General features: G+C 47.8%; 2 protein-coding genes across 5 annotated transcripts in view; both read right to left on the reverse strand.

Moving 5' to 3' along the window:
* ESAM (endothelial cell adhesion molecule) overlaps positions 1 to 40,716 on the reverse strand; it is a 144,736-nt gene extending 104,020 nt beyond the window's left edge. The window contains exon 1 of the mRNA XM_063943738.1: positions 39,420 to 40,716. Within this exon, the coding sequence (XP_063799808.1) occupies positions 39,420 to 39,486 (67 nt within the window). The 5' untranslated portion in view covers positions 39,487 to 40,716. The remainder of the gene's footprint in view (positions 1 to 39,419) is intronic.
* Positions 40,717 to 65,815: 25,099 nt separating this feature from the next.
* MSANTD2 (Myb/SANT DNA binding domain containing 2) lies at positions 65,816 to 117,188 on the reverse strand. Of its 4 annotated transcripts, XM_063943740.1 has the most exons (6): positions 116,581 to 117,186; positions 94,076 to 94,328; positions 93,459 to 93,605; positions 69,511 to 69,558; positions 68,821 to 68,878; positions 65,816 to 67,256 (listed from the first exon to the last, which is right to left on the reverse strand). In XM_063943740.1, exons 1-6 carry the CDS (start codon positions 117,184 to 117,186, stop codon positions 66,422 to 66,424), a joined length of 1,947 nt encoding a protein of 648 aa, XP_063799810.1. In that variant the 3' UTR covers positions 65,816 to 66,421. The 4 variants fall into 4 exon arrangements, with proteins under 4 accessions (XP_063799810.1, XP_063799812.1, XP_063799811.1 ...); XM_063943742.1 differs by lacking the exon at positions 93,459 to 93,605 and having other exon boundaries at positions 116,581 to 117,188; XM_063943741.1 differs by lacking the exon at positions 69,511 to 69,558.
* Positions 117,189 to 144,179: the final 26,991 nt, after the last annotated feature.

A 144,179-nucleotide genomic window follows, 5' to 3' on the forward strand; every position in this document is an offset into this window, starting at 1 on the left:
CGAAGCCTTTGCACTTCAAGAGTAGCTCCCGACCAGTGCAGCTTTAGCGTGCTGGCCGGTAGCTACTCGTCGCTCCCTGGCCTGCAGCGGCTGCGTGTGACGTCACGCAGCCGCTGCGGCCCACCCCCCGTTCGGTCCGGCCACACCTGCGTTGGCTGGACCAAACCCACGAAACGGCAGCCTTTGGCCGCCGTTCCGCACAGCGATCGCCTCTGCCTGTCAATGAGGCAGAGGCGATCACATCCCTGCTGGCCTTCGGCCGTCTGGCATGCGCCGGCGCACTACGGCGCCGGCGCATTCGCAGCAGGGAGCCGTTCGCTATGCTGCGTTAAAACGCAGCGAGCGAACGGGTCAGAATGACCCCCATAGACGGCAATGCCTGGATGGTTTGCCGGGCATACGCTTTAGCTGACATGTATATACGGGCTTACTATGGGCAGCTGCTGTCCTCATGAGAACACATTAGCTTGGAATTAGCTGCGGATCTTATCTGTGACCTGATTCCAGACGGTTCCTGACTTCCACCGACTATTCCAATAAAATGAGCCATATGGGGCGAGGGGAGATTGTGACATCTACAGGACGTGGCAGCCTTACAAGCAGCTCTGGAGACGGCGCACCCTCCCTGGCATTACACACACCCTGTCCGGCAGGACCAGATCAGCCCAGGAGTCCTGCATTAACCAGTGGGGTGTTTGTGATGCCCGCAGCTTCCCTTACAGACTCCTGTGATTTCTAGCACCTGGTGTAGGTGGCACAGGCCTGAGGTGCGGACAATGGGCCGACATTGCAGCGGCGGCAGAGTGATAATATATGACCTGCTAAAAAGTTCTCCGGGGACAAGGGAAAGTGCGAGGCCCTAATATGAGCCGGAGTCGCGATGTGCGAGTGATCTGCAGACACAATTATTATTCTCAGGATGAGCAATAAAAGCTGCTAAAAGCATCAGAGTACAAAGTGTGACTCCCGCGCCCAGAGACACGTGTCCGGCCACATTACTTATCACCGATACGTTACTGACGTCTCTGCATACGCTACGGTAATGTCAGGTCTGATGTGTGACCCAGAACATTAACTGATGAGGCTCTGACCGTCACCTAGCCGGAGACCCTGCCGGTTACTTGTAATAAGATTATAGTCTACCATGGGGGTATCCCACTTGTAGACTGCAATGTATCATGCTGCTGGCACAGACATCCATGCCCACATATGCCAACCTACTACATACAGGCTATGGAAACTGTATCATTCAGGGCGAGAGGTAGGATCACCCGCTAACCTCTGTATGAGAGGCCAACACCCATCCCGGAGGTGGCCAGACAGATAGTGGGGCGTATGTATGACAGTTGGAAGCTGATTAGTTGGTACTTTATCACCGTGCAATTTAGCACTCTCCAAAGCTTGATACATCTGGGCCAATGTACAAACCAATCAGCTCCTAAATGTAATTTTTCAGGCACAGGGGTCTATTTACTAAGATTTGGATGGGGATAAAGTGCACAGAGATAAAGTACCAGCCAATCAGCTCCTGTCATGTCACAGGCTGGGTTTGAAAAATGACAGCTAGGAGCTGATTGGCTGGTACTTTATCTCTCTCCAAGGCTTAGTACATAGGGGGTCATTCCGAGTTGTTCGCTCGCTAGCTGCTTTTAGCAGCATTGCACACGCTAGGCCGCCGCCCTCTGGGAGTGTATCTTAGCTTAGCAGAATAGCGAATGAAAGATTAGCAGAACTGCTACTAAATAATTCCTTGCAGTTTCTGAGTAGCTCCAGACCTACTCACAGATTGCGTTCAGCGCGGTCTGTTTAGTTCCTGGTTTCACGTCACAAACACGCCCTGCGTTCGGCCAGCCACTCCCCCGTTTCTCCAGCCACTCCCGCGTTTTTCCCTGACACGCCTGCGTTTTTTAGCACACTCCCGGAAAACGCTCAGTTACCTCCCAGAAACGCCCCTTTCCTGTCAATCACTCACCGATCAGCAGTGCGACTGAAAAGCGCCGCTGAAGCCAAAGCAAAACTGCTAAGTTTTTTGTAAAACAACTAAGCGCATGCGCAGTTAGCAACAAATCGCAGCATAGCGAAAATCAGCAACGAGCAAACAACTCGGAATGACCCCCATAGACCCCTTAGTGCATCTTCCCCAGTGGGGGACGACTGCCAAGCAATGTCACTGGACTGCACCATAAGGGAATCTGCATAGTCGGGCCAATTTTAGTTTGTTAAAGGTCTGCCGTGGTCCTTCCAAGTGCGACAGCAGCTCCCATAGCTTTCTATGATGACTACTAAGCTGTTATATCAAACCCCAGGCGTTACTGCCATCTGAAGATGACATTAGCCCATAGTAGCCTATGGGTTACTCTATCACTGATTCTTTCAGATAGGGATCCCCTGGATCCTTCTACGTCTGCCCCCACTGATGAATGCACAGGCCAACGGCTGCACATGTGCAACCCGTGCCTCAACGCCAGAAGATGATGCAGTTGTAGGCTGCTACAGGCCTGCATGTTCAAATCATGGGTTAGGGAGGGTTAGGGTAGGGAGCAGGGGAGGGTTAGGGTAAGGGGTAGGGGAGGGTTAGGGTAGGGAGCAGGGGAGGGTTAGGGTAAGGGGCAGGGGAGGGTTAGGGTAAGGAGCAGGGGAGGGTAAGGGGCAGGGAAGGGTTAGGGTAGGGAGCAGGGGAGGGTAAGGGAAGGGATAGGGTAGGGAACAGGGAAGGGTTAGGGTAAGCGGCAGGGAAGGGGAGGGGAGGGAGCAGGGGAGGGTTAGAGTAAGCGGCAGGGGAGGGTTAGGGTAGGGAGCAGGGAAGGGTTAGGGTAAGCAGCAGGGGGGGGTTAGGGTAGGGAGCAAGGGAGGGTAAGCGGCAGGGGAGGGTTAGGGTAAGCGGCAGGGGAGGGTTAGGGTAAGTAGCAGGGGAGGGCTAGGGTAGGAAGCAGGGGAGGGTAAGGGGCAGGGAAGGGTTAGGGTAAGCAGCATGGAAGGGTTAGGGTAAGCAGCAGGGGAGGGTAAGGGGCAGGGAAGGGTTAGGGTAAGCAGCATGGGAGGGTTAGGGTAAGCAGCAGGGGAGGGTAAGGGGCAGGGAAGGGTTAGGGTAAGCAGCAGGGGAGGGGAGGGTAAGGGGCAGGGAAGGGTTAGGGTAAGCAGCAGGGGAGGGGAGGGTTAGGGTAAGCAGCAGGGGAGGGGAGGGTAAGGGGCAGGGGAGGGTTAGGGTAAGCAGCAGGGGAGGGGAGGGTAAGGGGCGGGTTAGGGTAAGCAGCAGGGGAGGGGAGGGTAAGGGGCAGGGGAGGGTTAGGGTAAGCAGCAGGGGGAGGGTAAGGGGCAGGGGAGGGTTAGGGTAAGCAGCAGGGGAGGGGAGGGTAAGGGGCAGGGAAGGGTTAGGGTAAGCAGCAGGGGAGGGGAGGGTAAGGGGCAGGGGAGGGTTAGGGTAAGCAGCAGGGGAGGGGAGGGTAAGGGGCAGGGGAGGGTTAGGGTAAGCAGCAGGGGAGGGGAGGGTAAGGGGCGGGTTAGGGTAAGCAGGAGGGGAGGGTAAGGGGCAGGGGAGGGTTAGGGTAAGCAGCAGGGGGAGGGTAAGGGGCAGGGGAGGGTTAGGGTAAGCAGCAGGGGAGGGGAGGGTAAGGGGCAGGGGAGGGTTAGGGTAAGCAGCAGGGGGAGGGGAGGGTAAGGGGCAGGGGAGGGTTAGGGTAAGCAGCAGGGGGAGGGTAAGGGGCAGGGGAGGGTTAGGGTAGGGAGCAGGGGAGGGTTAGGGTAAGCAGCAGGGGAGGGGAGGGTAAGGGGCAGGGGAGGGGAGGGTAAGGGGCACGGAAGGGTTAGGGTAAGCAGCAGTGGAGGGGAGGGTAAGTGGCAGGGGAGGGTTAGGGTAGGGAGCAGGGGAGGGTTAGGGTAGGGAGCAGGGGAGGGTTAGGGTACTTTCTGTGGGGGCTGTAGGTATTCTGACCACCGGCATCCCGTCCATCGGTATATCATACCGAATCCATTATGTGTTCTGTCACAGCTCGGAGCTGTGTGTGTGTGTGTGTGTGTGTTGTGTTCTGTCACTGCTCAGAGCTGTGCGTTGTGTTCTGTCACTGCTCAGAGCTGTGTGTGTGTGTGTGTGTGTGTGTGTTGTGTTTTTGTCACAGTTCAGAGTTGTGTGTGTGACACTGCCTCAACATAAAGAAAGCACAATGGTATTTCATGCCTATATACGGACACAGAGCACTGTCCCCTCCTTACATTAGTCACGCTGGCTGATAAAGAACCAGGGAGGTTCCCACCGACAGAACAGAAGTGATATGAGGATAATGGAGATAATACTGCAGACTGCTCAGACAGGCCGGACCGCTTCCACAGACAGGACTGGTCATAGGGAACCACAGAGATACAGCACCAACCAACCGACTCCTAACCGTCAGTGATAAGAGTGGAGAAGTGTACCATGGCAACCAATCAGCTCCTAACCGTCAGTGATAAGAGTGGAGAAGTGTACCATGGCAACCAATCAGCTCCTAACCGTCAGTGATAAGAGTGGAGAAGTGTGCCATGGCAACCAATCAGCTCCTAACCGTCAGTGATAAGAGTGGAGAAGTGTACCATGGCAACCAATCAGCTCCTAACCGTCAGTGATAAGAGTGGAGAAGTGTGCCATGGCAACCAATCAGCTCCTAACCGTCAGTGATAAGAGTGGAGAAGTGTACCATGGCAACCAATCAGCTCCTAACCGTCAGTGATAAGAGTGGAGAAGTGTACCATGGCAACCAATCAGCTCCTAACTGTCACGTAACATGGCAGTTAGTAGCTGATTGGTTTGTACTTAATTTTCATCCACTTTATCTCCAAGGCTTAAGAAATAGACCCCCACAACTCTACACCATGCCCCTAAATGCCGCTATACAATGCCTCCATATACAATGTGTCTATACCACACCCATAAATGCCGCTATACTATACCTCTATACCACACTGCTCAAAGCCCATATGTTATACCTCTATATCACACCCCTAAATGCCCCTATACTATACCACACCCATATATATACCATACTATACCTCTATGCCACACCCCTAAATGCCACTATACTATACCACACCCATATATATCCCATACCTCTATATCACACCTCTAAATGCCCATATACTATACCACACCCATATATATCCCATACTATACCTCTATATCACACCCCTAAATGCCCATATACTATACCACACCTATATATCCCATACTATACCTCTATGCCACACCCCTAAATGCCACTATACTATACCACACCCATATATATCCCATACTATACCTCTATGCCACACCCCTAAATGCCACTATACTATACCACACCCATATATATCCCATACCTCTATATCACACCCCTAAATGCCCAAATACTATACCACACCCATATATATCCCATACTATACCTCTATGCCACACCCCTAAATGCCACTATACTATACCACACCCATAGATATCCCATACTATACCTCTACACCTAGTATATGCCACACCCCTAAATGCCCCTATACCACATACATATATATCCCATACTATACCTCTATACCACACCCCTAAATGACACTATACTATACCACACCCATATATATATCCCATACTATACCTCTATACCACACTGCTCAAAGCCCATATGTTATACCTCTATACCACACCCCTAAATGCCCATATACTATACCACACCCATATATATCCCATACTATACCTCTATACCACACTGCTCAAAGCCCATATGTTATACCTCTATAGCACACCCCTAAATGCCCATATACTATACCACACCCATATATATCCCATACTATACCTCTATACTACACCCCTAAATGACACTATACTATACCACACCCATATATATCCCATACTATACCTCTATACCACACTGCTCAAAGCCCATATGTTATACCTCTATACCACACCCCTAAATGCCCATATATTATACCACACCCATATATATCCCATACTATACCTCTATACCACACTGCTCAAAGCCCATATGTTGTACCTCTATATCACACCCCTAAATGCCCATATACTATACCACACCCATATATATCCCATACTATACCTCTATGCCACACCCCTAAATGCCACTATACTATACCACACCCATATATATCCCATACCTCTATATCACACCCCTAAATGCCCAAATACTATACCACACCCATATATATCCCATACTATACCTCTATGCCACACCCCTAAATGCCACTATACTATACCACAGCCATATATATATATCCCATACTATACCTCTATACCACACTGCTCAAAGCCCATATGTTATACCCCTATAGCACACCCCTAAATGCCACTATACTATACCACACACATATATATCCCATACTATACCTCTATGCCACACCCCTAAATGCCCCTATACCACACACATATTTATCCCATACTATACCTCTATATCACACCCCTAAATGCCACTATACTATACCATACCACACACATACATATCCCATACTATACCTCTATGCCACACCCCTAAATGCCCCTATACCACACACATATTTATCCCATACTATACCTCTATATCACACCCCTAAATGCCCCTATACCACACTACTAAATACCCATTTGCCATGCCTATATAACACACCCCGAAATGCCCCTATATCATGTCTCTACATCACCCGTCTCATATAGAGGATTGGGGTATAAGGGAGGGGAACCTCACAGTTCAAGGAAGAAAAAAAATGGCAAAACTACACATAATAGGAGTACCGGACACATTTACTCAGTCTGCTGCCGTATCGGCCAATCACTGGGATACATACAGGGATTCCCGCTGTGCAGCACAGGTGACGCGCACTATTCTTACTTCTACAGAAACTGGATCATATCAATAATAGATGTCTGTAATCGGATATTTCTAAATATAGAAGGTTCTCTGCACTGACCGCGGGTGAGTAAGTCACTTATTATATTCATTCTCACCTGTAATGATTCCGCTCACAGTCACTTATCATTCATCTCAGGGCACGCATTGCCCATATAACATACATGAAACATATTACATATACAATACAGTTACTCAGTATATCTATCACAGTGCTGCAGTGACCAGACTGGAGGAGCGGCTCAGTGAGTAAGGACACCGACCCATAACATCAATGTGGCTGCAGTCAGCTAAATACCTTTATAAATGGACATTTATCTCTGTATAATATAATGGATATGATATAATGCATCCCCTACTGTAAGTCACAGGGATACGAAAAGTGACCGAGATTTGTGGCCATAAAAAGTCACAGGGAATATAAATCCAAAGTGGCTACTAACATGTTTTACAAATATGTGTTTAATTCCTTGTAATACACATTTCCAATGCACACTGCAGTTATTATATTATAACTCGATTATTATAAGCAAGGACTTCAGGTATATCATTTGAAGCCCTTCCCCCATGGGCATTTTAAAGAAAATCCCATATTTATGCCGCACAGTGTGGAAACACTTCCCAACCCCCCATTAACATCCTGATCCCAGGACTGTAGGGCGATCCCCGAAAATCAGTATTGTCTCGTAAAAATCAGGACAGTTAGGAGCTAGGTATCAGGACATACCTCACATTTACAGGCCTATTTCTCAATGGGAAATATGGCATTATAGCTAGCTAAAATGGATATTTTTGCTGTCTTTTGGGCCTATTTGCTAAATTTGCCCATTAAACATGCAAAACCTGGGACGACGTAAGCCACATCCCGGATCCGCCCAAACTCTGCCCTGCTCCAACCGTACCCTGCCACTATCCGCACAGAAACGCCCACTTTTTTTTATATATTGTGGCAGGACAGCATGATTCCACAAGAGGTTAATGTGGACCGGCAGGATTTTGCAGGATTGGAGCAGCAGCAATAGGTCTGATGGAATCCAGTCCGGGTTTTAGCTGAGTCTGTTGTAAACCACAGCTGGGCTAATCACTACAACTTGTCTGCTACTTTTAAAAATGTGTTTGTTCAGTAGGTCATGGCTCCTGATGCCAGCAAGTAGCCAAGCGATAGGTTGGGGGGTCTGGGGTTACGTTAGGAGCCATTTGGAATCTGTACTACTGCTTATTGGAACTTGGAATGTGGTGCTGTTGTTTAAAGACGGGCAGTAAAAGCTGACCTGCAAAACCTGCATGTACTGTGTAAACCTGCCTGAGGTGGAAATCAAGTGTGTTGGACTGTACTCCGTCTATATTGTGACTTTTAAATGGCCGGAACACAATAGTTCTGTGACAAGCCAAGGCTCCAGGGCTGTCAGGATTCGGAGCACACTGGCCACATAAGCTATTAGGAATTAAGGAAGGCAGGCAGATTTCATCAGATGAGTTTCCTCAGTAAGATTAAAGATGATTAAACTGTATAACAGCACAAGAGGAATTAAACCTAGACCCAAAAAACAAATCTCTAAGACAGTTTAGAACTACTGTACGCTATTAGGAATGGTGGAAACAGCCGCCCCGGCATTAAAACGTCACATTCCGGTACCATGAAATGTGAAGGCTTCCTTCTTGTCAGAATGCATCAAATATTTATCTAAAATAGGGAATAAAAGATTTTTAAGTGAGCATGCAAGAGCCGTGTCACTTGAGAAAGTCTCCCAATGCATTTCTCACGACCCTAGGGCCGAAAGTAGCAACATCCTCCTGGGAGCACAGATCTGGAAATGTGACATCTATGCAGCGCGGTTTGGCTGAGTTACAGGGGCTGCTGTACCAAGCGTAGGGAATTTTAAATCAATGTATGGTTCGTCAGTGGGTAAATGCTACGCTACAGTACAATCTCAGGGGGCTTCTGTGCCCTGCTACAGCACAGACTGGTGCAACTCAATATTGATAACATACCACGGCGGCACTCACCTTAATGAACGCTAATAAAAATAAAAAAAATCTAACATAAAGCCACGTAGGGGCTGCTCGCTAGAGTGAGGCAAAAGTGTTTTGCTGCATTCACTTCCACTCTTTCTAGTGTGTAAGTGAAGTGGTCACGGACCCGGAAGCGGGACTTATTAATACGACGCTCACCTCTTATCCCTCCAGGACAGTGTCACAATGAGCTAATCAAACTGTGCTATGCTACAGCGCACCCCAGACTAATCCCAGGCTCCAGCCATGTACGTAGAACCTGTCGGCTGGTAAGAGGCAGCGCTGTATAATGCACTTACCGCAGATAGCTTCCTCCCTGCTCACAGACATTGCAGTCACTAGCGCCCAGCCATGGAGTCGGCACGCCAAGCCTTCAACTCTGGCTCCTCTGTTTTACTACGGCCCATTTCTGACTGCTTCATAAGTGGCAAATGTATTCTATCTATCTACAATTTCTAGGGTGGTTAAATTTGTCCATGATTGTATTAGGGTTCAAACAGTAGTTTTGGCATTGATATAGTAGAAGAATACATGTAAACGATGACAGCATGATGGTGTTAATTATATTGGAGTGTAATATATACGGTAAATAGCAATTATCACAGTCTAGTGGGTGACGGCAGCAAGGTGTAATTATAATATTAAAATATCCAGTCACTAGGAGCCAGTGACATCACAGATAGTGCAGCCTATCCAATCACTATAACCAGTGATATCACTGAGAGTGCAGCCTATACATTCACTATGAACTGATGACATCACTAAGAGTGCAGCCTATCCATTCACTTGGAGCCAGTTACATCCCTGAGAGTGCAGCCTATCCAGTTACTAGAAGCCAGTGACATCACAGAGAGTGCCGCCTATCCAGTCACTAGAAGCCAGTGACATCACAGAGTGCAGCCTATCCAGTCACTAGGAACCGATTACATCACTAAGAGTGCAGCCTATCCATTCACTAGGAACCAGTGACATCACAGAGTGCAGCCTATCCATTCACTAGGAACCAGTGACATCACAGAGTGCAGCCTATCCAGTCACTAGGAGCCAGTGGCATCACTGAGAGTGCAACCTATCCATTTACTAGGAGCCAGTGACATCACTGAGAGTGCAGCCTATCCAGTCACTAAGAACCAATGACATCACTAAGAGTGCAGCCTATCCAGTCACTAGGAGCCAGTGACATCACTGAGAGTGCAGCCTATCCAGTCACTAGGAGCCAGTGACATCACTGAGAGCACAGCCTATCCAGTTACTAGGAGCAGTGATATCACTGAGAGTGCAGCCTATCCAGTCACTAGGAGCCAGTGACATCACTGAGTGTGCAGCCTATCCAGTCACTAGGAGCCAGTGACATCACTGAGAGTGCAGCCCATCCATTCCCACACCTCCAGAGAACAGGACCCAATGCTGCATAGCAACAGCCAATGGTAGAGAGAAGGGTAGGGGATGTGCACTATAACTATTATTATATTTCTTTCCCTCAGTGTTACAGGCCGTACAGCTGCTGCGGGTGCGTTTTAGTGCTGCCTTATAACGTGCAATTCCGTCTATACAGTATACACTTGTACTAATCTAATGTAACGCACCGGTAGCAGCATTACTGCATGAGGAACAGGTTGCGCCACACTGTAATGTGAATGCTGTGTTACAATTTTAAACCGCGATGGAGGGATTGAGCCAATAGGAAACCATTCATCCTTTTATTTCTACACACAGCAGTCGGTGGGAACGAGGCGACAAAGGTGAGTTCTTCAGAACTGTTCCTATTTGTCTTCATAAATGATATCAATGATTCTCACACAGGCAAAGTCCTGGGAGGAAGCGTTCGCGCAAATGGGGCCTCTGCAGACCTGGACGCAAGCGCACTGTAGAGAGATGTGTGATAATTCAGGACCATGCCCGTGTCTATAGGATGTCACACGATCTGTTACATATCACTGTGCAGACACGCATCATTCTCCTTATGTCAATGCAGCCAATATGCGCATCTCAGAAGTTAATTGGAAGCAATCATCACCTCCAGAATTAGAGAGGCCTGTAAAGATTAGGGGTCATTAACTCCCCTACCCAACACACAGAGCTCTGGTAAACACTCGGCTGGGCTAAGCCGCTCATTACTAGGACGCTGACATTCGTAGACTCAAGTCTTTAATCAAATTCCCTCCATGGCTTTATCTTCTTACTTCTGATGTAATGCAGAGAGGTCAGTGATTTCTCATGTAGCACAGCTGTTCTCATAGGGTACGCCTAGGCCAAACTATCAGCCATGACACAGGTTCAACAAAACATAGTGTGGGTTCTCGAACACCAACAACTGTATCAGGCTATGTCAATTAACACACAGCCTAAGATATCAGCGTAGAGTACTGAACATAGGTACTCCCAGCCTACGCTATCAGTACAGACTACTGAACATAGGTACTCCCAGCCTACGCTATCAGTACAGACTAGTGAACATAGGTACTCCCAGCCTAAGCTATCAGCGTAGAGTACTGAACATAGGTACTCCCAGCCTACGCTATCAGTACAGACTAGTGAACATAGGTACTCCCAGCCTACGCTATCAGTACAGACTACTGAACATAGGTACTCCCAGCCTACACTATCAGTACAGACTACTGAACATAGGTACTCTCAGCCTACGCTATCAGTACAGACTACTGAACATAGGTACTCCCAGCCTACGCTATCAGTACAGACTACTGAACATAGGTGCTCCCAGCCTACGCTATCAGTACAGACTACTGAACATACGTACTCCCAGCCTACGCTATCAGTACAGACTAGTGAACATAGGTACTCCCAGCCTACGCTATCAGTACAGACTACTGAACATAGGTACTCCCAGCCTAAGCTATCAGTACAGACTACTGAACATAGGTACTCCCAGCCTACGCTATCAGTACAGACTAGTGAACATAGGTACTCCCAGCCTACGCTATCAGTACAGACTACTGAACATAGGTACTCCCAGCCTACGCTATCAGTACAGACTACTGAACATAGGTACTCCCAGCCTACGCTATCAGTACAGACTAGTGAACATAGGTACTCCCAGCCTACGCTATCAGTACAGACTACTGAACATAGGTACTCCCAGTCTACGCTATCAGTACAGACTAGTGAACATAGGTACTCCCAGCCTACGCTATCAGTACAGACTACTGAACATAGGTACTCCCAGCCTACGCTATCAGTACAGACTACTGAACATAGGTACTCCCAGCCTACGCTATCAGTACAGACTAATGAACATAGGTACTCCCAGCCTACGCTATCAGTACAGACTAGTGAACATAGGTACTCCCAGTCTACGCTATCAGTACAGACTAGTGAACATAGGTACTCCCAGCCTACGCTATCAGTACAGACTACTGAACATAGGTACTCCCAGCCTACACTATCAGTACAGACTACTGAACATAGGTACTCCCAGCCTACGCTATCAGTACAGACTACTGAACATAGGTACTCCCAGCCTACGCTATCAGTACAGACTAGTGAACATAGGTACTCCCAGCCTACGCTATCAGTACAGACTACTGAACATAGGTACTCCCAGCCTACGCTATCAGTACAGACTAGTGAACATAGGTACTCCCAGCCTACGCTATCAGTACAGACTACTGAACATAGGTACTCCCAGCCTAAGCTATCAGTACAGACTACTGAACATAGGTACTCCCAGCCTACGCTATCAGTACAGACTAGTGAACATAGGTACTCCCAGCCTACGCTATCAGTACAGACTACTGAACATAGGTACTCCCAGCCTACGCTATCAGTACAGACTACTGAACATAGGTACTCCCAGCCTACGCTATCAGTACAGACTAGTGAACATAGGTACTCCCAGCCTACGCTATCAGTACAGACTACTGAACATAGGTACTCCCAGTCTACGCTATCAGTACAGACTAGTGAACATAGGTACTCCCAGCCTACGCTATCAGTACAGACTACTGAACATAGGTACTCCCAGCCTACGCTATCAGTACAGACTACTGAACATAGGTACTCCCAGCCTACGCTATCAGTACAGACTAATGAACATAGGTACTCCCAGCCTACGCTATCAGTACAGACTAGTGAACATAGGTACTCCCAGTCTACGCTATCAGTACAGACTAGTGAACATAGGTACTCCCAGCCTACGCTATCAGTACAGACTACTGAACATAGGTACTCCCAGCCTACACTATCAGTACAGACTACTGAACATAGGTACTCCCAGCCTACGCTATCAGTACAGACTACTGAACATAGGTACTCCCAGCCTACGCTATCAGTACAGACTAGTGAACATAGGTACTCCCAGCCTACGCTATCAGTACAGACTACTGAACATAGGTACTCCCAGCCTACGCTATCAGTACAGACTAGTGAACATAGGTACTCTCAGCCTACGCTATCAGTACAGACTACTGAACATAGGTACTCCCAGCCTACGCTATCAGTACAGACTACTGAACATAGGTACTCCCAGTCTACGCTATCAGTACAGACTAGTGAACATAGGTACTCCCAGTCTACGCTATCAGTACAGACTACTGAACATAGGTATTCCCAGCCTACGCTATCAGTACAGACTACTGAACATAGGTACTCCCAGCCTACGCTATCAGTACAGACTAGTGAACATAGGTACTCCCAGCCTACGCTATCAGTACAGACTAGTGAACATAGGTACTCCCAGCCTACGCTATCAGTACAGACTACTGAACATAGGTACTCCCAGCCTAAGCTATCAGTACAGACTACTGAACATAGGTACTCCCAGCCTACGCTATCAGTACAGACTAGTGAACATAGGTACTCCCAGCCTACGCTATCAGTACAGACTACTGAACATAGGTACTCCCAGCCTATGCTATCAGTACAGACTACTGTACATAGGTACTCCCAGCGTAGGCTATCAGTACAGACTAGTGAACATAGGTACTCCCAGCCTACACTATCAGTACAGACTAGTGAACATAGGAACTCCCAGCCTACGCTATCAGTACAGACTACTGAACATAGGTACTCCCAGCCTACGCTATCAGTACAGACTAATGAACATAGGTACTCCCAGCCTACGCTATCAGTACAGACTAGTGAACATAGGTACTCCCAGTCTACGCTATCAGTACAGACTAGTGAACATAGGTACTCCCAGCCTACGCTATCAGTACAGACTACTGAACATAGGTACTCCCAGCCTACACTATCAGTACAGACTACTGAACATAGGTACTCCCAGCCTACGCTATCAGTACAGACTAGTGAACATAGGTACTCTCAGCCTACGCTATCAGTACAGACTACTGAACATAGGTACTCCCAGCCTACGCTATCAGTACAGACTACTGAACATAGGTACTCCCAGTCTACGCTATCAGTACAGACTAGTGAACATAGGTACTCCCAGTCTACACTATCAGTACAGACTACTGAACATAGGTACTCCCAGCCTACGCTATCAGTACAGACTACTGAACATAGGTACTCCCAGCCTACGCTATCAGTACAGACTACTGAACATAGGTACTCCCAGCCTACGCTATCAGTACAGACTAGTGAACATAGGTACTCTCAGCCTACGCTATCAGTACAGACTACTGAACATAGGTACTCCCAGCCTACGCTATCAGTACAGACTACTGAACATAGGTACTCCCAGTCTACGCTATCAGTACAGACTAGTGAACATAGGTACTCCCAGTCTACACTATCAGTACAGACTACTGAACATAGGTACTCCCAGCCTACGCTATCAGTACAGACTACTGAACATAGGTACTCCCAGCCTACGCTATCAGTACAGACTAATGAACATAGGTACTCCCAGCCTACGCTATCAGTACAGACTAGTGAACATAGGTACTCCCAGTCTACGCTATCAGTACAGACTAGTGAACATAGGTACTCCCAGCCTACACTATCAGTACAGACTACTGAACATAGGTACTCCCAGCCTACACTATCAGTACAGACTACTGAACATAGGTACTCCCAGCCTACGCTATCAGTACAGACTACTGAACATAGGTACTCCCAGCCTACGCTATCAGTACAGACTACTGAACATAGGTACTCCCAGCCTACGCTATCAGTACAGACTACTGAACATAGGTACTCCCAGTCTACGCTATCAGTACAGACTAGTGAACATAGGTACTCCCAGCCTACGCTATCAGTACAGACTAGTGAACATAGGTACTCCCAGCCTACGCTATCAGTACAGACTACTGAACATAGGTACTCCCAGCCTAAGCTATCAGTACAGACTACTGAACATAGGTACTCCCAGCCTACGCTATCAGTACAGACTAGTGAACATAGGTACTCCCAGCCTACGCTATCAGTACAGACTACTGAACATAGGTACTCCCAGCCTATGCTATCAGTACAGACTACTGTACATAGGTACTCCCAGCCTAGGCTATCAGCACAGACTAGTGAACATAGGTACTCCCAGCCTACACTATCAGTACAGACTAGTGAACATAGGAACTCCCAGCCTACGCTATCAGTACAGACTACTGAACATAGGTACTCCCAGCCTACGCTATCAGTACAGACTAATGAACATAGGTACTCCCAGCCTACGCTATCAGTACAGACTAGTGAACATAGGTACTCCCAGTCTACGCTATCAGTACAGACTAGTGAACATAGGTACTCCCAGCCTACGCTATCAGTACAGACTACTGAACATAGGTACTCCCAGCCTACACTATCAGTACAGACTACTGAACATAGGTACTCCCAGCCTACGCTATCAGTACAGACTAGTGAACATAGGTACTCTCAGCCTACGCTATCAGTACAGACTACTGAACATAGGTACTCCCAGCCTACGCTATCAGTACAGACTACTGAACATAGGTACTCCCAGTCTACGCTATCAGTACAGACTAGTGAACATAGGTACTCCCAGTCTACACTATCAGTACAGACTACTGAACATAGGTACTCCCAGCCTACGCTATCAGTACAGACTACTGAACATAGGTACTCCCAGCCTACGCTATCAGTACAGACTACTGAACATAGGTACTCCCAGCCTACGCTATCAGTACAGACTAGTGAACATAGGTACTCTCAGCCTACGCTATCAGTACAGACTACTGAACATAGGTACTCCCAGCCTACGCTATCAGTACAGACTACTGAACATAGGTACTCCCAGTCTACGCTATCAGTACAGACTAGTGAACATAGGTACTCCCAGTCTACACTATCAGTACAGACTACTGAACATAGGTACTCCCAGCCTACGCTATCAGTACAGACTACTGAACATAGGTACTCCCAGCCTACGCTATCAGTACAGACTAATGAACATAGGTACTCCCAGCCTACGCTATCAGTACAGACTAGTGAACATAGGTACTCCCAGTCTACGCTATCAGTACAGACTAGTGAACATAGGTACTCCCAGCCTACACTATCAGTACAGACTACTGAACATAGGTACTCCCAGCCTACACTATCAGTACAGACTACTGAACATAGGTACTCCCAGCCTACGCTATCAGTACAGACTACTGAACATAGGTACTCCCAGCCTACGCTATCAGTACAGACTACTGAACATAGGTACTCCCAGCCTACGCTATCAGTACAGACTACTGAACATAGGTACTCCCAGTCTACGCTATCAGTACAGACTAGTGAACATAGGTACTCCCAGCCTACGCTATCAGTACAGACTAGTGAACATAGGTACTCCCAGCCTACGCTATCAGTACAGACTACTGAACATAGGTACTCCCAGCCTACACTATCAGTACAGACTACTGAACATAGGTACTCCCAGTCTACGCTATCAGTACAGACTAGTGAACATAGGTACTCCCAGCCTACGCTATCAGTACAGACTAGTGAACATAGGTACTCCCAGCCTACGCTATCAGTACAGACTACTGAACATAGGTACTCCCAGCCTAAGCTATCAGTACAGACTACTGAACATAGGTACTCCCAGCCTACGCTATCAGTACAGACTAGTGAACATAGGTACTCCCAGCCTACGCTATCAGTACAGACTACTGAACATAGGTACTCCCAGCCTACGCTATCAGTACAGACTACTGTACATAGGTACTCCCAGCCTAGGCTATCAGTACAGACTAGTGAACATAGGTACTCCCAGCCTACACTATCAGTACAGACTAGTGAACATAGGAACTCCCAGCCTACGCTATCAGTACAGACTACTGAACATAGGTACTCCCAGCCTACGCTATCAGTACAGACTAATGAACATAGGTACTCCCAGCCTACGCTATCAGTACAGACTAGTGAACATAGGTACTCCCAGTCTACGCTATCAGTACAGACTAGTGAACATAGGTACTCCCAGCCTACGCTATCAGTACAGACTACTGAACATAGGTACTCCCAGCCTACACTATCAGTACAGACTACTGAACATAGGTACTCCCAGCCTACGCTATCAGTACAGACTAGTGAACATAGGTACTCTCAGCCTACGCTATCAGTACAGACTACTGAACATAGGTACTCCCAGTCTACACTATCAGTACAGACTACTGAACATAGGTACTCCCAGTCTACGCTATCAGTACAGACTAGTGAACATAGGTACTCCCAGCCTACGCTATCAGTACAGACTAATGAACATAGGTACTCCCAGCCTACGCTATCAGTACAGACTAGTGAACATAGGTACTCCCAGTCTACGCTATCAGTACAGACTAGTGAACATAGGTACTCCCAGCCTACACTATCAGTACAGACTACTGAACATAGGTACTCCCAGCCTACACTATCAGTACAGACTACTGAACATAGGTACTCCCAGCCTACGCTATCAGTACAGACTACTGAACATAGGTACTCCCAGCCTACGCTATCAGTACAGACTACTGAACATAGGTACTCCCAGCCTACGCTATCAGTACAGACTACTGAACATAGGTACTCCCAGTCTACGCTATCAGTACAGACTAGTGAACATAGGTACTCCCAGCCTACGCTATCAGTACAGACTAGTGAACATAGGTACTCCCAGCCTACGCTATCAGTACAGACTACTGAACATAGGTACTCCCAGCCTAAGCTATCAGTACAGACTACTGAACATAGGTACTCCCAGCCTACGCTATCAGTACAGACTAGTGAACATAGGTACTCCCAGCCTACGCTATCAGTACAGACTACTGAACATAGGTACTCCCAGCCTATGCTATCAGTACAGACTACTGTACATAGGTACTCCCAGCCTAGGCTATCAGCACAGACTAGTGAACATAGGTACTCCCAGCCTACACTATCAGTACAGACTAGTGAACATAGGAACTCCCAGCCTACGCTATCAGTACAGACTACTGAACATAGGTACTCCCAGCCTACGCTATCAGTACAGACTAATGAACATAGGTACTCCCAGCCTACGCTATCAGTACAGACTAGTGAACATAGGTACTCCCAGTCTACGCTATCAGTACAGACTAGTGAACATAGGTACTCCCAGCCTACGCTATCAGTACAGACTACTGAACATAGGTACTCCCAGCCTACACTATCAGTACAGACTACTGAACATAGGTACTCCCAGCCTACGCTATCAGTACAGACTAGTGAACATAGGTACTCTCAGCCTACGCTATCAGTACAGACTACTGAACATAGGTACTCCCAGCCTACGCTATCAGTACAGACTAGTGAACATAGGTACTCCCAGTCTACGCTATCAGTACAGACTAGTGAACATAGGTACTCCCAGTCTACACTATCAGTACAGACTACTGAACATAGGTACTCCCAGCCTACGCTATCAGTACAGACTACTGAACATAGGTACTCCCAGCCTACACTATCAGTACAGACTACTGAACATAGGTACTCCCAGCCTACGCTATCAGTACAGACTACTGAACATAGGTACTCCCAGCCTACGCTATCAGTACAGACTACTGAACATAGGTACTCCCAGCCTACGCTATCAGTACAGACTACTGAACATAGGTACTCCCAGCCTACGCTATCAGTACAGACTAGTGAACATAGGTACTCTCAGCCTACGCTATCAGTACAGACTACTGAACATAGGTACTCCCAGCCTACGCTATCAGTACAGACTACTGAACATAGGTACTCCCAGTCTACGCTATCAGTACAGACTAGTGAACATAGGTACTCCCAGTCTACACTATCAGTACAGACTACTGAACATAGGTACTCCCAGCCTACGCTATCAGTACAGACTACTGAACATAGGTACTCCCAGCCTACGCTATCAGTACAGACTAATGAACATAGGTACTCCCAGCCTACGCTATCAGTACAGACTAGTGAACATAGGTACTCCCAGTCTACGCTATCAGTACAGACTAGTGAACATAGGTACTCCCAGCCTACACTATCAGTACAGACTACTGAACCTAGGTACTCCCAGCCTACACTATCAGTACAGACTACTGAACATAGGTACTCCCAGCCTACGCTATCAGTACAGACTACTGAACATAGGTACTCCCAGCCTACGCTATCAGTACAGACTACTGAACATAGGTACTCCCAGCCTACGCTATCAGTACAGACTACTGAACATAGGTACTCCCAGTCTACGCTATCAGTACAGACTAGTGAACATAGGTACTCCCAGCCTACGCTATCAGTACAGACTAGTGAACATAGGTACTCCCAGCCTACGCTATCAGTACAGACTACTGAACATAGGTACTCCCAGCCTAAGCTATCAGTACAGACTACTGAACATAGGTACTCCCAGCCTACGCTATCAGTACAGACTAGTGAACATAGGTACTCCCAGCCTACGCTATCAGTACAGACTAGTGAACATAGGTACTCCCAGCCTACGCTATCAGTACAGACTACTGAACATAGGTACTCCCAGCCTATGCTATCAGTACAGACTACTGTACATAGGTACTCCCAGCCTAGGCTATCAGCACAGACTAGTGAACATAGGTACTCCCAGCCTACACTATCAGTACAGACTAGTGAACATAGGAACTCCCAGCCTACGCTATCAGTACAGACTACTGAACATAGGTACTCCCAGCCTACGCTATCAGTACAGACTAATGAACATAGGTACTCCCAGCCTACGCTATCAGTACAGACTAGTGAACATAGGTACTCCCAGTCTACGCTATCAGTACAGACTAGTGAACATAGGTACTCCCAGCCTACGCTATCAGTACAGACTACTGAACATAGGTACTCCCAGCCTACACTATCAGTACAGACTACTGAACATAGGTACTCCCAGCCTACGCTATCAGTACAGACTAGTGAACATAGGTACTCTCAGCCTACGCTATCAGTACAGACTACTGAACATAGGTACTCCCAGCCTACGCTATCAGTACAGACTACTGAACATAGGTACTCCCAGTCTACGCTATCAGTACAGACTAGTGAACATAGGTACTCCCAGTCTACACTATCAGTACAGACTACTGAACATAGGTACTCCCAGCCTACGCTATCAGTACAGACTACTGAACATAGGTACTCCCAGCCTACGCTATCAGTACAGACTACTGAACATAGGTACTCCCAGCCTACGCTATCAGTACAGACTAGTGAACATAGGTACTCTCAGCCTACGCTATCAGTACAGACTACTGAACATAGGTACTCCCAGCCTACGCTATCAGTACAGACTACTGAACATAGGTACTCCCAGTCTACGCTATCAGTACAGACTAGTGAACATAGGTACTCCCAGTCTACACTATCAGTACAGACTACTGAACATAGGTACTCCCAGCCTACGCTATCAGTACAGACTACTGAACATAGGTACTCCCAGCCTACGCTATCAGTACAGACTAATGAACATAGGTACTCCCAGCCTACGCTATCAGTACAGACTAGTGAACATAGGTACTCCCAGTCTACGCTATCAGTACAGACTAGTGAACATAGGTACTCCCAGCCTACACTATCAGTACAGACTACTGAACATAGGTACTCCCAGCCTACACTATCAGTACAGACTACTGAACATAGGTACTCCCAGCCTACGCTATCAGTACAGACTACTGAACATAGGTACTCCCAGCCTACGCTATCAGTACAGACTACTGAACATAGGTACTCCCAGCCTACGCTATCAGTACAGACTACTGAACATAGGTACTCCCAGTCTACGCTATCAGTACAGACTAGTGAACATAGGTACTCCCAGCCTACGCTATCAGTACAGACTAGTGAACATAGGTACTCCCAGCCTACGCTATCAGTACAGACTACTGAACATAGGTACTCCCAGCCTACACTATCAGTACAGACTACTGAACATAGGTACTCCCAACCTACGCTATCAGTACAGACTAGTGAACATAGGTACTCTCAGCCTACGCTATCAGTACAGACTACTGAACATAGGTACTCCCAGCCTATGCTATCAGTACAGACTACTGAACATAGGTACTCCCAGTCTATGCTATCAGTACAGACTAGTGAACATAGGTACTCCAAGTCTACACTATCAGTACAGACTACTGAACATAGGTACTCCCAGCCTACGCTATCAGTACAGACTACTGAACATAGGTACTCCCAGCCTACGCTATCAGTACAGACTAATGAACATAGGTACTCCCAGCCTACGCTATCAGTACAGACTAGTGAACATAGGTACTCTCAGCCTACGCTATCAGTACAGACTACTGAACATAGGTACTCCCAGCCTACGCTATCAGTACAGACTACTGAACATAGGTACTCCCAGTCTACGCTATCAGTACAGACTAGTGAACATAGGTACTCCCAGCCTACGCTATCAGTACAGACTAGTGAACATAGGTACTCCCAGCCTACGCTATCAGTACAGACTACTGAACATAGGTACTCCCAGCCTACACTATCAGTACAGACTAGTGAACATAGGTACTCCCAGCCTACGCTATCAGTACAGACTAGTGAACATAGGTACTCCCAGCCTACACTATCAGTACAGACTACTGAACATAGGTACTCCCAGCCTACGCTATCAGTACAGACTAGTGAACATAGGTACTCCCAGCCTACGCTATCAGTACAGACTAGTGAACATAGGTACTCCCAGCCTACGCTATCAGTACAGACTAGTGAACATAGGTACTCCCAGCCTACACTATCAGTACAAACTAGTGAACATAGGTACTCCCAGCCTACACTATCAGTACAGACTACTGAACATAGGTACTCCCAGCCTACACTATCAGTACAGACTACTGAACATAGGTACTCCCAGCCTACGCTATCAGTACAGACTACTGAACATAGGTACTCCCAGCCTACGCTATCAGTACAGACTAGTGAACATAGGTACTCCCAGCCTACGCTATCAGTACAGACTAGTGAACATAGGTACTCCCAGCATCCGCTATCAGTACAGACTAGTGAACATAGGTACTCCCAGTCTACGCTATCAGTACAGACTACTGAACATAGGTACTCCCAGTCTACGCTATCAGTACAGACTAGTGAACATAGGTACTCCCAGTCTAAGCTATCAGTGCAGACTAGTGAACATAGGTACTCCCAGTCTACTCTATCAGTACAGACTAGTGAACATAGGTACTCCCAGCCTACGTTATCAGTACAGACTGCTGAACATAGGAACTCCCAGCCTACGCTATCAGTACAGACTACTGAACATAGGTACTCCCAGTCTACGCTATCAGTACAGACTACTGAACATAGGTACTCCCAGCCTAAGCTATCAGTACAGACTACTGAACATAGGTACTCCCAGTCTAAGCTACCAGTACAGACTACTGAACATAGGTACTCCCAGTCTACGCTATCAGTACAGACTACTGAACATAGGTACTCCCAGTCTACGCTATCAGTACAGACTAGTGAACATAGGTACTCCCAGCCTATGCTATCAGTACAGACTACTGAACATAGGTACTCCCAGTCTATGCTATCAGTACAGACTACTGAACATAGGTACTCGCAGTCTAAGCTATCAGTACAGACTAGTGAACATAGGTACTCCCAGCCTACGCTATCAGTACAGACTACTGAACATAGGTACTCCCAGTCTACGCTATCAGTACAGACTAGTGACCATAGGTACTCCCAGTCTATGCTATCAGTACAGACTAGTGAACATAGGTACTCCCAGCCTACGCTATCAGTACAGACTACTGAACATAGGTACTCCCAGTCTACGCTATCAGTACAGACTAGTGAACATAGGTATTCCCAGCCTACGCTATCAGTACAGACTACTGAACATAAGTACTCCCAGCCTACGCTATCAATACAGACTAGGGAACATAGGTACTCCCAGCCTACTCTATCAGTACAGACTAGTGAACATAGGTACTCCCAGTCTATGCTATCAGTACAGACTACTGAACATAGGTACTCCCAGTCTATGCTATCAGTACAGACTACTGAACATAGGTACTCCCAGTCTAAGCTATCATTACAGACTAGTGAACATAGGTACTCCCAGCCTACGCTATCAGTACAGACTAGTGAACATAGGTACTCCCAGCCTACGCTATCAATACAGACTAGGGAACATAGGTACTCCCAGCCTACTCTATCAGTACAGACTAGTGAACATAGGTACTCCCAGTCTATGCTATCAGTACAGACTACTGAACATAGGTACTCCCAGTCTATGCTATCAGTACAGACTACTGAACATAGGTACTCCCAGTCTAAGCTATCATTACAGACTAGTGAACATAGGTACTCCCAGCCTACGCTATCAGTACAGACTACTGAACATAGGTACTCCCAGTCTAAGCTATCATTACAGACTAGTGAACATAGGTACTCCCAGCCTACGCTATCAGTACAGACTAGTGAACATAGGTACTCCCAGCCTACGCTATCAGTACAGACTAGTGAACATAGGTACTCCCAGCCTACTCTATCAGTACAGACTACTGAACATAGGTACTCCCAGCCTACGCTATCAGTACAGACTAGTGAACATAGGTACTCCCAGTCTACGCTATAAGTGGAGACTAGTGAACACAGGTACTCCCAGACTACGCTATCAGTGTAGACTAATGAACACAGGTACTCCCAGCCTACGCTATCAGTGCAGACTACTGAACATAGGTACTCCCAGTCTAAGCTATCAGTACAAACTAGTGAACATACTGTAGGTACTCCGAGTCTATGCTATCAGTACAGACTAGTGAACATAGGTACTCCCAGTCTAAGCTATCAGTACAGACTAGTGAACATAGGTACTCCCAGTCTAAGCTATCAGTACAAACTAGTGAGCATAGTGTAGGTACTCCCAGTCTATGCTATCAGTACAGACTAGTGAACATAAGCATTACTAGACTAAGCTATCAGTGTAGACCAGGGGTGGCCAACCAGTCAGAGGCAAAGAGCCAGAAAAGATCTGTAGTCAAGGGCAAGAGCCAGTATCATGCGCGTGCCGAAAGCGCGTGTGCAAAAATGGGGGGGTGGCCTAGTTTTCACAAAGCCACACCCCATTTTGTGCGCACACCTTTCGTTATGACATTTGTAGGAGTATGACCTTGTGTCATAACTCCGTTTTTAGTCATGTTGTACAGTGCCAAATACATAATGTCCCAGTACAGTGCCACATACATATAATTGTAAAAAAATGGGTGCCTCCACACTGCCAGAAACATATGTCCCCACAGTGCCAGATATACATTTCCCCCCAGTGCCAGATATGTCCCCAAAGTGCCAGCTATGCCCCCAATTCCAGATATACATGTCCCCACACAGTGCCAGCTCTGCCCCCAATGCCAGATATACATGTCCCCACACAGTGCCAGCTCTGCCCCCAATGCCAGATATACATGTCCCCACACAGTGCCAGCTCTGCCCCCAATGCCAGATATACATGTCCCCACACAGTGCCAGCTCTGCCCCCAGTGCCAGATATACATGTCCCCACACAGTGCCAGCTCTGCCCCCAGTGCCAGATATACATGTCCCCACACAGTGCCAGCTCTGCCCCCAGTGCCAGATATACATGTCCCCACACAGTGCCAGCTCTGCTCCCAGTGCCAGATATACATGTCCCCACACAGTGCCAGCTCTACCCCAGTGCCAGATATACATTTTCCCCCAGTGACAGCTCTGCCCCCGTGCCAGATATGCCCCCAGTGCCAGATATATATGCCCCCACAGTGCCAGCTATGCTCCTAGTGCCAGATATATATGTGCCAGCTATGCCCACAATGCCAGTGACCCCACAGTGCCAGATATACATGTCTCCCCAGTGCCAGGTATACATGTCCCCACAGTGGCAGCAATGCCCCCAGTGCCAGATATAAATGCCCCCCCCCCCCCCTTTCCTGCTCACCGCGCTGCTGCTGTCTGTGAGGGGAGGAGAGCACAGCGTGCACGTCTCCTGCCCCTCACTCTCTGGCGGCTGTGTCTCTTCAATTAGGCGCCGGTCCGTGAGCCAATCAAAGCTCGTGGTCCGGCAGCCTTAGCTGCCGGTCCGCGAGCTCTGATTGGCTCACGGACCGCTGCCGGAGAGTGAGGGGCAGGAGAGGCGCACGCTGTGCTCTCCTTCTCTCACAGAGTGACAGCAGCAGCACAGTGAGCACGGGGGATGGGGGGGCCAGGGCAGCGGTGGCCAGGACCCGGCTGAGCCGCATGCGGCGGATAAAAGAGCCGCATGCGGCTCGAGAGCCGCTGGGTGGCCACCCCTGGTGTAGACTAATGAACATAAGTACTCCCAGCCTACGCTATCAGTGCAGACTAGTGAACATAAGCACCATTAGACTAAGCTATCAGTGTAGACTAGTGAGCAGAAGTACTTCTAGCCCAGGATATTCCAATTGGTTAGTGGACAACGGTACTCAAGATCTGAGAGGTCACACCGCATACCCCATAGCTAGAAACACCAAGTAAATACCCTCATCTTTACATTGCCAGTCATTAATCATTCTCCTCTACCCCTCCACTTTAGTTTGCCCTCCATCTGTCCACCCTTACCCTTTAGTAAGCTCTTACGGGCAGGGCCCTCCTCCCTCTAGCACACTCTGGGTCTGATTCTGTGTAGGTGTGGGCAGCCGTGGAAGCCTGATTACTGCCTTATGCTATTGGGAGAAGCTGTAGGGCTTATGTGGGGGTTTGTGCGCACGGAAATGTAAAGCGGCGCCGCCAAGTGATATAACACCGGCCATCGCAACTCACCATTACTCGCACCAGCCCCGTGCTAGGTGTGAGAGATCCAGCCCCATGCACACAACTCAGGATCACACAGAGCTTTTCAAACACCCCACAACACAGGGCGGATCCATCCGATCACAGCGTTGCCGCCCCAAAACGCCCTATTTCTCAGAAAGACAGATTCGTATGACTCAGATTAGGTCGGATATACACATAAATGTGTATGTGTATCTGCACACGCTCTGTGTGCAGAACTTTGCAGTTTGTGTAAGTGAACAGAGATCCGTGTGATGGAAAATAAAAACATTTTCAAAATCAAAATTTAGATTTTTAAACTTTTACACTATTATATTTTTTCTTATTTTATACATACTGCTGTGTTATATAGCATATGAAAGTACATAAAAATAGGTTTAAAATGAGACCCTGCCCAACTCTCTAACTCAATCAGGTGAGCTGCACGTGTAATTTAAAAAAGTGCTAATAGCAAATTTTTTGTAAAATTTGCAGCTTTAAAGGCATATGACTTCAAAACCAATGTACTTATCTGCCTGAGATTTGGGGGATTTCTTTCCATCGATGGCAGCATTTAGTATACAAAATTTAATTGAAATTAGAGAACGTAATGTAGAACTTTTTCAGAAATTGTGTTGATTTGATGTGGAATGACCCTAACTTACAGTAATATGTGCGTGCTGTCACTAGTAGCAGCAGGTAATAGAGTAACTCAGAGTAATGTATATGTGCTGTCACTGGGAGTAGAGGGTAATAGAGTAACTCAGAGTAATGTGTATGTGCTGTCACTGGGAGCAGAGGTTAATAGAGTAATTTAGAGTAATGTGTATGTGCTGTCACTGGGAGCAGAGGGTATTAGAGTAACTCAGAGTAATGTGTACGTGCTGTCACTGGGAGCAGCGGGTAATAGAGTAACTCGGAGTAATGTGTGCGTGCTGTCACTGGGAGCAGCGGGTAATATAGTAACTCGGAGTAATGTGTGTGTGCTGTCACTGGGAGCAGCGGGTAATAGAGTAACTCGGAGTAATGTGTGTGTGCTGTCACTGGGAGCAGCGGGTAATAGAGTAACTCGGAGTAATGTGTGCGTGCTGTCACTGGGAGCAGCGGGTAATATAGTAACTCGGAGTAATGTGTGTGTGCTGTCACTGGGAGCAGCGGGGAATACAGTCAGCGAGCAATACAGTAAAACAGAGTAATGTGTGCGTGCTGTCACTGGGAGCAGAGGGTAATAGAGTAACAGTAACGTGTGTATGCTGTCACTGGGAGCAGGGGGTAATAGAGTAACACAAAGTAATGTGTGCATGCTGAAACTGGAAGCAGCAGGTTACAGAGTAACACAGAGTAATGTGTGTGTGCTGTAACTGGGAGCAGAGGGTAATAGAGTAACACAGAGTAATGTGTGCGTGCTGGAACTTGGAGCAGCGGGTAATAGAGTAACACAGAGTAATGTGTGCATGCTGTCACTGGGTGCAGAGTGTAATAGAGTAACACAGAGTAATGTGTGCATGCACTAACTGGAAGCAGCGGGTAATAGAGTAACACAGAGTAATGTGTGCGTGCTGTCACTGGGAGCAGCGGGTAATAGAGTAACACAAAGTAATGTGTGCGTGCTGTCACTGGGTACAGAGGGTAATAGAGTAACAGTAATGTGTGTGTGCTGTAACTGGAAGCAGCGGGTAATAGAGTAACACAGAGTAATGTGTGTGTGCTGTCACTGGGAGCAGCGGGTAATAGAGTAACACAGAGTAATGTGTGCGTGCAGAGGGTAATAGAGTAACACAGAGTAATGTGTGCGTGCAGAGGGTAATAGAGTAACACAGAGTAATGTGTGCGTGCAGAGGGTAATAGAGTAACACAGAATAATGTGTGCGTGCAGAGGGTAATAGAGTAACACAGAGCAATGTGTGCATGCTGTCACTGGGAGCAGAGGGTAATAGAGTAACACAGAGTAATGTGTGCGTGCAGAGGGTAATAGAGTAACACAGAGTAACGTGTGCGTGCAGAGGGTAATAGAGTAACACAGAGTAATGTGTGTGTGCTGTAACTGGGAGCAGCGGGTAATAGAGTAACACAGAGTAACGTGTGTGTGCTGTCACTGGGAGCAGAGGGTAATAGAGTAACACAGAGTAATGTGTGCGTGCTGTCACTGGGTGCAGAGGGTAATAGAGTAACACAGAGTAATGTGTGTGCTGTCACTGGGTGCAGAGGGTAATAGAGTAACAGAGTAATGTGTGTGTGCTGTCACTGGGTGCAGATGGTAATAGAGTAACACAGAGTAATGTGTGTGTGCTGTCACTGGGTGCATAGGGTAATAGAGTAACACAGAGTAATGTGTGCGTGCTGTCACTGGGTGCAGAGGGTAATAGAGTAACACAGAGTAATGTGTGCGTGCAGAGGGTAATAGAGTAACACAGAGTAACGTGTGCGTGCAGAGGGTAATAGAGTAACACAGAGTAATGTGTGCGTGCTGTAACTGGGAGCAGCGGGTAATAGAGTAACACAGAGTAATGTGTGCGTGCTGTCACTGGGAGCAGTGGGTAATAGAGTAACACAGAGTAATGTGTGCGTGCTGTCACTGGGAGCAGCGTGTAATAAGAGTAACACAGAGTAATGTGTGCGTGCAGAGGGTAATAGAGTAACACAGAGTAACGTGTGCGTGCAGAGGGTAATAGAGTAACAGAGTAATGTGTGCATGCTGTCACTGGGAGCAGCGTGTAATAGAGTAACACAGAGTAATGTGTGCGTGCTGTAACTGGGAGCAGCGGGTAATAGAGTAACACAGAGCAATGTGTGCGTGCTGTCACTGGGAGCAGAAAATAATAGAGTAACACAGAGTAATGTGTGCGTGCTGTCACTGGGTGCAGAGGGTAATAGAGTAACACAGAGCAATGTGTGCGTGCTGTCACTGGGAGCAGAGAATAATCGAGTAACACAGAGTAATGTGTGCGTGCTGTCACTGGGAGCAGAGAATAATAGAGTAACACAGAGTAATGTGTGCGTGCTGTCACTGGGTGCAGAGGGTAATAGAGTAACACAGAGCAATGTGTGCGTGCTGTCACTGGGAGCAGAGAATAATAGAGTAACACAGAGTAATGTGTGTGTGCTGTAACTGGGAGCAGCGGGTAATAGAGTAACACAGAGTAATGTGTGCGTGCTGTCACTGGGAGCAGAGAATAATAGAGTAACACAGAGTAATGTGTGCGTGCTGTCACTGGGTGCAGAGAATAATAGAGTAACACAGAGTAATGTGTGCGTGCTGTCACTGGGAGCAGAGAATAATAGAGTAACACAGAGCAATGTGTGCGTGCTGTCACTGGGAGCAGAGAATAATAGAGTAACACAGAGTAATGTGTGTGTGCTGTAACTGGGAGCAGCGAGTAATAGAGTAACACAGAGTAATGTGTGCGTGCTGTCACTGGGAGCAGAGAATAATAGAGTAACACAGAGTAATGTGTGCGTGCTGTCACTGGGTGCAGAGAATAATAGAGTAACACAGAGTAATGTGTGCGTGCTGTCACTGGGTGCAGAGGGTAATAGAGTAACACAGAGCAATGTGTGCATGCTGTCACTGGGAGCAGAGGGTAATAGAGTAACACAGAGTAATGTGTGCGTGCAGAGGGTAATAGAGTAACACAGAGTAACGTGTGCGTGCAGAGGGTAATAGAGTAACACAGAGTAATGTGTGTGTGCTGTAACTGGGAGCAGCGGGTAATAGAGTAACACAGAGTAACGTGTGTGTGCTGTCACTGGGAGCAGAGGGTAATAGAGTAACACAGAGTAATGTGTGCGTGCTGTCACTGGGTGCAGAGGGTAATAGAGTAACACAGAGTAATGTGTGTGCTGTCACTGGGTGCAGAGGGTAATAGAGTAACAGAGTAATGTGTGTGTGCTGTCACTGGGTGCAGATGGTAATAGAGTAACACAGAGCAATGTGTGCATGCTGTCACTGGGAGCAGAGGGTAATAGAGTAACACAGAGTAATGTGTGCGTGCAGAGGGTAATAGAGTAACACAGAGTAACGTGTGCGTGCAGAGGGTAATAGAGTAACACAGAGTAATGTGTGTGTGCTGTAACTGGGAGCAGCGGGTAATAGAGTAACACAGAGTAACGTGTGTGTGCTGTCACTGGGAGCAGAGGGTAATAGAGTAACACAGAGTAATGTGTGCGTGCTGTCACTGGGTGCAGAGGGTAATAGAGTAACACAGAGTAATGTGTGTGCTGTCACTGGGTGCAGAGGGTAATAGAGTAACAGAGTAATGTGTGTGTGCTGTCACTGGGTGCAGATGGTAATAGAGTAACACAGAGTAATGTGTGTGTGCTGTCACTGGGTGCATAGGGTAATAGAGTAACACAGAGTAATGTGTGCGTGCTGTCACTGGGAGCAGAGAATAATAGAGTAACACAGAGCAATGTGTGCGTGCTGTCACTGGGAGCAGAGAATAATAGAGTAACACAGAGTAATGTGTGTGTGCTGTAACTGGGAGCAGCGAGTAATAGAGTAACACAGAGTAATGTGTGCGTGCTGTCACTGGGAGCAGAGAATAATAGAGTAACACAGAGTAATGTGTGCGTGCTGTCACTGGGTGCAGAGAATAATAGAGTAACACAGAGTAATGTGTGCGTGCTGTCACTGGGTGCAGAGGGTAATAGAGTAACACAGAGCAATGTGTGCATGCTGTCACTGGGAGCAGAGGGTAATAGAGTAACACAGAGTAATGTGTGCGTGCAGAGGGTAATAGAGTAACACAGAGTAACGTGTGCGTGCAGAGGGTAATAGAGTAACACAGAGTAATGTGTGTGTGCTGTAACTGGGAGCAGCGGGTAATAGAGTAACACAGAGTAACGTGTGTGTGCTGTCACTGGGAGCAGAGGGTAATAGAGTAACACAGAGTAATGTGTGCGTGCTGTCACTGGGTGCAGAGGGTAATAGAGTAACACAGAGTAATGTGTGTGCTGTCACTGGGTGCAGAGGGTAATAGAGTAACAGAGTAATGTGTGTGTGCTGTCACTGGGTGCAGATGGTAATAGAGTAACACAGAGCAATGTGTGCATGCTGTCACTGGGAGCAGAGGGTAATAGAGTAACACAGAGTAATGTGTGCGTGCAGAGGGTAATAGAGTAACACAGAGTAACGTGTGCGTGCAGAGGGTAATAGAGTAACACAGAGTAATGTGTGTGTGCTGTAACTGGGAGCAGCGGGTAATAGAGTAACACAGAGTAACGTGTGTGTGCTGTCACTGGGAGCAGAGGGTAATAGAGTAACACAGAGTAATGTGTGCGTGCTGTCACTGGGTGCAGAGGGTAATAGAGTAACACAGAGTAATGTGTGTGCTGTCACTGGGTGCAGAGGGTAATAGAGTAACAGAGTAATGTGTGTGTGCTGTCACTGGGTGCAGATGGTAATAGAGTAACACAGAGTAATGTGTGTGTGCTGTCACTGGGTGCATAGGGTAATAGAGTAACACAGAGTAATGTGTGCGTGCTGTCACTGGGTGCAGAGGGTAATAGAGTAACACAGAGTAATGTGTGCGTGCAGAGGGTAATAGAGTAACACAGAGTAACGTGTGCGTGCAGAGGGTAATAGAGTAACACAGAGTAATGTGTGCGTGCTGTCACTGGGAGCAGCGTGTAATAGAGTAACACAGAGTAATGTGTGCGTGCTGTAACTGGGAGCAGCGGGTAATAGAGTAACACAGAGTAATGTGTGCGTGCTGTCACTGGGAGCAGTGGGTAATAGAGTAACACAGAGTAATGTGTGCGTGCTGTCACTGGGAGCAGCGTGTAATAAGAGTAACACAGAGTAATGTGTGCGTGCAGAGGGTAATAGAGTAACACAGAGTAACGTGTGCGTGCAGAGGGTAATAGAGTAACAGAGTAATGTGTGCATGCTGTCACTGGGAGCAGCGTGTAATAGAGTAACACAGAGTAATGTGTGCGTGCTGTAACTGGGAGCAGCGGGTAATAGAGTAACACAGAGTAATGTGTGCGTGCTGTCACTGGGTGCAGAGGGTAATAGAGTAACACAGAGTAATGTGTGCGTGCTGTCACTGGGTGCAGAGGGTAATAGAGTAACACAGAGCAATGTGTGCGTGCTGTCACTGGGAGCAGAAAATAATAGAGTAACACAGAGTAATGTGTGCGTGCTGTCACTGGGTGCAGAGGGTAATAGAGTAACACAGAGCAATGTGTGCGTGCTGTCACTGGGAGCAGAGAATAATAGAGTAACACAGAGTAATGTGTGTGTGCTGTAACTGGGAGCAGCGGGTAATAGAGTAACACAGAGTAATGTGTGCGTGCTGTCACTGGGAGCAGAGAATAATAGAGTAACACAGAGTAATGTGTGCGTGCTGTCACTGGGTGCAGAGAATAATAGAGTAACACAGAGTAATGTGTGCGTGCTGTCACTGGGAGCAGAGAATAATAGAGTAACACAGAGCAATGTGTGCGTGCTGTCACTGGGAGCAGAGAATAATAGAGTAACACAGAGTAATGTGTGTGTGCTGTAACTGGGAGCAGCGAGTAATAGAGTAACACAGAGTAATGTGTGCGTGCTGTCACTGGGAGCAGAGAATAATAGAGTAACACAGAGTAATGTGTGCGTGCTGTCACTGGGTGCAGAGAATAATAGAGTAACACAGAGTAATGTGTGCGTGCTGTCACTGGGAGCAGAGAATAATAGAGTAACACAGAGTAATGTGTGCGTGCTGTCACTGGGAGCAGAGAATAATAGAGTAACACAGAGTAATGTGTGCATGCTGTCACTGGGTGCAGAGAATAATAGAGTAACACAGAGTAATGTGTGCGTGCTGTCACTGGGAGCAGAGAATAATAGAGTAACACAGAGTAATGTGTGCGTGCTGTCACTGGGAGAAGAGAATAATAGAGTAACACAGAGTAATGTGTGCGTGCTGTCACTGGGAGCAGAGAATAATAGAGTAACACAGAGTAATGTGTGCATGCTGTCACTGGGTGCAGAGGGTAATAGAGTAACACAGAGCAATGTGTGCGTGCTGTCACTGGGAGCAGAGAATAATAGAGTAACACAGAGTAATGTGTGCGTGCTGTCACTGGGAGAAGAGAATAATAGAGTAACACAGAGTAATGTGTGCGTGCTGTCACTGGGAGCAGAGGGTAATAGAGTAACACAGAGTAATGTGTACGTGCTGTCACTGGGTGCAGAGGGTAATAGAGTAACACAGAGTAATGTGTGCGTGCTGTCACTGGGAGCAGAGGGTAATAGAGTAACACACAGTAACGTGTGCGTGCAGAGGGTAATAGAGTAACACAGAGTAATGTGTACGTGCTGTCACTGGGTGCAGAGGGTAATAGAGTAACACAGAGTAATGTGTGCGTGCTGTCACTGGGAGCAGAGGGTAATAGAGTAACACACAGTAACGTGTGCGTGCAGAGGGTAATAGAGTAACACAGAGTAATGTGTACGTGCTGTCACTGGGTGCAGAGGGTAATAGAGTAACACAGAGTAATGTGTACGTGCTGTCACTGGGAGCAGAGGGTAATAGAGTAACACACAGTAACGTGTGCGTGCAGAGGGTAATAGAGTAACACAGAGTAATGTGTGCATGCAGAGGGTAATAGAGTAACAGAGTAATGTGTGCGTGCTGTCACTGGGTGCAGCGAGTTCACCTCTCTGATGACATTTACATACAACTGAGCCATTAATGGATGATTAAAGTGTGAAATACTTGATATAAAGTCATGTGTCCCAACAATAAAACTCATTAACATAATTTATGTCCCAACTAGACATTAATAATGTCACCGGATTTATTATTAACGGATTTAAAGCGCCAGAAAATACTTCTGGCAGAAATGATGGAGGAGTGTAATGAGAAAGAAACTGAGCTACAAAGAGAGAGAGAGAGAGAGAGAGAGAGAGAGAGAGAGAGAGAGAGAGAGAGAGAGAGAGAGAGGGGGGGTATAGAGAGGGAAAGAGAGATGGGGATAAGGGAGAGAAAGAGGGAGAGAGAGAAAGAGGGGGAGAGAGAGAAAGAGGGGCAGAGACAGGGAGAAAGGGAAAGTGGGAAAGAAATAGGGGTGAGAGAGAGGGGGAAAGGAAGAGGAAGAAAAAGGAAGAGAGGGAGAGAGAGGAGAAAGAAAGAAAGAAAGAAAGAAAGAAAGAAAGAAAGAAAGAAAGAGAAAGAAAGAAAGAAAGAAAGAAAGAAAGAAAGAAAGAAAGAAAAAAAGAAAGAGAAAGATGGATGGATGCCAGGGAGATAAAGATAATGAGAGAGAGAGAGAGAGAGAGAGAGAGAGAGAGAGAGAGAGAGAAGCCCATTTATCATTGTACATGTGCAGCACGTGTGGTCAGTGGGTCAGCGCATGTACAGAAGCCCCGGCAGCCCTTACAGCACATCGCAGCGACGGGCTCCGTCCCTGTAGGGGGGTACTCACGGAGCGATCGCTGCTTAAAATCTAAGCAATATGACGGCAGGCTGATCTAGCACCAGCGATAGCGATGCGCGGGCCTGCGCAGCGCTATCGCTGTGGGGGAACACACGGAGCGATCAGACTTAAAATCTAAGCAATCTAGTCAGATTGCTTAGATTTTAAGCAGCGATCGCTCCATGAGTACCCCCCTTTAGAGGAGAGAAGGGGGTGGGGGGGGGAAGGGGGGGGGGGGTCCTTCCCAAATATGTATCTGTAGAGAATGACTGGCGACCGACGTCCGGTGGCACAAAGTGCATCGGGTGTAGTATTGTATGCCAGCGGCCGGGCTCCCAGCGACCAGCATACCGACAGCGTGGCGAGCGCAAATGAGCCGCTTGCGGGCTCACTGCGCTCGCCATGCTATTTTATTTTCCCTCCAGGGGGGTCGTGGACCCCCAAGACGGAGATAAAGTGTCGGTATGCCGGCTGACGGGATTCCGGCGCCGGCATACTGTGTGCCCGGATCCCAACAGCTGGCAAACTGAAGACCACCCAGTGTATCAATAAGGCCACTGAGCTAACATCCGCTGTAGCCTGACTCACTACCTTACGCTAAAGCGAGTTTCCTTGCAAATAATCCGGGGAAATCGTGCGTGTGCAATCAAAACCCTGCGCCACCCAATCATTTTATGCTGTCCGCCGCAACTATTGTTAGTATCGGCATTTGCACCAGCCGCAAAATCCGGCAGACAGGCTTCCCTTCCCCGCATGCTACCTTTCCCTACACACATTGATCCCTTCACCGCCTCTTTTTCCCCACGCGCGCCTCCCTTCCCCACGCGCACGCGCCTCCCTTACCCCTACGCAGGACTCAGAATCTCACAGAGCTTTTGATACACACAACACCACAGTGTTTCCGTGCGATCACATGTCACCGCCCAGCTCATGCCCCAAGACGTTCTATTTCACGGACAGATCCGGCCGCGCTGCGTCTGACTTGCCGTGGCTGGAATACCCGTCTGCTATATTACGGCCATAATGAAGAAAGCATCCTCTTTTAACATAGAAACTGTGGTCTGACCTAATTATGCTGAGAGCTCGTGGGTCAAATTAAAAATAGACATAATAATGGTTAGCATAAACCTAGCTAGCCCCCGAGAGCGCTTTCTCCCCCTCCCCAAATCCTGAGCGCGCTATTCTAAGATCCCCGCACAGCGTAATCTCTGCGGCTGGAAATATACTTTGTGCTCTAATCCCATTTTTTCATTCTAGTCTTATCCGGCAACAAATCATAAAACACGAGTTGGCTCATACACAACACACAACACGTTCGTCTGATGGAGAGTTGTGTGGAAGGGTCTCTGCGCAACGTAACACTGCGTCTTGCTGCAAAGTGACACCCTGCGCAGTTACACTTACATCATGTTGTACCTGTGACCCCCCGGGACGCAGGCACACCGGGTGGTCCCAGGTGTATGGGGGCACCACCACAGGAAGCGGCTACACCCCTTAGAGATGTGCGGTTCCGTTCTCCAGGAATTCTAATCCACACAAATTATGTGAATCCGAATTCAATTCACTAGCCCTGTGCTGGGCGTCCCCCCGTATGTCAGTGTAAATGATCGATCAACTCGGAATTACCCCCTATGTCCTCCAATGCCCCCCACTAGGGTAGACTTGCAGAGATGTCTCTATATACCTAAACTGCACTGTGATATCCTTATACACAGGTCACACTGACACAGCACTGCAATACCCTTATACACAGGTCACGTCACCACAGCACAGCATACCTCTATAGCCCTGCAATATCCTTATACACAGGTCACGCCACCACAGCACTGCATAGCTCAATAGCACTGCAATATCTTTATATGCAGGTCACACCTCCACAGCACTGCATACCTCTATAGCACTGCAATATCTTTATATGCAGGTCACACCATCACAGCACTGCATACCTCTATAGCACTGCAATATCCTTATACACAGGTCATACCACCACAGCACTGCATACCTCTATAGCACTGCAATATCTTTATATGCAGGTCACACCATCACAGCACTGCATACCTCTATAGCACTGCAATAGCCTTATACACAGGTCACACCTCCACAGCACTGCATACCTCTATAGCACCGCAATATCTTTATATGCAGGTCACACCATCACAGCACTGCATACCTCTATAGCACTGCAATAGCCTTATACACAGGTCATACCACCACAGCACTGCATACCTCTATAGCACTGCAATATCTTTATATGCAGGTCACACCACCACAGCACTGCATACCTCAACAGCACTGCTATATCCTTATACACAGGTCATACCACCACAGCACTGCATACCTCTATAGCACCGCGATATCTTTATATGCAGGTCACACCACCACAGCACTGCATACCTCAATAGCACTGCAATATCCTTATACACAGGTCACACCACTGCATACCTCTAGAGCACTGCAATATCCTTATACACAGGTCACACCACCACAGCACTGCATACTTCTATAGCACTGCAATATCTTTATATGCAGGTCACACCATCACAGCACTGCATACCTCAATAGCACTGTAATATCCTTATACACAGGTCACACCTTCACAGCACTGCATACCTCTATAGCACCGCAATATCTTTATATGCAGTTCATACCTACCCAGAGCACTGCAATATCCTTATACATAGGTCACACCTTCACAGCACTGCAATATCCTGGGATCAGTATGAGAAACCGGCGGGCAAGATCCCGGGCATCAGTATACCAACAGCTGGATCCCGGCAACCAGTATGGCAGCAGTGGGGTGAGCGTTAGAAAGCCCCTTGCGGACTCGCTGTGCTGGCCACAGGTTATATTCTCCCTCTGTGGGTGTCGTGGAGACCCATAGAGAGAGAAAAGCCTGTGGCGACCAGATTCCGGCGGCAGTATTTCAGCGCTAATCGGGATTCCGGCGTCGGTATTGTGGCATCCGGGATCCCGGCTAGCGGTATTGTAACCGCATCTCTTCCTTATACATAGGTCGCACCGCCACAGCAATGCAAAATCTCTATATAACACACAGCATGGCAATGTTACTATATACAGTGTGCGGCACTGTCACTATATAATGCACAGCATGGCAATGTTACTATATACAGTGTGCTGCACTGTCACTATATAATACACAGCATGGCAATGTTACTATATACAGTGTGCGGCACTGTCACTATATAATACACAGCACGGCAATGTTACTATATACAGTGTGCTGCACTGTCACTATATACTATATACAGTGTGCGGCACTGTCACTATATAATACACAGCATGGCAATGTTACTATATACAGTGTGCTGCACTGTCACTATATAATGCACAGCATGGCAATGTTACTATATACAGTGTTCTGCACTGTCACTATATAATACACAGCATGGCAATGTTACTATATACAGTGTGCTGCACTGTCACTATATAATACACAGCATGACAATGTTACTATATACAGTGTGCTGCACTGTCACTATATAATACACAGCATGACAATGTTACTATATACAGTGTTCTGCACTGTCACTATATAATACACAGCATGGCAATGTTACTATATACAGTGTGCTACACTGTCACTATATAACACACAGCATGGCAATGTTACTATATACAGTGTGCTGCACTGTCAATATATAACGCACAGCACGGCAATGTTACTATATACAGTGTGCTGCACTGTCACTATATAACACACAGCACGGCAATGTTACTATATACAGTGTGCTGCGCTGTCACTATATAATACACAGCATGACAATGTTACTATATACAGTGTTCTACACTGTCACTATATAATACACAGCATGGCAATGTTACTATATACAGTGTGCTGCACTGTCACTGTATAATACACAGCATGGCAATGATACTATACACAGATGGCAATGTCTGTATACACAGGAGTACCAGTATATGTCACACACGTCTACACTCACACTTACTATGAAATCTGACCATAGATCATGGAATTATTTATTAATATGCTGGAACCAGCAGGGATTATTCAAGGACATACTTAATAACTGGTGTCTACTAACAGATCAGAAACCATGGCCCCCCGGAAAGACACCCCTCGTGTTTCCCCCGTCATCATCCTGTACCAGCAATCACACAGTATATACTACATTACTGATACATCTTATATCATCACTGTACAATATATACTATTATATACTATGTACTAATATCTCATCAACCAGTAACATCAACTCCTCCTGTACAGCAATCACACAGTATATACCCCATTACTGATATGTCTTATATCATCACCGTACAATATATACTAACTATTATATACTATGTACTAATATCTCATCAACCAGTAACATCAACTCCTCCTGTATAATATCATCAATGTAACACAGAATCACAGTCTATAAAGTATTTCAGTAAATATGAGTCTATGTAACCTGTACATGGGGGGGGGGGGGAGACTTACAACCCATGTAACCTGTACATAGAAGGGGGGGGGGGGGGACTTACGGCACATGTAACCTGTACATAGAAGGGGGAGAATTACGGCACATGTAACCTGTACATAGAAGGGGGGACTTATGGCACATGTAACCTGTACATAGAAGGGGGGGGACTTACTGCACATGTAACCTGTACATAGAAGGGGGGACTTACGGCACATGTAACCTGTACATAGAAGGGGGGACTTATGGCACATGTAACCTGTACATTGAAGGGGGGACTTACAGCACATGTAACCTGTACATTGAAGGGGGGGGGGGACTTACAGCACATGTAACCTGTACATAGAGGGGGGGACTTACAGCACATGTAACCTGTACATAGAAGGGGGGTGACTTACAGCACATGTAACCTGTACATAGAAGGGGGGACTTACAGCACATGTAACCTGTACATAGAAGGGGGGGACATACAGCACATGTAACCTGTACATAGAAGGGGAGGGACTTACAGCACATGTAACCTGTACAGTAGGGGGACTTACAGCACATGTAACATGTACATAGGGGGACTTACAGCACATGTAACCTGTACATAGGGGGGACTTACCTAGTAGCCAGTGCAGGGTCCACAGCACCCCCAGCCAGTGCTGCCAGGACCCCGGTGTGATCCCCATGCTGTGCCCGGGAAAGATGCGTCTGCAGCTGCCCGTTGCTCTGTGCGCGGCTGCTCTGGTGTCACCAGAAGTGGGGCAGTGGGCGGAGGAGTAAGGGGACACCTGCAGCCGGAGTGACAGCTGAGGCCACCCTCCAGTGCGGGTCACACCCGGCCGCCAGCCGCTCTCTGCAGCGATGTGTGCAGGAGGGTGAGCTCCAGGTGCGACTGTGCAGCGACAGAGCCAGGAGGGTCAGACAGCGGCAGGTGCGACTGTGCAGCGACAGAGCCAGGAGCGTCAGGTGCGACTGTGCAGCGACAGGCAGTAGAACCAGAGCGTCAGGTGCGACTGTGCAGCGACAGGCAGTAGAATCAGAGAGCGGCAGGTGCGACTGTGCAGTGACAGAGGCAGGAGGGTCAGGCGTACGATGAGCCGGGCAGAGAGTGATACTGAGTATGAGCAGCACTGAGCTTTCTGCCAGCAGTCACTGTGTGTACAGGGGCAATGACACAGAGGGGAGGGAGTCACACACAGTCAGTCACTTTATACAGTACTGTCACAGAATACTGTCCTATATCTAACGAGGCTGAAGTTAGATATCTATGTGATACTAGTTTACCAAATTGTTACTTCTTTGATGATTCACTTTTCCCTTCATGCCATGCATGCAGAGACTGCACCACAGGGGCCCTCACACACCTGCCCGGGGGCTCCCTCACACACCTGCCCGGGGGTTCCCCTTACACACCTGCCCGGGGGCTCCCCTTACACACCTGCCCGGGGGCTCCCCTTACAGACCTGCCTGGAAGCTCCTCACACACCTGCCCGGGGGTTCCCCTTACACACCTGCCCGGGGGCTCCCCTTACACACCTGCCTGGGAGCTCCCCTTACACACCTGCCCGGGGGTTCCCCTTACACACCTGCCTGGGAGCTCCTCACACTCCTGCCTGATGGGCCCCTTACACACCTGCCCGGGGGCTCCCCTTACACACCTGCCCAAGAGCTCTTCACACAGCTGCCCGGGGGCTCCCCTTACACACCTGCCGGGAGGGGGGGGGGGGGGGCTCCACCTGCCTGGGAGCTCCTCACACACCTGCCCGGGGGCTCCCCTTACACACCTGCCCAGGAGCTCTTCACACAGCTGCCCGGGGGCTCCCCTTACACACCTGCCGGGGGGAGGCTCCACCTGCCTGGGAGCTCCTCACACTCCTGCCTGAGGGGCCCCTTACACACCTGCCTGGGAGGGGGGGGGGGGGGCTCCTACCACACCTGCCTGGGAGCTCCTCACACTCCTGCCCTGGGGCTGGGACTTCACCTACTCTGACACAGGTCAGTGTAGGCATTGTCTTATGATCATTTTACTGTCATGTGTCTATGTGACTGGGTAGCCGGGTACACTGGGCGTACACTTACTACCTGTAGCGGCCCTCACCACCTAGTTCTTACCATGCCTCTCCCCCCTTACACCCTGACCGGTGATCGTCATGTCCTCCCTACACCCTCCCTGCACTCACTGATTTGATATGAGGGACTCTCCGCAGCGTTGTGGGACTACACCTTCGGGATGGACATCGATAGTAAATAGCTCAGATGTCAGCGGTTTTACCATTGGTTGCTGCCATGGACTGGTGTGGAAGCGATGGCCATTCGATCTTTGAGAAAGGCCATTAAAGGACCGAAACGCTTTATTTGGACGAGGAACAGTGAGGGGTGTATCTCGGGACAGGAGACTTTAAGCTGATATGCACAGTGCGGTGGTGCTGGGCCATTCAGCCTAGGACCCCAGCTACCTTCTTAAGCTAGCCCACCGCAGCTATGGACTATGGTGAGAGACTGTTTTCTATTTAAGGAGGACTCAAAGCACTTTTACTAAGGCACCTGGTTCCCATCTACCTCACCCCAACTTGCACTTTTGTTTTTATCGTATATTATGTACTATACCCAGTCTGGGATTGTGTTTTAATAAAATATTGAGCTTTTGGTGTATTTAAAATTTGCACGTTGGTTCTATCCTTTAGTACCAAAAAGTACTAATTAACATCTATGAATATTGTGCGCCAGGGGTCCTTTATTATCTCTTTTCTGTTTGCACCTTTTGGAGATTAGTGTTTATCTCCTTTATATCGGACCCAGGCAGCACTATTTTCAGTACTGCGCTCACCTGAAAGTACTCCATTCGCTTGTTCATTCGATGTTAAAATACAGCTGTGTGGCATCAAGACCAACCGCGCGAATCATCGCAATGGTTCATCCCAAGGTTAGTTAACAAGGCATCATCGCTGGTCACAATGGCAAAAGCCTGGCCACCACTCCCTATAACTCCCAGCCCTTTTCTTACTGCTGCCCTTTACCCTCCCTCCCATAAAGGGAGAATGTCTTAGCAATATCCAGTGTTAGTAAAAAAAATAAATGCATGAAACAATCCACCCGTCGTTAAACGCACTGTTAAATCTTTATATGTAAAAAGATAAAATGTTCCTTTACAAAAAACAACCTAGAAGACGGACAACGTAAGCAGAGGGACGTCCCCGGTGCACCTGCCACACCTGGGCTTCTCCCAAACATGGTCTGCTGCCTGGGCCTACTAGAGAACTGTCTGCCTCCGGTATCAGGGATCACATTATGTGATTACTGGTAGGTGCGGGGCATGGGGGTACCACCCGGGAAGGCACTTAGTACCCACCCCTACCATTTTCATCTACTACCATTTGCCCTAAAGCCCATGGTTTGCTTGGAGAGGAACGTGTGCTGGACCACATCACCAGGCCCCTACCCAAGTTCAACAACGGGGCCTAGAAATGCACCAGCAGCTCCCTTATATCAGCGTCACATATGCATGTTTCTTACATTCCTATAGAACATCTAGTGATGTGACAAATAATTCCCCAGACCTCCCATTCCTGTCATAGCGTATGGAAGTCCTGCTGAGAAAAACACAGGAAACAGAACTTTATTCTTGGGCAGGACGTCTTTGTCCCGCAGAACACAACAGGAACCTCCTAGGGAATTGGTCTGTCTCCACTTAGAGACGCCTTATCTCAGGGCAGCCTCCACTTCCTTCCCCTGGGCTTCCTGTCCTCACACAATCAGACGGCTTCTCCCTTCCCTTCACCCCATAAGACTCAGGAGATCAGCTGCAACCCTTAGACACAGGGGTCTATGTACTAAGCCTTGGAGACACGTACAATGGCTGGAGGTAAAGTACCAGCCAACCAGCTCCTCGCTGTCATTTTTTAAAAACACAACCTGTAACATGGCAGTTAGGAGCTGATTGGCTGGCACTTTATCTCTCTCTCTCCAAGCTTTGACCGTGCCTGGGTATATATCATACGTGTTCAGTCATGACAACGTTATACGGTATATGTATTCACAGAATACGTGTTCAGCCATAACTTCTCTTCTTTCCTAGGGCTCAGTCATTTATCAAGTTTTTCATTGCTTTTTCTTATGGCTACATTAGCTAGGTATGACAAATACAGCATATTACACATGATATGGGTACATTATCTAAGTATGACAAATACAGCATGTTACACATGATATGGGTACATTATCTAAGTATGACAAATACAGCATGTTACAGGGGATATGGCTGCATTACCTAGGTATGATAAATATGGCATGTTACATATGATATAGCTAAATTTTCTAAGTATGACAAATACAGCATGTTACAAATGGTATGGCTACATTATCTTAGTATGACAAATACAGCATGTTACACATATGGCTAGATTATCTATGTATGACAAATACAGCATGTTACAGGTGATATGGCTACATTACCTAGGTATGACAAATACGGCATGCTACAGGTGATATGGCAACATTACCTAGGTATGACAAATACAGCATGTTACACATGATATAGCTATATTACCTAGGTATGACGAATACAGCATGTTACACATGTTATGGCTACATTACGAAGTATGGCAAATACAGCATGTTACACATGCTATGGCTACATTACCTAGGTATGACAAATGCAGCATGTTACATGCAATTGCCATACCGTGGATATTGCCAAAGAGAACCATTAGATATGACAAATACAGCATGATACATGTGACATGGCTACATTACCTAGGTATGACAAATGCAGCATGTTACATGCAATTGCAATACCGTGGATATTGCCAAAGAGAAAAGGACAAAAAAAAAAAAAAACATACTAAATATCTATCATCTAGATTTTAAGTATGTAATAGGCAGCATGTCTCATTACTGCAATTTGATGAGGGTTACTCGAAAGAGAGGGACAGTCAGACTCATGTCTGGGGGACCAGCAGGTCAGGGGTGTCACTGAGACCCCCACCAGGTGTGCTGACATCACACAGTCATAGAGGGAGGAGGTTTCTTGGTGGTACCGAGAACGGTGTTTGCTTTGTGTGTGAGACACGGACAGGTACGGTAACGGTGTCACCTCTGAGAAGTGTGTGAGGGTCTTTAGCACCTCTGCTCTCACCCACCACTATGATTATTAAGTGCTAGAAGAACAGCAATTATTTTCTGCCTTTATATGTAAAACATTGGGGCAGAGGCCACACACTGGAGGAACAACAAAGGATCTGCCCTCTGTTTGTATTCATATACAGGAGTCATCAAGGGCCTAATTTAGCATGGAGAGCTGCTCGGAACGCGCAGCGGCCCACTGTGCGTGCGCACACAGCGAGATGCAACGTCATCTCACTTGTGCGAACGCCTCTGCCCGATTGACAGGCAGAGGCGTTCGCAGGGCGGGAGGGGGCGTCAACTCGCCGTTTAGGGTGCAACGCAGCAGCGTTGGGGTGACACACGGTCCAGATAATGCAGGCGTGTCCGGACCGTCTGCGTGACGTCACATGCAGCTGCTGCAACCCGACACATGGCAGAGGGCTACCCTAAACATGCGAAAGCATCGCCGCTGTGTGATTCTATCGCATGTTAACGGGGTGGGGGTGGGGCAGGACCTGGCCTGCGGGACGGACTTGCCCTGTCCTGGGCGTCCCCCCTCACGGGTGTAGTATGGTATGCTGGAGGCCGGGCTCCCGGAAACCCGACCGCCGGCATACCGACAACTGGGCGAGCGCAAATGAGCCCCTTGCAGGCACGGTGGCATGCGCCACGCTATCTATTCTCCCTCCAGGGGGGTCGTGGACCCCCAAGAGGAAGAAAAGGTGTCGGTATGCCGGGTGTAAGGATTCCGGCGCCGATATACTGTGCGCTGGGATCCCAACAGCCGGTAAACTAAATACCCCCCCCCCCCCCCCCCCCCCCGCACATCTATAATCCATGCTGAATTAGGCCCCAGGTTGTTCTGGACTGTGTTGGAGACTCATTAGCACCGTGTCTGTATACAACAGGGCTGGGGACTACACATCCCAGCATACCATACTACATAAAACTTCTTTGGATACAACTGAAACCACTGCACAGAGCAGAGCTATGCCGTCTCCAAGGGCGACGCTTATGAACCCTGGGCACAGAATGTAATGCTTTTAGAGTGGAAACTCAGACAGAAGCAAGAAGTATAAAAATACATTTAGTAAGAGCTGCAGGAGAACTTGGAAAAATCCATTATGTTCAAATTATCAAACCGCGTTCCAGGTTTTTCCTCTTATTTTATTTGTGCCTTTAGGAACTCATTACTGAAATACAAAGGGGGGATTAATCACACCTTCTAAAGAGGACAACTTCAGCTGTCCAGATTCTCGCTGTCACTTATCTAGTTCATTCTACAAAATGATAGCTCAAATCTGATTGGTTCCCTATAGACAACACCTCCGCTTGAACTCTTTTGCGTGCTACAAATGTGACACCTGTCACACTTGTCCTCTTACTTCTCTCTCAATTGATTTGAATTTGTTCCGAGTCCACTGTTGACACAAGAGCTTTCCTCCGGCACACAGGACGCGTTTCACTCTCCAAACAGTTGTGAGTAATATGAGACTCAGAGCACAGAACAGTGGCTGGAAGAATGAGCCAAGCTTTTATATGTACAGGTAGTGAGGAAGGCCGATCTCTCGTCACGGTGGTTCTCTGCCCTGTCAAAGGTTTTACTGACAGCTGCCTTATGGCTGGATGCTTATGGAGGTAATTCAGCTGCTTAACAAAATCACAGCAATCTCTTTTCTCCCTCACACCTTGCGGAAGAGACACTTCTGTGGCATTACACACGGGCAGTGCTTTTCAGCATTGCCTATATAGCATCTAGGCAGATATGCTTCAATTCTCCCTACCGCATGTCATAGCTCATAATTGGTAGGACAGTCCCGATTATTGGACCCCATAAACACAATGAGGCCTAGCAGGAGGGCTACAGGTGAGTGTGGGTGGTAACTCAGAAGGTAAGTGTGGTATACATGGGGAAACAAATGAGTATTTACCTCTGGAGTTTGCATAATATCACCAGATACCTTGTACTTGTCCCCAAGACCCCCAATAGAATCGAGCGCAACAAGGATCCTGTCCAGGGCAAGAATCACAGATATACAGATGGGTCCACAGTTATCTTGGCTAGTTTGCTGCACCTAGACACACCATGGTTTATTAGCATAAACCATTAATCTATTGTTCTCAACTGCAATACAATACAGAGAACAATACATCAGGGGATTAAATCATTACAGCAGGGGAGACTGGCCAGTCTCAATTAATCCTATTAAAGGTCAAGATAAACATGGACCCTACCTGCTGTGCATACCAGTTTATCCTGTTCCCGTTCTCTTAAATTGGAGGCGCCTTTATGCCAAAGCCGAAAGATCTTCCTAGCGAGACGCCCACCGTGGCGCTAATCCGTCTCGGAACGTATTTAGACGCACCATGGAAACTTGCAACAGCCCTATATGTGCAGTTTCTGCATCTGAAGTGGACCTCCGGCGTGAGGGGTTCTGCATCATTAGACACAGCCGATGTCCGCAAAATGCCCGCATCTGGAACGCCCAATCAGAGCATCTCTGTATCTAGCATTCTGTACAGGAAAGCAGTTTGCGCCAGCTCCGTGAGAAAGAGAGGATGCGCTTATAGAGGGGGATCATTACATCAGCAATTTAAAAAAAAGAAGCAGCAGCAAAACGGACCAGTTTCTGAGTTGGGCCTACATGCTTTAGATTGCTGCCTATTGCATCACTAGGAATTAGTGACATCACTGAGGCGGGATCTAGGGTTGCATGTTCCGCCATCGTTCAGTGACGCCCGAAGAACAGATGTGAGCAATTGTGAAAACTGGTGCACAAGGCCAGTACAGAACTGGGGGCTTGGGTCTTTGAAACCTCTCCAAGAGAAGAATGGCCCAGTTTCAGTTTTGAATCCCAAGATAGAAAATAAAAAGGCAACGTGCGATTGGCTGTCATTGATCACATGGGTTTCATACAGTCACTTGTGAATCCATATTCATATGTTTCCCAAATATTTTGGTAGGACAGCACACAGTACAACGTGGGATTTATTAATCCTCTATACGGAACGTCCATTATTATTACATTTCCCGAAACGTCTAAAGCAGAGAGTCTTCACACAGGGTCCACAGAAAAACCCATGAACACAATAACCCAATTTCCTCTGCCTAAATACTTGCTCATTATATTTGGGTGGGCAGCCATGCATGAACAGAGCGAGGGGCCTGGGAGGGAAAAGTTGAGGCTCTCCGCAGAAGCAGAAGTTGCCTCTGAGGAAGATGTAAGGACGTCTCCTTGAAAGAAGTTCATGGAAAACGTCACATTGTGTACACAGGACACATTATTATATCTTCAGCTCATCGCAGAAATTCTACTAAAATAATTAGAGGAAATTAAAAATAACATCTTACTAGAAGATCTCTACACAGGGGTTAAAGGTTTTTTTCTTTTTATACAAGCCTAGATTTAAAGGGGCATTATAAGGGAATATAATTATAACACTACACTTTCTAAAAAAAATATGTCATCCCATGCATGAGAGAAATAATGCTTTTACTAGGAACCAGTGACATCACTGAGTGTGCAGCCTAGCTAGTCACTAGGAGCCAATGATATCACTCAGAATGCAGCCTATCCAGTCACTAGGAATTACAGACATCACTGAGAGTGCAGCCTATCCAGTCACTAGTGACATCACTGAGAGTGCAGCCTATCCAGTCACTAGGAACTAGTGACATCACTGAGAGTGCAGCCTATCCAGTCACTAGGAACTAGTGACATCACTGAGAGCGTAGCCTATCCAGTCACTAGGAACCAGTGACATCACTGAGAGTGCAGCTTATCCAGTCACTAGGAACCAGTGACATCACTGAGAGCGCAGCCTATCCAGTCACTAGGAGCCAGTGACATCACTGATTATGCAGCCTATCCAGTCACTAGGAGCCAGCGACATCACTGAGAGCCCAGCCTATCCAGTCACTAGAAGCCAGTGACATCACTGAGAGTGCAGCCTATCCAGTCACTAGGAATTAGAGACATCACTGAGTGTGCAGCCTATCCAGTCACTAGGAACTAGTGACATCACTGAGAGTGCAGCCTATCCAGTCATTAGGAACTAGTGACATCACTGAGAGTGCAGCCTATCCAGTCACTAGGAACTAGTGACATCACTGAGAGTGCAGCCTATCCAGTCACTAGGAACTAGTGACATCACTGAGAGTGCAGCCTATCCAGTCACTAGGAACTAGTGACAGCAATGGTCCATAGTGAATTGACTACATTATCATGAATCTCCTGGCAGGACAAGGCAATAAGGAGGTCAAAGTGAGGTTAGAGAGATGCTCACAGGCATGTTCATCAACCCCAGCAACAATGATGTAACGCAGTATACAAACATCGTCTCCACTGGTTGTGCCAGGGCTGCACCCATGTATCGGTCTTCTTTGTGCTGCCAGTTCCCAGGCTAGGAACATGAGGTGGTGTCCTCTAATTCTTCTCTAATGTTACAGGACACTGACACTGTACAGCTATATACCCTCACTGCAGATACCCGCACTGACACTGCACAGTAATACACCCCACTGACAAACACTGCACAGCAATACACCCAGCACTGACAGACACTGCACAGCAATACACCCCCACTGCAGATACCTGCACTGACAGACACTGCACCCCCCCCCCCCCCCCCCCACTGCAGATAGATACACTTACTGACAGGAAATGCACAACAATACACTCCCACTGCAGATACATACCAGCACTGACACTGCACAGCAATACACCCCCACTGCAGAGAGATACCCACACTGACTGGCACTGCACAACAATATACTCCCACTGCAGATACATACCCGCACTGACACTGCACAACAGTACACCCCCACTGCAGATAGATACCCTCACTGACAGACACTGCACAGCAATACACCCCCCACTGCAGATACTTGCACTGACAGACACTGCAAAGAAATACATCCCCCACTGCAGATAGATACCCTTACTGACTGACACTGCACATAAATACAACCCCCCACTGCAGATAGATACCCTCACTGACTGACACTGCACAGCAATACACCTTCACTGCATAGATACCCTCACTGACTGACACTGCACAGCAATACACCCCCACTGCAGATAGATCCCTCACTGACTGACACTGCACAGAAATACATCCCCACTGCAGATAGATACACTCACTGACAGGCAATGCACAACAATACACTACCACTGCAGATAGATACCCTCACAGACTGTCACTGCACAGAAATACATCTCCACTGCAGATAAGACACCCTCACTGACTGACACTGTACAGAAATACATTCCCACTACTGCAGATACCCGCACTGACCGACACTGCACATACAGCCCCACTGCAGATAGATACTCTCACTGACTGGCACTGCACAGAAATACATCCCCACTGACTGACAATGCACACAGAAATACATCCCCACCACTGCAGATAGATACCCTCACTGACTGACACTGCACAGAAATACATCCCCACCACTGCAGATACCCGCACTGACAGACACTGCACAGCAGTGCACCCCCCCACTGCAGATAGATACACTCACTGACAGGAAATGCACAACAATACACTCCCACTGCAGATACATACCAGCACTGACACTGCACAGCAATACACCCCCACTGCAGAGAGATACCCTCACTGACTGACACTGCACAGCAATATACCCCCATTGCAGATAGATACCCACACTCTCTGGCACTGCACAACAATATACTCCCACTGCAGATACATACCCGCACTGACACTGCACAACAGTACACCCCCCACTGCAGATAGATAACCTCACTGACAGACACTGCACAGCAATACACCCCGCACTGCAGATACTTGCACTGACAGACACTGCAAAGAAATACATCCCCCACTGCAAATAGATACCCTTACTGACTGACACTGCACATAAATACACCCCCCCCCCCCCACTGCAGATAGATACCCTCACTGACTGACACTGCACAGCAATACACCCTCACTGCATAGATACCCTCACTGACTGACACTGCACAAAAATACATCCCCACTGCAGATAGATCCCTCACTGACTGACACTGCACAGCAATACACCCTCACTGCATAGATACCCTCACTGCCTGACACTGCACAGAAATACATCCCCACTGCAGATAGATCCCTCACTGACTGACACTGCACAGCAATACACCCTCACTGCATAGATACCCTCACTGCCTGACACTGCACAGCAATACACCCCCACTGCAGATAGATACATTCACTGACACTGCACAGAAATACATCCCCACTGCAGATAGATACCCGTACTGACAGACACTGCACTGCAATACACCCCCGCTGCAGATAGATACACTCACTGACACTGCACAGAAATACATCCCCCACTACAGAGAGATATCCTCACTGACAGGCATTGCACAACAATACACCCCCCCCCCCCACTGCAGATAGATACCCTCACTGACAGACACTGCACAGCAATACACCCTCACTGCAGATACCCGCACTGACAGACACTGCACAGAAATATATCCCCCACTGCAGATAGATATCCTTAATGACAGGCAATGCACAACAATACACTACCACTGCAGATACATACCCGCACTGACACTGCACAACAATACACCCGCACTGCAGATAGATACCCTCACTGACTGACACTGTACAGAAATACATTCCCACTACTGCAGATACCCGCACTGACAGACACTGCACAGCAGTACACCCCCCACTGCAGATACCCGCACTGACAGACCCTGCACAGCAGTACACCCCCCACTGCAGATACCCGCACTGACAGACACTGCACAGCAATACATCCCCCCACTGCAGATAGATACCCTCAATGACAGGCAATGCACGATACACTACCACTGCAGATACATGCCCGCACTGACACTGCACAACAATACACCCCCACTGCAAATAGATACTCTCACTGACTGACACTGCACAGAAATACACCCCACCACTACTGCAGATACCCGCACTGACATACACTGCACAGCAGTACACCCCCCACTGCAGATACCCGCACTGACAGACACTGCACAGCAATACATCCCCCCACTGCAGATAGATACCCTCAATGACAGGCAATGCACGATACACTACCACTGCAGATACATGCCCGCACTGACACTGCACAACAATACACCCCCACTGCAAATAGATACTCTCACTGACTGACACTGCACAGAAATACACCCCACCACTACTGCAGATACCCGCACTGACATACACTGCACAGCAGTACACCCCCCACTGCAGATACCCGCACTGACAGACACTGCACAGCAATACATCCCCCCACTGCAGATAGATACCCTCAATGACAGGCAATGCACGATACACTACCACTGCAGATACATGCCCGCACTGACACTGCACAACAATACACCCCCACTGCAAATAGATACTCTCACTGACTGACACTGCACAGAAATACACCCCACCACTACTGCAGATACCCGCACTGACATACACTGCACAGCAATACGCTCCCCACTGCAGATACCCGCACTGACAGACACTGCACTGCAATACACCCCCACTGCAGATAGATACACTCACTGACACTAAACAGAAATACACCCCCCCCTGCAGATAGATACCCTCACTGACAGACACTGCACAGCAATACACCCTCACTGCAGATACCCGCACTGACAGACACTGCACAGCAATACACCCTCACTGCAGATACCCGCACTGACAGACACTGCACAGAAATATATCCCCCACTGCAGATAGATATCCTTAATGACAGGCAATGCACAACAATACACTACCACTGCAGATACATACCCGCACTGACACTGCACAACAATACACCCCCACTGCAGATAGACACTCTCACTGACTGACACTGCACAGAAATATATCCCCACTGCAGAGATACCCTCACTGACTGACACTGCACACAGAAATACATCCCCACCACTGCAGACACCCACACTGACAGACACTGCACAGCAATACACCCCCTCTGCAGATAGATACACTCACTGACTGACACTGCACAGAAATACATCCCCACTGCAGATAGATACCCTCACGGACTGACACTGCACAGAAATACATCTCCACTGCAGATAGATACCCTCACTGACTGACACTGCACAGAAATACATCCCCACTGCAGATAGATACCCTCACTGACTGACACTGCACAGAAATACATCCCCACTACTGCAGATACCAGCACTGACCGACACTGCACAGCAATACACCACCCACTGCAGATACCCGCACTGACCGACACTGCACAGCAATACACCACCCACTGCAGATACCCGCACTGACAGACACTGCACAGCAATACAGCCCCCCACCCCTTCCAGATAGATACCCTTACTGACAGGCACTGCACAACAATACACCCCCCACTGCAAATACATACCCTTACTGACACTGCACCACAATACAGCCCCACTGTGGATAGATACCCTTACTGACAGACACTGCACAGCAATACACCCTCACTGCAGATAGATACCCTCACTGACTGACACTGCACAGAAATAAATCCCCACTGCAGAGAGATACCCTCACTGACTGACATTGCACACAGAAATACATCCCCACCACTGCAGATACCCGCACTGACAGACCCTGCACAGCAGTACACCCCCCACTGCAGATACCCGCACTGACAGACACTGCACAGCAATACATCCCCCCACCCCTTCCAGATAGATACCCTTACTGACAGGCACTGCACAACAATACACCCCCCACTGCAAATACATACCCTTACTGACACTGCACCACAATACAGCCCCACTGTGGATAGATACCCTTACTGACAGACACTGCACAGCAATACACCCTCACTGCAGATAGATACCCTCACTGACTGACACTGCACAGAAATAAATCCCCACTGCAGAGAGATACCCTCACTGACTGACATTGCACACAGAAATACATCCCCACCACTGCAGATACCCGCACTGACAGACCCTGCACAGCAGTACACCCCCCACTGCAGATACCCGCACTGACAGACACTGCACAGCAATACATCCCCCCACCCCTTCCAGATAGATACCCTTACTGACAGGCACTGCACAACAATACACCCCCCACTGCAAATACATACCCTTACTGACACTGCACCACAATACAGCCCCACTGTGGATAGATACCCTTACTGACAGACACTGCACAGCAATACACCCTCACTGCAGATAGATACCCTCACTGACTGACACTGCACAGAAATAAATCCCCACTGCAGAGAGATACCCTCACTGACTGACATTGCACACAGAAATACATCCCCACCACTGCAGATACCCGCACTGACAGACCCTGCACAGCAGTACACCCCCCACTGCAGATAGATACACTCACTGACAGGAAATGCACAACAATACACTCCCACTGCAGATACATACTCTGACTGACACTGCACAGAAATACATCTCTACTGCAGATAGATACCCTCACTGACAGGCACTGCACAGCAGTACACCACCCCACTACAGATAGATACCCTCAGTGACAGGCATTGCACATTACACTCCCACTGCAGATACATACCCGCACTGAGACTGCACAACAATACACCACCCACCGCAGATACCCGCACTGACAGATACTGCACAGCAATCCTCCTCTCCCCCCCCCCCCCTTCCAGATAGATACCCTTACTGACGGGCACTGCACAACAATACACCCCCCACTGCAAATACATACACTTACTGACACTGCACCACAATACAGCCCCACTGCGGATAGCTACCCTTACTGACAGACACTGCACAGCAATACATCCCCACTGCAGATAGATACCCTCACTGACTGACACTGCACAGAAATACATCCCCACTGCAGATAGATACCCTCACTGACTGACACTGCACAGAAATACATCCCGCCCCACTGCAGATACCTGCACTGACAGACACTGCACAGCAGTACACCCCCCTACTGCAGATAGATACACTCACTGACAGGAAATGCACAACAATACACTCCCACTGCAGATACATACCAGCACTGACACTGCACAGCAATACACCCCCACTGCAGAGAGATACCCTCACTGACTGACACTGCACAGCAATATACCCCCATTGCAGATAGATACATTACCCACACTGACTGACACTGCACAACAATATACTCCCACTGCAGATACATACCCGCACTGACACTGCACAACAGTACACCCCCACTGCAGATAGATACCCTCACTGAGACTGCACAACAATACACCACCCACCGCAGAAACCCGCACTGACAGATACTGCACAGCAATCCCCCCCCCCCTTCCAGATAGATACCCTTACTGACAGGCACTGCACAACAATACACCCCCCACTGCAAATACATACACTTACTGACACTGCACCACAATACAGCCCCACTGCTGATAGCTACCCTTACTGACAGACACTGCACAGCAATACATCCTCACTGCAGATAGATACCCTCACTGACTGACACTGCACAGAAATACATCCCCCCCCCACTGCAGATACCTGCACTGACAGACACTGCACAGCAGTACACCCCCCTACTGCAGATAGATACACTCACTGACAGGAAATGCACAACAATACACTCCCACTGCAGATACATACCAGCACTGACACTGCACAGCAATACACCACCACTATTAGACACTGTCGGCCACATTGCAGCAAAACACCCCAACTGTCAGACACACTGCAGAGAAATACTCCCGCCGCCGGACACATTGCAAAGTAATACCCCTCTTCCAAGTGTAATCGGAACAAATACCCAACAGACACTCCCAATGCCAGCTATACACTGCCATGCCACCGAATGACCCCACCACAAGAGGAGATTGTGGGTGAGATACCATTATACACTGGGGCTGCTCTTCTGCAAACGCTCAGCCCTGCTATCCACTTATTCTCATATCCATTCACCCCTTTATAATAATGTGCAATACACAAGGCATTAATGTGTATAGGTTACCATACTGCCAGTGTACAGTACTCATAGCACTAACTGATGGCTTGGGGCAGGATGTTAAGTTATAGTACCCCCCCGTCAGTGCATGTGCCAGTCACCAGGGGGCTTTGGGTACGTGCGTACTAATGATCAGGGGATTCCAGCAGGATGTAAAGTGATAACAACCCCCCATTGTGCCCTATGATCAGGGGTACTGAACCCACGATTATGTCACAGGAAGACTGGCTACACGGAGATTAAATTAGCTTCATCTTGTTTTCGCACATCTGGACATGCAGAACTTGGCAGTGGCTGTTTACGCTTCTATAAAGCCATTTTATGGCAGATCATTTTCCAATATGAAATGAAGCATTAATTACTTTGTCAGGAAACGATAACAGGACAGATGCCCCGGCAATTACAGTAGCAGAATGTGTTTCTGTACACGGCTGTAGTGCGGCCCAGATAACAACAATTACACAACTTGGCGACCATTCCATGGACTATCCTGTAACTGTATAGAAACATTGTTCTACAGTAAAGTTGCAAACATTTACAATGGGTGGATTTCTAAATACGTATAACCAACAATACTCTCACCAGACGGGTAAAGCAATATAATCTCTGCATTTGCTGTTGGTAATAACGTGTTCATGGATATCGCGTTTGCATTTTTGCTAAATGCTATGGAATGTCGTATTAAGAGCCAATTCCTTTCCTGCCACAGCTGAATAATTAGAAACACCATTTAATTGCAATTAGTTCATTAATGCAAAGGTCCCAGCGGTTTAACCCTTCAGTGCCAGTGTTCATTGCGTGCAAGATTTACTAACCCATCTCATTTACTTGAAGCCTTCTTTACATGAATACTTTGCCTCAGACCTAGAGGCGTATCACTTATATCCACAAGGTGACGCTAAGTTGAGCGAGCCGGATAACTACTCAGGGTGGCTGCTCCTGATGAAGGAAATTAAAGTTGGCGCATGTATCTACTACCTCTGGTGTTCACATTTACAGGGAATAGTTACAATTATTACTTAAAAGCCTGTTTAATGTACTAAAGCAGGGATGGGAACCTTCGGCCCTCCAGCTGTTGATGAACTACACATCCCATCATGCCCTGCAACAGTTTTAGCATGGCCAAATAGCAAATCTGTAGCAAGGCATGCTGGTATGTGTAGTTCAACAGCAGCTGGAGGGCCAAAGGTTCCCCACCCCTGTACTAAAGGTTTTAAACTTTCTTCTAAGCCAGAGGTTCCCAGACGCGGTCCCCGGGGCACCCCCAACGGTAAAGGTTTTACATATATCCATGGTGGATAAATTCAGTGGACTGAGTTACTAATTAAGTCACCTGTGGCCAAGCACGGATATGCTTAAAAACCTGGACCACCTGCTTCATGTCACCGAAACAGGTTTGGGTTTGGTTCACGACCTCTGTGGACATGCTTGGCTAGCCCGCTGCTCATCTTGAACGTCTGTCCGGCCGTTATCAGAGGCAGTGCAAAGCATTGGAAAATATCAAACAAGAAAGTCCCAGAAAGGGTTAATGACACAGTAATGTAGGCTAGTCTTTTCACATGGTTATATCTGGGGCCAGGCAGCATTGTACACCCAACCTCCAGCCCGTCTATGAGTAGTCTCTCTCCTATTATGTGAAATGCGCTAGCCTGCCTTCATTTAATATTCAACATGATCTGGCTATAAAGCCGTTTCTGTTTCAGGTCATTAGTAAGTGAAGACATTTGCACTCCGCGCATTGTGGGACTCGCTGAGAGGCTCCTACAGGAAAGAGGATTCATTATAATAAGAATTTACTCACCGGTAATTCTATTTCTCGTAGTCCGTAGTGGATGCTGGGGACTCCGTAAGGACCATGGGGAATAGACGGGCTCCGCAGGAGACTGGGCACTCTATAGAAAGATTTAGGACTATCTGGTGTGCACTGGCTCCTCCCCCTATGACCCTCCTCCAAGCCTCAGTCAGGAACTGTGCCCGGAAGAGCTGACACAATAAGGAAGAATTTTTGAATCCCGGGTAAGACTCATACCAGCCACACCAATCACACCATATAACACGTGATAGGAACCCCGGTTAACAGTATGATAACAAATGGAGCCTCTGAAGAGATGGCTCACAACAAAACCCGATATTTGTAACAATAACTATGTACAGGTATTGCAGACAATCCGCACTTGGGATGGGCGCCCAGCATCCACTACGGACTACGAGAAATAGAATTACCGGTGAGTAAATTCTTATTTTCTCTGACGTCCTAGTGGATGCTGGGGACTCCGTAAGGACCATGGGGATTATACCAAAGCTCCCAAACAGGCGGGAGAGTGCGGATGACTCTGCAGCACCGAATGAGAGAATTCCAGGTCCTCCTCAGCCAGGGTATCAAATTTGTAGAATTTTGCAAACGTGTTTGCCCCCGACCAAGTAGCTGCTCTGCAAAGTTGTAAAGCCGAGATCCCTCGGGCAGCCGCCCAAGATGAGCCCACCTTCCGTGTGGAATGGGCTTTTACAGATTTAGGCTGCGGTAAGCCTACCGCAGAATGCGCCAGCTGAATAGTGCTACAAATCCAGCGCGCAATAGACTGCTTAGAAGCAGGAGCACCCAGCTTGGTGGATGCATACAGGATAAACAGCGAGTCAGTCTTTCTGACTCCAGCCGTCCTGGAAATATAAATTTTTAGGGCCCTGACTACGTCCAGCAACTTGGAATCCTCCAAGTCCCTAGTAGCCGCAGGCACCACAATAGGTTGGTTCAAGTGAAAAGCTGAGACCACCTTTGGGAGAAACTGAGGACGAGTCCTCAATTCTGCCCTATCCATATGGAAAATCAGATAAGGGCTTTTACAAGACAAAGACGCCAATTCTGAAACCCGCCTGGCCGACGCCAGGGCCAACAGCATAACCACTTTCCACGTGAGATATTTTAAATCCACAGTCTTAAGTGGTTCGAACCAATGTGATTTCAGGAATGCCAAAACCACATTGAGATCCCAAGGTGCCACTGGGGGCACAAAAGGAGGCTGAATATGCAATACTCCTTTGACAAAAGTCTGAACTTCAGGCAGTGAAGCCAGTTCTTTTTGGAAGAAAATCCACAGAGCCGAAATCTGGACCTTTATGGACCCCAATTTGAGGCCCAACGTCACCCCTGCTTGCAGGAAGTACAGGAATCGACCCAGTTGAAAGTCCTCCGTCGGGGCCTTCATGGCCTCACACCAAACAACATATTTTTGCCAAATGCGGTGATAATGTCTTGCGGTGACATCCTTCCTGGCTTTGATCAGGGTAGGGATGACTTCCTCCGGAATACCCTTTTCCTTCAGGATCCGGTGTTCAACCGCCATGCCGTCAAACGCAGCCGCGGTAAGTCTTGGAACAGACAGGGTCCCTGCTGCAGCAGGTCTTGTCTGAGCGGCAGAGGCCAAGGGTCCTCTGTAAGCATCTCTTGAAGTTCCGGGTACCAAGCTCTTCTTGGCCAATCCAGAACCACGAGTATGGTTTTCACTCCTCGCCTTCTTATTATTCTCAGTACCTTGGGTATGAGAGGTAGAGGAGGAAACACATAAACCGACTGGTACACCCATGGTGTCACTAGAGCGTCCACCGCTATCGCCTGAGGGTCTCTTGACCGGGCGCAATATCTTTTCAACTTCTTGTTGAGGCGGGACGCCATCATGTCTACCTGTGGTTTTTCCCACCGGTTGACCAGCATTTGGAAGACTTCTGGATGAAGTCCCCATTCTCCCGGGTGGAGGTAGTGCCTGCTGAGGAAGTCTGCTTCCCAGTTGTCCACTCCCGGAATGAACACTGCCGTCAGTGCTAACACATGATTCTCTGCCCATCTGAGAATCCTTGTGGCTTCTGCCATCGCCATCCTGCTTCTCGTGCCGCCCTGTCTGTTTACATGGGCGACCGCCGTGATGTTGTCTGACTGGATCAGTACCGGCTGGTTTTGAAGCAGGGGTCTTGCCTGGCTTAGGGCATTGTAAATGGCCCTTAGCTCCAGGATATTTATGTGAAGAGAAATCTCCTGATTTGACCACAGTCCTTGGAAATTTCTTCCCTTTGTGACTGCCCCCCAGCCCCGAAGGCTGGCATCCGTGGTCACCAGGACCCAGTCCTGTATTCCGAATCTGCGGCCCTCTAGTAGATGAGCCCTCTGCAGCCACCACAGCAGCGACACCCTGGTTCTGGCCGATAGGGTTATCCGCTGTTGCATCTGGAGATGGGACCCGGACCATTTGTCCAACAGGTCCCACTGGAACGTCCTTGCGTGGAACCTTCCGAATGGAATTGCTTCGTACGAAGCTACCATTTTCCCCAGGACTCGTGTGCATTGATGTACCGACACTTTTCCTGGTTTTAGGATGTCTCTGACCAGAGATGACAATTCCTCGGCTTTTTCCAGTGGAAGAAACACTCTTTTCTGGTCTGTGTCCAGAATCATTCCCAGGAACAGAAGACGTGTCGTCGGGACCAGCTGTGACTTTGGAATGTTTAGAATCCAGCCGTGCTGTTGTAGCACTTCCTGAGAAAGTGCCACCCCCACTATCAACTGTTCTTTGGACCTCGCCTTTATCAGGAGATCGTCCAAGTACGGGATAATTAAAACTCCCTTCTTGCGAAGGAGTATCATCATTTCGGCCATTACCTTGGTAAAGACCCTCGGTGCCGTGGATAACCCAAACGGCAGCGTCTGGAACTGATAGTGACAGTCCTGTACCACAAATCTGAGGTACTCCTGGTGCGGAGGGTAAATGGGGACATGCAGGTACGCATCCTTGATGTCCAGGGATACCATGTAATCCCCCTCCTCCAGGCTCGCAATAACCGCCCTGAGCGATTCCATCTTGAACTTGAACCTTTTGATATAAGTGTTCAAGGCTTTTAAATTTAAGATGGGTCTCACCGAATCGTCCGGTTTCGGTACCACAAACATTGTGGAGTAGTAACCCTTTCCTTGCTGAAGGAGGGGTACCTTGACAATCACTTTCTGTGAATACAGTTTTTGAATAGCCACCAACACTGCCTCCCTGGCAGAGGGAGTTGCCGGCAAGGTAGATTTTAGGAAACGGCGGTGGGGGGGGAGACGTCTCGAATTCCAGCCTGTACCCCTGAGATACTACTTGAAGGACCCAGGGATCCACTTGTGAGAGAGCCCACTGTGTGCTGAAAAACCTGAGACGTGCCCCCACCGTTCCCGATTCCGCCTGAGCAGCCCCAGCGTCATGCTGTGGACTTACCGGACGCAGGGGAGGACTTCTGCTCCTGGGAACTAGCTGTGTGCTGCAGCTTTTTCCCCCTTCCTCTGCCCCTCGGCAGAAAGGATGAGCCTCTAGCCCGCTTAGTTTTCTGGGGCCGAAAGGACTGTACCTGATAATACGGTGCTTTTTTTTTTTTTTTGCTGTGGGGTAGCCTGTGGCAAAAAAGTCGATTTCCCAGCAGTAGCTGTGGAAACGAGGTCTGAAAGACCTTCCCCAAAAAGTTCCACCCCTTTATAGGGTAAAACTTCCATGTGCCGCTTGGAGTCGGCATCACCTGACCATTGCCTAGTCCATAACCCCCGTCTGGCGGCAATGGACATAGCGCTTATTTTTGATGCCAGCCGGCAAATATCCCTCTGTGCATCACGCATGTATAAGACCGCGTCTTTTATATGGTCAATCGTTAGCAAAATATTGTCCCTATCCATGGTATCAATGTTTTCCGACAGGGAGTCTGACCACGCAGCAGCAGCACTGCACATCCAAGCTGATGCAATAGCGGGTCTCAATATAATGCCAGTGTGTGTGTATATAGCTTTTAGGGTACTTTCCTGCTTTCTATCAGCAGGTTCTTTTAGGGCGGCCGTATCCGGAGACGGTAGTGCCACCTTCTTTGATAAGCGTGTCAGCGCTTTATCTACCCTAGGGGGTGTTTCCCAGCGTGACCTATCCTCTGGCGGGAAAGGGTACGCAGCCATTAACCGTTTTGAAATTATCAATTTCTTATCGGGGGAAGTCCAGGCTTCCTCACACACCTCATTTAATTCGTCAGATGCAGGAAAAACCACTGGTAGTTTTTTCTCAACAAACATAATACCCTTTTTTGTGGTACCTGGGGTATCATCAGAAATGTGTAATACATTTTTCATAGCCTCAATCATATAACGGGTGGATCTATTGGAGGGTACACTCGTCTCATAATCGTCGACACTGGAGTCGGTATCCGTGTCGACATCTGTATCTGTCATCTGAGGTAGCAGGCGTTTTATAGCCCCTGATGACATTTGAGACGCTTGGACAGGCACAAGCTGAGTAGCCGGCTGTCCTATGTCGTCAAACCTTTTATGTAAGGAGCTGACACTGTCACGTAATTCCTTCCATAAGTGCATCCACACTGGTGTCGACCCCGCAGGGGGTGACATCACATTCACAGGCATTTGCTCCGCCTCCACATCATTATCCTCATCATACATGTCGACACAGCAGTACCGACACACAGCAGACACACAGGGAATGCTCTTACAGAGGACAGGACCCCACAAAGCCCTTTGGGGAGACAGAGGGAGAGTATGCCAGCACACACCAGGGTGCTATATAACTCAGGGATCTCACTGTTTTCCCCTATAGCTGCCTATAATATATATATATACTGCGCCTAAATTGTGCCCCCCCTCTCTTTTTTACCCTTTCTGTAGTGCAGGACTGCAGGGGAGAGCCAGGGAGCTTCCTTCCAGCGGAGCTGTGAGGGAAAAATGGCGCCAGTGTGCTGAGGGAGTTGGCTCCGCCCCTTTTTCGGTGGGCTTTCTCCCGCTATTTTATCGTTTCTGGCAGGGGTTAATATACACCTATATAGCCTCTGTGGCTATATATGGTGTTAGTTTTGCCAGCCAAGGTGTTATTATTGCTGCTCAGGGCCCCCCCCCCCCCAGCGCCCTGCACCCATCAGTGACCGCAGTGTGTGGTGTGCATGAGGAGCAATGGCGCACAGCTGCAGTGCTGTGCGCTACCTTGGAGAAGACAGAAATCTTCAGCCGCCGATTTTCCGGACCACCTTCTTGTTTCTGGCTCTGTAAGGGGGACGGCGGCGCGGCTCCGGGAACGGACGACGAGGTCGGGTCCTGTGTTCGATCCCTCTGGAGCTAATGGTGTCCAGTAGCCTAAGAAGCCCAAGCTACCACCACTTAGGTAGGTTCGCTTCTTCTCCCCTTAGTCCCTTGTTGCAGTGAGCCTGTTGCCAGCAGGTCTCACTGAAAATAAAAAACCTAAACTATACTTTCTTCTAGGAGCTCAGGAGAGCCCCTAGTGTGCATCCAGCTCAGCCGGGCACAGAAATCTAACTGAGGCTTGGAGGAGGGTCATAGGGGGAGGAGCCAGTGCACACCAGATAGTCCTAAATCTTTCTATAGAGTGCCCAGTCTCCTGCGGAGCCCGTCTATTCCCCATGGTCCTTACGGAGTCCCCAGCATCCACTAGGACGTCAGAGAAATACATGTTTTCTGGATGGGCTAAGAGTTGCCCAGCGTCTACGCTGGTTTCTGGTGTCATACGGTCAGTAGAGAGGTGCGGAATACACAATACTATACAAGTGCATAATGACAGACCTTGGCGGCATGAATAAGACACGTAACTTTAGCCAGAGACAGAAGGTGAAATGTGATGACTGCAGTGGATGGGAAATCTCTTCCTCTGCCAGAGGACAGACAGAAATCTAGGTTAAGGATTTCCAATTAGTGGCCCCTCAGTGATTTCTTTTGTGGCCCTTAGCTTCCCTATAAGCTCTTTATAATCTGTAGGACTCTGCCTACAAAACCTAAAATCCAGCCCCTTCATTGAACAACTGATTTTTAGGGGAACCGGCTCATGCTATAGAGAGAGTATAAAGACCAACACAATGATTGGCCAGCGGGATCCAGAAACGGACCTCACACAGGCAAAATAGATAGCTCAGTCGTCATCTTATTTGGTTGCTATGCGTTACATCCCGTTACTTCCTACACACTGTGGATTCAGGTCTGGTTGCTCTTCTGGAAATCACAGAGTGTTCCGATGTTCGGTACACTGTGCATGTGTAATATTGGGCCTGCGCCGTCACTCGCAAAGCGGCTGCAGACGTCAGACCGTCAGAAGCCGTTTGGGGGCGGGGGAGTGGGCAGTGATGGGTGCAGTGTCACAAACAAGAGGGGCGTCACCTCTGTTTTGTGGGAGTGGCTCAATCTGGCAGCCTCGATCCCCAGATGGGCAGGATAACTCACCAGAGAAATACAACTTATCGCTGCTGGTTAATGACAACCTGCAAACAAGTTACAGAAGCATCGTCAAAACCATCCATCTCTGCAACATGAGTGATGCTGGTGGTAGACTACTGGAAATATAAACAGTATAATATATATTTAACCAGGGCATAATATGTTATAAGAACAGCACTGTTAGGTCTATATTGATATAACGTGTGAATAATTGCAGCAGAGAGTGAATTAATTGATGTAACAGTCACCAATAGGTGACGTGCGGATGGAGAAATCACTTTGTTCTTCTCGTATTCACCACAGAACAACTTATTATAATAATTGAATGAGCAGGTCTGCCATCTAGTGGAAATATAGATAACTTCATGTGTGTGATTCTCCAGTAACAATTATATAGTGTTATTAGTACTCTGTACTCTCATACTAAACTACATACAGAAATGAGAGGCCTGCTCTCTCACTCAGACAGAAGAGGAAGAGTACATATGACAAATCGTTGATTCTTTATTCTGATGACATCGTATACATTAACTCTTACAGTAAAAGGTTTGGTTACATAGCAACCCTTGATGAGTCAATGACTGTTGCGACTCATCGTCAGACACGCACATCGAAACTTCGTAATGCAACATTTTGTTCGTCAGAACTTTCATGGTTTAATATTAAGATATATTTAAAAGCATTGGCCCAGCATTGAAGCTCAGACAGAACAGATGAGATATACACTGTATACTGCTTTCATGAGTTAAAAAAAAAAAAAAAAAAAAATTATATATATATATATATATATATATATATATATATACATATATATATATATATATATATATATATATATATATTAAAAAAAAGGGAAGATTTAAATATTGAAACTATTAGCAGCTACCGCAAACACTGAAATACTCAGGACATTGCAAAAAACTGTCCTTAAAAAACAAACAAACAAAAAAAAAACACAAACGAGGTGACACTAAAAGGGGAAGAGGCGCACTCCTCCATATACCGAGAAGAGGCTGAGTGTGCAACACGTCCGATTATACATATTATAACACTTTTTGGTTGCGTACTGGGTCACTGCAGCCATTACCGTAGGCGACGCTATATCAAGAAGCCGCACCCATCATCTCTAAAAACACAATTGCTTCTAAAAAAATAACATTCATAAACGTAAGGAACATGAAATCAGATTTTGGATAGGACTGTGTTTTATTCGAATGAACGCAACGTGGGACAGAGTGTTACCTAAGATATTACACCTAAAAACATTGTCATCCGATGACAAGTGTACAGTAGCTTCATGAAGGTCGTGGGGACATCATACATAAGAGGTGTAAGAGGCTTGTTTCACATCGTGGGGCAGATGTGCTAGGCATTAGAGAGATAAAGTAACAGCCAATCAGCTGTCATGTTACAGGCTCTGGGGTAGATGTATTAAATACATGCTTCAGCCGTTATGTGTAAGGACTCTCTTCACCTCCGGATCACGGTGAAGTGGGTCCCCATAACGCCAGAGTGCATTACAAACATGTCTGCCAGAGAGGGAGAGTGTTAAACTACCTGTGAGTCGAATAACACTCTCCCTCTTTTGGCTGTCTCTCCTCCCACCGATCGGTACTGCATACTGTCTGCGCATGCATATGAAACCCCCAGCGCCCCCCCCGCAGCATTAATGAAAAAGACACACAAAACTTTATTGTTATATGTATGCACAGTCCCTGCTGTTGGAGCCGACAGCCGGAAACAGCGATGTGCGCCGAGCAACATCAGCTGCAGCTGTCTAAATCAATAGCTGCAGCTGTCGGAGCGGTCAGTATCACTGACCGGTCATACATTGCCTGGCATATCAGCACACATCTCTTCCTTCATACATGGGGGAAGGCGGTATCAGTGTGCACATAATGGGCGGGATTAAAATCTTCTCTGCCCCCCTCCCGCCCGCCGGCAGTATTCAAATGTTACCGCCGATGGGTGCGATATCAGCATTTCAGCTCGGCACCCCCAGGGGTGGTAAGCTGAAATGCGTGGAGTGTGACCCGTTTGGACGCCCAAACGGGACACTTCACGATCGCGCCCATGTCTTTAGTCAGGGTTAGCTGCTTTATGCGGCTAAACCCGTCTCTTGTGGGCGCGATCAGCGTGAAAACGGGGGTCATTAGAATATCGCCCCGCGATCTCCAGTCACTTTAGACGGGAGATCGAGGGCAATAAAAGATTTGAATCCCGCCCATAGACTGTTAATACATCAACCCCTGACAGTTAGGAGCTGAATGGTTGGTACTTTCTCTCTCTCCACGTCTTAGTACATCTGCCCCTGTATGAATGAAAAATAAAATATACTTATGGGTTTACTAGTTCATTGGCTCTGTCCTCGTTGACAATTTATATCATCATAATGATTCATCTACATCTTTCATACTACTGGTGTGACGGGACCGCTGCAATATAGAGCTATATAAACGGACTTCTAGAAAGGCACTGGGAACGTGTGCGGTTCCATACACGTTACACAGTATGCAGTTCTCCATAATCACCCGTGACCAGGAACAAAGCACCCAAGTTGAGGTTTTGGAGTGTGACCACAGGGGAACATTTGTGGTACACTCCAGTTGACAAAGCAAACCGCTCAGAATGACCCTGCTTACACCACAACGTGACCCGCTCAGGTGGCACACCTCAAGGCCCATACCTTATATGGGAAACACAACCTTTAGTCCAAGTCCCCTGAGGCGGCTTTTTGTAAAGGCCATAAAAATGTCAGCTATTAAAAAAACAACAAATAATTCAATACTTACTTTAATGATTAAAAAAAGGATATGGCAAGACGGCTAAGAGTGGATACAGTACGGCACAGAAACAAAAAAGTCTTTTTTGCAGGCAACACTGGTTGGAAATAGTAAAAACACTTAATGGGTAAAAAACTTATCTAAAGTATATACATCATCATCTTATTGGGCTATGACGGCGGCCATTTCTTGTCTCAAGGATTGAGCGCCATCATTCAGTTACTTTACTAGGTTTGATGTCAACACACAAATAGATATGTAAAAATGAAACGTTTAAAAAAAAAAAAAAAAAAAATTACAATATTTCTTTGAAAATGAAAGTATAAGCTATGTCCAATGTGGAATGTACTTACAGCAAATACATTATCAGGGCTCTACAATAAAATTCTTTTATAAAAACACAATTTGCCCCAAACATACAGCCCCGCTTGCCAACAAGATCTCCAAAACAAGGCGGGGGGCGGGACAATTCTTCCAAATATCAGACAGGCATTTCCAAATAGACAAAACTCATTCACAGTTCAACAGCAAAACCCTGGCGGAGGAAAAGAAAACTGGTAAGATGTCTGTAGACGCCTAAGTCCTTATGAAGGACAAGATTCATTTGTTGAACTTTAAGGGGTACCCAATGGCTTTTTCCAGGCACTCTACTAAAGACCCAGCGGAAAGAAAGTCTCTCTCCACTTCAACAAACTTTATGTAGATGGTTTTAGGGGACACCCCAGGCTCCACCTTGCAGTTCTGCGCTAAGAATCCGTTGATGCTAGCCCATTCTTTACTTTGGTTCTTAATGGTGGACTGAAAGTGGAAAAACAAGCACTGCTGTAACGTTATGCTCTCGGCAATTCCAAGGTAGCAATAGTTAATTTTAGGAGTTATTGCATCGGATTTCGAGGCAAGCGCCGTAGGACTTTCACAATTCCCATCGTTGACTAAATCAACAACTGCGTTGTCAGCCACCGATTTTTTCCTCAGGTCCTCGTAGCCGATGGCATAGAGACCTGGACACTTAGGAATACCACCAGGCAAGAGGTACTGGACTAGATCGCCCCCGATGGGCTTGGAGTGAGCTATAGGAATCCAGTCAGTCTCCATATGCAGTTCCAAACATCTCGCTTCGCTGATGGTAATTTCCAAAAACTTGTAATAAACGTTTTTCCAATTCATCTTCTGCACTCTGGTCATAACGACTCGCCCTTCCGGCTTCTCCGGGTTGAAGTACTCGCGCAGGCGTTTTCCCAGCGGGACTTGTGAACTGATTTCTGCATAATGGTATCGAATATCCTCTTTCCACCGCGTGTTGTAACCAATGCCAAAAATTGCTAGTTTGTTCGAGAGGTGCAACCTGGAAAAGTCTGTCCAGCTTTGAAAGAGCTCCCATTTCAGCTGGACGGACTCCAAAATGTGCATAATAGTCTGCAGAATCTCTCTTTTCCTGCAAATAAAACACATGCATTTTAAACACGGGACATAATATAGATTATTAGTAGCAAACATTTAAATATTGTAACTTTTTACTACACAATTCGGCAAAACGTGATCATACACAGGGCCTGCCCCCACTATTACTGTCCACGTTACAGGCACCGACTCCCTGGGCTAGTGGCTCCCTTGCTCAGCAGTATTTTGCCCTGCACCATTCTCCGCATCCTCTATCTGACATCAGGGAATTCACGCTGCCACGCGGAAAGCATCGCAGCTGACAGTTTGCTCCCTGACATTATATGTGATGTGGCAGCCAAAGGACGGAACCTCATATACCTTTACTGACAATTCCGCTAGTTCAGAAGGAGCATGGACATAGCTTAGGCAGACAAAAGTACCCGTCAGCCCTGTCAGGTGGGAAAGTAAAGGTGGTAGGTGGGGGTTGTGCAGGAAATAATAGACTATGGACAGCAAATGGGAAGCAAAGAACCGGCACTTTATGTTTAAATCCAAAGACTTTAAAAATTCAATGAAACCTCTAAGCATATAAAGTAATGGCAGTACCGTCAGTTCTCCTCCTGAATAACTGCGGACATCTAGGGGGTCATCAATTCATTCCAATACGTGTAATTTGGATACCAAATGGCTTAAAGGATTGCCAGTGACAGTGCAAATGGATTCATATACGATTTCACCCTACCGTAACAATAGGACAAAAATGGAATGTGATAGTCCCTATCTCTCGGATAGAGAATTCCAGCTGTCATGTTTTTCTAAGGGTCCTTCCTTTCTGAGTCTTCACTAAACAACTAGTAAACGTAACACAGAAGACTCCCTCGGACAGCATCAAGCCAGCAGCTCTAGCCGTAGTGCTCCAACCTAACAGTTATCAGAGCTGACATCTGACCTGCAGAAAGGTGCAGGCGCCGGGATCAGTATCCGAACCCAAGCGGCTTCCTAAACGAGCCCTTAGAGCAGGCGACGGTAACTCCCGACAAGTGTGCACATTACACACAGACGTGCAAAAACAATCAAATTCCCCAAAGAGAGCAGAGACAGTGTTGTCACACCTGAGAGGGAGAGGGGGCTTTACTTACGTTTAATTTATTTACACTGGTTGTAATTATTGTTTAGTACATCTAGAGATTTAACTTTTAAATTTATAGTAGGCCCAATAGTGGAGATCCTGATAGCTCTGCCCTGCACAATAACCTCCGAAAATCTGGTGATACCTGGACTCAATACAGGACACTGGGTCTTACAGCAGCAGGGAATAGTGCGTCTGGACCTCCTGTACACGGCCACCCGGCCTCCCCGGCACATACATAATTCCACGCGTTACTCTACCATGAATAGGACAAGGGTCGTGTAAGTGTTTGCCCCTCGGTGCTCAGTCTCCGAGCACGCAGGCTCCGTTTTTACAAGGGATGTAAAACGCTGACTCGGAATTAAAGAGAAGCCGTTCGGTAGTAAATCCACGGCAACAGATAGGCAAATGGCCATATGTTCACAGTTCCCGTACTTCCACTTCATATACCCTCTAATACAAGGGAAATGTACAGAGGCACACTTACTGTACATCCTCCGGAGAGTCTCTGTTCTTCGGGGGTCTCTTCGGAACATTGACTTCCTCTGAAAGAGATAGATGAAGATGAGTGAGAGAGGAAAGAACAGAGTCTCTCACAGATACACAGAACTACTGTAGCTTTCATGTCCTGATATTGGGGTGAACGAGACACGTTAGTCGCTGCCATTACTCTACAGAGGAAACCTAGGACACACAGCAGCCGCCATCGTAAAACTGGCTGTAGAACAGAAGATCCTTTGCAGATTACAACAGCATCACAACTGGAATGATTTCATAACTCAAATCAAGGGGGCAAAGAGATGGGAAAGTAACGATACACAGACAGACAGTGCATTCTTACAGAGCTACGCCCATTGCTTATTCCTCACCCCAAGAACTTGGAGAAATTGCAATTTCTTTATTTTTAGGAGCAACCAGACCAGACAGACCGCAACGTGCGCATAATAAGACCACACGTTTTCCACACAACCGTTTGTGTCACTTGTATATAGAAATAAACACTGCAGCAGAAAATCCCGATAAACTCAAGTATTTTGTCACTATTTTCAGCCCCTTCGCCTGAAATGTACTAGATGGAAGGCGGGACGTGTGTTCCTGTGTTCCATCCCAAATGCATGTCACAAACCGGCACACTAATATAGAAATAAGTGTCATAGGGGGAATAATATTACAGTACCGTCAGTAGGGGGACACGGCAGTGGCTGCTTCTGGACCACCCAAGGCGCTAAAAGAAACAAAATATATACAGAAAATAAAGAAATGAAAAAATACCTTGCATAACGGCTCAGAGCTCTGGGAAGCATTGCTCGCTACTGAAATATTTATGTCAAATTCAAATTGGTTGAAAGAATTCCACAAAAAGTATTATTTTGCAAACTATATACCCCTCCAAGTTGTGACCTCCCACTAACGCACCCGTGCCAGCGCAGTCCGCAGTCCCTTCTATAGGGCTCAGCGACGTGGGGAAATGTAAATGTATGTACCACAGTAATGGAGGCCACGCAACAAGCACTACCAAAACACTGCACCAGGATCTGCATGAACATAAACCTACCAACACCGCTATAGGAGCCAGATGCTCAGAAAGTATCAGGGACTCCCAAACACTCACCCGTGATTATAAAATCCTTCATTTCACAGTAATTACATTGCCGGCTAATGTAACCATATCAGCTAATATACAGAGAAGTTGTGCACCACTTGTAGACAAATCTGCAATGACTTGAGAGAGAGAGAGCGCGTCCTCTGATGCGGGGCGCAGATATGACACTCAATCATATTGGGTCTCTTTACTCAGACGAGCCTATGAACACTATGGCCACACATGTTCTAAGACCCAGTTGACCAGATACATTAGATTTGTACCACGGCACACACCCAATTGGATCGAGGGTGGAAATGGGAAGGGGGGGGGGGGGGGGGGGGGGGGGGTTCTGCGCCTTCTTATTATATATTCCTTAAAATGTGATTTTACCATAAAAGGACGAGTACAGTTCTTACACGGATTCACAGTGTACACAGTGACCTTGTCTTTCACTACCCCATAAAGTCACAGATATAGCGGTCACTCTAGGATTATTGTAGAGCAGGGTGCTGATCACCGAGGGGGCACTTTTTCATTTAGAGGGGAATATTTGTGATGTCCCCCTAGTGTATAATATACCCTCATATACATAAAAAATATATTTAAGGGCCTCCTTCTCATATAGGACATTATTGCACCCACTTCATTGTAAGCCGCAGAGCAGGGCCCCCAATTCATCATAAACCACACAGCAGGGCCCCCAACTCAGTGTAAGCTCCACAGAAGGGCCCACAACTCAGTGTAAGACGCACAGCAGGGCTCCCAATTCATCATAAGCCACATAGCAGGGCCCCCAACTCGGTGTAAGCCACACAGCAGGGCACCCAACTCACAGTAAGCCCCATTGCAGGGCCCCCAATTCATAGTAATCCACACCGCAGGGCCCCCAACTCATTGTAAGCTCCACAGAAGGGCCCACAACTCAGTGTAAGACGCACAGCAGGGCTCCCAATTCATCATAAGCCACATAGCAGGGCCCCCAACTCGGTGTAAGCCACACAGCAGGGCACCCAACTCGGTGTAAGCCACACAGCAGGGCCCCCTACTCACAGTAAGCCCCATTGCAGGGCCCCCAATTCATAGTAATCCACACCGCAGGGCCCCCAACTCATTGTAAGATCCACAGAAGAGCCCACAACTCAGTGTAAGCCACACAGCAGGGCCCCCAACTCATAGTAATCCACACAGCAGGGCCCCCAACTCATAGTAATCCACACCGCAGGGCCCAAACTCATAGTAATCCACACCGCAGGGCCCAAACTCATAGTAATCCACACCGCAGGGCCCCAACTCATAGTAATCCACACTGCAGGGCCCCCAACTCATAGTAAGCCCCACAACTCATTGTAAGCCCCACAGCAGGGCCCCCAACTCATCATAAGCCCACAGCAGGGCCCCCAACTGAACATAAGCCCCACAGCAGGGCCCCCAACTCAACATAAGCCCCACAGCAGGGCCCCCAACTCAACATAAGCACCACAGCAGGGCCCCCAATTCATAGTAAGCCACACCGTAGGGCCCCCAATTCATAGTAATCCCCACAGCAAAGCCCCCAACTCATAGTAAGCCCCACAGCAGGGCCCCCAACTCATAGTAAGCCCCACAGCAGGGTCCCCAACTCATAGTAAGCCCCACAGCAGGGTCCCCAACTCATAGTAAGCCCCACAGCAGGGTCCCCAACTCATAGTAAGCCCCACAGCAGGGCCCCCAACTCATAGTAAGCCCCACAGCAGGGCCCCAACTCATAGTAAGCCCCACAGCAGGGCCCCAACTCATAGTAAGCCCCACAGCAGGGCCCCAACTCATAGTAAGCCCCACAGCAGGGCCCCAACTCATAGTAAGCCCCACAGCAGGGCCCCAATTCATAGTAAGCCACTGACCAAAGGTAGGGTCCCCAATTCACCGTAAGCCACAGAGCAGGACCCCCAACTCATAGTAAGCCACAAAGCAGGGCCCCAAATCACCACAAGCCACACAGCACAGCCCCCAGCTCATAGTAGGACCCCCAATTAACAGTAAGCTACACAGCAGGGCCAATAATTCATTTTTAAAAAGTTTATATCTTTTAAGCATCAGGTGCCTGATTCAGGTCCAAACGCATCCGGTGAATTGATCACAAAGTACCAATGTTCAGTACATTACACATGCATCGGACCCGTACTGCGCTTGTGCAGTATGAGTCCTGCATCATCGGACGTGCTATGGCTGCAGACATCAAGAGACTGACCGTCTTCAGCCGTTTGGGGGTGGAGAAGGGGCAGCGAAGGCAGCAGTTTTCCAAAACGGAGGCGTCTTGCCTCTGTTTTGTGGGAGTGCCAACGCCAGAATCTCAGTCTTTCAATGGAGATTTCCTGGTCCCCTTGATTGAAGATGCGGCAGCCGGCTTGCATGACCCCACGGGTCACTCAGCCGGCCGATGGAGTCGCAAGTGATCTGCTTCTGCGTCCGAAGACGCAGCATTGGATGACAAATGCATGCAGGACGCATCTACCTCCTGCTGCATTACCATATCCGTGCATCGCTGCTGCTTCCAAGTAAGCAAGTGATGCGCCATCCAACCACATCAGGTCTCATGTACCCAGCATTGTATCTGTACAGTAAGTGCTGGGTACATAAGGGCCAGAGTCTGCAATATACATGTGTCCATGATGCACTATACATACCCTGTGGTGTGTGGCACACTGGTATCTGGCATAAGCGGATGCCCACTGTTTGGCACAAGGGAATATGGGAATACCCCATTCTGTGTGGCACACAGGGATGTGGGGATGCCCTTTCGGAGGTGCAGGGAGAAGTTAGGATGCCACACTATACGTAACACAAAATAATGGTGGCAGGCTGCACTTCTTGCTCAACCTGGGTGTACTAAATGCTGTCACTCTCCCAGCCAAGACACACACATCCCCGGAAACACTGCTTGGCCTGGGCCCTGGCCTCCAGTTACACTCCTCACCCATCATCCTGCTCCCACCACCCCACCTCTAGGTTAGTCCAAGGTCTGGCCGTTTCCAGAAACCTCCCTCCAGTTCCTGAGCGGACTGCCAGAGAGGTCACGGCTCTCAGTGGAGGATCCGCCGCAGACACTATAGAGGCAGCAGCAGAGAATCCCCCCACCTGACCGCAACGAACTAGACTGCTTTGACCAAAAACAGCTCCCCGCCAATCATAAGCCAGGATGGGCACTTCAGCCAACCACAAGGGCAGGACTAGAACTAAGGGGGTCATTCCGAGTTGATCGCTAGCTGCCGTTGTTCGCAGCGCAGCGATCAGGCAAAAAAAAAAAAAAAGATTTTACTTACCGATAAATCTATTTCTCGGAGTCCGTAGTGGATGCTGGGGTTCCTGAAAGGACCATGGGGAATAGCGGCTCCGCAGGAGACAGGGCACAAAAAGTAAAGCTTTTCCAGATCAGGTGGTGTGCACTGGCTCCTCCCCCTATGACCCTCCTCCAGACTCCAGTTAGGTACTGTGCCCGGACGAGCGTACACAATAAGGGAGGATTTTGAATCCCGGGTAAGACTCATACCAGCCACACCAATCACACTGTACAACCTGTGATCTGAACCCAGTTAACAGTATGATAACAGCGGAGCCTCTGAAAGACGGCTTCCTTCAACAATAACCCGAATTAGTTAACAAGAACTATGTACAATTATTGCAGATAATCCGCACTTGGGATGGGCGCCCAGCATCCACTACGGACTCCGAGAAATAGATTTATCGGTAAGTAAAATCTTATTTTCTCTATCGTCCTAGTGGATGCTGGGGTTCCTGAAAGGACCATGGGGATTATACCAAAGCTCCCAAACGGGCGGGAGAGTGCGGATGACTCTGCAGCACCGAATGAGAGAACTCCAGGTCCTCCTTAGCCAGAGTATCAAATTTGTAAAATTTTACAAACGTGTTCTCCCCTGACCACGTAGCTGCTCGGCAAAGTTGTAATGCCGAGACCCCTCGGGCAGCCGCCCAAGATGAGCCCACCTTCCTTGTGGAGTGGGCCTTTACAGATTTAGGCTGTGGCAGGCCTGCCACAGAATGTGCAAGTTGGATTGTGCTACAGATCCAACGAGCAATCGTCTGCTTAGACGCAGGAGCACCCATCTTGTTGGGTGCATACAATATAAACAACGAGTCAGATTTTCTGACTCCAGCTGTCCTTGCAATATATATTTTTAATGCTCTGACAACGTCCAGTAACTTGGAGTCCTCCAAGTCACTTGTAGCCGCAGGCACTACAATAGGCTGGTTCAGATGAAATGCTGACACCACCTTAGGGAGAAAATGCGGACGAGTCCGCAGTTCTGCCCTGTCCGAATGGAAAATCAGATATGGGCTTTTGTAAGATAAAGCTGCCAGTTCTGACACTCTCCTGGCCGAAGCCAGGGCTAGAAGCATGGTCACTTTCCATGTGAGATATTTCAAATCCACCTTCTTTAGTGGTTCAAACCAATGAGATTTTAGAAAGTCCAACACCACATTGAGATCCCACGGTGCCACTGGAGGCACCACAGGAGGCTGTATATGTAGCACTCCCTTAACAAAGGTCTGGACTTCAGGGACTGAAGCCAATTCTTTTTGAAAGAAAATCGACAGGGCCGAAATTTGAACCTTAATAGATCCCAATTTGAGACCCATAGACAATCCTGATTGCAGGAAATGTAGGAATCGACCCAGTTGAAATTCCTCCGTCGGAGCACTCCGATCTTCGCACCACGCAACATATTTTCGCCAAATTCGGTGATAATGTTGCACGGTTACTTCCTTCCTTGCTTTAATCAAAGTAGGAATGACTTCTTCCGGCATGCCTTTTTCCTTTAGGATCCGGCGTTCAACCGCCATGCCGTCAAACGCAGCCGCGGTAAGTCTTGAAACAGACAGGGACCCTGCTGAAGCAAGTCCCTCCTTAGAGGTAGAGGCCACGGATCTTCCGTGATCATCTCTTGAAGTTCCGGGTACCAAGTCCTTCTTGGCCAATCCGGAACCACTAGTATCGTCCTTACGCCTCTTTGCCGTATAATTCTCAATACTTTTGGTATGAGAGGCAGAGGAGGAAACACATACACCGACTGGTACACCCAAGGCGTTACCAGCGCGTCCACAGCTATTGCCTGCGGATCTCTTGACCTGGCGCAATACCTGTCCAGTTTTTTGTTGAGGCGAGACGCCATCATGTCCACCATTGATCTTTCCCAACGGGTTACCAGCAAGTGGAAGACTTCTGGATGAAGTCCCCACTCTCCCGGGTGAAGATCGTGTCTGCTGAGGAAGTCTGCTTCCCAGTTGTCCACTCCCGGGATGAACACTGCTGACAGTGCTATCACATGATTCTCTGCCCAGCGAAGAATCCTTGCAGCTTCTGCCATTGCACTCCTGCTTCTTGTGCCGCCCTGTCTGTTCACATGGGCGACTGCCGTGATGTTGTCCGACTGGATCAACACCGGTTTTCCCTGAAGCAGAGGTTCTGCCTGGCTTAGAGCATTGTATATTGCTCTTAGTTCCAGAATGTTTATGTGAAGAGACGTTTCCAGGCTCGTCCATACTCCCTGGAAGTTTCTTCCTTGTGTGACTGCTCCCCAGCCTCTCAGGCTGGCGTCCGTGGTCACCAGGATCCAATCCTGTATGCCGAATCTGCGGCCCTCCAATAGATGAGCACTCTGCAACCACCACAGAAGAGACACCCTTGTCCTTGGAGACAGGGTTATCCGCAGGTGCATCTGAAGATGCGACCCTGACCATTTGTCCAACAGATCCCTTTGGAAAATTCTTGCGTGGAATCTGCCGAATGGAATTGCTTCGTAAGAAGCCACCATTTTTCCCAGGACTCTTGTGCATTGATGTACAGACACCTTTCCTGGTTTTAGGAGGTTCCTGACAAGCTCGGATAACTCCTTGGCTTTTTCCTCCGGGAGAAAAACCTTTTTCTGAACCGTGTCCAGAATCATCCCTAGGAACAGCAGACGAGTTGTCGGCATTAACTGGGATTTTGGAATATTCAGAATCCACCCGTGCTGTTTTAGCACTTCTTGCGACAGTGCTAATCCCATCTCTAGCTGTTCTCTGGACCTTGCCCTTATTAGGAGATCGTCCAAGTATGGGATAATTAATATGCCTTTTCTTCGAAGAAGAATCATCATCTCGGCCATTACCTTTGTAAAGACCCGAGGTGCCGTGGACAATCCGAACGGCAGCGTCTGAAACTGATAGTGACAGTTTTGTACAACGAACCTGAGGTACCCCTGGTGTGAGGGGTAAATTGGAACGTGGAGATACGCATCCTTGATGTCCAAGGATACCATAAAGTCCCCCTCTTCCAGGTTCGCTATCGCTGCTCTGAGTGACTCCATCTTGAACTTGAACTTCTTTATGTACAGGTTCAAGGACTTCAGATTTAGAATAGGCCTTACCGAGCCATCCGGCTTCGGTACCACAAAAAGAGTGGAATAATACCCCTTCCCTTGTTGTAGAAGAGGTACCTTGACTATCACCTGCTGAGAGTACAGCTTGTGAATGGCTTCCAAAACCGTCTCCCTTTCGGAGGGGGACGTTGGTAAAGCAGACTTCAGGAAACGGCGAGGTGGATCTGTCTCTAATTCCAACCTGTACCCCTGAGATATTATCTGCAGGATCCAGGGATCTACCTGCGAGTGAGCCCACTGCGCGCTGTAATTTTTGAGACGACCACCCACCGTCCCCGAGTCCGCTTGAGAAGCCCCAGCGTCATGCTGAGGCTTTTGTAGAAGCCGGGGAAGGCTTCTGTTCCTGGGAAGGAGCTGCCTGTTGCTGTCTCTTCCCTCGACCTCTGCCTCGTGGCAGATATGAATAGCCCTTTGCTCTCTTATTTTTAAAGGAACGAAAGGGCTGCGGTTGAAAAGTCGGTGCCTTTTTCTGTTGGGGAGTGACTTGAGGTGGAAAGGTGGATTTCCCGGCTGTAGCCGTGGCCACCAAATCTGATAGACCGACTCCAAATAACTCCTCCCCTTTATACGGCAAAACTTCCATATGCCGTTTTGAGTCCGCATCGCCTGACCACTGTCGCGTCCATAAAGCTCTTCTGGCCGAAATGGACATAGCACTTACCCGTGATGCCAGTGTGCAGATATCCCTCTGTGCATCACGCATATAAAGAAATGCATCCTTTATTTGTTCTAACGACAGTAAAATATTGTCCCTGTCCAGGGTATCAATATTTTCAATCAGGGACTCTGACCAAACTACCCCAGCACTGCACATCCAGGCAGTCGCTATAGCTGGTCGTAGTATAACACCTGCATGTGTGTATATACTTTTTTGGATATTTTCCATCCTCCTATCTGATGGATCTTTAAGTGCGGCCGTCTCAGGAGAGGGTAACGCCACTTGTTTAGATAAGCGTGTTAGCGCCTTGTCCACCCTAGGAGGTGTTTCCCAGCGCTCCCTAACCTCTGGCGGGAAAGGGTATAATGCCAATAATTTCTTTGAAATTATCAGCTTTTTATCAGGGGCAACCCACGCTTCATTACACACGTCATTTAATTCTTCTGATTCAGGAAAAACTATAGGTAGTTTTTTCACACCCCACATAATACCCTGTTTAGTGGTACCTGTAGTATCAGCTAAATGTAACGCCTCCTTCATTGCCAAAATCATATAACGTGTGGCCCTACTGGAAAATACGGTTGATTCGTCACCGTCACCACTGGAGTCAGTGCCTGTGTCTGGGTCTGTGTCGACCGACTGAGGCAAAGGGCGTTTCACAGCCCCTGACGGTGTTTGAGTCGCCTGGACAGGCACTAATTGATTGTCCGGCCGTCTCATGTCGTCAAACGACTGCTTTAGCGTGTTGACACTATCCCGTAGTTCCATAAATAAAGGCATCCATTCTGGTGTCGACTCCCTAGGGGGTGACATCCTCATATTTGGCAATTGCTCCGCCTCCACACCAATATCGTCCTCATACATGTCGACACACACGTACCGACACACAGCAGACACACAGGGAATGCTCCTAACGAAGACAGGACCCACTAGCCCTTTGGGGAGACAGAGGGAGAGTTTGCCAGCACACACCAAAAGCGCTATATATAACAGGGATAGCCTTATAATAAGTGCTCCCTTATAGCTGCTTTATATATATCAAAATATCGCCATAAATTTGCCCCCCCTCTCTGTTTTACCCTGTTTCTGTAGTGCAGTGCAGGGGAGAGACCTGGGAGCCGTCCTGACCAGCGGAGCTGTGAGAGGAAATGGCGCCGTGTGCTGAGGAGATAGGCCCCGCCCCTTTTCCGGCGGGCTCGTCTCCCGCTATTTAGTGAATCCAGGCAGGGGTTAAATATCTCCATATAGCCTCTGGGGGCTATATGTGAGGTATTTTTAGCCTTTATATAGGTTACATTTGCCTCCCAGGGCGCCCCCCCCCAGCGCCCTGCACCCTCAGTGACTGCGTGTGAAGTGTGCTGAGAGGAAAATGGCGCACAGCTGCAGTACTGTGCGCTACCTTTAGAAGACTGCAGGAGTCTTCAGCCGCCGATTCTGGACCTCTTCTGACTTCAGCATCTGCAAGGGGGCCGGCGGCGCGGCTCCGGTGACCATCCAGGCTGTACCTGTGATCGTCCCTCTGGAGCTGATGTCCAGTAGCCAAGAAGCCAATCCATCCTGCACGCAGGTGAGTTCACTTCTTCTCCCCTCAGTCCCTCGTTGCAGTGATCCTGTTGCCAGCAGGAATCACTGTAAAATAAAAAACCTAAGCTAAACTTTCTCTAAGCAGCTCTTTATGAGAGCCACCTAGAATTGCACCCTTCTCGGCCGGGCACAAAAATCTAACTGGAGTCTGGAGGAGGGTCATAGGGGGAGGAGCCAGTGCACACCACCTGATCTGGAAAAGCTTTACTTTTTGTGCCCTGTCTCCTGCGGAGCCGCTATTCCCCATGGTCCTTTCAGGAACCCCAGCATCCACTAGGACGATAGAGAAATCAGCATTTCTGCGCATTCGTATGGGCCGCAATGCGCACGCGCGTCGTACGGATACAAAGGCCGTTGCGGTTGTGCACAGGTTGTAGCAAAGTTTTCCTTCGCACTGACGGCCGCAAGAAGATTGACAGGAAGGGGGCGTTTCTGGGTGTCAACTGACCAATTTCAGGGAGTGTTTGCAAAAACGCAGGCGTGGCTGAAAAAATAAGAATTTACTTACCGATAATTCTATTTCTCGGAGTCCGTAGTGGATGCTGGGGTTCCTGAAAGGACCATGGGGAATAGCGGCTCCGCAGGAGACAGGGCACAAAAAGTAAAGCTTTACGATCAGGTGGTGTGCACTGGCTCCTCCCCCCATGACCCTCCTCCAAGCCTCAGTTAGGTACTGTGCCCGGACGAGCGTACACAATAAGGAAGGATTTATGAATCCCGGGTAAGACTCATACCAGCCACACCAATCACACCGTACAACCTGTGATCTAAACCCAGTTAACAGTATGATAACAGCGGAGCCTCTGAAAAGATGGCTCACAACAATAATAACCCGATTTTTGTAACTATGTACAAGTAATGCAGATAATCCGCACTTGGGATGGGCGCCCAGCATCCACTACGGACTCCGAGAAATAGAATTATCGGTAAGTAAATTCTTATTTTCTCTATCGTCCTAGTGGATGCTGGGGTTCCTGAAAGGACCATGGGGATTATACCAAAGCTCCCAAACGGGCGGGAGAGTGCGGATGACTCTGCAGCACCGAATGAGAGAACTCCAGGTCCTCCTTAGCCAGGGTATCAAATTTGTAGAATTTTACAAACGTGTTCTCCCCCGACCACGTAGCCGCTCGGCAGAGTTGTAATGCCGAGACCCCTCGGGCAGCCGCCCAAGAAGAACCCACCTTCCTTGTGGAGTGGGCTTTTACCGATTTTGGCTGTGGCAGGCCTGCCACAGAATGTGCAAGCTGAATCGTACTACAAATCCAGCGAGCAATAGTCTGCTTAGACGCAGGAGCGCCCAACTTGTTGGGAGCATATAGTATAAACAGCGAGTCAGATTTCCTGACTCCAGCTGTCCTTGAAATGTATATTTTTAAAGCTCTGACAACGTCCAACAACTTGGAGTCCTCCAAGTCGCTTGTAGCCGCAGGCACTACAATAGGTTGGTTCAGATGAAATGCTGACACCACCTTAGGGAGAAAATGCGGACGAGTCCGCAGTTCTGCCCTGTCCGAATGGAAAATCAGATATGGGCTTTTGTAAGATAAAGCTGCCAGTTCTGACACTCTCCTGGCCGAAGCCAGGGCTAGTAGCATGGTCACTTTCCATGTGAGATATTTCAAATCCACAGTTTTTAGTGGTTCAAACCAATGAGATTTGAGAAAGTCCAAAACAACATTGAGATCCCACGGTGCCACTGGAGGCACCACAGGGGGCTGTATATGCAGCACTCCCTTAACAAAAGTCTGGACTTCAGGAACTGAAGCCAATTCTTTTTGGAAGAAAATCGACAGGGCCGAAATTTGAACCTTAATAGATCCCAATTTGAGACCCATAGACAATCCTGATTGCAGGAAATGTAGGAATCGACCCAGTTGAAATTCCTCCGTCGGAGCACTCCGATCCTCGCACCACGCAACATATTTTCGCCAAATGCGGTGATAATGTTGCGCGGTTACTTCCTTCCTTGCTTTAATCAAAGTAGGAATGACTTCTTCCGGCATGCCTTTTTCCTTTAGGATCCGGCGTTCAACCGCCATGCCGTCAAACGCAGCCGCGGTAAGTCTTGAAACAGACAGGGACCCTGCTGAAGCAAGTCCCTTCTCAGAGGTAGAGGCCACGGATCTTCCGTGATCATCTCTTGAAGTTCCGGGTACCAAGTCCTTCTTGGCCAATCCGGAACCACTAGTATCGTTCTTACGCCTCTTTGCCGTATAATTCTCAATACTTTTGGTATGAGAGGCAGAGGAGGAAACACATACACCGACTGGTACACCCAAGGCGTTACCAGCGCGTCCACAGCTATTGCCTGCGGATCTCTTGACCTGGCGCAATACCTGTCCAGTTTTTTGTTGAGGCGAGACGCCATCATGTCCACCATTGGTCTTTCCCAACGGGTTACCAGCATGTGGAAAACTTCTGGATGAAGTCCCCACTCTCCCGGTTGAAGGTCGTGTCTGCTGAGGAAGTCTGCTTCCCAGTTGTCCACTCCCGGGATGAACACTGCTGACAGTGCTATCACATGATTCTCTGCCCAGCGAAGAATCCTTGCAGCTTCTGCCATTGCACTCCTGCTTCTTGTGCCGCCCTGTCTGTTCACATGGGCGACTGCCGTGATGTTGTCCGACTGGATCAACACCGGTTTTCCTTGAAGCAGAGGTTCTGCCTGGCTTAGAGCATTGTAGATTGCTCTTAGTTCCAGAATGTTTACGTGAAGAGACGTTTCCAGGCTCGACCACACGCCCTGGAAGTTTCTTCCTTGTGTGACTGCTCCCCAGCCTCTCAGGCTGGCGTCCGTGGTCACCAGGATCCAATCCTGTATGCCGAATCTGCGGCCCTCCAATAGATGAGCACTCTGCAACCACCACAGAAGAGATACCCTTGTCCTTGGAGACAGGGTTATCCGCTGGTGCATCTGAAGATGCGACCCTGACCATTTGTCCAACAGATCCCTCTGGAAAATTCTAGCGTGGAATCTGCCGAATGGAATTGCTTCGTAAGAAGCCACCATTTTTCCCAGGACTCTTGTGCATTGATGTACAGACACCTTTCCTGGTTTTAGGAGGTTCCTGACAAGCTCGGATAACTCCTTGGCTTTTTCCTCCGGGAGAAAAACCTTTTTCTGAACCGTGTCCAGAATCATCCCTAGGAACAGCAGACGTGTTGTCGGAATTAACTGGGATTTTGGAATATTCAGAATCCACCCGTGCTGTTTTAGCACTTCTTGAGACAGTGCTAATCCCATCTCTAGCTGTTCTCTGGACCTTGCCCTTATTAGGAGATCGTCCAAGTATGGGATAATTAATACGCCTTTTCTTCGAAGAAGAATCATCATCTCGGCCATTACCTTGGTAAAGACCCGAGGTGCCGTGGACAATCCGAACGGCAGCGTCTGAAACTGATAGTGACAGTTCTGTACGACGAACCTGAGGTACCCCTGGTGTGAGGGGTAAATTGGAACGTGGAGATACGCATCCTTGATGTCCAAGGATACCATAAAATCCCCTTCTTCCAGGTTCGCTATCACTGCTCTGAGTGACTCCATCTTGAACTTGAACTTCTTTATGTACAGGTTCAAGGATTTCAGATTTAGAATAGGTCTTACCGAGCCATCCGGCTTCGGTACCACAAATAGAGTGGAATAATACCCCTTTCCTTGTTGTAAAAGGGGTACCTTGACTATCACCTGCTGAGAGTACAGCTTGTGAATGGCTTCCAAGACCGTCACCCTGTCGGAGGGGGACGTTGGTAAAGCAGACTTCAGGAAACGGCGAGGTGGATCCGTCTCTAGTTCCAGCCTGTACCCCTGAGATATTATCTGCAGGATCCAGGGATCTACCTGCGAGTGAGCCCACTGCGCGCTGAAATTCTTGAGACGACCCCCCACCGCCCCCGAGTCCGCTTGAGAAGCCCCAGCGTCATGCTGAGGCTTTTGTAGAAGCGGGGGAGGGCTTCTGTTCCTGGGAAGGAGCTGCCTGTTGCTGTCTCTTCCCCCTTCCTCTGCCTCGTGGCAGATATGAATATCCCTTTGCTCTCTTGTTTTTAAAGGAACGAAAGGGCTGCGGTTGAAAAGTCGGTGTCTTTTTCTGTTGGGGAGTGACTTGAGGTAAAAAGGTGGATTTCCCGGCTGTAGCCGTGGCCACCAAATCCGATAGACCGACACCAAATAACTCCTCCCTTTTATACGGCAAAACTTACATATGCCGTTTTGAGTCCGCATCGCCTGACCACTGTCGCGTCCATAAACTTCTTCTGGCCGAAATGGACATAGCACTTACCCGTGATGCCAGTGTGCAGATATCCCTCTGTGCATCACGCATATAAAGAAATGCATCCTTTATTTGCTCTAAAGACAGTAAAACATTGTCCCTATCCAGGGTATCAATATTTTCAATCAGGGACTCTGACCAAGCTACCCCAGCACTGCACATCCAGGCTGTCGCTATAGCTGGTCGTAGTATAACACCTGCATGTGTGTATATACTTTTTTGGATATTTTCCATCCTCCTATCTGCTGGATCTTTAAGTGCGGCCGTCTCAGGAGAGGGTAACGCCACTTGTTTTGATAAGCGTGTGAGCGCCTTGTCCACCCTAGGAGGTGTTTCCCAGCGCGCCCTAACCTCTGGCGGGAAAGGGTATAAAGCCAATAACTTCTTTGAAATTAGCATTTTTTTATCGGGGGCAACCCACGCTTCATCACACACCTCATTTAATTCATCTGATTCAGGAAAAACTATAGGTAGTTTTTTCACACCCCACATGATACCCTGTTTTGTGGTACCTGTAGTATCAGCAATATGTAACGCCTCCTTCATTGCCAAAATCATATAACGTGTGGCCCTACTAGAAAATACGGTTGATTCGTCACCGTCGCCACTGGAATCAGTGCCTGTGTCTGGGTCTGTGTCGACCGACTGAGGCAAAGGGCGTTTTACAGCCCCTGACGGTGTTTGAGGCGCCTGGACAGGCACTAATTGATTGTCCGGCCGTCTCATGTCGTCAAACGACTGCTTTAGCGTGTTGACACTATCCCGTAATTCCATAAATAAAGGCATCCATTCTGGTGTCGACCCCCTAGGAGGTGACATCCCCATATTTGGCAATTGCTCCGCCTCCACACCAATATCGTCCTCATACATGTCGACACACACGTACCGACACACAGCAGACACACAGGGAATGCTCTTAACGAAGACAGGACCCCACTAGCCCTTTGGGGAGACAGAGGGAGAGTTTGCCAGCACACACCAAAAGCGCTATATATGACAGGGATAGCCTTATAATAAGTGCTCCCTGTATAGCTGCTTTAATAATATAGTTTTGCCACAATTTTGCCCCCCCTCTCTTGTTTTACCCTGTTTCTGTAGTGCAGTGCAGGGGAGAGCCTGGGAGCCTTCCTGACCAGCGGAGCTGTGTGAGGAAAATGGCGCTGTGTGCTGAGGAGATAGGCCCCGCCCCTTTTTCAGCGGGCTCGTCTCCCGCTCTTTAGTGGATTCTGGCAGGGGTTAAATATCTCCATATAGCCCCCGGAGGCTATATGTGAGGTATTTTTAGCCAAAAAAGGTTTTCATTTGCCTCCCAGGGCGCCCCCCTCCCAGCGCCCTGCACCCTCAGTGACTGCCGTGTGAAGTGTGCTGAGAGGAAAATGGCGCACAGCTGCAGTGCTGTGCGCTACCTTAAGAAGACTGAGGAGTCTTCTGCCGCCGATTCTGGACCTCTTCTCGTTTCAGCATCTGCAAGGGGGCCGGCGGCGAGGCTCCGGTGACCATCCAGGCTGTACCTGTGATCGTCCCTCTGGAGCTAATGTCCAGTAGCCAAGAAGCCAATCCATCCTGCACGCAGGTGAGTTCACTTCTTCTCCCCTAAGTCCCTCGTTGCAGTGATCCTGTTGCCAGCAGGACTCACTGTAAAATAAAAAACCTAAGCTAAACTTTTCTAAGCAGCTCTTTAGGAGAGCCACCTAGATTGCACCCTTCTCGGCCGGGCACAAAAATCTAACTGAGGCTTGGAGGAGGGTCATGGGGGGAGGAGCCAGTGCACACCACCTGATCGTAAAGCTTTACTTTTTGTGCCCTGTCTCCTGCGGAGCCGCTATTCCCCATGGTCCTTTCAGGAACCCCAGCATCCACTAGGACGATAGAGAAAACGCAGGCGTGGCTGGGCGGGTGTATGACGTCAAATCCGGACACGAATAGGCTGAAGTGATCGCAAGCGCTGAGTAGGTTCAGAGCTACTCTGAAACTGCACAAACTGTTTTTGCAGAGCTCGGCTGCACATGCGTTCGCACTTCTGCTAAGCTAAAATACACTCCCAGAGGGCGGCGGCGTAGCGTTTGCACGGCTCCTAAAACTAGCTAGCGATCGATCAACTCGGAATGACCCCCTAAGTTTGGTAGAGGGGGTGAACTATAATAACCAGGCAGCAGTAGAGTGGGGGTGTCCGTCACTGTACAAACAGGGCAGGACTCTTACCAACAGATATAAAACGGGCAGGTGTGGAGCCCCACTAAAACAGCCTAGCAGGAACGCTACCGATAGACAATAATAATATTAAATTGAAGACATTTTAATCAATATCGGAGGTTTAGAAAGTGCCGATTCCTCCCAATTCTCCCATAGTATATTAGAGAATAGTTGATGAATTATTCCCCTTTCTGTCTGCGATCCTGATCCTTACCATCACCTCTGGTACACGTCACACTGGGACTTTTTGCAATCATAGGAGAAAATTAAATTCCAGACACTGATGCGGTGTGACGTTCCGGAACGGCACAACTTGTCCTACCGGCAGCGCAAGTTTTCCCTCGCACCGCAGAGGTGCACTACTATAACTGGCCAGTGTGCACGCAGCTGGGCAGCATAGTAACGCCCAGCGGCAAATTGCCCCAAACTGAATTCCACCCTATTGTGGGTGTCTTCTCATATTACATTGATCTAACACATGAACTGCAATTTGATCCCTGCCCAAACTGCACATATCTAACTGGATGTCAATACACAAGCCAATAGACCACATTGATCATCCTGGTTCTCCAACCTTCCGGATAAGGGCCCTCATTCCGAGTTGATCGCTCGCTGCCGATTTTGGCAGCGGAGCGATCAGGTGGAAAGACAGCATTTCTGCGCATGTGCATGGTACGCAGCGCGCATGCGCTAAGTACTTTCACACAAAAAAATTTCGTTTTATACAAGCTCGAGCATTGCTTTTCAGTCGCTTGAGTGTTCGTTTTTTGATTGACAGGAAGTGGGTGTTTCTGGGCGGCAACTCCGCGTTTTCAGGGAGTGTGCTAAAAAAAAATAAGAATTTACTTACCGATAATTCTATTTCTCGGAGTCCGTAGTGGATGCTGGGGTTCCTGAAAGGACCATGGGGAATAGCGGCTCCGCAGGAGACAGGGCACAAAAAGTAAAGCTTTATGATCAGGTGGTGTGCACTGGCTCCTCCCCCTATGACCCTCCTCCAAGCCTCAGTTAGGATACTGTGCCCGGACGAGCGTACACAATAAGGAAGGATTTATGAATCCCGGGTAAGACTCATACCAGCCACACCAATCACACTGTACAACCTGTGATCTGAACCCAGTTAACAGTATGATAACAGCGGAGCCTCTGAAAGATGGCTCACAACAATAATAACCCGATTTTTGTAACTATGTACAAGTATTGCAGATAATCCGCACTTGGGATGGGCGCCCAGCATCCACTACGGACTCCGAGAAATAGAATTATCGGTAAGTAAATTCTTATTTTCTCTATCGTCCTAGTGGATGCTGGGGTTCCTGAAAGGACCATGGGGATTATACCAAAGCTCCCAAACGGGCGGGAGAGTGCGGATGACTCTGCAGCACCGAATGAGAGAACTCCAGGTCCTCCTTAGCCAGGTTATCAAATTTGTAGGATTTTACAAACTTGTTTGCCCCTGACTAAATAGCCGCTCGGCAAAGTTGTAAAGCCGAGACCCCTCGGGCAGCCGCCCAAGATGAGCCCACCTTCCTTGTGGAATGGGCATTTACATATTTTGGCTGTGGCAGGCCTGCCACAGAATGTGCAAGCTGAATTGTATTACACATCCAACTAGCAAAAGTCTGCTTAGAAGCAAGAGCACCCAGTTTGTTGGGTGCATACAGGATAACAGCAAGTCAGTTTTCCTGACTCCAGCCGTCCTGGAACCTATATTTTCAGGGCCCTGACCACATCTAGCAACTTGGAGTCCTCCAAGTCCCTAGTAGGCGCAAGACACCACAATAAGCTGGTTCAGGTGAAACACTGACACCACCTTAGGGAGAGAACTGGGGACGAGTCCGCAGCTCTGCCCTGTCCGAATGGACAAACAGATATGGGCTTTTTTGAGAAAAAAAAAACCACCAATTTGACACTCGCCTGGTCCAGGCCAGGTCCAAGAGCATGTTCACTTTTCATGTGAGATGCTTCAAATCCACAGATTTGACTGGTTTTAAACCAATGTGTTTTGAGGAATCCCAGAACTACGTTGAGATCCCACAGTGCCACTGGAGGCACAAAAGGGGGTTGTATATGCAATACTCCCTTGACAAACTTCTGGACTTCAGGAACTGAAGCCAATTCTTTCTGGAAGAAAAATCGACAGGGCCGAAATTTGAACCTTAATGGACCCCAATTTGAGGCCCATAGACACTCCTGTTTGCAGGAAATGCAGGAATCGACCGAGTTGAAATTTCTTCGTGGGGCCTTCCTGGCCTCACACCACGCAACATATTTTCGCCACATGTGGTGATAATGTTGTGCGGTCACCTCCTTTCTGGCTTTGACCAGGGTAGGAATGACCTCTTCCTGAATGCCTTTTCCCTTAGGATCCGGCGTTCCACCGCCATGCCGTCAAACGCAGCTGCGGTAAGTCTTGGAACAGACATGGTACTTGCTGAAACAAATCCCTTCTTAGCGGCAGAGGCCATAAGTCCTCTGTGAGCATCTCTTGAAGTTCCGGGTACCAAGTCCTTCTTGGCCAATCCGGAGCCATGAGTATAGTTCTTACTCCTCTACGTCTTATAATTCTCAGTACCTTAGGTATGAAAAGCAGAGGATGGAACACATACACCGACTGGTACACCCACGGTGTTACCAGAACGTCCACAGCTATTGCCTGAGGGTCTCTTAACCTGGCGCAATACCTGTCCCGTTTTTTGTTCAGACGGGACGCCATCATGTCCACCTTTGGTAATTCCCAACGGTTTACAATCATGTGGAAAACTTCCCCATGAAGTTCCCACTCTGCCGGGTGGAGGTCGTGCCTACTGAGGAAGTCTGCTTCCCAGTTTCCATTCCCGGAATGAAACACTGCTGACAGTGCTATCACATGATTTTCCGCCCAGCGAAAAGTCCTTGCAGTTTTTGCCACTGCCCTCCTGCTTCTTGTGCCGCCCTGTCTATTTACGTGGGCGACTGCCGTGATGTTTTATCCCACTGGATCAATACCGGCTGACCTTGAAGCAGAGGTCTTGCTAAGCTTAGAGCATTATAAATTTACCCTTAGCTATATTTATGTGGAGAAAAGTCTCCAGACTTGATCACACTCCCTGGAAATTTTTTCCTTGTGTGACTGCTCCCCAGCCTCTCGGGCTGGCCTCCGTGGTCACCAACATCCAAAACTGAATGCCGAATCTGCGGCCCTCTAGAAGATGAGCACTCTGTAACCACCACAGGAGAGACACCCTTGTCCTTGGATATAGGGTTATCCGCTGATGCATCTGAAGATGCGATCCGGACCATTTGTCCAGCAGATCCCACTGAAAAGTTCTTGCATGAAATCTGCCGACTGGAATTGCTTCGAAGGAAGTCACCATTTTTTTACCATGGCCCTTGTGCAATGATGCACTGATTTTAGGAGGTTCCTGCCTAGCTCGGATAACTCCCTGGCTTTCTCTTCCCGGAGAAACACCTTTTTCTGGACTGTGTCCAGAATCATCCCTAAGCACAGGAGACTTGTTGTCGGGATCAGCTGCGATTTTGGAATATTTAGAATCCACCCTCAACTGTTCCCTGGACTTTGCCCTTATCAGGAGATCGTCCAAGTAAGGGATAATTAAGACGCCTTTTCTTCGAAGAAGAACCATCATTTCGGCCATTACCTTGGTAAAGACCCGGGGTGCCGTGGACAATCCAAACGGCAGCGTCTGAAACTGATAGTGACAGTTCTGTACCACGAACCTGAGGTACCCTTAGTGATAAGGGCAAATTTGGGACATGGAGGTAAGCATCCCTGATGTCTCGGGACACCATATAGTCCCCTTCTTCCCGGTTCGTTATCACTGCTCTGAGTGACTCCATCTTGATTTGAACCTTTGTAAGTGTTCAAATTTTTTTAGATTTAGAATAGGTCTCACCTAGCCTTCTGGCTTCAGTACCACAATATAGTGTGGAATAATACCCCTTTTCTTGTTGTAGGAGGGGTAATTTAATTATCACCTGCTGGGAATACAGCTCGTGAATTGTTTCCCATACTGCCTCCTTGTCGGAGGGAGACCTTGGTAAAGCAGACTTCAGGAGCCTGCGCAGGGGAAACGTCTCGACATTCCAATCTGTACCCCTGGGATACTACTTGTAGGATCCAGGGGTCCTGTACGGTCTCAGCGTCATGCTGAGAGCTTGTCAGAAGCGGTGGAACGCTTCTGTTCCTGGGAATGGGCTGCCTGCTGCAGTCTTCTTCCCTTTCCTCTATCCCTGGGCAGATATGACTCTTATAGGGACGAAAGGACTGAAGCTGAAAAGACGGTGTCTTTTTTTGCAGAGATGTGACTTAGGGTAAAAAACGGTGGATTTTCCAGCAGTTGCCGTGGCCACCAGGTCCGATGGACCAACCCCAAATAACTCCTCTTCCTTTATACGGCAATACACCTTTGTGCCGTTTGGAATCTGCATCACCTGACCACTGTCGTGTCCATAAACATCTTCTGGCAGATATGGACATCGCACTTACTCTTGATGCCAGAGTGCAAATATCCCTCTGTGCATCTCGCATATATAGAAATGCATCCTTTAAATGCTCTATAGTCAATAAAATACTGTCCCTGTCAAGGGTATCAATATTTTTAGTCAGGGAATCCGACCAAGCCACCCCAGCTCTGCACATCCAGGCTGAGGCGATCGCTGGTCGCAGTATAACACCAGTATGTGTGTATATACTTTTTATGATATTTTCCAGCCTCCTGTCAGCTGGCTCCTTGAGGACGGCCCTATCTATAGACGGTACCGCCACTTGTTCTGATAAGCGTGTGAGCGCCTTATCCACCCTAAGGGGTGTTTCCCAACGCGCCCTAACTTCTGGCGGGAAAGGGTATACCGCCCATATTTTCTATCGGGGGGAACCCACGCATCATCACACACTTCATTTAATTTATCTGATTCAGGAAAAACTACGGTAGTTTTTTCACATCCCACATAATACCCTCTTTTGTGGTACTTGTAGTATCAGAAATATGTAACACCTCCTTCATTGCCCTTAACGTGTGGCCCTAATAAGGAATACGTTTGTTTATTCACCGTCGACACTGGATTCAGTGTCCCTGTCTGTGTCTGTGTCGACCGACTAAAGTAAACGGGCGTTTTAAAACCCCTGACGGTGTTTTTGAGACGTCTGGACCGGTACTAATTGTTTGTCGGCCGTCTCATGTCGTCAACCGACCTTGCCGCGTGTTGACATTATCACGTAATTCCCTAAATAAGCCATCCATTCCGGTGTCGACTCCCTAGAGAGTGACATCACCATTACAGGCAATTGCTCCGCCTCCTCACCAACATCGTCCTCATACATGTCGACACACACGTACCGACACACAGCACACACACAGGGAATGCTCTGATAGAGGACAGGACCTACTAGCCCTTTGGAGAGACAGAGGGAGAGTTTGCCAGCACACACCAAAAACGCTATAATTATATAGGGACAACCTTATATAAGTGTTTTCCCTTATAGCATCTTTTTTATATATTTCTAACGCCAAATTAGTGCCCCCCCTCTCTGTTTTAACCCTGTTTCTGTAGTGCAGTGCAGGGGAGAGCCTGGGAGCCTTCCCTCCAGCCTTTCTGTGAGGGAAAATGGCGCTGTGTGCTGAGGAGATAGGCCCCGCCCCTTTTTCGGCGGCCTCGTCTCCCGCTCTTAACGGATTCTGGCAGGGGTTAAATATCTCCATATAGCCCCCGGAGGCTATATGTGAGGTATTTTTAGCCAAAAATAGGTTTTCATTGCCTCCCAGGGCGCCCCCCTTCCAGCGCCCTGCACCCTCAGTGACTGCCGTGTGAAGTGTGCTGAGAGGAAATGGCGCACAGCTGCAGTGCTGTGCGCTACCTTAAGAAGACTGAGGAGTCTTCATGCCGCCGATTCTGGACCTTCTTCTTGTTTCAGCATCTGCAAGGGGGCCGGCGGCGAGGCTCCGGTGACCATCCAGGCTGTACCTGTGATCGTCCCGCTGGAGCTAATGTCCAGTAGCCAAAGAAGCCAATCCATCCTGCACGCAGGTGAGTTCACTTCTTCTCCCCTAAGTCCCTCGTTGCAGTGATCCTGTTGCCAGCAGGACTCACTGTAAAATAAAAAACCTAAGCTAAACTTTTCTAAGCAGCTCTTTAGGAGAGCCACCTAGATTGCACCCTTCTCGGCCGGGCACAAAAATCTAACTGGGGCTTGGAGGAGGGTCATAGGGGGAGGAGCCAGTGCACACCACCTGATCATAAAGCTTTACTTTTTGTGCCCTGTCTCCTGCGGAGCCGCTATTCCCCATGGTCCTTTCAGGAACCCCAGCATCCACTAGGACGATAGAGAAATTCAGGCGTGCCAGGTTAAAACGCAGGAGTGGCTGGAGAAACGGGGCAGTGGCTGGCCAAACGCAGGGCGTGTTTATGACGTCAAACCAGGAACTAAACAGACTGCAGTCATCGCAAGCTAGGAGTAGGTCTTGAAACTGCATTACATTTTTTAGTAGCCGCTCTGCTAACCTTTCGTTCGCACTTCTACTAAGCTAAGATACACTCCCAGAGGGCGGCGGCCTAGCGTGTGCACTGCTGCTAAAAGCAGCTAGCGAGCGAACAACTCGGAATGAGAGCCAAGAGCCAATCAGGTGTGGTGCAATTGCAATTTGAAAGTATAAAAACTAAAAGTGGAAAGGCCGATTCATAAGGTGGGTACACACTGACTAGGTGATGTGCTCTATGAGAGACGTCGCCTAGTGTTTCCCCACCCCGGGCCGGGCGGTCGGCCGTACACACCGAGTGATAGGACGTTCATATCGCTCGGTGACGTCACGCAGCGGCCGGGCCGTGCAGGCAGCTCTTGGACGACAGTCCACACTGAGCTGCCTGCTCGACCGACAGCGAGGGCCGTTAACAACCCGCGGGGCCGCGAATCGGTGGCCGCCGGCAGCACACTTGCAGAGAAAAGCAGCGACGTCGCTCAGGAAGGGTGAAAATGAGCGACGTAGCTCACTTTCTCTGCAAGTGTGTATGCACCTATACCCACAAAACACCTTCAACTCCCTCAACAAGTGTGCGAGTGTGGCCAGCAGTTACACAATACACAGGGAGAGATGTATTAATCCCCGGAGAGAAAAAAGATAGAGGAGTTACCCAAATCAGTAACTAGCTCGGCCTACAAAATGACAGAATTATACTGTACAATTATAACTTATACTGTAGGTGGCTTTGGGCAACTTCTCCACGTTCTTAGGCTTGATATATCTCCCCTTGTAGCGCCCGTAATAAACACTTCCCATAGCACCAGTTGTATAACATACTCTCACCGTGGGTACGTTTACACTCATTACTGTAAAGCGCAATCTCCAACGTGTTATTTAAGTCTCTCTTCAGCTGGACGACACTTTAAAACAGATCTAGCAGATCCCTCAACCGTTTCCATTCTTCATACACTAGAACATAGATTCTAACACCACAGAGGACACACGCAGAACACTATCAAACAGCTGCCATGGGAACGCGGCAGAGGAACATGCCTCTCTCCCGACAGCGGTATTTCCTGGCTGAACGGAACTTATTATTTAGCAGAGATATCGACTAAAAATAAACATCAAAATGTCAGACAATAGGCGCTTTCAGCGCGGTTAGGGTGACAAATTCCCAGATGATTACCGCCTTGCTGGTAGTAACGCCAAATAATAACCTTATACAGCAAGTTATATACAACTTGCTTCTATTATATATACATATATACATAGGGGTCGATTCAATTCACCGACAGTTGAATAGCGATGGGAATTAGCTTCCGGCGCTATTCAATTCAGCTCAAGTTAAGTCGGCGAATGCCCGTTCTCGCGGACTTAACAAGTTGCTTTGTCGGGAGAACGGGCATTCTCAGACTTATCTCCCCGCCGCGATGCTGATTCCAGACAGAATCAGCCTCGCGCCGGCCGCACTTTTGTCGGATTTCTTCTCTCATCCCCCCGGGGGTGAGAGAAGAATTCCCGACAATTGAGTGCCACTTGGCGCTGTATTGAAATAGAGCTAATTCCCGGCGATATTCAACTGTCGGTGAATTGAATCGACCCCATAGTGATCTAGGACACAGGTTCTCAAACTCGCTCCTCAGGACCCCAAATAGTTGACGGTTTCCAGGTCTCCTCACAGAATCACAAATGAAATAATCAGCTCCACCTGTGGTTCTCTTAAAATGTGTCAGCGAGTAATGACTACACCTGTGCTCCTGCTAGGTGATTTGGAAAACATGAGCCGTTTGGGGTCCTGAGGACGGAGATCGAGAACCACTAGCCTAGGAGAACCGCTGTGTTTCACTTTACACAGAGAAGTACAAACAGGCAGTAAACCTATCTTATTAATATTCTATATACTGTATACCCTTGTAACAAACAGAGACATTGGTGGGATACACCTGACAGAACTCACCTGGCTCTTCCGGCCTCTTCCCAATCTCCTCCACTGCCTCACTGGCTCCGGTTAAGACTCCAGCCTGCAGCTCTGCCCGTGTGCGTAGGTCGCCAGCGTTGGGGTATGGCGCAGGTGGCAAGTATGAAATGTTAGACTTTTCTACTCCTGTGCAAGTGTGAGAATGTTTTATGCCATTTTCTGTTAACTAAACTGCAATGCCTTAAATGTAATTATGCCTTATAGATAATACATCCTTAAAAGGTAAAAGCTATGTAGTTTTTAAAAATATCATGAAATAACGTTCTACGTACTCGGTGTACAGTACAGCCAATAGTAATCTATAGCAGGACAGCAAATTGGATTCAGAATGGGGCAATGTTGACGCAGTTAGGATCTCTGCTATTGGTCAGACTACAATAGTAAATAGTAGAGATGAGCGGGTTCGGATTTACTCGGTTCCTAATGCCAGAATTATCGCAAGTTCCTTTTTTCTGGATTTTTCTTATTGGCTAACCAAAACACGTGACGTCCGTGAGCCAATTAGGAGATTCGAGTAAATCCGAACCCGCTCATCTCTAGTAAATAGACTAATCGCGCAATCTAAGAGGTAATATTTATAGCGGTTGGCCTCTTACCCAAATCCTCCCCTGGGAAGCCTTGGATGTCCTGGCTGTGGTTCCCCCAGTCCTCCTGGGAATAGTCCTCCATGGTACTTCCGTCAGATTCCATTTCCTGGTACAAGCCGCTGCTATTAATGAGCACCGGCTGACACGGCTGCGTGTCCCATCCCCCTTGTCCAAACACCCGCTCCAGCTGCTCAAACGTGTAGCTGCTCTTCCGTTTCCCCACGCCGCGCTCTTTTACTCGGCTGTAGCACCGGCGAAGAGTCTAAAAGGAAACAAGTGTTATAATAGACGATTCTGCGCTGTCCAGCGCTACACCGCACATTAGACGACAGTAGTTATTACAGGAGGCAGGAGCGGCCATGTAATTGAATACGCACCACAATGTGGCACGCTGCTGTTTCCAGAAATAACCGACAATAATCCCTGAGGTTTCCACAACACGGTACACACGGCGGGATCAAATACAAAAAAAAAAAACAACGATTATGTAAAAAGAATCCTCGTATGAGTTATAGAAATACACTTTCACCGTCTTAAAACCACACCTAGGTACATGTCGCTAAATGTGGTTCCGTATTTGTACTCCTTACGCAGATACATAGGGGGGAATTCAATCAGGCACAAGTTTGCAGAAGGTAAACTCGCCTAGTTAAACTCGCACACTTCGCCTTCATGTGCACCAGGGGGTTGGGTTTGTGTGACCACTGCCGGTCACCATACAGACGGCGGAATACGGCCAGCAGGGGTGGGCGAGCGCAACGAAGCCCCTTGCGGGCTCGTGGCTCGCTACAGGTTCTATTCCAACTCTATGGGTGTCATGGACACCCACGAGTGAGAATAGTCCTTGTTGGCCGGCGTGCAGGGATCCCGCCATTGGTATAGTGACTGTCACATAACCGCATCCCGCACCAGGGACGTGCAATGAGGTAAATTGCTCAGGAGGCACTGGCTAGCACCAGAGCCAGATTTACACACAATATATGAGCCAATGGGTACATGTGGGCGGTATACACGGGAGCAGCGGTATATACATGTGGGCGGTATACACGGGGCAGTGGCATATACATGTGGGCGGTATACACGGGGGCAGCGGCATATACATGTGGGCGGTATACACGCGGGCAGCGGTATATACATGTGGGCAGTATACACGGGGGCAGCGGTATATACATGTGGGCGGCATACACGGGGACAGCGCTATGTACATGTGGGCGGTATATACGGGGGCAGCAGTATATACATGTGGGCGGTCTACACGTGGGCAGCGGTATGTACATGTGAGAGGTATACACGGGGACAGCGGTATTTACATGTGGGCGGTATACACGGGGACAGCGGTATTTACATGTGGGCGGTATACACGGGGACAGCGGTATTTACATGTGGGCATTATACACTGGTGCAGCAGTATATACATGTGGGCGGTATACACAGGTGCAGTGGCATATACATGTGGCCATTATACACAGGTGCAGCGGTATATACATGTGGGCGGTAAACACGGGGGCAGCGGCATATACATGTGGGCGGTATACACGGGGGCAGCGGTATGTACATGTGGGCGGTAGACACGGGGACAGCGGTATGTACATGCGGGCGGTATACACTGGGACAGCGGTATGTACATGCGAGCGGTATACACGGGGACAGCGGTATATACATGTGGGCATTATACACAGGTGCAGCGGTATATAAATGTGGGCGGTAAACACGGGGGCAGCGGTATGTACATGCGGGCGGTATACACGGGGACAGCGGTATGTACATGTGGGCGGTATACACGAGGGCAGCGCTATGTACATGTGGGCGGTATACACGGGGACAGCGGTATGTACATGTGGGCGGTATACACGAGGGCAGTGGTATATACATGTGGGCGGTATACACGGGTGAAGCGGTATATACATGTGGGCATTATACACAGGTGCAGCGGTATATACATGTGGGCATTATACACAGGTGCAGCGGTATATACATGTGGGCATTATACACAGGTGCAGCAATATATACATATATGCAGTGTACACAGGCGCAGCGGTATATACATGTGGGCATTATACACAGGTGCAGCGGTATATACATGTGGGGGTGCGAACAAAAACTGTCGAATTTACTCCGGAAAAGAAATGCCAGTTTGGAACGGAGCTGAAAACGTAATATGCCTTGTAGGATCAAACTCGCACCTAATTGTACTCCCCCCATAATGTGACTATTTTTTTTCTTTGGTGTCCTCCACGCTGTCACAATAGCCCATGGGCACCTAGAAATCTATTTTAATGTTTACATTTGTCATAGACAGACCAATAAATAGCAGACAAACATTACAGGTATTTACATTATTGGCTCTTCTGTGTTTAACCCCAGTAATTCTCTCTGCAGGGGTTACATTGGGAAATGCAAGACAAAGGGGGACATTTACTAAGCAGTGATAAGAGCGGAGAAGTGAGCCAGTGGAGAAATTTCCCCATCAACCAATCAGCAGCTCTGTATCATTTTATAGTATGCAAATTATAGATGTTACTTCAGTGCTGATTGGTTGCCACGGGCAACTTCTCCACTGGCTCACTTCTCCACTCTTATCACTGCTTAGTAAATGTACCCCAAAGGGAGGACAGAACTATAAGCTGTATCCAGTGCAGTGTTATACTGAAAGCAGCGGGAAGAGGCAGACAGGAAAAAGTCCTCATCACCAAAAACATTCTCCCCCAGGCTGTCATTTACAGGTGTGCTGCCACAACTCTCACACACTGCAAACACACTGTACATGTTTTACAACCATTTGCAAACTACCATGGAGAGGCGGAGGATGGGTACTAAGCACGTCAGAGCTTTGAGCATATTTAAAATAAGAATTTACTCACCGGTAATTCTATTTCTCGTAGTCCGTAGTGGATGCTGGGAACTCCGTAAGGACCATGGGGAATAGCGGGCTCCGAAGGAGGCTGGGCACTCTAGAAAGATCTTAGACTACCTGGTGTGCACTGGCTCCTCCCACTATGACCCTCCTCCAAGCCTCAGTTAGGTACTGTTCCCGGACGAGCGTACACAATAAGGAAGGATTTTGAATCCCGGGTAAGACTCATACCAGCCACACCAATCACACCGTACAACTCGTGATATGAAACACAGTTAACAGTATGAAACAATAGAGCCTCTCAACAGATGGCTCAACAATAACCCGATTTAGTTAACAATAACTATGTACAAGTATTGCAGATAAACCGCACTTGGGATGGGCGCCCAGCATCCACTACGGACTACGAGAAATAGAATTACCGGTGAGTAAATTCTTATTTTCTCTAACGTCCTAGTGGATGCTGGGAACTCCGTAAGGACCATGGGGATTATACCAAAGCTCCCAAACGGGCGGGAGAGTGCGGATGACTCTGCAGCACTGAATGAGAGAACTCCAGGTCCTCCTCAGCCAGGGTATCAAATTTGTAGAATTTTGCAAACGTGTTTGCCCCTGACCAAGTAGCTGCTCGGCAAAGTTGTAAAGCCGAGACCCCTCGGGCAGCCGCCCAAGATGAGCCCACCTTCCTTGTGGAATGGGCATTGACAGATTTTGGCTGTGGCAGGCCTGCCACAGTATGTGCAAGCTGAATTGTACTACAAATCCAACGAGCAATAGTCTGCTTAGAAGCAGGAGCACCCAGCTTGTTAGGTGCATATAGGATAACAGCGAGTCAGATTTTCTGACTCTAGCCGTTCTGGAAACATATATTTTCAGTGCCCTGACAACGTCTAGCAACTTGGAGTCCTCCAAGTCCCTAGTAGCCTAGGCACCACAATAGGCTGGTTCAGGTGAAACGCTGACACCACCTTTGGGAGAAACTGGGGACGAGTCCTCAATTCTGCCCTATCCATATGGAAAATCAAATAAGGGCTTTTACAAGACAAAGCCGCCAACTTTGATACTCGCCTGGCAGAAGCCAAGGCCAATAACATAACCACCTTCCACGTGAGATATTTCAGATCCACGGTTTTTAGTGGTTCAAACCAGTGTGATTTTAAGAAACTCAACACCACGCTGAGATCCCAAGGTGCCACAGGAGGCACAAACGGGGGCTGACTCTGCAGCACTCCTTTTATAAATGTCTGAACTTCAGGTACTGAAGCTAGTTCTTTTTGAAAGAAAATCGACAGAGCCGAGATCTGTACCTTAATGGAACCCAATTTAAGGCCCATAGTCACTCCTGCTTGCAGGAAATGCAGAAATCGACCTAGTTGAAATTCCTCTGTTGGGGCCCTTTCGGCCTCACACCATGCAACATATTTTTGCCATATGCGGTGATAATGAGTTGCTGTAACCTCTTTCCTGGCTTTAGTAAGCGTAGGAATGACTTCCTCCGGAATGCCCTTTTCCTTCAGGATCCGGCGTTCAACCGCCATGCCGACAAACGCAGCCGCGGTAAGTCTTGGAACAGACAGGGCCCCTGCTGCCGCAGGTCCTGTCTGAGTGGCAGAGGCCATGGGTCCTCTGATATAAATTCTTGAAGTTCTGTGTACCAAGCTCTTCTTGGCCATCCACGAGTATCGTTCTTACTCCTCGCCTTCTTATTATTCTCAGTACCTTTGGTATGAGAGGCAGAGGGGAGAACACATAAACCGACTGGTACACCCACGGTGTTACCAGAGCGTCCATAGCTATCGCCTGAGGGTCCCTTGACCCGGTGCAATATCTTTTATAGCTTTTTGTTGAGGCGGGACGCCATCATGTCCACCTGTGGCCTTTCCCAATGGTGTACAATCCTATTGGAAGACTTCTGGAGGAAGTCCCCATTCTCCCGGGTGGAGGTCGTGTCTGTTGAGAAGATCTGCTTCCCAGTTGTCCACTCCGGGAATGAACACTGCTGACAGTGCTAACACATGATTTTCCGCCTATCGGAGAATCCTTGTGGCTTCTGCCATCGCCATCCTGCTTCTTGTGCCGCCCTGTTGGTTTACATGGGCGACTGCCGTGATGTTGTCTGATTGGATCAGTACCGGCTGGTTTTGAAGCAGAGGCCTTGCCGGCCTCAGGGCATTGTAAATGGCCCTCAGGTCCAGAATATTTATGTGTAGGGAAATAACCTGACTTGACCAAAGTCCCTGGAAATTTCTTCCCTGTGTGACTGCCTCCCAGCCTCAAAGGCTGGAATCCATGGTCACTAGGACCTAGTCCTGTATGCCGAACCTGCGGCCCTCTTGAAGATGGGCACTCTGCAGCCACCACAGTAGAGATACCCTGGTCCTTGGAGACAGGGTTATCAGCCTATGCATCGGAAGATGCGATCCGGACCACTTGTCCAACAGGTCCCTCTGAAAAGTTCTTGTATGGAACCTGCCTAATGGGATTGCTTCGTAGGAAGCTACCATTTTTCCCAGGACTCGCGTGCAATGATGCACCGCTACCTATTTTGGCTTCAGGAGGTCTCTGACTAGAGATGACAACTCCTTGGCTTTCTCCTCCGGGAGAAACACTATTTCTGGTTTATGTCCAGAACCATCCCCAGGAACAGTAGACGTGTCATAGGAACCAGCTGTGACTTTGGACTGTTTAGAATCCAACCATGCTGTTGTAGCACTTTCCAAAATAGTGCTACCCCGACTACCAACTGCTCCTTGGACCTCGCCCTTATAACGAGATTGTCCAAGTACGGGATAATTACAACTCCCTTTTTTTGAAGGAGTATCAACATTTCGGCCATTACCTTGATAAAACACCCTCGGTGCCATGTACAGTCCAAACGGCAGTGTCTGGACTTGGTAATGGTAATCCTGTACCACAAATCTGAGGTACTCCTGGCGAGGATGGTAAATGGGGACATGCAGGTAAGCATCCTTGATGTCCCAGGATACCATGTAATCCCCCTCATCCAGGCTTGGAATAACCGCCCTGAGCGATTCCATCTTGAACTTGAATTTTTGTGTTCAAGGATTTTAAATATAAAATGGGTCACACCGAACCATGCGGTTTCGGTACCCCAACCCGTGTGGAATAGTAACCCCGTCCTTGTTGAAGTAGGGGCACCTTGAGTATTACCTGCTGGGAATACCGCTTATTAATTGCCTCTAGCACAGCCTCCCTGCCTGAGGGAGTTGTCAGCAAGGCATATTTTAGGAAACGGCTGGGGGGAGACATCTCGAATTCCAGCTTGTACCCCTGAAATACTACTTGAAAGAAACAGGGATCCACCTGTGAGCGAGCCCACTAATTGCTGAAATTTTTGAGACGGCCCCCCACCGTACCTGGCTACACCTGTGGAGCACCCGCGTCATGGTGTGGCCTCACAGGAGGCGGGGGAAGAATCTTGATTCTGGGAACAGGCTGACTGGTGCAGCTTTTTTCCCTCTACCCTTGTCTCTGTACAGAAAGGAAGCGCCATTTGACCAGCTTGCTTTTCTGAAGCCGAAAGGACTGTACCTTTGTCTGTGAGGAAACCTGAGGTAAAATTATTTCTTCCCAGCAGTTGCTGTGGATACGAGGTCCCAGAGACCATCCCCAAATAATTCCTCACCCTTATAAGGCTCTCTATGCGCTTTTTAAGTCAGCATCACCTGTCCAGTGACAGGTCTCTAATACCCTCCTGACAGAATGGACATTACATTTATTTTGGATGCCAGCCGGCAAAATATCCATCTGTGCATCCCCCATATATAAGACGACGTCTTTAATATGTTTTTATGTTTGCCAACTAGTATCCCTGTTTGACAGGGTCACCGACCACGCTGCAGCAGCACTATCTGCAGGTCTCAGTCTAGTACCTGAGTGTGTAAATACAGACTTCAGGATAGCCTCCTGTTTTTTATCAACAGGTACCTATTAAAGTGGCCGTATCCTAAGACGGCAGTGCCACCTTTTTTGACAAACGTGTGAGCGCCTTATCCACCCTAGGGGATATCTCCCAGCGTAACTTATCCACCTGGCGGGAAAGGGTACGCCATCAGTAACTTTTTATAAATTACCAGTTTCTTAACGGGGGAACCCACGCTTTCACACACTTCATTTATTCATCTGATGGGGGAACAAAACACTGCCTGTTTTTTCTCCCCAAACCTAAAACCCATTTTTAGAGGTGCTTGGGTTAAAGTCAGAAATGTATAACACATTTTTTATTGCCGGGATCACGTCACGGATGTTCCTAGTGGATTGTGTATATGTCTCCACCTTGTCGACACTGGAGTCAGACTCCGTGTCGACATCTGAGAGAGCGGGCGTTTTTGAGCCCCTGATGGCCTTTGAGACGCCTGGGCAGGCGCGGGCTGCGAAGCCGGCTGTCCCACAGCTGTTACGTCATCCACCCTTTTATGTAAGGAGTTGACACTGTCGGTTAATACCTTTCACCTATCCATCCACTCTGGTGTCGGCCCCACAGGGGGCGACATCACATATATCGGCCTCTGTTCTGTCACCATATAAGCCTCCTCATTCAACATGTCGACACAGCCGTACCGACACACCGCAGACACACAGGGAATGCTCTAAACGAGGACAGGACCCACAAAAGCCCTTTGGGGGGACAGAGTAAGAGTATGCCAGCACACACCAGAGCGCTATATATATACAGGGACTAACTGAGTTATGTCCCTAATAGCTGCTTTTTATATAATATACTGTATACAGTGCCAATTTTAATGCCCCCCCTCTCTTTTCCCTCTTACTGTACTGTAGAATTGCAGGGAAGAGCCAGGGAGCTTCCTTCCAGCCGAGCTGTGAGGGAAAAATGGCGCCAGTGTGCTGAGGAGATAGGCTCCGCCCCTTTTTCGCGGCCTATTCTCCCGTTTTTTATGGAATTCTGGCAGGGGTATTTACCTCATATATAGCCCCTGGGGCCATACATTGAGGTATTTTAGCCAGCCAAGGTGTTTTTATTGCTGCCTCAGGGCGCCCCCCCCAGCGCCCTGCACCCTCAGTGACCGGAGTGTGAAGTGTGTGAGAGGAGCAATGGCGCACAGCTGCAGTGCTGTGCGCTACCTTGGTGAAGACAGAGTCTTCATGCCGCCGATTTTCCGGACCATCTTCTTGCTTCTGGCTCTGTAAGGGGGACGGCGGCGCGGCTCCGGGACCGAACATCAAGGCTGGGCCTGCGGTCGATCCCTCTGGAGCTAATGGTGTCCAGTAGCCTAAGAAGCCCAATCCGGCTGCAAGCAGGCGAGTTCGCTTCTTCTCCCCTTAGTCCCTCGCTGCAGTGAGCCTGTTGCCAGCAGGTCTCACTGAAAATAACAAATTCTAAGACTATAACTTTCTAAGAGCTCAGGAGAGCCCCTAGTGTGCATCCAACCTCGGCCGGGCACGAAATCTAACTGAGGCTTGGAGGAGGGTCATAGTGGGAGGAGCCAGTGCACACCAGGTAGTCTAAGATCTTTCTAGAGTGCCCAGCCTCCTTCGGAGCCCGCTATTCCCCATGGTCCTTACGGAGTTCCCAGCATCCACTAGGACGTTAGAGAAATTAACTTTAATTGTATTCACTCTCATCTCATGCCCATCTATGATTAGTTTATTGACTATTACCATCACTGGAATGATCACAGCAGCACAAAGTACTATGGTTAATACGCTCATCCTGGGACAGGAAGTGGCTTCCAGCAGCACAGAGTATATCAGGAGATGAGTGATGTGTCAGTGATGACAGGGCTGCATGTAACAGGAGCAGTGACATGATGTGAGCAGGGGAATGGAGGCAGCAGGAAGCCACAGACTGAGAGTTATATAGTGGGAGAAGCAGGGTCCCCAGCAGCACAGAGTATATCAGGAGATGAGTGATGTAATAGTGAGGACAGGGCTGCATGTGACAGGGGCAGTGACATGATGTGAGGAGAGGAATGGAGGCAGCAGGAAGCCACAGACTGAGAGTTATATAGTGGGAGGAGCAGGGTTCCCAGCAGCACAGAGTATATCAGGAGATGAGTGATGTGTCAGCGAGGACAGAGCTGCATGTGATAGGGGCAGTGACATGATATGAGGAGGGGAATGGAGGCAGCAGGAAGCCACAGACTGAGAGTTATATAGTGGGAGGAGCAGTGTCCCAGCAGCACAGAGTATATCAGGAGATGAGTGATGTGTCAGTGATGACAGGGCTGCATGTAACAGGAGCAGTGACATGATGTGAGCAGGGGAATGGAGGCAGCAGGAAGCCACAGACTGAGAGTTATATAGTGGGAGGAGCAGGGTTCCCAGCAGCACAGAGTATATCAGGGGATGAGTGATGTGTCAGTGAGGACAGGGCTGCATGTGACAGGGGCAGTGACATGATGTGAGGAGGGGAATGGAGGCAGCAGGAAGTCACAGACAGTTATATAGTGGGAGGAGCAGGGTCTCCAGCAGCACAGAGTATATCAGGAGATGAGTGATGTAATAGTGAGGACAGGGCTGCATGTGACAGGGGCAGTGACATGATGTGAGGAGGGGAATGGAGGCAGCAGGAAGCCACAGACTGAGAGTTATATAGTGGGAGGAGCAGGGTTCCCAGCAGCACAGAGTATATCAGATGAGTGATGTGTCAGTGAGGACAGAGCTGCATGTGACAGGGGCAGTGACATGATGTGAGGAGGGGAATGGAGGCAGCAGGAGGTCACAGACAGAGTTATATAGTAGGAGGAGCAGGGTCCCCAGCAGCACAGAGTATATCAGGAGATGAGTGATGTAATAGTGAGGACAGGGCTGCATGTGACAGGGGCAGTGACATGATGTGAGGAGGGGAATGGAGGCAGCAGGAAGCCACAGACTGAGAGTTATATAGTGGGAGGAGCAGGGTCCCCAGCAGCACAGAGTATATCAGGAGATGAGTGATGTAATAGTGAGGACAGGGCTGCATGTGACAGGGGCAGTGACATGATGTGAGGAGGGGAATGGAGGCAGCAGGAAGCCACAGACTGAGAGTTATATAGTGGGAGGAGCAGGGTTCCCAGCAGCACAGAGTATATCAGGAGATGAGTGATGTGTCAGTGAGGACAGAGCTGCATGTGACAGGGGCAGTGACATGATGTGAGGAGGGGAATGGAGGCAGCAGGAAGTCACAGACTGAGAGTTATATAGTGGGAGGAGCAGGGTCCCCAGCAGCACAGAGTATATCAGGAGATGAGTGATGTGTCAGTGAGGACAGGGCTGCATGTGACCGGGGCAGTGACATGATGTTAGGAGGGGAATGGAGGCAGCAGGAAGTCACAGACTGAGAGTTATATAGTAGGATGAGCAGGGTCCCCAGCAGCACAGAGTATATCAGGAGATGAGTGATGTGTCAGTGAGGACATGGCTGCATGTGTCAGGGGCAGTGACATGATGTGAGGAGGGGAATGAAGGCAGCAGGAAGCCACAGACTGAGAGTTATATAGTGGGAGGAGCAGAGTCCCCAGCAGCACAGAGTATATCAGGTATGTAGGAAGACTGTGGTGCCAAATGAAGTTCACTGCATCCTGAAGGAAAAATTCATTAAATGCACAGAAATCAGGAAACCGCTTACACATGGGAGACAACCCCTAAAAGCTGTCATTAGGATGTGGTTCTAGGTACCTAATATAATCCTGTATCTTTAGAAACTGCAACACAGGTTTATTTACTAAGGTCTGAGTTCTACAACCCGGGGGGGTTTGTCGTTGGCATCCCGACGGTCAGAATCCCAGCGCTGGAATCCAGACACGTCAGAACGCTTAAGTCAGACTCCCGGCAGCCGGAATCCGGAACATAAGTATGTCGGGGAGGATTCGAGTTCAGATGCTGGAAGGGGCAGGGATTAGGGTTACTTTAGTTGAGTGCCGCTGTCAGGATATTAGGCAGTCGGGATTACAGTGCTTGTATTCTAACCGGCAGGATCCCGACTGACGTCATCCCGTACCCAACCGAACCCGGGGATTCCGCTCTTATGTACCCAAAATTTAATAAGACAACAGTTTTTGTAGCCACATTTGGGTAGTAAATCCATCACATTTCGGGCATAAACACAATCAGAAGTGCTGGGTCTAAGAACCAGATGCTTAGTAAATACAGGCTAAGGTTCCTCCCAAAACTGCATTGAGCACCCCAATGTACAGCACTCGGTCAGTAGCATCCCAACCTCTAAAGCCCAGCGAGCAGACATATTAGTCACTATTCCATGTTTGGTTCCAATACACTCCGATCAAATATCCCCTTGGTTTTGAAACCATTTCTAAAGACGGATCTCTGTGCCTTTATTTTATCTTAAGAGAAGCAGGTGTTGCTGTAATTTTTCATGTCGGTTTATATTTTAGGATTAAATGCCAAAATAGCTTCACTTGATACTTGATGCCTCTACATCATCAGGGTACATATTGCTATTGCCGACGGGGTAGTAGTAGTAAATGTGATACCTCCTGTATTATATATGCACCAAGTACAGATAAGAGTGACACCCCCTGTGCATACATGTGTAGATGAGATGGGGTTGTATACTGTGACACCTCTGTATAATATATACAAGGGATGTAGTTGGCATTCTGACCGCCACAATTCCGACCGTCAGAATACCGGCGGCGGGATCCCAACGGGTAAAAAAGGCAGACAGCTTGAAGTGGTAATCACGAGGGTTAGGGTTAAGCTGCAAAGAGGGGTGGGTTAGGCTGCTGGAGGGGACGGTTAGGGTTAGGCTGCAGGAAGGAGGTGTTCGGGTTAACCAAAGCATACTTACCAAAGAGTGCCGGAATTTTCACAATTGGGATCCCCATGCCGGCATTATGACGGTCGGGAATTCTGACCATCAGGACTCCATAAACAACCCATATACACTAGGTACAGATAAGAGTGACACATACATGTACAGATGAGATGGGGTAGTAGTATATGTGACACCGCCTGTACATACATGTATAGATGTGGGTGGTAGTAGTATATGTGACGCCCATGTACATACATGTATAGATGATATGGGTGATAGTAGTATATGTGACACCCCTGTACATACATGTTTGGATGGTAGTAGTATATGTGACACCCCTGTACATACATGTTTGGATGGTAGTAGTATATGTGACACCCCTGTACATACATGTTTGGATGATAGTAGTATATGTGACACCGCCTGTACATACATGTATAGATGTGGGTGGTAGTAGTATATGTGACGCCCATGTACATACATGTATAGATGATATGGGTGATAGTAGTATATGTGACACCCCTGTACATACATGTTTGTATGGTAGTAGTATATGTGACACCCCTGTACATACATGTTTGGATGGTAGTAGTATATGTGACACCCCTGTACATACATGTATGGATGATAGTAGTATATGTGACACCCCTGTACATACATGTATGGATGATAGTAGTATATGTGACACCCCTGTACATACATGTATGGATGATAGTAGTATATGTGACACCCCTGTACATACATGTATGGATGATAGTAGTATATGTGACACCCCTGTACATACATGTATGGATGATAGTACTATATGTGACACCCCTGTACATACATGTTTGGATGGTAGTAGTATATGCGACGCCCATGTACATACATGTATAGATGATATGGATGATAGTAGTATATGTGACACGCCTGTACATACGTGTATGGAGGATATGGGTGGTAGTACTATATGTGACACCCCTGTACATACATGTTTGGATGGTAGTAGTATATGTGACACCCCTGTACATACATGTTTGGATGGTAGTAGTATATGTGACACCCCTGTACATACATGTATGGATGATAGTAGTATATGTGACACCCCTGTACATACATGTATGGATGATAGTAGTATATGTGACACCCCTGTACATACATGTATGGATGATAGTAGTATATGTGACACCCCTGTACATACATGTATGGATGATAGTAGTATATGTGACACCGCCTGTACATACATGTATAGATGTGGGTGGTAGTAGTATATGTGACGCCCATGTACATACATGTATAGATGATATGGGTGATAGTAGTATATGTGACACCCCTGTACATACATGTATGGATGATAGTACTATATGTGACACCCCTGTACATACATGTTTGGATGGTAGTAGTATATGCGACGCCCATGTACATACATGTATAGATGATATGGATGATAGTAGTATATGTGACACGCCTGTACATACGTGTATGGAGGATATGGGTGGTAGTACTATATGTGACACCCCTGTACATACATGTTTGGATGGTAGTAGTATATGTGACACCCCTGTACATACATGTTTGGATGGTAGTAGTATATGTGACACCCCTGTACATACATGTATGGATGATAGTAGTATATGTGACACCCCTGTACATACATGTATGGATGATAGTAGTATATGTGACACCCCTGTACATACATGTATGGATGATAGTAGTATATGTGACACCGCCTGTACATACATGTATAGATGTGGGTGGTAGTAGTATATGTGACGCCCATGTACATACATGTATAGATGATATGGGTGATAGTAGTATATGTGACACCCCTGTACATACATGTTTGGATGGTAGTAGTATATGTGACACCCCTGTACATACATGTTTGGATGGTAGTAGTATATGTGACACCCCTGTACATACATGTTTGGATGATAGTAGTATATGTGACACCGCCTGTACATACATGTATAGATGTGGGTGGTAGTAGTATATGTGACGCCCATGTACATACATGTATAGATGATATGGGTGATAGTAGTATATGTGACACCCCTGTACATACATGTTTGGATGGTAGTAGTATATGTGACACCTCTGTACATACATGTTTGGATGGTAGTAGTATATGTGACACCCCTGTACATACATGTATGGATGATAGTAGTATATGTGACACCCCTGTACATACATGTATGGATGATAGTAGTATATGTGACACCCCTGTACATACATGTATGGATGATAGTAGTATATGTGACACCCCTGTACATACATGTATGGATGATAGTAGTATATGTGACACCCCTGTACATACATGTTTGGATGGTAGTAGTATATGTGACACCCCTGTACATACATGTATGGATGATAGTAGTATATGTGACACCCCTGTACATACATGTATGGATGATAGTAGTATATGTGACACCCCTGTACATACATGTATGGATGATAGTAGTATATGTGACACCCCTGTACATACATGTATGGATGATAGTAGTATATGTGACACCCCTGTACATACATGTATGGATGATAGTAGTATATGTGACACCCCTGTAGATACATGTATGGATGATAGTAGTATATGTGACACCCCTGTAGATACATGTATGGATGATAGTAGTATATGTGACACCCCTATACATACATGTATGGATGATAGTAGTATATGTGACACCCCTGTACATACATGTATGGATGATAGTAGTATATGTGACACCCCTGTACATACATGTATGGATGATAGTAGTATACGCGACACCCCTGTACATACATGTATAGATGATAGTAGTATATGTGACACCCCTGTACATACGTGTATAGATGTAGGTGGTAGTAGTATATGTGACACCCCTGTACATACATGTATAGATGTGGGTGGTAGTAGTATATGTGACACCCCTGTACATACATGTATAGATGTGGGTGGTAGTAATATATGTGACACCCCTGTACATACATGTATAGATGTGGGTGGTAGTAATATATGTGACACCCCTGTACATACATGTATAGATGTGGGTGGTAGTAGTATATGTGACACCCCTGTACACAGTGCCAGATTAAGGTCCTTGTGGGCCTGGAGCTGAAATTTATGAAGGGCCTATTGTGCGCTGTCACAGGGGGGGTGTAAGCAGCATGGTGGTGGTGTGCCCAGTGCTGATGGGGTGTGGTCTGTGCCTAGCACCATGGAGGGTATAGCTACCAGTGGCAAAAGTAGAAAAGTGGTTTAAGTGGGGGTATGGAAATATCAGGAGAGATTTAATTAGGCATGCCCAAGGGCTGTGTCATCCTGATATTTCCATAAACCCCACTTCACACCACAGCTCCCCTCAATGCATTATACCACAGTTCCACTAACCGCACAGCTTCCCTCTCTGCACTACAGCTCTGCTCACCGCACATCTCACCTCTCCACACTGCAGCACAGCTCCCCTCTCCTTGCTACACCACAGCTCTGCTCACCGGACTACACCACAGTTCCACTCACTGCGCAGCTCCCCTCACTGCACTGCAGCACAGCTCCCCTCTCTACACTACACCACAGCTCTGCTCACCGGACTACACCACAGTTCCACTCACTGCGCAGCTCCCCTCACTGCACTGCAGCACAGCTCCCCTCTCTACACTACACCACAGCTCACCGGACTACACCACAGTTCCACTCACTGCGCAGCTCCCCTCACTGCAGCACAGCTCCCCTCTCTACACTACACCACAGCTCTGCTCACCGAACTGCACCACAGTTCCACTCACTGCGCAGCTCCCCTCACTGCACTGCAGCACAGCTCCCCTCTCTACACTACACCACAGCTCTGCTCACCGGACTACACCACAGTTCCACTCACTGCACTGCAGCACAGCTTCCTTCTCCATACTATATCAAATCTCCACTCACCGCACAGCTCTCCTCACCACACTGTAACACAGCTCCCTTCTCCGCACTACACCACAGCTTCCCTCACCACACTGCAGCACAGCTGCCCTCACCACACTGCAGCACAGCTCTGCTCACTGCACAGCTCCCCTCCCCACACTACACCACAGCTCTGCTCACTGCACAGCTTCCTTCACCACACTGCAGCACAGCTCCCCTCTCTACACTACACCACAGCTCTGCTCACTGCACAGCTACCCTCATCACACTACAGCACAGCTCCCCTCTATACACTACACCACAGCTCCGCTCACCATACAACTCCCCTCAATGCAGCACAGCTCTCCGCTCCGCACGACACCACAGCTCCTTTCACCGTACTGAAGCACAGCTCCCACACCACACCATTGGCAGCACCCTCCCCAGTGTGGCGGTCAGGCCAGCCCTGCTCCTAGTCATGAGACAAAATACAAACACGACTCGCAGACCAGCCGCTAATTAGGAGCGTCCACCAGGCTGCCAGTCCACGAGCTGTGATTGGATCACAACTTGTGCCAAATTTGAATACCGCATTCGACCAGCATTGGAAACAGTCATACTGTCACTGTCCCAGCGCTGACCGCCCAAGTGGAGCACTGGTTAATACTGGCACACTTCAAGCACTGTATATACAGTATATATATATATATATAAAATATTTTTTAGTCAAACTATAATATTCCTAATATATAAATATCCAAGTGTATATAAAAATATGTATGTGCGTGTGTATATATATATATATATATATAAACACACATTTATAAATACTTACATATTTATATATTAAAGTTTAATAAAAAAATATATACAGGTATATCTACTGTAATTAGCAGATGCTGCTGCCCAACATGCCACATTGCTGTATTAGAGGCTACAGCACAGCAGCCAGCAGATGACAGGTCTGACACCTCACCTGTCAGGAGGATCAGTGGACACCCTGCTGCAGAAACCGGGTGCGCTTTCACGAAGCTCCTGCTAGTGCACACTGCACAGTCTGGATGCGGAGGTACCGGGGCGGTAGTTGTGCGACCTCGCGCACCGTCACAGCACATGGGGCACAGGAGGCGCCGAGTCACAGTACTGTCTTTGCGGCGCAGGGAGGGCTGGGAAAGCTGTCCACTGCGCCATCATATGGAAGTCGTCAATGCTGGCGGCACCATTTTACTCACCTATGCGCCGGCGGGCGTGCGGGGGGGGCGACAACTGGGGGGGAGCGAGGCTTGCCTAGGATGCTGCAGTAGAAGGAGTGTTTATCCTGTCTACTGCAGCAAAAAGATCTGCCAATGCTGTGGGCCTATTTGGGAGTGTGGGCCTGGAGCTGCAGCTCCATCAGCCCCATTGTTAATCCGGACCTGCCTGTGCACACATGTATAGATGAGATGGGGTAGTATACCGTGACACTGTATGTCACAGGATGTAGTTGGCATTCCGACCGTCACAATCACATTCCTAATAAAACGCTAGGCTGTTTTAGCAGGAAACCGTGCTCTGCCCGATTTTTAAAGGGTAAAATTTGCCCCCATCAGTTACATCACGGCTGGGGCACGCCCCCATTAGTGATGTTAAGGGGACCGCACTGCCACAAACAGTGACGCCAGTGGGGCCGAGCCCCTCCCCGGATGGCTGCACCCCCTTTTCTAATGCGTGCTCATGCTACCTGCCCTCCCCTAATCCTGAAGGAGGGGGGCGAGGGAGAATACAAAACACGACAGAATGCCAGTGGCGGGATCCCAATGGGTAAAAATGCAGACAGCTTGAAGTGGTAAATACGAGGGTTAGGGTTATGCTACGAGAGAGGTTGATACCCCCTGCACATACTGTACATGTATAGATGATATGGGGTAGTAGTATATGTGACACCCCCTCTACATACAGTACTGTGCAAAAGCTTTAGGCAGGTGTGGAAAAAATGCTGCAATGTAAGAATGCTTTCAAAAACAGAAGTGTTAACAGGTTGTTGTTTTTTTTATCAATGAACAAAATGCAAAGTGGATAAACAGAAGAGAAATCTAAATGAAATCAATTGGGCGGATGTATTAAGCCTGGAGAAGTGAGAAAGCAGTGTTAAGTGCAAGGTGATAACGCACCAGTCAATCTGCTCCAATATGTAAATTGACAGTTAGGAGCTGATTGGCTGTTGTGTTATCAGCTTCCACTAATCACTGCTTTATCACTTCTCCCGGCTTAATACATCTGCCCCAATATTTGGTGTAACCACCCTTTGCCTTCAAAACAGCTTTAATTCTTCTAGGTACACTTGCATACAGTTTTTGAATGAACTCGGCAGGGAGGTTGTTCCAAACATCTTGGAGAACTAACCACAGATCTTCTGTGGATGTAGCTTGCTCAAATCCTTCTGTCTCTTCATGTAATCCCAGACAGACTCAATGATGTTAAGGTCAGGGATCATCACTTCCAGGACTCCTTGTTCTTCTTCACACTAAATACAGGTTGAGTATCCCTTATCCAAAACGCTTGGGACCAGAAGTATTTTGGATATCAGATTTTTCCGTATCTCCTATATAATAGCCCAGTGACTGTGCCTGGCCCTCTAACGCTGGGTGGAGTCACAGAGCCCGTCACATGTGCAGCATGTTAGCTCCTACTGCCTGTCCATCTCCCCCCTCCACCATCAGCAACTCTGTCTCCCCGGCCGCGGCGCCGGGCGAACAACTGCTGCTGCCGCCGGCATACACATTAGGAGGGATGGGTGGCGCAGGAGAAGGCTTTCATAGCCCTCCCTGCGCCGCATACACAGACCCACCGCCTCCTCCACACACATCCAGGCACGGCGACAGGGGGGCAGTGGAGCATGCAGCACTGAGCCAGACCTGCGGTGTGTACACTAACCGAAGCCTCCCGCCGGAGCTCAAGGGTCGGTGCGACCCGGAAGGGGGACACACAAACACACCAAGTGTCAGCCAGGGCCGGTGCAAGCTTTATAGGCACCCTAGGCAAAGCTACACAATACTGCCCCTGCATTTCCCGATACCCTCCCCTCAGCTGCTCACATAAACCAATAATTTGATAAGAGAAGTGTGTAAGTACAAAACCCATTTTTATTCATGTACCCGCATATTTTCAGCATGGCAGTCAATGTTTTTAGGACAGCGCGTAGGTGGCTGGCTCGGGTAGTGGGGGTCATTCTGAGCTGATCGCTAGATAGAAATGTTCGCTGTGCTGCGATTAAGTGAAAAAGCGTCACTTCTGCGCATGCGTATGAGGCGCAATGCGCACGCGTGAAGTACTTTCACAACGGCCGATGTAGTTTCACACAAGGTCTAGCAATGCATTTCAGTCGCAACGGCCGCCGCAGAGTGATTGACATGAAGTGGGCGTTTCTGGGTGCCAACTGACCGTTTTCAGGGAGTGTTCGAAGAAACGCAGGCGTGCCAGGAAAAACGCAGGCGTGGCTTGGAGAACGCAGAAACTGCACAATATTTTTTTGTAGCCGTTCTGCAATGAAAGCGTTCGCACTTCTGCTAAGCTAAGATACACTCCCAATGGGCTGCGGCTTAGTGTTTGCACGGCTGCTAAAAACTGCTAGCGAGCGATCAACTCAAAATGACCCCAAGTGTCGGCTGCAGAGCTGTGTGGAGAGCAGTATGTCAATGGTGCTATCTCCACTCACCTTGCGCACACTGCGCGTTGAGTGGCAATGGTAGGGAAACTCCCACGCAAAGAACGGGTAGAACAGCTAGTTTTGGAATAATTGCATACCATAATGATATATCATGGCAATGGGACCTAAGTCTAAGCACAGAATGTATTTATGTTTGATATAAACCTTATACACACAGCCTGAAGGGCATTTTAGCCAATATTTTTAATATCTTTGTGCATGAAACAAAGTGTGTCTACAGTCACACAATTCATGTATGTTTCATATACACCTTACACACACAGCCTGAAGGTCATTTAATATAATATTTTTAATAATTTTGTGTATTAAACAAAGTTTGTGCACATTGAGCCATCAGAAAACAAAGGTTTCACTATCTCAGTCTCACTCAGAAAATTCCGTATTTCGGAATATTCCGTACTTCGGAATATTTGGATATGGGATACTCAACCTGTATAGTTCTTAATGACATTGGCTGCATTGATGCAGAATAAATTTGGAGCCAGACGCCTTCCTGATAGTATTGCATGATGGATAAGTACCTGCCTGTATTTCTCAGCATTGAAGCACAAAGTAACGGGCATAGCTACAGATCGTAGACGCAGTGGTCGACCAAGAAAACTCAGCAGATGAAAGACACATCACGCTTACTTCCCTTCGAAACCAAAAGATGTCCAGCAGTGCCATCAGCTCAGGACTGACAGAAACCACCGAGACCCAGGTACACCCATCTACTGTTTGGAGAAGTATGACCAGAAGCGGTCTTCAAGGAAGAATTGCGGCCAAAAAGCCATACGTTCCACATGGAAACAAGGACCAAGCGCCTCAACTATGCACAAAAACATTAGAACTGGGGTGCAGAACAATGGCAGCAGGTGCTCCAGATTGATGAGACAAAACATTGGCTGTAACAGAAGGCAGTTTTTTCGCGAAAGGACTGGAGAGTGGCACAATGAGTGTCTGCAGGCAACAGTGATGCACGTTAGAGGTTCCTTGCACTTTTGGGGCTGCATTTCAGCAACTGGAGTTGGGGATTTGGTCAGGATTAATATTGTCCTCAATGTTGAGAAATACAGACCATTATGAAATACCATCAGGGAGGCGTCTGATTGGCTCAAAATGTATTCTGCAGCAGGACAATGACCCTAAACATACAGCCAATGTCATGAACAATGATCTTCAGCTTAAAGAAAAACCAGGAAATCTGAAGTAATGATATGTCCCCCACAGAGCCCTGCTCTCAACATCATTGAGTCTGTCTGGGATTAATTGAAGAGACAGAAAGATCTGAGCAAACCTACATCCACAGAAGATCTGTGGTTAGTTCTCCAAGATGTTTGGTACAACCTCCCTGCCGAGTAGCTTCAAAAACTGTGTGCAAATGTACCTAGAAGAATTGATGCTGTTTTTAACGCAAAAGGTGGTAACACCAAATATTGATTTGATTTAGATTTCTCTTCTGTATATTCACTTTGCATTTTGTTATTTGATAAAAAAAATATACCATTAACACTACTATTTTTCAGAGCATTCTTAATTTGCAGCATTTTTCCACAGTACTGTACCTGTATAGATGATAAGGGTAGTAGTATATGTGACACCCGCTGTACATACATGTATAGATGATATGAGTAGTAGTATACGTGACACCCCCTGTACATACATGTATAGATAAGGGTAGTAGTATATGTGACACCCACTGTACATACATGTATAGATGATAAGGGTAGTAGTAATGTGACATTACCTATACATACACATATAGATTATATGGGTAGTAGTATATGTGACATCCCTTGTACATACACGTATAGATGATAAGGATAGTAGTACACGTGACCCCACCCTGTACATACATGTATAGATGATATGGGGTAGCGGTATATGTAACACCCCCTGCACATACATGTATAGATGATAAGGGTAGTAATATACGTGACACCCCCTGTACATACATGTATAGATAAGGGTAGTAGTATACGTGACACCCCCTCTACATACATGTATAGACGATAAGGGTAGTCGTATTACGTGACACCCCCAAACATAGATGTATAGATAATATGGGGTAGTAGTATACGTGACACCCCCTGTACATACATGTATAGATAATTGGGGTAGTAGTATACGTGACACCCCCTGTACATACATGTATAGATAATAAGGGTAGTAGTATACGTGACACCCCCTGTACATACATGTATAGATGATAAGGGTAGTAGTATGTGATACCCCTGTACATACATGTATAGATGATAAGGGTAGTAGTATGTGATACCCCTGTACATACATGTATAGATGATAAGGGTAGTAGTATATGTGACACCCCTGTACATACATGTATAGAAGATAAGGGTAGTAGTATGTGACACCCCTGTACATACATGTATAGATGATAAGGGTAGTAGTATGTGATACCCCTGAACATACATGTATAGATGATAAGGGTAGTAGTATGTGATACCCCTGTACATACATGTATAGATGATAAGGGTAGTAGTATGTGATACCCCTGTACATACATGTATAGATGATAAGGGTAGTAGTATATGTGACACCCCTGTACATACATGTATAGAAGATAAGGGTAGTAGTATGTGACTCCCCTGTACATACATGTATAGATGATATGGGTAGTAGTATACGTGACACCCCTGTACATACATGTATAGATGATAAGGGTAGTGGTATAGGTGACACGGTCTGTACATACATGTATAGATGATAACGGTAGTACTATATGTGACACCCCTGTACATACATGTATAGATGATAAAGGTAGTACTATGTGTGACACCCCTGTACATACATGTATAGATGATAAGGGTAGTGGTATAGGTGACACTGTCTGTACATACATGTATAGATGATAACGGTAGAACAATATGTGACACCCCCTGAACATACATGTATAGATGATAAAGGTAGTACTATATGTGACACCCCTGTACATACATGTATAGATGATATGGAGTAGCAGTAAACGTAACACCCCTGTATAATACATGTACCAGGTACAGATGAGTGACACCACCTGCCAATGTCAGAGTGGGGGGAGGGGGCACACAAAGCCTGGCTGGCCCAGGTGTGAGGAGGGTGAGGAGGATGAGGAGGGGGGCACACACAGTCTGGCTGGCCCAGGTGTGTGGAGGATGAGGAGGGGGGCACACATAGCCTGGCTGGCCCCGGTGTGAGCAGGAGGGGGGCACACATAGCCTGGCTGGATCCGGTGTGAGGAGGAGGGGGGCACACATAGCCTGGCTGGCCCCGGTGTGAGGAGGAGGGGGGCACACATAGCCTGGCTGGCCCCGGTGTGAGGAAGGGGCGATGTTGGCGGGCCGCCGGGGACACCGGCTATGAGGGACACGGCACAGGGGCCCAGCCTCCCCCCATTTACCTTCATCCTCTCCCGGCACTGGCTGGGGGTCCTCTCGTAGCCCAGCTCGGACAAGGCCCGGGAGACCCGGTCGTACATGGCGGGCCCGGGAGCCTTGGTCCCGAAGATGGTGCCGGCCCCCTCTAGCTGCTGGTACCGCGCCTCCACCAGCCGCTCGTTCCCCCACACGGCGATGAGCGCGTTGGTCTCGGCCGGGGTCCAGGACATGCCCCGGCAGGCGGTGGAGAAGGACACGGAGGGGGAGGCTCCGCTCAGGCCTGGGGGGGCCGCCCCGCCGGTCACGCCGGCATTCAGGGGAGATGAGCGGCTGGGGGTGGACGGGTTGGACATGGAGCGGTTACCATCGCTGAGCCCGGGGGAGGGCGGCGATAAAACTTCGTTCTTCGGGATTTTCAGGCAAGACGAAGCCTCGGACGGAAGCTCCGAATTACAGGGCGCCGCCATCTTCCCCCTTGTGTGCGGCCGGAAGTGACGTTTGGGGGGGGAGGCAAGACCGCGGCCCGCTCTACTGAGGCGCCGGCTGTGGCAGCGCTGCTGCATGGTCCGGGCGGGCGAGATGGGGCAGCCATGGCATTGTGTGCCGGGCGGGAGAGATGGGGCAGCCATGGCATTGTGTGCCGGGCGGGCGGGAGAGAGATGGGGGCAGCCATGGCATTGTGTGCCGGGCGGGCGGGAGAGAGATGGGGGCAGCCATGGCATTGTGTGCCGGGCGGGCGGGAGAGATGGGGCAGCCATGGCATTGTGTGCCGGGCGGGCGGGAGAGATGGGGCAGCCATGGCATTGTGTGCCGGGCGGGAGAGAGATGGGGGCAGCCATGGCATTGTGTGCCAGGAGTACCCGCCATAGGCCTGTCACATGTAGCTTCATGCATCGGCCTGTGCCCCGCCATGGCACTATGTATCCCTGTACTGTGGCCATAATGTCTGAGCCATACTTGCCTACCTGACCCTCTCCATGAGGGAGAAAATGCTCTGTTCCTGGGCTTTCCTGGTAATGTATGATTGCCATCACCTGTGGTGAGCTAGTTAATTGATAAGAGAGGTGTTTCACCACAGGTGATGGCAATCATACATTACCAGGAAAGTCCAGGAACAGAGCATTTTCTCCCTCATGGAGGGGGTCAGGTAGGCAAGTATGGTCTGAGCACACATGTATTATATCGGCTATTACCTCATGTCACCCTTATACATGGGTCTGCTTTCCACATTTACCTCCCACTATCCCTATACATAGCTATTTACCTCACTATACACATTTACATAGCTCTATTGCCCACATTTACCTCACACTATCCCTATACATTGCCTTTTACCTCGCTATACACATTTACATAGCTCTATTGCCCACATTTACCTCACACTATCCCTATACATAGCTATTTACCTCACTATACACATTTACATAGCTCTATTGGCCACATTACCTCACACTATCCCTATACATAGCCATTTACCTCACTATACACATTTACATAGCTCTATTGGCCACATTACCTCACACTATCCCTATACATAGCCATTTACCTCGCTATACACATTTACATAGCTCTATTGCCCACATTCACCTCACACTATCCCTATACATAGCCATTTACCTCACTATACACATTTACATAGCTCTATTGCCCACATTCACCGCACACTATCCCTATACATAGCCATTTACCTCGCTATACACATTTACATAGCTCTATTGCCCACATTCACCGCACACTATCCCTATACATAGCCATTTACCTCACTATACACATTTACATAGCTTTTTTGCCCACATTTACCTCACACTATCCCTATACATTGCCATTTACCTCACTATACACATTTACATAGCTCTATTGGCCACATTACCTCACACTATCCCTATACATAGCCATTTACCTCTCTATACACATTAACATAACTCTATTGGCCACATTCACCTCACACTATCCCTATACATAGCCATTTACCTCACTATACACATTTACATAGCTCTGTTGCCCACATTTACCTCACACTATCCCTATACATTGCCATTTACCTCACTATACACATTTACATAGCTCTATTGGCCACATTACCTCACACTATCCCTATACATAGCCATTTACCTCACTATACACATTTACATAGCTCTATTGGCCACATTACCTCACACTATCCCTATACATAGCCATTTACCTCACTATATACATTTACATAGCTCTATTGGCCACATTACCTCACACTATCCCTATACATAGCCATTTACCTCGCTATACACATTTACATAGCTCTATTGCCCACATTCACCTCACACTATCCCTATACATAGCCATTTACCTCACTATACACATTTACATAGCTCTGTTACCCACATTTACCTCACACTATCCCTATACATAGTGACAATGCTAAATTCCCTTGTCGTATAAACAACCCTTTATGAAGTCTAAGAACACTGTACGCTGTTTACTTAAGAAGTACCGTAATGGTACGCTAGTTGCGTAACGATCGCTCAGCCGTAGGCGAGACGCTCAAGCGTCACGTTCGCTCACGGCCCAGTGATCACAGGACACGTTATTGGCTATGACTAGAGTAATGATTCGCTATGGCGTAGCGGACGCTCGAGACCACGAGGAGATCACCAGCGGCGCAGACGCTCACAACGCTATACCTTTATGTCTAAACTTTATACCAATGAAATACACGGAATACCTTAATGTGAATACAGGGTGTAAGTGCAACCTTGTGTAACCTGACTAACTACAAAGCTGCTTGAGCGTCACCGACGCTCAAGTGAACACTTAACACTATAGGAAATACACAGATACTGGTTTAGGGTCCAAAGCCTATTAACTGTATTATATCTAGTATACTTGTAAAAAGGGGATAACAGTACAAATGATACACTACAATATAACAAAGACTTCCTAACCAAAATACAATACTATCTAATACAATACTAGTCTAGGGGAGATACGAGAGAAAGAGAAGGGAAAGAGAGAGAGAGAGACGGAGAGAGATGAGAGAAATTGGCTCACAGTAAGACAATGATTACGGAGAGAAACTTACGCACAAGGGTAAACGATCGCATGCGCCTGGACATCCAGCACCCGATTTTCAGCAATGAGAACCGTTGAAGAGTGAGAGCTGGATGTGGTCGGCCTGCCTATTTATGCCCCACACACAATGCAATCTCATAGTCCCTACAATCCCATTGTCCATTGGATGAAGGAATTCGACCCTGTATCACAACAAAAGGTCATAGGTTGATTCATACAGGTGGGCTGTGACGATTTCAAACAGCTCAGGTGGGTGGGGAACTAGGTTTCCCGCCGCATACCTGAGTATGAGTAAATAGTAGAAATGGACATAAACTTCTTATGTCCATAACTATTCGCACGAGCGATTAATACGCTCCAAACCAACACCGGAATATTGCTAATTAAATACTCTTCCGATGGGTACCAAACACTGCTGTATGATTCCTGTTAGACCCTTCGTACAATACAAAGAGGGATTACTTTAAACAGGGACCTTCTATATTAACCAAACTTTCAGAAACTATCAAAGGGATCATGGTCTATAAACTACATTAATTGTGAAAATATGTAACGAATGAGTCGCACGCTACGACTACATAAACTCTACCGTAAATACGCATACCGCGCCTGCGAGTGCACGCTATTGCGGGTATGCGCCTTCACGGGAGAGCGTACGCATGCGCAGCACGGACCAGTGTGCGGTGCAAATATGGCAACGTGTATGGGGATATTTTTCTGACTTTGACAGTCCACCCTTTGGCAGTCAATAATAACTGCCACCTTCTAAAACATTTCAAAAGGAGAAAAATATGTCAGGGGTTAATTCATTTCCATGGTTGGGTGAGGGAGGAGAGAGGAGTAGGTGTGAAGAGGGTATGACCTAGTGTGATAGCAGAAGCATGTGTGTATGAGTCCATGTTTGGAGGGTCATGTATCATCGTGCCGTACGTGTTGTAAATCAAGCTTCGAGGTATTGCGAAGTATACATTTGAATTCCTTCTTATCCTGTGGTACAGGTCTGTGGATGGGCTGTCAAACTTTACCGAGCTCTTTTCGGATTTTGAACAAAATGGGGAGCACATTTTAGTTGATGATACATGAATGGGGGAGGTATGTGGTTGCTGATATCTGTGCCTGTATTCCCTATCGTCTATGTGTGTCATTACCTGAGGGTTGTAGAGATGAAGATAAAGAACACTTATGGAAAATGCAATGATATTCTATGTCAGGGAAATGTACATCTGTCGTCGAAGTTGTGTTCGGTATCTGTTGAGAGTCGTCTTCTTTGCGCTGTATTGCTCCTTGGGCATGAGCAAATAGCTTTGTCAGAGCCATCGGATTTACAAAAAAAATGTTGGGCTAGCGTGAGTTTAAATGTACTAGGGAAACTGGGGATCCATGGCAAAGTTCATCAAGTGTCCATTTCTCAAGTGGTCAAAACTTCATCTTTGGTGCTTGTCTGTTGTCTGTATAGCGTCTCGTCAACTTCCTCGTCCAAGGGGGTCTTTGTATCTTGGAGAAAAGCAGAAAAAAAACAGGTGAAAGAAACGGACCGTATAATCGCATTTTCATCACATTCGGGTTTCTATTATTGGGTCATAAATCAAATCCAGGTTAATTATAGTTTCCTCACTCCTCACGCTCATCACTTTTGTACTTTGTTTGCACCTCATTAAAGCCTGCCCGCATCTAAATATCAATCCAATCGATATAACGACACCCAAGATACATAGTAGAAACTTTCCAACATCCATTATGACTCCTTGAGCCCAGTCTCCTAAACCGGAGAACCAATTTCGCGGGTTCAACCATGACACCCAACCAGTCAGCTCATTACCTACAGCAGCAAGGGTGAGATTGTGTTTTCGACGAAATTCCCACTTTAATTGCAGAATATCGTCCATCTTTTGGTCTATGACCTCTACCGGATCCTCGGTGCTATTCGTGATATAAGTGCAACACTTTATGCCGTACTGTGTTGCCAATGTAACACAATATCCGCCTGTTACTGCTGTAAGATAATTAAGAACCATCCTATGCTGAACTAGTTCCGTTTTGTAAGCTTGAAGTTCTCTTCCAGTGTATCTAAACGTGTCATCATACATTTCAGTGATATTATCTAACAAATTGGCGAGTGCGGAAATGTATCTATAATTCATCACTCCTCGAGCGGTGCGAGTGAAATCTAACGCTACCAGGACCTGAATCCCGGTGGATTCATGGATAAGATCAGAGGCCGGATGCTCTAACCTTTCTGACAGTTGTCTTTTAACTCGGTGCTCGTAATGAGTGTGAGTATAAGGAGCTTGGGCACCACGGTGTATGTCTTTCATTTTGTCATGTGTTACAGTCATCACTTCAGGCAATACTTTTCCAATATAACACAATCCTTCAGAGTTTGGGGCAAGCCACTTGTACGCCTTTCTCCCGCATATGAAATATGCGTCATCGGGGAGAACATATGGGACGGAGAAGGACATGACCGTGTTACAAACCTTCCAGGTGAAATCTCCTGACCCTAATTCTTCCATCTGCTTAATGCACGTATCAGTTTGTACGATATGTGCACAGTATCCTGGTGATACTTCTCCAACTCTCGTAATCCTATTTCCTAAGGTATACCTATACCGGAAAGATTTTCCTCTACTGGCTATGTGGCGTACAAGCTCTGTATCTGTAGGCATTCTATCTGCTCTGTGTGAAAAGGTCATGGTAAGGTTGCTCCATGACACTTCCCAATTTCCCGGTTTTCTGGGATTGGAGATATTGAAACATAAGAGGGACCTATCCACATGGTATTGGTGGAGCTTCAAACTAGGAGGGCTGGAGATATTAAACCTCCGGTCCACCGGTCTCCCACCACTTAGCTCAAGTACCTCCCCTAACGTTAAAGGAAATGGTACTAGCCCTGATTTGCTATGACCCTGAGGTACTTGAGAGCATACCCAACAATCTGTTTGGTTTAACACGTTACCCACTAAGGAGTGATAGTCACTCAATGGATGCCGGTCCATATGGATATTAAAACTGGATTGGCATTTCTTTATGCATCCATCTTCAACCAGATTATCACAGAGCCTACAGATACAATTTTCTTTTTGAGCTAACAATCCTTCAAAGAGAATGTTTACAGATAACATGGTTGTTAGATCGTGCCCGGTACTCGCCTTTGCTTGGTGATTGGGTTGCTATTGGAAATTTACACCTCCGTCTCAGTCATTAGAACCTTTCTGGATCCTTTCTCGACCTCACTGGTACTCTCACCGAAACAGACTGCTCTGGTCAACATCCTGGTTAACGGGAAAATCCATATTGCAGTCTCTTGGGGCAAGTCCATCTTACAGGAGGAGAAAAGAAGAAATTTGTAAAGGGGGTATAAGAAAACAGTTTGAGGGGGGGGAGAGAACTTGTTACGATAATAAGTTCTCTCGTCTTGTTCTTCTTGTTCTGCTGTCTTCTCAAAGGTGCTGTCTCTCAGTCTTCCAAACGAACATTCTGGTGATGCAATATTCCTTCCCAACCGACGATCTTTCTGTAAGGAGCAAAAATCTGGCATTACCATTGGTCCAACTGAGGGGTGACATACCATTTTTAAACCATGGAAACATGAGTGGGAAGAGAGAGATAACAAAAAAAAACAAAAGAGGTAGAGAACAATTCATGTGCATATATACATTACATAACTCGACAATAACCATTAATAAGGAAAGAGAAACAAAGCATTTTTAAACATTGTCAACATTAAGAAAACATTGTTAGCATTAGAAAAACATTGTCAGACTTATTAGGCTGTCATATCTATGTGTCTAATGGTCTCCTTGAGCAGTCCCTCCCCACCAGCACCTGCATTACTCCACTGTCTGTATCTGGCCAGAAATACATTGTGGCGGAGGTCATGCTGGGGTTTGGTAGACTTCTGCAAGGACCAAGTGGATATGCAATGTGTGAATTCTTACCAATACTAGTCAGAGATGGGGATAGAGAGAGAGAGAGAGAAAAAAAAAAACATTTTTCACAAATACATTTACAACTTTTCACCTGGTCATTCCTGTGTCTTCAGTGAATGACCTCCCACTTCATTAACCGTTACCTCAGGCTTGCCTCTATTCCTAATAATCGCCTTTCCTGCCTATGTGATCCCTGATTATAATGGTGTGTATTGTAATTTTGCTCATTTCTTGGTCTAGGGGGTCTAACTTTATGTGGGTTATTACAGTTGCTAGCATAATGCCCTTCTCTCCTACAATGATAACAAATCCTGGGCTTCCTCCACGTGTCAATGACCTGAGGTTTTGGTTGATTTGATGCCTCCTCAAACGCTCGGATGCTCATCATCATCAATCGTTTCCCCTGTACTTCCCTGATTCCTTGGATTTTATGATTATGGTGTTGTCTTTCTCTTGATCTACAATCTCTTGCAAAGTGTCCCTTTTTATGACAATTGTAACAGACTTCCATATCTGGATTTCTCACAGGGGTGTGGGGTTTTTGTTGGGGTGGTCTTGTGTTTTGGGCCTGTATATTTGCTGCCATTAACTCATCTCTTTGTGACTCTCTGTATCTGGTGATATTCTGATCATGATTGATGACGGCCTCTCTTAGTGCGGTCACCGAGATATCTCTCCAGTTTGGGTTGGTGGTCTGTACCCTTGTTTTTAATTCATCTTTTAAACCATTCATTAATACCTTAACCGCTATTCCTTTATGTTGTGCATTTGTCTTGATGTCTGCGATCCCAGTGTTTCTAGCCATTATTTGCAGTGCTCGATTGAAATAATTAGAAACATTTTCCCTTTCGTTTTGCCTTATGGAGAGGATGTCGTTCCACTTGACAGCAGCTGGGAAATATATTCCTAACTGTCGGTTAATCTGCCTAATACATTCCTGATTGTGTTCTTCCATACAAGGTACCTCCGTGTTTAATTTACAATCAGCAATGAACTTTTCAGGGTCAACACTGGAGGGCAAACATGCCCTCAGCACTGTCCGCCATTCTTTGTTGGTGGGTTCTGTGGCGTTTCCTAGTTCTTTAATAAACTTTTGACATTTGACTAGATTTTTCCTAGGATCAGGAAATTCAGACACAATTGATCTCAATTCGGTCCGGGACCAGAGACAGCGCATTGCACTGTCCTTGACGGGAATGATTCCCTGATCGTCAGTCTTCCCATTGGGGACTGAGATCACCCTGGCCAGATCGAGCTCAGTTACATCATCTTGTGTTGGTCTTATATTTTGGGGTACATCTGTTTGTGCGTGATATGAAACATTGTACGTACCTGTGGACACGACCTCACCTGACCCTCCGTTAGGGGGTTCGATTATTGCCTTTACCAATTTGGTCGCGTCCACCTGGATGGCTTTTGTGATGGTTGCTGGAAGAGGTGCTGACATCGTTCTGGGCTCGCTTTCTTGTTTGTATTCCTGAGGGAAGTTTGACATGGGGTGCAACTTGCATAGGTTAATAGTTGTACATTCAACAGTATTACAATAATCATTGTTACAGTTATTACACTTATTCTTATAATCTATACTACAGTTGCTAAGAGCGTTTTTATTGTTCAACCTTGTGCTTTTCTCCGCAACCATAATCCTCCCCGATGCCATGTCTCTCCTCTCAAGATAAGATTCAGAAAAGTCAATTGACTCTCTTTGTAATTCACCTTCCTGTTGCCCTAACTGCACATAATCATAATGTTTACTTCGTCTCTTTGTTGGTTCAATGAGACATATCCTCCTCCTTAAATTTTGTAACACGTCTGGACTGAAGCTACCTATTCTTGGGACTTTGTCCCTGTCTTGTACAGTCATTCTCTCCCATTCATCACATAAAGATTCTGTGTGACTTCCGTATTTTTCACACATGATGTACCTTGCCGACCCAACGGGTCGGTTCTCTGAATCAACCCGAACCGAGGTTGATCGCCCCCTACCTGAACAACTGGCCCCCATAATTCTGCAGGTGTTGCTTATTCCTCCTTGGATCTTTATCTCAAGGTTTTCAGCGAACCCTTACAAACAAACCAAGATGTCCTGGGCAGGCCGGCGGTGGCGGTTTACCAAGTACCCCACTTACTTCTCGCCCACGTTGGCCAGTACTGCAATAACTGTAACCAGAGCTGCTGTACCCAACCCAGGGCCCCTGTGAACCTTCTGTTTACTGGAACATATGAGGGTTACCCGAAGGACACTTACTCTTTCCAGTAAAGTTGGGGTTGTTAGATAGTTCCTGAGTGACCAGCGAACTTCCCTTTAAAAATAAAAAATTACACAAATCACGTCAGAATGTACAGATAGCGTTTGTGACCACTTTACTCTAATGGTATTAGGTCAGATTACTAACTACTGCACACAATTACGTGCGGTCCAATCGTTCAGTACATAAGCACTACTTGTCATGTACTGAAAGATCAATGGAATCGATGTTTCCGGCCGCGATTCCTTCAGCAAGAGCTTATGGCCTATATGGGTTCTGCACCAACACCCCAGGCGTTGTGCCTCTTGTACCTTTATAGCGGACCTCTTTGTCTATTTTACCTGTTACCTTATGACCTCCTGGTCTGTTACCGTCTGTTAATGACCTCCTGGTCTGTTACCTTATGACCTCCTGGTCTGTTACCTTATGGTCCGCTATACTCTAATGCTCAAATATTATTTAACCAAGGATGCCTCCCTAGCCACCGTATATGTCACTTACACGTGTGTCCCTTGACGAGTACCCGACTTTCCTTTTGGTTCAACCTCTTAAGTTATATAAACTTATGTAATGAAAACACACTCACTCAACACATGTACACTTTGTTTCTATATCTATTTCTGCGCAGAAATTGTCTTCAGTCCAACTGTGTTACCAATTAGGAGCAGGATCTGTTAAACTAAATTTCAGATTTTTCCAAAAATAGATTTGCGTTATTTACCGCGTCGCGTTATTTACCGCTGTGCGTTACTTATCGCCTTTGCGCTAATTATCGCTTTGCGTTAATTATCGCTTTGCGCTAATTCAACTTTTCGTGACTTGAGCTACGTTGCGTAACCAGACGCTACGTTGCGTAATGTACGCTGCGTGCGTCTGCCGTTTGGATTGCGTACGCAAGTCTTTTGTTAGGGACACGTGTACGCAAAACAAAGATCCACCGTAACACAATTTCTACCTTTATCAATGTAGGTGATCCCTGATCATCTACCGCACACCACACTGACGGTCTTATCTCCCAGACAAGCCGTGTGTTGGTCTATACTTTAACTATTACCTCTACTATGAAATAACAGCAAATCTCTTTTAGCACTTTCTATCAACTATAAAACTTGGCAAACAGGAATAGTGATATACGAAATTTGAAAAAGAAATGCAGATAAATGTATGCGTGCGTGTATACGCAAGACAGAAGAGAAATAAAACAGTTTTAAAAGACACAAGCGTTTTGTTCTTACTTCCGGTTCCCGGATTCCTTCAGCACTCTTTATCTAAGCGAAGCAGACGCTTATCCCGTCAGCACTGCGAGACAACCTCCCACCCTTTGCTGGGGGGATAATGTCTGCTGATCTACCTAGTGCAGATATGAGAAGGATAGGACGAGTCCCCAATTGACAATGCTAAATTCCCTTGTCGTATAAACAACCCTTTATGAAGTCTAAGAACACTGTACGCTGTTTACTTAAGAAGTACCGTAATGGTACGCTAGTTGCGTAACGATCGCTCAGCCGTAGGCGAGACGCTCAAGCGTCACGTTCGCTCACGGCCCAGTGATCACAGGACACGTTATTGGCTATGACTAGAGTAATGATTCGCTATGGCGTAGCGGACGCTCGAGACCACGAGGAGATCACCAGCGGCGCAGACGCTCACAACGCTATACCTTTATGTCTAAACTTTATACCAATGAAATACACGGAATACCTTAATGTGAATACAGGGTGTAAGTGCAACCTTGTGTAACCTGACTAACTACAAAGCTGCTTGAGCGTCACCGACGCTCAAGTGAACACTTAACACTATAGGAAATACACAGATACTGGTTTAGGGTCCAAAGCCTATTAACTGTATTATATCTAGTATACTTGTAAAAAGGGGATAACAGTACAAATGATACACTACAATATAACAAAGACTTCCTAACCAAAATACAATACTATCTAATACAATACAATACTAGTCTAGGGGAGATACGAGAGAAAGAGAAGGGAAAGAGAGAGAGAGAGAGAGACGGAGAGAGATGAGAGAAATTGGCTCACAGTAAGACAATGATTACGGAGAGAAACTTACGCACAAGGGTAAACGATCGCATGCGCCTGGACATCCAGCACCCGATTTTCAGCAATGAGAACCGTTGAAGAGTGAGAGCTGGATGTGGTCGGCCTGCCTATTTATGCCCCACACACAATGCAATCTCATAGTCCCTACAATCCCATTGTCCATTGGATGAAGGAATTCGACCCTGTATCACAACAAAAGGTCATAGGTTGATTCATACAGGTGGGCTGTGACGATTTCAAACAGCTCAGGTGGGTGGGGAACTAGGTTTCCCGCCGCATACCTGAGTATGAGTAAATAGTAGAAATGGACATAAACTTCTTATGTCCATAACTATTCGCACGAGCGATTAATACGCTCCAAACCAACACCGGAATATTGCTAATTAAATACTCTTCCGATGGGTACCAAACACTGCTGTATGATTCCTGTTAGACCCTTCGTACAATACAAAGAGGGATTACTTTAAACAGGGACCTTCTATATTAACCAAACTTTCAGAAACTATCAAAGGGATCATGGTCTATAAACTACATTAATTGTGAAAATATGTAACGAATGAGTCGCACGCTACGACTACATAAACTCTACCGTAAATACGCATACCGCGCCTGCGAGTGCACGCTATTGCGGGTATGCGCCTTCACGGGAGAGCGTACGCATGCGCAGCACGGACCAGTGTGCGGTGCAAATATGGCAACGTGTATGGGGATATTTTTCTGACTTTGACAATAGCCATTTACCTCACTATACACATTTACATAGCTCTGTTGCCCACATTTACCTCACACTATCCCTATACATAGCCATTTACCTCACTATACACATTTACATAGCTCTATTGCCCACATTTACCTCACACTATCCCTATACATAGCTATTTACCTCACTATACACATTTACATAGCTCTATTGGCCACATTACCTCACACTATCCCTATACATAGCCATTTACCTCGCTATACACATTTACATAGCTCTATTGCCCACATTCACCTCACACTATCCCTATACATAGCCATTTACCTCACTATACACATTTACATAACTCTGTTGCCCACATTTACCTCACACTATCCCTATACATTGCCATTTACCTCACTATACACATTTACATAGCTCTATTGCCCACATTTACCTCACACTATCCTATCCCTATACATTGCCATTTACCTCACTATACACATTTACCTCACACTATCCCTATACATTGCTATTTACCTCACTATACACATTTACATAGCTCTATTGCCCACATTTACCTCACACTATCCCTATACATAGCCATTTACCTCACTATACACATTTACATAGCTCTATTGCCCACATTTACCTCACACTATCCTATCCCTATACATTGCCATTTACCTCACTATACACATTTACCTCACACTATCCCTATACATTGCTATTTACCTCACTATACACATTTACATAGCTCTATTGCCCACATTTACCTCACACTATCCCTATACATTGCTATTTACCTCGCTATGCACATTTACATAGCTCTATTGCCCACATTTACCTCACACTATCCCTATACATTGCCATTTACCTGGCTATGCACATTTACATAGCTCTATTGCCCACATTTACCTCACAATATCCCTATACTTTGCTATTTACCTCACTATGCACATTTACATAGCTCTATTGCCCACATTTACCTCACACTATCCCTATACATTGCCATTTACCTCGCTATACACATTTACATAGCTCTATTGCCCACATTCACCTCACACTATCCCTATACATTGCCATTTACCTCGCTATACACATTTACATAGCTCTATTGGCCACATTACCTCACACTATCCCTATACATAGCCATTTACCTCGCTATACACATTTACATAGCTCTATTGCTCACATTTACCTCACACTATCCCTATACATTGCCATTTACCTCACTATACACATTTACATAGCTCTATTGCCCACATTCACCTCACACTATCCCTATACATTGCCATTTACCTCGCTATACACATTTACATAGCTCTATTGGCCACATTACCTCACACTATCCCTATACATAGCCATTTACCTCACTATACACATTTACAAAGCTCTGTTGCCCACATTTACCTCACACTATCCCTATACATAGCCATTTACCTCACTATACACATTTACATAGCTCTATTGCCCACATTTACCTCACACTATCCTATCCCTATACATTGCCATTTACCTCACTATACACATTTACCTCACACTATCCCTATACATTGCTATTTACCTCACTATACACATTTACATAGCTCTATTGCCCACATTTACCTCACACTACTCCTATACTTTGCTATTTACCTCACTATGCACATTTACATAGCTCTATTGCCCACATTTACCTCACACTATCCCTATACATTGCCATTTACCTGGCTATGCACATTTACATAGCTCTATTGCCCACATTTACCTCACACTATCCCTATACATTGCCATTTACCTGGCTATGCACATTTACATAGCTCTATTGCCCACATTTACCTCACACTATCCCTATACATTGCCATTTACCTCGCTATACACATTTTCTCTATCGTCCTAGTGGATGCTGGGGTTCCTGAAAGGACCATGGGGAATAGCGGCTCCGCAGGAGACAGGGCACAAAAAGTAAAGCTTTAGGATCAGGTGGTGTGCACTGGCTCCTCCCCCTATGACCCTCCTCCAAGCCTCAGTTAGATTTTTGTGCCCGGCCGAGAAGGGTGCAATCTAGGTGGCTCTCCTAAAGAGCTGCTTAGAAAAGTTTAGCTTAGGTTTTTTATTTTACAGTGAGTCCTGCTGGCAACAGGATCACTGCAACGAGGGACTTAGGGGAGAAGAAGTGAACTCACCTGCGTGCCGGATGGATTGGCTTCTTTGGCTACTGGACATTAGCTCCAGAGGGACGATCACAGGTACAGCCTGGATGGTCACCGGAGCCTCGCCGCCGGCCCCCTTGCAGATGCTGAAACGAGAAGAGGTCCAGAATCGGCGGCAGAAGACTCCTCAGTCTTCTAAAGGTAGCGCACAGCACTGCAGCTGTGCGCCATTTTCCTCTCAGCACACTTCACACGGCAGTCACTGAGGGTGCAGGGCGCTGGGAGGGGGGCGCCCTGGGAGGCAAATGAAAACCTAATTTGGCTAAAAATACCTCACATATAGCCTCCGGGGGCTATATGGAGATATTTAACCCCTGCCAGAATCCGTTAAGAGCGGGAGACGAGGCCGCCGAAAAAGGGGCGGGGCCTATCTCCTCAGCACACAGCGCCATTTTCCCTCACAGAAAGGCTGGAGGGAAGGCTCCCAGGCTCTCCCCTGCACTGCACTACAGAAACAGGGTTAAAACAGAGAGGGGGGGCACTAATTTGGCGTTAGAAATATATAAAAAAGATGCTATAAGGGAAAACACTTATATAAGGTTGTCCCTATATAATTATAGCGTTTTTGGTGTGTGCTGGCAAACTCTACCTCTGTCTCTCCAAAGGGCTAGTAGGTCCTGTCCTCTATCAGAGCATTCCCTGTGTGTGTGCTGTGTGTCGGTACGTGTGTGTCGACATGTATGAGGACGATGTTGGTAAGGAGGCGGAGCAATTGCCTGTAATGGTGATGTCACTCTCTAGGGAGTCGACACCGGAATGGATGGCTTATTTAGGGAATTACGTGATAATGTCAACACGCGGCAAGGTCGGTTGACGACATGAGACGGCCGACAAACAATTAGTACCGGTCCAGACGTCTCAAAAACACCGTCAGGGGTTTTTAAAACGCCCGTTTACTTTAGTCGGTCGACACAGACACAGACAGGGACACTGAATCCAGTGTCGACGGTGAATAAACAAACGTATTCCTTATTAGGGCCACACGTTAAGGGCAATGAAGGAGGTGTTACATATTTCTGATACTACAAGTACCACAAAAGAGGGTATTATGTGGGATGTGAAAAAACTACCGTAGTTTTTCCTGAATCAGATAAATTAAATGAAGTGTGTGATGATGCGTGGGTTCCCCCCGATAGAAAATATGGGCGGTATACCCTTTCCCGCCAGAAGTTAGGGCGCGTTGGGAACACCCCTTAGGGTGGATAAGGCGCTCACACGCTTATCAGAACAAGTGGCGGTACCGTCTATAGATAGGGCTGTCCTCAAGGAGCCAGCTGACAGGAGGCTGGAAAAATATCATAAAAAGTATATACACACATACTGGTGTTATACTGCGACCAGCGATCGCCTCAGCCTGGATGTGCAGAGCTGGGGTGGCTTGGTCGGATTCCCTGACTAAAAATATTGATACCCTTGACAGGGACAGTATTTTATTGACTATAGAGCATTTAAAGGATGCATTTCTATATATGCGAGATGCACAGAGGGATATTTGCACTCTGGCATCAAGAGTAAGTGCGATGTCCATATCTGCCAGAAGATGTTTATGGACACGACAGTGGTCAGGTGATGCAGATTCCAAACGGCACAAAGGTGTATTGCCGTATAAAGGAAGAGGAGTTATTTGGGGTCGGTCCATCGGACCTGGTGGCCACGGCAACTGCTGGAAAATCCACCGTTTTTTACCCTAAGTCACATCTCTGCAGAAAAAGACACCGTCTTTTCAGCTTCAGTCCTTTCGTCCCTATAAGAGTCATATCTGCCCAGGGATAGAGGAAAGGGAAGAAGACTGCAGCAGGCAGCCCATTCCCAGGAACAGAAGCGTTCCACCGCTTCTGACAAGCTCTCAGCATGACGCTGAGACCGTACAGGACCCCTGGATCCTACAAGTAGTATCCCAGGGGTACAGATTGGAATGTCGAGACGTTTCCCCTGCGCAGGCTCCTGAAGTCTGCTTTACCAAGGTCTCCCTCCGACAAGGAGGCAGTATGGGAAAAAATTCACGAGCTGTATTCCCAGCAGGTGATAATTAAATTACCCCTCCTACAACAAGAAAAGGGGTATTATTCCACACTATATTGTGGTACTGAAGCCAGAAGGCTAGGTGAGACCTATTCTAAATCTAAAAAAATTTGAACACTTACAAAGGTTCAAATCAAGATGGAGTCACTCAGAGCAGTGATAACGAACCGGGAAGAAGGGGACTATATGGTGTCCCGAGACATCAGGGATGCTTACCTCCATGTCCCAAATTTGCCCTTATCACTAAGGGTACCTCAGGTTCGTGGTACAGAACTGTCACTATCAGTTTCAGACGCTGCCGTTTGGATTGTCCACGGCACCCCGGGTCTTTACCAAGGTAATGGCCGAAATGATGGTTCTTCTTCGAAGAAAAGGCGTCTTAATTATCCCTTACTTGGACGATCTCCTGATAAGGGCAAAGTCCAGGGAACAGTTGGAGGTCGGAGTAGCACTATCTCGGATACTGTTACAACAGCAGGGGTGGATTCTAAATATTCCAAAATCGCAGCTGATCCCGACAACAAGTCTCCTGTGCTTAGGGATGATTCTGGTCACAGTCCAGAAAAAGGTGTTTCTCCCGGAAGAGAAAGCCAGGGAGTTATCCGAGCTAGTCAGGAACCTCCTAAAATCAGTGCATCATTGCACAAGGGCCATGGTAAAAAAAAAAAATGGTGACTTCCTTCGAAGCAATTCCAGTCGGCAGATTTCATGCAAGAACTTTTCAGTGGGATCTGCTGGACAAATGGTCCGGATCGCATCTTCAGATGCATCAGCGGATAACCCTATATCCAAGGACAAGGGTGTCTCTCCTGTAGTGGTTACAGAGTGCTCATCTTCTAGAGGGCCGCAGATTCGACATTCAGTTTTGGATGTTGGTGACCACGGAGGCCAGCCCGAGAGGCTGGGGAGCAGTCACACAAGGAAAAAATTTCCAGGGAGTGTGATCAAGTCTGGAGACTTTTCTCCACATAAATATAGCTAAGGGTAAATTTATAATGCTCTAAGCTTAGCAAGACCTCTGCTTCAAGGTCAGCCGGTATTGATCCAGTGGGATAAAACATCACGGCAGTCGCTCACGTAAATAGACAGGGCGGCACAAGAAGCAGGAGGGCAGTGGCAAAAACTGCAAGGACTTTTCGCTGGGCGGAAAATCATGTGATAGCACTGTCAGCAGTGTTTCATTCCGGGAAGGGAAACTGGGAAGCAGACTTCCTCAGTAGGCACGACCTCCACCCGGCAGAGTGGGAACTTCATGGGGAAGTTTTCCACATGATTGTAAACCGTTGGGAATTACCAAAGGTGGACATGATGGCGTCCCGTCTGAACAAAAAACGGGACAGGTATTGCGCCAGGTTAAGAGACCCTCAGGCAATAGCTGTGGACGTTCTGGTAACACCGTGGGTGTACCAGTCGGTGTATGTGTTCCATCCTCTGCTTTTCATACCTAAGGTACTGAGAATTATAAGACGTAGAGGAGTAAGAACTATACTCATGGCTCCGGATTGGCCAAGAAGGACTTGGTACCCGGAACTTCAAGAGATGCTCACAGAGGACTTATGGCCTCTGCCGCTAAGAAGGGACTTGTTTCAGCAAGTACCATGTCTGTTCCAAGACTTACCGCAGCTGCGTTTGACGGCATGGCGGTGGAACGCCGGATCCTAAGGGAAAAGGCATTCGGGAAGAGGTCATTCCTACCCTGGTCAAAGCCAGAAAGGAGGTGACCGCACAACATTATCACCACATGTGGCGAAAATATGTTGCGTGGTGTGAGGCCAGGAAGGCCCCACGAAGAAATTTCAACTCGGTCGATTCCTGCATTTCTTGCAAACAGGAGTGTCTATGGGCCTCAAATTGGGGTCCATTAAGGTTCAAATTTCGGCCCTGTCGATTTTTCTTCCAGAAAGAATTGGCTTCAGTTCCTGAAGTCCAGAAGTTTGTCAAGGGAGTATTGCATATACAACCCCCTTTTGTGCCTCCAGTGGCACTGTGGGATCTCAACGTAGTTCTGGGATTCCTCAAAACACATTGGTTTAAAACCAGTCAAATCTGTGGATTTGAAGCATCTCACATGAAAAGTGAACATGCTCTTGGACCTGGCCTGGACCAGGCGAGTGTCAAATTGGTGGTTTTTTTTTTTTTTCTCAAAAAAGCCCATATCTGTTTGTCCATTCGGACAGGGCAGAGCTGCGGACTCGTCCCCAGTTCTCTCCCTAAGGTGGTGTCAGTGTTTCACCTGAACCAGCTTATTGTGGTGTCTTGCGCCTACTAGGGACTTGGAGGACTCCAAGTTGCTAGATGTGGTCAGGGCCCTGAAAATATAGGTTCCAGGACGGCTGGAGTCAGGAAAACTGACTTGCTGTTATCCTGTATGCACCCAACAAACTGGGTGCTCTTGCTTCTAAGCAGACTTTTGCTAGTTGGATGTGTAATACAATTCAGCTTGCACATTCTGTGGCAGGCCTGCCACAGCCAAAATATGTAAATGCCCATTCCACAAGGAAGGTGGGCTCATCTTGGGCGGCTGCCCGAGGGGTCTCGGCTTTACAACTTTGCCGAGCGGCTATTTAGTCAGGGGCAAACACGTTTGTAAAATCCTACAAATTTGATAACCTGGCTAAGGAGGACCTGGAGTTCTCTCATTCGGTGCTGCAGAGTCATCCGCACTCTCCCGCCCGTTTGGGAGCTTTGGTATAATCCCCATGGTCCTTTCAGGAACCCCAGCATCCACTAGGACGATAGAGAAAATAAGAATTTACTTACCGATAATTCTATTTCTCGGAGTCCGTAGTGGATGCTGGGCGCCCATCCCAAGTGCGGATTATCTGCAATACTTGTACATAGTTACAAAAATCGGGTTATTATTGTTGTGAGCCATCTTTCAGAGGCTCCGCTGTTATCATACTGTTAACTGGGTTCAGATCACAGGTTGTACAGTGTGATTGGTGTGGCTGGTATGAGTCTTACCCGGGATTCATAAATCCTTCCTTATTGTGTACGCTCGTCCGGGCACAGTATCCTAACTGAGGCTTGGAGGAGGGTCATAGGGGGAGGAGCCAGTGCACACCACCTGATCCTAAAGCTTTACTTTTTGTGCCCTGTCTCCTGCGGAGCCGCTATTCCCCATGGTCCTTTCAGGAACCCCAGCATCCACTACGGACTCCGAGAAATAGAATTTTCTCTATCGTCCTAAGTGGATGCTGGGGTTCCTGAAAGGACCATGGGGAATAGCGGCTCCGCAGGAGACAGGGCACAAAAGTAAAGCTTTTACAGGTCAGGTGGTGTGTACTGGCTCCTCCCCCTATGACCCTCCTCCAGACTCCAGTTAGATTTTTGTGCCCGGCCGAGAAGGGTGCAATTCTAGGTGGCTCTCATAAAGAGCTGCTTAGAGAGTTTAGCTTAGGTTTTTTATTTTACAGTGATTCCTGCTGGCAACAGGATCACTGCAACGAGGGACAGAGGGGAGAAGAAGTGAACTCACCTGCGTGCAGGATGGATTGGCTTCTTGGCTACTGGACATGAAGCTCCAGAGGGACGATCACAGGTACAGCCTGGATGGTCACCGGAGCCACGCCGCCGGCCCCCTCACAGATGCTGAAGCAAGAAGAGGTCCAGAATCGGCGGCTGAAGACTCCTGCAGTCTTCTTAAGGTAGCGCGCAGCACTGCAGCTGTGCGCCATTTTCCTCTCAGCACACTTCACACGGCAGTCACTGAGGGTGCAGGGCGCTGGGGGGGGGGGCGCCCTGGGAGGCAAATGAAAACCTTTAAAAAGGCTAAAAATACCTCACATATAGCCCCAGAGGCTATATGGAGATATTTACCCCTGCCTAAATGTACTAAATAGCGGGAGACGATACATTGCTATTTACCTCGCTATGCACATTTACATAGCTCTATTGCCCACATTTCTCTGACGTCCTAGTGGATGCTGGGAACTCCTAAAGGACCATGGGGAATAGCGGCTCCGCAGGAGACTGGGCACAACTAAAGAAAGCTTTTAGGTCACCTGGTGTGCACTGGCTCCTCCCACTATGACCCTCCTCCAAGCCCCAGTTAGATTTTGTGCCCGGCCGAGGTTGGATGCACACTAGGGGCTCTCCTGAGCTTCTAGAAAGAAAGTATATATTTAGGTTTTCTCTAACGTCCTAAGTGGATGCTGGGGACTCCGTCAGGACCATGGGGTTTAGCGGCTCCGCAGGAGACAGGGCACAATAATAAAAGCTTTAGGATCAGGTGGTGTGCACTGGCTCCTCCCCCTATGACCCTCCTCCAAGCCTCAGTTAGATCTTTGTGCCCGGCCGAGAAGGGTGCAATCTAGGTGGCTCTCCTGAGCTGCTTAGAATAAAAGTTTAAGATAATGTCAACACGATGCAAGGTCGGTTGACGACATGAGACGGCCGGCAAACAAATTAGTACCTGTCCAGGCGTCTCAGACACCGCCAGGGGCTTGTAAAAACGCCCATTTACCTCAGTTGGTCGACACAGACACGGACACTGACTTCAGTGTCGACGGTGAAGAAACAAACGTATTTTCCTTTAGGGCCACACGTTACATGTTAAGGGCAATGAAGGAGGTGTTACATATTTCTGATACTACAAGTACCACAAATAAGGGTATTATGTAGGGTGGGAATAATCTACTTGTAGTTTTTCCTGAATCAGATAAATTAAAGTGTGTGATGATACGTGGGTTTCCTCCGATAGAAAATTATTGGAGGTATACCCTTTCCCGCCAGAAGTGAGGGCGAGTTGGGAAACACACCTTAGAGTGGATAAGGCGCTCACACGCTTATAAAAACAAGTCACATCTCAGCAAAAAAGGACACAGTCTTTTCAGTCTCAGTCCTTTCGTACCCATAAAGGCAGGCGGGCAAAAGGCCAGTCATATCTGCCCAGGGTTAGAGGAAAGGGAAGAAGACTGCAGCAGGCAGCCCATTCCCAGGAACAGAAGTCCTCCACAGCTTCTGCCAAGTCCGCAGCATGACGCTGGGGCCATACAAGCGGACTCAGGTGCGGTGGGGGGTCATCTCAAGAGTTTCAGCACGCAGTGGGCTCACTCGCAAGTGGACTCCTGGATCCTACACGTAGTATCCCAGGTGTACATTGGAAATTCGAGACGTCTTCCCCTCACAAGTTCCTGAAGTCTGCTTTACCAACGTCTCCCTCCGACAGGGAGGCAGTATTGGGAAAAAAATTCACAGGCTGTATTCCCAGCAGGTGATAATCAAAGTACCCCTCCTACAACAAGGGAAGGGGTATTATTCCACACTATATTGTGGTACTGAAGCCAAACGGCTCGGTGAGATCTAAAAGATTTGAACAATTACATACAAGGGTTCAAATCAAGATGGAGTCACTCAGAGCAGTGATAGCGAACCAGGACGATATGGTGTCACTGGATATCAGGGACGCTTACCTACATGTCCAAATTTTGCCCTTCTCACCAAGGGTATCTCAGGTTCGTGGTACAGAACTGTCACTATCAGTTCAGACGCTGCCGTTTGGATTGTCCACGGCACCCCGGGTCTTTACCATGGTAATGGCCGAAATGATGATTCTTCCTAAAAGAAATATGGACGCTTTCCTGATAAGGGCAAGGTCCAGAGAACAGTTGGCGGTCGGAGTAGCACTATCTCAAGTAGTTCTACGACAGCACGAGTGGATTCTAAATATTCCAAAATCGCAGCTTTTTCCGACGACACGTCTAATGTTCCTAGGAATGATTCTGGACACAGTCTAGAAAAGGATGTTTTCTCCCGGAGAAGAAGGCCAGGGAGTTATCCGAGCTTGTCAGGAACCTCCTAAAACCAGGAAAAGTATCAGTGCATCATTGCACAAAGGTCCTGTGAAAAATGGTGGTTTCGTACAAAGCGATCCCATTCGGTAGATTTCACGCAAGAACTTTTCAGTGGAATCTGCTGGGAAAATGGTCCGGATCGCATCTTCAGATGCATCAGCGGATAACCCTGTCTCCAAGGACAAGGGTGTTTTCTTCTGCGGTGGCTGCAGAGTGCTCATCTATGAAAGGGCCGCAGATTCGACATTCAGGACTGGGTCCTGGTGACCACGGATGCCAGCCTGAGTGGCTGGGGAGCAGTCACACAAGGAAAAAATTTCCAGGGAGTGTGATCAAGTCTGGAGACTTCTCTCCACATAAATATACTGGAGCTAAGGGCAATTTACAAGGCTCTAAGCTTAGCAAGACCTCTGCTTCAAGGTCAGCCGGTATTGATCCAGTGGGACAACATCACGGCAGTCGCCCACGTAAACAGACAGGGCGGCACATGAAGCAGGAGGGAAATGGCAGAAACTGCAAGGATTCTTCGCTGGGCGAAAAATCATGTGATAACACTCTCAGCAGTGTTAATTCCGGGAGTGGAAAACTGGGAAGCAGATTTCCTCAGCAGGCATAACCTCCACCCGGGAGAGTGGGGACTTCAGCGGGAAGTCTTCCACATGATTGTAAACCGTTGGGAAAAACCAAAGGTGGACATGTTGGCGTCCCGCCTGAACAAAAAACTAGACAAATATTGCGCCAGGTCAAGGGACCCTCAGGCAATAGTGGTGGACGCTCTGGTAACACTGTCGGTGTACCAGTCAGGGTATGTGTTCCCTCCTATGCATCTCATACCAAAAGTACTGAGAATCATAAGAAGGAGATGAGTAAGAACGATACTCGTGGTTCCGGATGGGTCAAGAAGGACTTGGTACCCGGAACTTCAAGAGATGCTCACGGAAGAACCGTGGCCTCTACCTTTAAGAAAGGACCTGCTCCAGCAGGGGCCTTGTCTGTTCCAAGACTTACCGCGGCTGCGTTTGACGGCATGGCAGTTGAACGCCGGATCCTGAAAGGGCATTCCAGATGAAGTCATCCCTACCCTGGTCGAAGCCAGGAAGGATGTAACCGCAAAACATTTTCACCGCATTTGGCGAAAATATGTTGCGTGGTGTGAGGCCAAGAAGGTCCCTACAGAGGAATTCCAACTGGGTCGTTCCTACATTTCCTGAAAACAGGACTGTCTATAGGCCTAAAATTAGGGTCCATTAAGGTTCAAATTTCGACCCTGTCGAATTTCTTCCAGAAAGAACTGGCTTCAGTGCCTGAAGTTCAGACGTTTGTAAAAGGGGTACTGCATATACAGCCTCCTTTTGTGCCCCGAGTGGCACCTTGGGATCTCAATGTTGTTTTGAGTTTCCTAAAGTCACATTGGTTTGATCCACTCACCACTGTGGAATTAAAATATTTCACATGGAAGGTGAAGATTCTATTAGCCCTGGCTTCAGCCAGGCGTGTGTCAGAATGGGCGGCTTTATCATATAAAAGCCCTTACTTAATTTTTCATTCTGACAGGGCAGAATTGAGGACTCGTCCTCAATTTCTCCTTAAGGTGTTTTCTGTTTTTCACATGAACCAACCTATTGTGGTACCTGCGGCTACTAGGGACTTGGAGGACTCCAAGTTACTTGACGTTGTCAGGGCCCTGAAAATATATGTTTCCAGGACGACTGGAGTCAGAAAATCTGACTCGCTGTTTAGCCTGTATGCACCCAACAAGATGGGTGTTCCTGCTTCTAAGCAGACGATTGCTCGCTGGATTTGTAGTACAATTCAGCTTGCACATTCTGTGGCAGGCTTGCCACAGCCAAAATCAGTAAAAGCCCATTCCACAAGGAAGTGGGCTCATCTTGGGCGGCTGCCCGAGGGGTCTCGGCTTTACAACTTTGCCGAGCTGCTACTTGGTCAGGGGCACACCCTGACTGAGGAGGACCTGGAGTTCTCTCATTCGGTGCTGCAGAGTCATCCGCACTCTCCCGCCCGTTTGGGAGCTTTGGTATAATCCCCATGGTCCTGACGGAGTCCCCAGCATCCACTTAGGACGTTAGAGAAAATAAGAATTTACTTACCGATAATTCTATTTCTCGTAGTCCGTAGTGGATGCTGGGCGCCCATCCCAAGTGCGGATTGTCTGCAATACTTGTACATAGTTATTGTTACAAAAATCGGGTTATTCTTGTTGTGAGCCATCTTTCAGAGGCTCCTTCGTTGTTATCATACTGTTAACTGGGTTCAGATCACAGGTTGTACGGTGTGATTGGTGTGGCTGGTATGAGTCTTACCCGGGATTCAATATCCTTCCTTATTATGCACGCTCGTCCGGGCACAGTATCCTAACTGAGGCTTGGAGGAGGGTCATAGGGGGAGGAGCCAGTGCACACCACCTGATCCTAAAGCTTTTATTATTGTGCCCTGTCTCCTGCGGAGCCGCTAAACCCCATGGTCCTGACGGAGTCCCCAGCATCCACTACGGACTACGAGAAATAGAATTATCGGTAAGTAAATTCTTATTTTTTATTTTACAGTGAGACCTGCTGGCAACAGGCTCACTGCAGCGAGGGACTAAGGGGAGAAGAAGCGAACCTACCTGCTTGCAGCTAGCTTGGGCTTCTTAGGCTACTGGACACCATTAGCTCCAGAGGGACCGACCGCATGGAACTGGCCTTGGTGTTCGGTCCCGGAGCCGCGCCGCCGTCCCCCTTACAGAGCCAGAAGTAAGAAGAGGTCCGGAAAATCGGCGGCAGAAGACATCAGTCTTCACCAAGGTAGCGCACAGCACTGCAGCTGTGCGCCATTGCTCCTCATACACACTTCACACTCCGGTCACTGAGGGTGCAGGGCGCTAGGGGGGGGCGCCCTGAGCAGCAATAAAAAGACCTTGGCTGGCAAAAATACCACAATATATAGCCCCAGAGGCTATATATGTGATAATTACCCCTGCCAGAATCCATAAAAAAGCGGGAGAATAGTCAGCGAAAAAAGGGGCGGAGCTATCTCCTTCAGCACACTGGCGCCATTTTCTCCCTCACAGCTCCGCTGGAAGGAAGCTCCCTGGCTCTCCCCTGCAGTCTACACTACAGAAAAGGGTAAAAAAGAGAGGGGGGGCACTAAATTTAGGCGCAGTATATATAACAGCAGCTATAGGGGACATAATTCAGTTAGTCCCTGCATTATATAGCGCTCTGGTGTGTGCTGGCATACTCTCACTCTGTCTCCCCAAAGGGCTTTTGTGGGTCCTGTCCTCTTAGAGCATTCCCTGTGTGTGTGCGGTGTGTCGGTACGGCTGTGTCGACATGTTTGATGAGGATAATGATGTGGAGGCGGAGCAGATGCATATAGAAGGGATGTCACCCCCTGCGGGGCAGACACCTGAGTGGATGGACTTATGGAAGGAATTGCGTGCACGCGTCGACTCCTTACACAAAAAATTTGACGACATGCCAATTGCGGGACAGCCGGCTTCTCAGCTCGTGCCTGTCCAGGTGTCTCAAGGGCCTTCGGGGGCTCTAAAACGCCCGCTACCTCAGATGGCAGACGCGGATGTCGACACGGATACTGACACCAGTGTCGACGACGATGAGTCTAGTCTAATGTCCACTAGGGCCATTCGTTGCATGATTGAAGCAATGAAAGAGGTGTTACAAATTTCTGATGTAAACCCAGGTACCACTAAAAAGGGTATTATGTTTGGGGAGAAAAAACTACCCGTAGTCTTTCCCCCATCAGAAGAATTAAATGAAGTGTGTGAAGAAGCGTGGGCTTTCCCTGATAAAAGATTGGTAATCTCTAAGAAGTTACTAATGGCGTTCCCTTTCCCGCCAGAGGATAGGTCACGTTGGGAGACACCACCTAGGGTGGATAAAGCGCTCACACGTTTGTCTAAAAAGGTGGCACTACCGTCTCCGGATACGGCCGCCCTCAAGGAACCTGCTGATAGAAAGCAGGAGGCTATCCTGAAGTCTGTATATACACACTCAGGCATTATACTTAGACCAGCTATTGCGTCAGCATGGATGTGCAGTGCTGCCACTGCGTGGTCAGATTCCCTGTCAGAAAATATTGACACCCTAGACAGGGACACTATTCTGCTAACCATAGAGCATATAAAAGACTCAGTCTTATACATGAGAGATGCACAGAGGGAGATCTGCCGGCTGGCATCTAAAATAAGTGCACTGTCCATTTCTGCTAGGAGAGGCTTATGGACTCGCCAGTGGACAGGGGATGCAGATTCAAAAAGGCACGTGGAAGTTTTGCCTTATAAGGGTGAGGAGTTATTCGGGGATGGTCTCTCGGACCTAGTTTCCACAGCAACTGCTGGGAAGTCAGCATTTTTACCCCATGTTCCCTCACAGCCTAAAAAGGCGCCGTTTTATCAGGTACAGTCCTTTCGGACTCAGAAAAACAGGCGTGGAAAAGGCGGGTCCTTTCTGTCCAGAGGTAGGGGAAAAAGGCTGCAACAAACAGCAGGTTCCCAGGAGCAAAAGTCCTCCCCCGCTTCTTCCAAGTCCGCCGCATGACGGTGGGGCTCCACAGGCGGAACCAGGTACGGTGGGGGGCCGCCTCAAAAATTTCAGCGATCAGTGGGCTCGCTCACAGGTGGATCCCTGGATCCTGCAAATAGTATCTCAAGGGTACAAACTGGAATTCGAGGCGTCTCCACCCCACCGGTTCCTAAAATCTGCCTTGCCGACAACTCCCTCAGGCAGGGAGGCTGTGCTAGAGGCAATTCACAAGCTGTATTCCCAGCAGGTGATAGTCAAGGTGCCCCTACTTCAACAAGGACGGGGTTACTATTCCACACTGTTTGTGGTACCGAAACCGGACGGTTCGGTGAGACCCATTTTAAATTTGAAATCCTTGAACACACACATAAAAAAATTCAAGTTCAAGATGGAATCGCTCAGGGCGGTTATTGCAAGCCTGGACGAGGGGGATTACATGGTATCCCTGGACATCAAGGATGCTTACCTGCATGTCCCCATTTACTATCCTCACCAGGAGTACCTCAGATTTGTGGTACAGGATTGCCATTACCAATTCCAGACGCTGCCGTTTGGACTCTCCACGGCACCGAGGGTGTTTACCAAAGTAATGGCGGAAATTATGATACTCCTTCGAAGAAAGGGAGTTTTAATTATCCCGTACTTGGACGATCTCCTAATAAAGGCGAGGTCCAAGGAGCAGTTGTTGGTGGGAGTAGCACTATCTCAGGAGGTGCTACACCAGCACGGTTGGATTCTGAATATTCCAAAATCACAGCTGGTTCCGACGACACGTCTACTGTTCCTGGGTATGATCCTGGACACAGTCCAGAAAAAAGTGTTTCTCCCGGAGGAGAAAGCCAAGGAGCTGTCATCTCTAGTCAGAGACCTCCTGAAACCGAAACAGGTATCGGTGCATCACTGCACGCGGGTCCTGGGAAAGATGGTGGCTTCTTACGAAGCAATTCCTTTCGGCAGGTTCCATGCCAGAATCTTTCAGTGGGACCTGTTGGACCAGTGGTCCGGATCGCATCTTCAGATGCATTGCCTGGTGGCTGCAGAGTGCTCATCTTCTAGAGGGCCGCAGATTCGGCATACAGGACTGGATCCTGGTGACCACGGATGCCA

This window comes from Pseudophryne corroboree, chromosome 10, assembly GCF_028390025.1.
Source record: "Pseudophryne corroboree isolate aPseCor3 chromosome 10, aPseCor3.hap2, whole genome shotgun sequence".
NCBI lineage: Eukaryota > Metazoa > Chordata > Amphibia > Anura > Myobatrachidae > Pseudophryne > Pseudophryne corroboree.

Coding starts and splice junctions, on each gene's coding strand:
- MSANTD2 (XM_063943740.1), bottom strand. CDS start 117,186: ATGGCTGCCCCATCTCTCCCGCCCGGCACACAATGCCATGGCTGCCCC. Junction 94,329..116,580: donor AGTGCCGGGAGAGGATGAAG/GTAAATGGGGGG, acceptor GTTTCCTTTTAG/ACTCTTCGCCGGTGCTACAG. Junction 69,559..93,458: donor GAAGAGGCCGGAAGAGCCAG/GTGAGTTCTGTC, acceptor TGTTTCTTTTAG/CGCCTTGGGTGGTCCAGAAG.